We start from the raw sequence: 144,179 nt of genomic DNA, 5'->3' as shown, positions 1-144,179 counted from the left end.
TTGTGGATATGAAAGACTTTAGCAGGATGGATCAAGATTAAGGTCAATTCAAAGCAGAAAACATAAGACTCGCTCAAATTCATCCTAGGTCAAGCTCAATCTCCCAACTCAGGTCAACCTAGTTGATACACTCTTGTTGGGATCAAGTTCAAGTTGGTCAATCAATCTCAAGGTGAAACTATTAGGTCCAATGTATTAAAAAAAGGCCACAACCTATTTAAATATTAAAAATAATCTAAACTGTTATATAAGAAAACTGCTACTAAAAGTATTGTAAAATTGTTTATTTGCATTTGTATGTATATCTACATGTGTGTCCAAGAGGTGAGTCTTTCATAAGTTATTCGGATTCATTCGGCTCAGTTTAAACGAGTTTCGAGTCGAATTTGAGCTTGATATATAGGCTCATTTACTAATTGAATTAAGCTGGAGCCTAATGAAATTCGGTTCATGAGACTTGCAAGTCTAGTATTAAATAAATAATTTATATATATATAATAAATAATTTTATTATATATAATAATATTTTTATTAAGTTAAATTACAAAGACCATCAGATAAAGACCCCATTCCCTTAGCTTTTCCTTGAAATCCGCCATTTTAATTTCAATACTACCCTTGTAATAAGTATTCGAACACTGTTCATCTCCCCCAACCTCACATTCACGAACAACAGCGGCGACAAAAAAGAGGCATAAAGATCACCGTCGTCGGTACCAGTGACCTTTTTAAATACTTGCCCCGTCGAGAGTGGAGAAGATCCATCCAACCAGACCAGACTCCAGAGCAGTTCCACTTCTATTGTTCGACGCCCATGGAGAAGAGTCCTTCATTTGGGTTCCTAAGCCAAGATCTAGATCTTGACATAGCCCAGACTGTGGCTTCAACGAGGGCGAGTTCGTCGGCAAGGTCTTCGTTCCATTGTGGCTTCAAAAGTCAAACTGTCAGAGTACTCTGGTATTAGAACAGTGTTTACTCTCCTGTGGAAACTATAAACTATAAACACTGTCTGGGCTCACGTTGATCTCTTGCTTATTTCGCAAGTCTCTCAGCGTCTGGCAGTGGCAGCAGCTGCAACAAGAGCAGAGCGAAGCATATGATGTTGGGATGAAAATGTGGCGAGGTCGTTCGATTGACAAGCATTTGAAGACAAATGCTTCTGCTGTCTTCTACTTCATCATCTTTGTCACCAGCTACGTCGTTCAGAGCAAAATCAGCCTTTTCAAACTATTGCCTTGTTATTCCATCACCACCCCGTTGTTTCTCCACCACGAAATCCTCAACCTTCCAGCGGAACTTCTTGTCTTTCAATTCAAGGCCGAGCGGTTCCAATTTCGGTTCCGGCTGTCGGACTATCGTTATTCGAGGGCTTTCTTCAATCCCCTCGGCGCACACATTGGACTGGAACGAGTCCATTTCTTGCTCGGAGATCGGCGATGGCCGTAGCAGCACCATAAACGAGGAGGAGATGAAACCTTCCATTCCTGTTAGGGCCTATTTCTTCTCTACTAGGTTTCATCCCCATCTTCCCATCTCATTTTTTGTTCTTTAATTTGGTCTATTCATGTTCTTATTTCAGCGGTGAATTCTTCGTGACTTTGGTTGCGAGTTTATTTATTTTGAGGTTAACAACGGTTTAACTTTCACTTTTTTCAATTGCAGTATTAATCTGAGAAGTCTAGTTGATCGGAATAAAGCCAATTTCATCCCGCCTACTTCTCACATGACAGACCATCCAAAACCATCTCAGACCATCCTAACCCAGGACCTTGCCGACGAACTCGCCCTCGTCGACGCCAAGCCCGACAAACTCCGTGACGCCAAGCCCGCCTACTTCTCACATAGATCGGACCTCTGCATCGTGATGGCGGGAGCGCATCAAAACACCGGTGAGTCGAGGCCGAGTCTACTTCACCGAAACGTGGCACTCTTCCGGAATATAATACAACCGCTAGCACAACACTCGCAAGATTCGATATTGATGATAGTTTCCAATTCGGTGGATATTTTGACATATGTCGCCTGGAAGCTCTCTCGTTTTCCTTATAACCGGGTGACTGGATCGGGGACGAATCTTGACTCGTCGAGGTTCCGACGGGTCTGAAACTAACATTCACTACGCATCCGGTGGACGAATCTCTGATTTTACAAGGACATTCACTACGCATTTAGGCGTGAGGTGTGACGGACTCACGGAGTCCCGGTTGTCTAAAATCGAGCGCGGAAAGTTAGAAGCCGCGTTTGGCTTGGCACACCGGTTGTCTGAAACCGACCTTTCCATTCCCTCCAACCCCAATTACATTTTCTTCCGAGAACGATGGGGCTAATACTCCAGTTCCCAATCTTCCATCTCCACTCTCTCCCTCACCTTCTCCGCCTTCTCTTAACCAAAAGTAGAGATATCACCGCATAACAGGCAAGAACAAAGAGAACCGCCACTATAATCCCCGCAATGAATCCTTTGGAACGAGAAAAACAGAGTTCTTGGGAGGAAAAAATGATGGCAGATTCAAAGTAATCAATGAATCTCTGATGGAGGCATTCGAATTACGAAAAACAGAGTTCTTGGTAGATGAAAAATGTTTTTCGCCACAAGGGTAGTATGGGAATTAAAAGGGTAGATTTTAACGGAAGGAAGGGATCTTTATCTCACGGTCATAGTACAGGAATCTCTTTGTCGCAAAACAAAGTACAGGATTCTTTGTAATGTATCCTTTTTATTATTTATGTATAATAATAAATCATTTTTATAATTCTTAATTTTTTGTCTGAAAAAATAAAAAAATAATTTTATACATGTAATTTTTATTTTTCAAAAAAGATTTGACTTATAGTCAAGTTCGAGCTGAATTGAGCTCAACTTTACAAGTTATAAACCGAGTCGAATTCGAACTCAAATCTCTTGCTCGAATCTTGAACCTAATACTATTCTTACGAGCCGAATTTGAATAACTAAATATTTAGCTAGAATAGGCTCGAATCCACCATTATATGTAATATTAGATTAGGATGGGTCCACCCTTATATGTAATATTAGGTTGGGATGGGTCAAATTATTATGATTGAGCTGGGTTCGAACTAAGCCCATGCCAGATAGTGAAAAATGTCAAGTTAGGTTTGAGATGGGGTGAAGTCAAGTAAAAGTGTAATTCATAGGAGGTGGGGTAAAGTGGGTTTGGTATCCCATCTTCATTCCATTGGTTTCTAGTCGAGGCAAAACTGTCCCAAACGATTTACTAACATCCGTACGTATAAATCAAGATTTAAGGTATCCATACAATTTTCAGAGAAGTATAGATTTGTCCAATGCAGATTTTTGATTTCCACTATAAAGCTATAAATATTCAAAAGGTTAATAATCTATACTTTATACATCAACGTTAATTCATGAATTGGCATCAATTTCGAACTGTCACCTACTCCGAAGCATTTTGAATCTACAAATTTCGATCCTGGGCTGATGGTCATTCTAATTACAATTTTCCCAATATGACGAATATCACGATGGGATACACCATGACTAGGTACACATCCTGTAAGTTGTGCATATTGACATGATATGCCACAGCGTTGGGTCTTATTGTGTTGTAAAGTGGATATGATTTGGTACGTATAGATACGGAAGCATATCAATGTTTAGTTTGATGAAACTATTGACCATTTTTGGATTTTTTGAACTTTAATGAAAATTTAAAATTATAAACATAAAAACCAAAATAGAATTAAAATTAAAAAACTTAAAATAAATAATTTAAGATTTAATTTTTCAAAAAAAATAATAAGAATTGATGGGATACACCCTAAACCCTAAAGCCTCAAGACATGGTCCTAACATTTCGATCATCTAACATGTTTGCCAAAGCTAACATCCAAGCCTGTTGTATAGTAAAATATACTTTGGACAAATTTGCTAAGGCCTTTGCATAGGCTTCTCATTCACCAAATCAAGCATTATTTTGTCTAAAAATATTTGATGTAGCGCGATCCAGTCACTCCTATATGGCACTCACGTGTCTCCTGGAGGTACCTGAGATGAAGAAGAAGAATCCCCAGTGGGTTTTCCCGGTGGGGATACTCCAATGCTTAAGTTAGTACTCTGTAGGAGAAGCAAAAAGGAGACGAAGGTTAAGAGTGCAGATAGCGCGTTCTCACTATACTCGAGAGATTAGAAGTCTGAAGAAGAAGTTTCTCTTCTAACCCTTAGGGCTTTTATAGGGGCACTCACGTCAGGTCGGGCATAACCGCCACTGGGCTCCTGCCAGGGCTGCGCAGGTGGCCATTGTGGCGTACGTCTCACTCGGGTGAGTGACATGTCTCCAAAGTGAAAGGCACGCCTTTGCCTACTGAGAAACGTGGACGCAGACTGCCGAAAGGACTGGGACTGCGCCATCAGTAAGGGATATGACGCAGTCTGACCGGTACGGTCTGTCAGTCAGAAGCTTCCTAAGGGGCGCTCATGCAGCTCATTCGCGAGCTATTTTGTAGCGAGCTTGGAACACTCAGGGATTATCCTTAGTAGAATTGGTCCTTGGGATGACTTGTCTGCTTGGGAGCTCGGACGAGCTAGTAACTTTAGCTCTCGCCTCAGAGTATCTCTTCAAAGGTAGCTCGGGGAACCCGGAGCTCGCATTGTGGAGAGCTTCTCCTTTTGTAAGCTACAATGTAGCGAGCTGCTTTATGGGCCCGTCACTTGGTCGCACCAGGCTACAACGCTGAGCTATCGCTCGTACTGAGTCAGTGTCCATGTGTCACTGTTTCATAGGTTGGGTCAAATCGTTCTCCATCAATATTCACACCAGCTTATAGAAGATTTTATCCAAAATCCTAAAAATTCCTCTAGGTGCTAGAGGTGATCTGTACTTAGGGGCCCCTATCTTCTCTAATAAGTATTGTAAGAACACATTTAATTTTTTAAATGGGAAGATTGAGAGAAAACTTGCAGAACTCTCCGGTCTTGGGGAAAGTTGTTGGGCCTGCCCATCAGGCATTTATCACATATAAATGCCCTGGAGAAAATGGACAGGAAACAAAGAGATTTTATGTGGACAAATCATAAATACAAAAAACCTTTACACCATGTTAATTCGGGCAGAGTTTGTACCTCCAAACACTAAGGATGTTTGGGTCCAAGAAATCTTTGGTGGACTAAATAAAGTAAATTTGGCTAAACTTGGTTGGAGAATTCTTAATGAAAAGGATAATCTTTGGATTCAAGTAGTGATACATAAATATTTAAGAAATAAGAATTTTTGGGAGTTGGTTAATAGGAAAGGTCTTTCTTGGGCATGGAAAGGTATCATTTCCTCTAGACATTTAATTACAAGAGGAATAGAATTGTTTTTGGAAATGGTAACTCAAATAGGTTCTGGTTGGATAATTGGGTTGATGGAAAACCCTTGATCAATGCGGCAAATAAAGACACAATTTCTAACATAAACCTCAAAGTCATTGAGGTGATTGATACGGGGAGACTCACTTGGGGTGTAACAAGAATTAGTAGTCTTGTTATTGAGGACAAAAAAAAATCTGGAGACCCAACCGGAGAGGTAAATTTCCCATTAAAAATGCCTAAAATGAGGCTTCCCTAATGCATAGAAATGCTTTGAGGCCTTTGAATGGTACCAACAAAATATGGGCTATGAATACCACTCCAAAATATGAATATTTTCTATACTTGCTTCTCAACAAAAATCTCCCCTCTAAGAAAATACTGATTTTGAGAGGTCTGGATATTGATGGGTCTTGTTTTATGTGGGGAAGAAGAAGACACAAATCACATATTTATAAAAGGTCCAATAGCTAAGCAGGTATGATTAATTACGAGAGAATCTGTTTAGATTCCTATTTACTTTATTGGCACTATAAGTGAATGATGGAATCTCATTTTTAGTAATGAAGGTGATAAATAGAGTGGCCCCCAAGGTTCAAAGTATCGTAAACGCAAGGTGTATCGAAAAGGTCATTTTAAGAGACGTATCAAGATACATTTTGGAAATGCATAAATATGAACGAAAAATCAAGATATGTATAGATACACTAAAAAATCCAAAAACAAATCCTTAAAAAAATATGAACAACAATACAAATGAGTTTTATGTGATTATAACTAATTTATTTAAACATAAAACCATTCTTTAATGATTTATATAAAGTATTGGATATAATTAGTAACCATTGAAAAATAATAAAAGAACTAAAATGTATGTGTGTGTATATACTAATATTTATTAATTAATATTTTTTGAATTCATTTATTAGTAAATATTTATTATATATAGATTTAGATATTATTTATTATGTATACAACTTAATATATACCTTATAATTTGTATTTATCTTATTATTATACAAATATTAACAATAAAATTTTAGCATTTGTCAGGAAACATCCGCCTTGGAAAGAAAGATTACTTTAAGAATAAAAAAATATATTTTATTAAACAATTAAGGTTGGCATAATGATTAATTAATTATTGTTGTAGTCAAATGACTTAACTTTGAAACTTGTTACCTTCGGTTTATGATTTTTAACAAGTTATTTGATCTAAATAACATTTAATGACATATTAAATGTCGTAATTAAAGGTAATTCAAATGAGTATTTAATTAAATAATATTAGCATTTAGTGATGTCTCTGATATGTATGGCCGATATGGGTCGTTGCGAAATTTAAAACCTTGATGGCCCCTATAGAAAGGAAAAACCTGTGTATAGCTTGATAAGGTCAGAAGGTTTACACCTAGTCCCTATAGGAGAAAGGGAAAACCCTACTACCTGATAGAGCTTCATTTATGCAGTATTTTAAATACTGGTTATAGGCTGGTTTAGATCCATTTACTATTTTTTTTTTTCAAAACTCATCTTGTGGGATTTACAGATTTGGTTTTCTTCAGTTATCTTTGATTGGAGGTGAGTTTTCTGATCTCGGTTGCCTCCTTTCAGGCCATACGGTAAATGAATCAAACAAGTCTAATGAGATTTGTTCATTTTGGAGTGATTTAGATATAGATTTTTTTTTTCTTTTTGTCTATGTCAGATTTTTTATCCAACCTGTATTTTGAAACTTTTTTGACTGTTTTGTGGGTACCAACTAACCAAGGTGAATAGTATGTTCTCTGGGGTGTTTCCATATGAGAATACCTTAACTTATTTATCTTGCATTTTGCATTGCCTGGATTTATTTGAGGTTTATGGAGACTGATGGTGTGTATTCACCCTTTTGGGATGATGTTGGGGGCAAACTTGCTTTTTACATTGAGTAATCTGATATCTCCAATATCTTTGAATTTGATGTTCCAACTTCTAAGTCAAGGTTCCCAATTCGAAGAATCTAACTACATTTGGCTTGGGCCCGTTCAAAATTTAGTCTGAACTACATTTGGCTTGGAGAAATATTACAATATCTGCAAGATGTATCTAAATTTCAAGAATTTAGTAGAGGTGTAATTCAGGGTTCCCAATTTGAAGAATTTGAACCACATTTGGCTTGGGCCCATTAAAAATTTAATCACTTCTTTTTTTTTTTTTGAGTAAATTCTCAACCAGACCTGAACTAAATTTGTCTTGGGCCCAATCAGACCGGAAAATGCTAAGATTTGAAAGGTTGTGGCATGAAAAATCAGCATCTAAATGTTTTATCATTTATCAATTTGAGATGGTGAATGGTTGGAAAATATTACAATGTTTGAAAGAGGTAGCTTAATGCAGATTAACATGGTGTTTGGAAGCGTGTGGGTGCTTTTTGGGATCAATTTTCAAGAAAAAATGTTCATGTTTCCATGACTCGTTTTTCACAAAAAAAACGCTTATGCCATGTAGGCAGTGAGCAACACTATACTGTTTGGTAAGGTGATTTTCATCACCATTTTTCTTGTATGTGCTGACAGGTAAACACCACATAGGATACACATCAATCAACCGTTGGGGGAAACGGTTCACAAACGCTTATGTGAATCCAACATAACATCGTTTTTTTTTTTTTTTAAACAACCACAGTTCCAAACATCCCTTAAAGAACAGAATAATTTTGAAAGTTAAAGACCACAAGAGGTTCCAATATGTGTAGTTACACCAAAAGAAAGTCCATCACTCCATCCATCAATTTTTGAACGTCCACACATTGACTGGAAGAAATCAGTGCTTTGAGACCTGCAATCCACACCTCAGCCTCAACTTTGTCCTTGCAAATCTGAAAACCAACAATATATTAGATCCTTGATTTATGACAATTAGTTTAAGAAATCTCAAGAGCCTCAGCTTTGTCCTTGGAAAGTCGCATGGTGCTCCAGCAAGAATATTCACCAAAAGCCACCATTGGAATCCATCTCTTGATCGTGTTCTTAATCTTCCAAAAAATAATGCCTGATTTTGACAGATGGAAGCTGCTAATCACACAAAAAATAATGCCTGATTTTCACTCCAATGAGCTTGTTTTACTATACCTGGTTTCTCTAGAACCATTTAATCATAACTTTTATTTTTATTTAATTTCTCAAACCTTGCCGTTGCAGCTGCATCATCTCTTCTCTGGTGAAGGAGCCATTGGTTCTTTAGTCACATCTAAGGTATCATTTTTTTTTTTTATCTTTTCTATTTTTGAATAAGTTGCAAATAATTCACTTGTATATTTACCTCAAGGTTGTTGTTATTCTAACGTTCTTGATGACTCTGTTTTGTCTTTTATTACAATGGAAAAGTTCCTTACCTTCTTCCTGAACGTTCATGGAAGGGTTTATTTTGTTTGTGCAATTAAAATTGCGTGATTCAACCTTCCTAGTTACAAATTAAGAGCTGCTTTTAAAAATTCAATAGCTTTGTTGTAGTTGCAATGGACTCGCATCCTTTGGTTTGCCCCGGTCACTACTAAGGAAAGTCATCAATGGGGAAATATTACTACTAGCATAAAATTTAGTCAGAAGATTCTTCACATAAATGGAGCTTATGGTTTGACATTTCCTCTCTTATTGAATGGTGATGGAACCAAGTTCTAGAAGCCTTGAATTTTAGAATTATATTTGTTCCAAGTTTACCATCTCTTGGTTTGATTTACCTATTCAATCCCAGCTTCTATTTTAATTTATTTGCTTGCCTTAATCTCATGCTAGCTATTCAATCTATTTTTTTTTTTATTTTTTTATTTTGCTTTTCAGGTTGAATGCATTTGTAAGGAGTTACAACATACATGGATGAAGGGATTTGAGATCAATAATTTTCATTTTTATTGTGGTTTATTATATATAGCAAAGTGTCACTTGTGATACACTTTTACATGTTGAAGTGTGGATATTATATTTTCATGTATTTTTAGTTTTCATTTAATATATTAAATTTTTGTGAAAATTTATTTGTAAATTTGCTGCCATGTGAAAATGAATAAAACATATGATTTCTCATATAAATATGCCACAGGTTAGAGAAGTTAAAAGCTTGTAGTGGTATAAAAGTTGTCATTATAGATAACCAAAACCCAATTTAGTAACAAACAAAACCATCTAGAGATTCAAAACTTAATATAGTGACAGACAAAATTGTTACTATAGAGATACAAAGTCCAATATAGTGACAGATAAAATTATCATTATAGAGTTTCAAAACCTAATATAGTGACTGATAAAAGCGTCACTATAAATGCTTTAAATCTAATATAGTGACAGGTAAAATTGTCACTATAAATGCTTAAAATTGAATATAGTGACAAATAAAATGGTTAGTATAGATATTCACAATCTAATACAGTGACGGAGAGAACAGTCACTATAAATATCTATAATGATGGTCATATATTATCTGTCACTATAGGAATACTCCACAGTGACAAATACAACTGTCACTATAAGCATTAAATTAGTGACGAATTTTAAAATCCATCACTATAGGTAAATATCTATTGTGACGGTCATAGGATGTTTGTTACTATAGAAAAACTTTATAATATCTGCCACTATAGGCCAAACATTAGTGATGGATTTTGAAATCTGTCACTATAAGCTATAGTGATGGATGAAATTTCGTCATTTGTTCGTCCTATAGATCCTATAGTGACGGATTTGGTCTGTAACTATACACCTTTTTTCTTGTAGTGGCATGGAGGGTTCTGTACTCCAGTTGAAGCTGATTAGCAAATCCTTGAGCTAGGGTGATGGGCCTAACCCAATGTCAAAATACATGCTAGCAAAGCAAAGCCCAGTCCAAGTTAAACGCAATACAACTCAGGCCGCGTTGATTGGGTTTCTCTCTCTCTCTCTCGTGCACTTTTTTCCTTAGGGGTACAAATTAGAAGTGGAAGGATCAACAGGGTCGAATCAAATTGGATATGTCGGGCTTGCATTAGGTTGATCCTCCGGCTAATTGTGTGTGGCATCATCCTGAGTTATGGTCTGACCCAAACTTTTGGACTAGGCCCACTATAGATACAAAATCTAAACCCAAATATCCAACCATGCAGAAAGTTTTGAATCGGTCAAGTTGGACCAGCCCAAGTTGCTACCCTACGCTCTTACAAATGCTGCTTTACAGTTCTGATGGATTAAGCGGTAACCAACCCACATTTAAGTGGGGCAAGGTTCCACATTTCAAATAAAATATGAAAGCAAAAAAGGTGAACTAAAAATCCATTCCATCAGAATCTTGAACAGACTATTGTGTAAGAAATGTCAGAGGAGAAGATGATTTTGAAACCATAAGTTTAGAATCAAGTTTGTCATATATTTTCATTAGACTTCTAATTCTCACTTCTTGAACAGGTCTTCGGGTCTATTTTTAGTTTAATGTGAAAACCTGAAAATGTGAAAGTTTAACAAAATTTAATCAGATAATTGGCTCCATTGCATGTACGAAGGCTCGACTGATCATCATAGGCGTAGCTGTACGCGCTAGGGCAAGCAGCCTTGAACACTCGCGAGTAATTCGTTGGTTTGCACTTATCCGGACTGCTATAATCCCCAGTGCAACAATACTCCGGGCGGTTGAACGCCATGCACGCGCTCTCGCATGCTACCACCCGCTTCTTCCTCTTAACTTGCAGGTTCGTAGGGCAGATCTGGTTCAAATCTGACACACATCTTGCCGGCTTGCACTCGCCGGAGCCACCCGATGGTGTAATAGAGACGGCCATGTTGTAGCCATCAACGAGGCTAATATCGTAGTAGTCGTCCGGGCTGTTGAGGGTGAACTCGGCCAGCGTCACTGGTGGTGCACCGCCCATCCCTGAGCATGCTAACAAGCCCCCACAATCGCCTGTGATGCAGCTACCTTTGCCGGAAGGATCGAAGGAGCAACTGCGTCGACCCCAGAAACGGCCTGACCACGCAGCCGGTGCCGAGATGCTTACTGTTTCTCCTGGTTTTAGCGGGAACCCACCAGCTTCTAAGTCTGGTTTGCCGGCACTTGGTTGGATACCAGGCCATATCGTTTTCCGGCAGTTGTTATTCAGTGTAAACACAGTCGCCTTTGCACCTGCGAAATTAATGCTTACTTACAAGTTAGAACACTGTCAAAACAAATGTTACGGAGATCCGTTCTAATTTGGAAATGTTAAGGTCATTACTTCTAGTTCTAATTACCTGAAACAGAAAGAAGAAAGAACAGTTGAAGATACCAGAAGGCCATCGGTAGGTGATGCCTGATGCAGGTTAGAAAGAGTGTTGGTGTCTGTTAACAAGGAAGAAATAGACGTCCTTTTGGCGTGAAAGGACGGAGAAAGTAAAGAAAATAATAAGTAAACACAGTGCCGATTGTGTTGCTCTACTTTGCAAACTGTTCGGGTTTTTTCTGATAACAGAACTAACAGAAAATGATAAAATCGTAACCCGGACCCATTTTGCACTAAAATTTGATGTAATCAGGTTGATAAAAATATGTATGTTTATAAGTATGCTTTTATGTATCAATATACATGTATGTATATAGTAGGGCCGAATGGCCGATCTTAGGCAGGGTTCGAGCTAACTAAGGGATAAGTCTAGGTCCATCTCTAAAAAATAATAAAAAAAAGCATGAGCTTTCAATCCCAGGCCCAAATAGAGGAACAAAAATCCAAGCCCAGCTGTAAAATTACGGGCTGGGGCAGTTGGGCCTTCCAAGTTGTACCATTATTGGATTGGCCCAACCAGTGCCTGGACCGACCAAACCTGCATTTTTTGTATGGGCTGAACTTGGACCCAAAACCCCAAGCTTTACCCATGTTTTATTATTTGTTTTTTTCTGGTGCTGGAACTGAGCCTGACCTAACCCGAGCATAACTATGTGCATACATTCACATATACACACATGTTTGTATGTAAAATATGCAAGTATTTTATTTTAAAGTTTAAATTAGTAATACTAAATAGCTACATAAAAATTTTTGAGGAGATGTTTGATTCAGTCAGAATTGAATCGGAATGGTCTATTTCTATAATCTGTTTGGTCCAGACAGGAATGAAAATGGGAATGAGAATTGGAATCAGAAAGAATGAGATTTTATTTTCAAGGGAGGGGCAGGGAATGACCATTCCCTCAAATGGGGGAATGTCATTTCAGCAGAAATGAGAATGGGGTTCAGATTCCACTCAACCAAACAGTTGAAATTAAAATAACCCATTCCGATTCCAATTCCAGACCCCTATTCCCACGAACCAAACGGGGCCTAAGTTCTTTATACTAACAGTACCGTTTGAACCCATCTGACCAACATGAGTACGTCTATTGTCAAATTTCAATGTGTTCCTGGGGTTGACCTTTCCTAGCCCACCCGTCTTCCATCCCTAAATAAAGACAGGCTAAACAGCTTTCTTCATCACACTAATATTTGATTAGCAGCAGATGTAGTATGTTTTTGGTATTAGGGGTGTCCACGGTTCGGTTAACCAAACTATGGCACTTTTTTGTAAACTGAACCTGTGGTATCGGTTTTTCCAATTCTTCAAACCGAAATCGAACCAGTACCACCGGTTAACCGGTCCGTCAATTTCGGTTTTTGACCGTTTTGATTCTTCAGTTTTTTGGTATTTTATATTTATAATATATATTATACAAATATATGTATAATATTATATTATAAATAATAAATGATATATAATATATTATAAATATTTGAAAATTATTTAATATATAATATATTTATAAATAGATCAATATAAATATAATATAAGTATATATTTTTATATATAATAAATATATATTTATATATAATACATAGAAAATATGTTACATATATTAAAAATATATATAAAATATACATAAAAATATATATACTGGTCGGTTCGGTTAACCGTTGGTTTTTTGTAAGTTAACCGAAAATTGAACCGGTCCTTCGATTTTTCAAAAATCCCGAACCGATTGATTCGGTTAACTACATTATGCGGTTCGGTTTTTTGGTTTTTCATGGACACCCCTATTTGGTATAGCTTCAGTTTATTAAATAAAAGTTTGTACTTGATTTGTCTTCAAAACCGAAAAAAGTATTTGATAAACCATTAAACTAAAGCGCCATTGAGAGCCACATCAACAATTGAGTGAATAAACGCTCAACTGTTGAAGGAGGCATTAAAATGAAGCTTCCCCCACGGTTGGTGCACACATAAATCAAAACCCACTTTTATGAATATCAATACGTACAAACGAACATAATGAAAAAAATGATAATTTAAAAATAACATGATGATATTTTAATAAACAGTTATTACGAAACATCCACAAAACAAAACAAATGCTTAAATCAACATTGATTAATTTCCCTTTGGCATTTCAAAACCAAAACTGTGGCTCAGTTCAATGATCTTACTGTGATATTGTGTTGTTATTATGTTTTAGGTTGATCAATATAAATTTATATGAAAGAGATTTTTCTACTTGAAATGCCTTCAAAACATTTTGAAGTAATCAATATAAACTACTATTTCTACCTGAAAGTCAAATTTGATATTTTTCATATATTTCTACCACCCCCTTAATCAATTGCTAGAGAGAGATGTTAGTTGATAATACAGTCATTAGGAGAAATGTGTTTTTCTGGTTGTTGCCTAAGTGATCATGGCTTAGTTGTCCTTGGTTCCTTGTCCAGGATTATAATATATTATTTAATTTAGTTATGAACAATAAACACATTGAGCTGTTCAATTATGATGTACATAAAGGTACGAACTTTCATTAAAGTTCTTCTGGTCTTAGAAAAGTAATTAACATATTATTTTTGTGCTCATGTCTCTATTTCTTAAACTATATTATAATAAAGGCATAAGTACAAAAGTGTTTTGCCCTGCCAAGGTGAGTTGTTGCCTAGCTAATTACCTAGTTGACCTTGACCGGGATTAATATGTACTTATCAACTTTTAACACAAAAAATACATTAGCTATTAAATAATTGTATAGACCTTCTGGCCTTCTTGCTCCACTGTTGTTTAAGAGTCTTACTAAAAGCTTATTGGTTTGGTTGGGCTGGCTTTCAATGAATTCATTAATTTTGTGATTTTAGGAATCATTTTTAAGTTTAAATGTATGAAAATGATTCTAACTAATTTTCTTTTTGGGCTTAAAACCCACTATAAAAATTGATTGTTTGGAGTAAAAAAAAATATCCAACTTGAAGGAAAGAAATATTTTTGGTCTGAAAAAGGCATTTTTCAACCAGTGATTCTTTGAAGCAAAATTTAAATAAAAATTACTTTAATAGGTTTAAACCATAAGTCATTATTCATGGGGTGGTTTTGATTGGTGAAACTCTAAAATGCAAGATCTTCCCATATCATACCCACCCTCTCCCACATAATCACAATTGAGATTTTTTTTGATGAATTCTCATTGGTTAGTGTACAACTTAGCATAAATCATTTTAGTTTCAAGTATAAGAGATCTTGAGTCATTAGGATGTACATATACCTACCTACAAAGTTGGCCTTATTTTTTTGATCTTATATTAGTATATTTAAAAATGAGCCCACATCTCCTCAAAGCAAAATCTTTGGACACAGCATTGAGTGGTACATAAAGATATTCTCAATGTGTGACTAAATTCTCATGATTTCAGAGTGTATATAGAGTTTTTGCTTGCAGGGAATCCGGAATAAGTGCGGGCCTCATCTTTAATGATGGTAATATTGGATAAGTGCGAAGCTGACTTCATAAAACACCTTCTCTTTTCCAAATTTTTAATGGTGTCTACACCAGATTTTTCCATCAAAAGGTTGAAATTTGTTAACATCATCTACCAATCAAGCTAAGCTATTGGTTCAATCCAACTCAAAATCTTCCAAAGAACTGATCCATTGATATCCATCTGACAAAATAATAAACAAGGAGAATTGAGTCATTAAAATTTAAAATGAATCTAATTAATTAAAGGAACTAAGGGACCTAGGTGGGCTCCTTTGCTAATTTAATTAGTAATTAGGTCACTATACCAACATGATAAAAAGGGTTTAAAGGAATACCTTTTTGAGATTGTGAGTGAATACCTTTTTAGACTAGTGAAAAGTGTGAAATCAGATGACAATCTTTTCTTGCTTTTTATTATTATTATTTTTTGCTTCATGACTTATTATTTTATTCTTATTCGATGCTCATGATCTGGAATCCTGGATTATCTTTTCCTAGGTCTGAAAGTGACAAGGATAAATTAGTAACATTGTTGAAAAGCTTGGACTAGTGACAGAGAGCTACTAAATCACTTTTGGGTAGCACGTCCCCAAAAGTCTCCCTTACAAATAGCTACTAAATCACTCAGAAGATTACAAAGATCAGGATGCAAGCAACCAAACCTAGACTGAGCTTCATTAGCAATCCAATCAGCTGTTTCACTCGCCTCTCTGAACACGTGTCTGTAGCTTATTCGACCCTCCAACTGATCCTTCAACTTTAAGCAATCTTGGATGATATTCCTTAGGTATCAAGGAGGATGGGTCTGATTCTTGAGACAAGAGATAATCAGTTTTCAGTCCCCTTCAATAATCACCACCACCACCTCTCTAAAGTTTGTCGCTATATTATGAGCCTCCCACTCAGACCAAGCTTTAGAATTGTTGATTGTAGAAATACCAAGAGAGTAGCCTTTGAAATCCAGAATCTCATCCCTATGGTCCTTAGCCATCGCACTAATAGTACATACACCATTGGTATAGCGGGAAGCATCAAAGTTGATTTTAATCGGCCCAACTTCAGGAGGGGTCCACTTAATGTTCTTCCAATTTTTTTTTTCAATTATTGAAATTTGGTCATTTCTCAACTCTCTAAATTCTTTGAAAGTCAAAATCACTCTATCAATAATTGATGCTGCACGATCTGGGCACTCCTAACTGGTTGTGACCTAGTTTCTGACTAGAACGAACGGCACCTGAGAGGAAGGAGAAGGTGAAGGGTTCTCGGGGAGTTATCTCGGTGGGAACACTCCCGATGGCTAAGTTAGAACTGGAGAAAATCTCAAAGAGAGAGTAGAGAGTAAGAGTGTTGAAAGTGCTTAAGCTTCAAATCATTTTCCTTGTGAGAGTTAGAGCTCTTTTATGTTGGAGCCCGGTCATACCTGGCATAACCGCCACAACCCTAGCCGTTACTACCAGGGCAGGTGTGGCAGGCGCTGGTTGCTGCTACAGACTGCCATCGCCAGATACGGGCTCGACAAACGTGTCATGCTTTCCAGAGACGACAAACAAAACGCCACCTGGCAAGGGATCAGAGCCCTGCCACCGGGTCTAGCAGGTACGGATGTCAGACAGGCCTCCTTACAGCCTACCGAGCTACCGTGCGCCGGACTGCCTGGGGTAGGTTTGTCCCGGTACCGAGGTGCCGAAGTGCTTGCGCTGGGGGCGGTGCTGCCCCGAGGTGCTCCTCCCTCGGGACACTTAGCCAAAAATTGGGGTGCTCCCTCCTTGGGAAGGGAGAGCTCGGGACCTTCCACACTTGGTGGGAGTCAAAATTGGCCAGGTGTCAGTCCCCGGCGAGTTGCTTAACTCGCCGAGTGGCCAGCGTTGGACTCGACATGTCTCTCCCGTCGAGTCGCGGTCGTGCTGTCTGGCTGAGCTGTTCATTGGGCCAAGTCACACACACGTGTCCCCGGACTACGAGGTCGGGCTAAATCACCCTTCATCAATAATCATTTGGGGGGCGCCAAAGTACCAGCAAAGATTTTATTATTTTTATTCTTCCAAATCTGCCATAAAATAAGAGCACATCTCTCTTTCATATTTGTATTGTTTTTAATGTCCTATATACTTTTAGATTCTTATAATGTTCCATCAGTTTTGAATTTTTATGAGACTGTATTTCCCTCTCCTCTACTATATAGGTATATATGTATATATTGGTTTGAAAGTTAAAACTAACACTGTGAAAGTTTTCATTTCTTGGCAAACTTCAAAGCAAAACCCAATTTGCAATTCAAAGATGTAAATATGTCCTTTTCCTCCCTTTCATACAGTTTGGCCAGTACTCATTCACCATCTTCTCCATCAAAGGTTGAATGAACTCCTTTTATTTACACTTATGATCAAAGATTGTTGGTTAAGCTCCAGCCGTTTGCAATGCAAATGAAATTTACACTGGTATATGAATGCATGAGGACACAAATGGGTTACATGTAAACATTGGTTTAGTTTTGATTTTATTTTGTTTAGGCTTAGTTTGGTAAGAGCACAAATACAAATATGTACAGAGAAAATACATTCAAAATATAAGGTTTTGCACTCTATACATTTGTGTTTGTACTCCTACCAAAATGAGTCTTAAAAGCTGTGTTTGGTTGCAATGCAAATAAATTTGCACTGATGCGAAACTGTGGCAGTGCAAATGATTTCAGTGTAAATTCTGACATATTCTTGTTTCAAATTTTAGCTTATTTTGTCTGCTTGCACTACAAGTGGAGTAAACTAGGACATGAAGCAAAATAAAGTAAAACCCAAAACAAAATTAAACAAGAATTTAAGTTTTTTTTTTTCATTTGCACTCCTTCGCATTTGTATTAGTACAAATAAAATTGCACTGCAACCAAATACAGCCTTATTTGCAAGAAGTAAAAATGGAAGGTAAAATGATCAAATAAAAGAAAAACAGAGGAAGTTTATTTGGTTGGAGGAGTAAAATATAATAAGTAAAATGGTGTTATCTCTAGGGGTGAAACTTGTGTTGGCCCGAGTTAGCATTTTACACTTCAAATTTTTGACAAAAACCCAAACTGAGACTGCCAAATTGCATCCCTAGTTATCCCCACCTTGTATGACAGTAAATTAAGATAATCAGAATGTGGTGCAAATTTTACATTAGACTTAGTTAGGAAAGAGTACAAATACAAATTTGTAGAGTACAAAACCTTGTATTTTGTATGTATTTGCAGTGTACATATTTATATTTATATTCCTTTCAAATTGAACATTAATTTTTTGGGGAGCACAATTTGCATTGCCTGCAAATAAGATAAAGAAAATGTAAAACCTGCACCAAGTGAAAATGCATATAATAGGTAAAAACAAAGTTGATCAAACATGAACCAAGTGCAGAAGTTGCATTCAGTTCAGATTTGCAATTAACAACACAAAAGAATGTGTAAATTGCGAATTTGTATCATTCGGTAAAGTACTTGATAGTTTGATAGCCACTGAGTAAATAAGATTTTGGTTTGAGAGACTAATTAAGGAGCTGTTTGTCATCGATGCCGTTGACCCAGAAAATGGCACCACATCAGAAAAAATGTTGCCACAGAAAACAACGAGATGTTTGGTTCTGTTTTTCAGAAAAAAATGTTGTCTCAGACCATACCTTAGAAATGGGGAAGGCATTATCTGAGCATGCATTGGATAATGTAGACCAATGCCGAAAACGATTATACAACATCAATATCAAACAAAGCAAGTGTCATTTCCTCAGAAAACATCCTATGTGACAGTATTGATGCCAAACAAAAAAGGATTTATTTTGTCAAAAAATGGTACAACAGATCCTCATCCATACATCACCGTTTTCTCAAAAGACGGCTCTGAAACAATGGCATCGATGCCAAACACCAGCTAAGAAAGGTAGGGGTGTCAATGGACCGAATATTGGTTCAAATGTTCAACCCTATCATATCTATGTGAACTGTGAAGCGTGAACTGCTCAAACTCTTTCCTATTTGAGTCTTTGAGTTGAAAATTCTCCTATAAAAACTATATGAACTGTGAAGCGTGAACTGCTCAAACTCTTTCCTGTTTGAATCTTTGAGTTGAAAATTCTCCTATAAAAACTATATGAACTGTGAAGCGTGAACTGCTCAAACTCTTTCCTGTTTGAATCTTTGAGTTGAAAATTCTCCTATAAAAACTATATGAACTGTGAAGCGTGAACTGCTCAAACTCTTTCCTGTTTGAGTCTTTGAGTTGAAAATTCTTCTCTAAAAACTATATTGAGGCTTCTGGGCCCCCAATATTGGATATTTGAGCATGTTTGGAGCTCTCTAAATGGCTCCATTAGAACCCTAACCAAGTAACCATGCCTTCATTTTTTATCTAAGATACCTAAATAGTCGCCATCCAACTGGAATTTGGTGAATACATTTGATATTGATTTTTTTTTCCTGTTGTTTTTTGGGTTCGAAATAGTGAGGTTGATACATATTCCATTAGTGGCTGAAATCATTCACTCGTGATTCTCTTTTATTTTCCCACGTCATGGTCTTTGCCTTTTTCTATTTTTATCTAAGGGACTATTTGGGTTCGAATGGTTGTTACTTTATCTTTTAATGTATAAAATAATTAAATAATAAAATAATCAGGGATATGGAACTTCAACTTCAGCATTTGAATCCACAACCTATTTAAAACCTTATTCACTGAAATATAAAACAATAAGCTTTTCAGTTCAGCTTCTTCAGTTATTATCCAATGGATCCTATCAGAGTAGGAATTGTCATTAATACACCCCCCAAAAGGGGCGTATCAGTACTTTGCATCTAATACATCATATTTTTATTTATTTATTTTTTTAAATTCAGAATAGATCTTTTCAATATTATTTAACCATTAAAAAATATTTTCTTAAAAACTATTTTGAGAGGTCACTGATACAATACGACACGATACACCTGGTCTGCATGTCCACCTTATTATGATGATGTTTAGTGTTGTATTTGGGACTGTTAATGTACTCCAAAATCCCAAACCTGATATTTGGATCTTAAAATCTGCATCCATTTAATCAGATAGCTTGGCGAAGTTAAGAATCAAGTCTGATTAAAATTTATATTATAAATATATAACATAATTTTGTATATGTATGGATATTATATAATTATTAAATTTAAATTTATAAGTTAACTTTTAAATTTTTTATTTTGAAAATAACAAAAATGAATTTAAATTAAATCTGACTTCAATCCAATCCAATAAGTTTTAGATTTAAAGTTTCAATAATATTTTGATCCAAATTCGACTCAATTACAGCCATACTTATACTTTTGTAGGGAACCGGGCGAACCGGCAGAAAACCATCCATGATTGAAGTACAAGTTGAGATATATGCAAGAAACTACAGGCCCACAGACACGAGAACGAGGGTGGTAGGATTTGTTGAATTCCAAGACTGTACATCAAAAGAAGGAAATAAATAAATAATACGACCATAAAAAAATTTAAAGTACATATGTGCATATGTTTATAGAATCGAGGTTAATCAAAGTGAATAAAACTAATCACAACCCTATTATAATCAGGACTCAAAATAGAAACCCAGAACCTATATGTAATAAGTAATGTTGGGTCTGTCGGGTTGACCCGAACCACTAGTATTTATCCGACAGACATGTTATGTGCCCCACTTTTAAGTTATATAGTGGGCCTACATTATTTTTTTTTTAATCAAAGGTCCATCGAGATCAAGATATTCGTTTTTCCAAGAAAAAAATCATTAAAAAAAAAGATTAAGATTATGATACTCCAAAGACATGATACCTGAGAAAAGTTTATAATCAATCAACAATCCGGTGGTATTAATTAAAATTTAAGGGGGTTTTGATTGGTTAAAGTTTTTCAGTATCATGTAGTATAAATTTTACTTGTGGCTTCAATATCTATAAACAACCATTTATTTATAAAAGGCTGAAACCATATGTATAATTTATAAATTTTAATCGAATCAAGTAGAAAGTTTTAGTTAGGGTTACAATTTCATCGGACTCCGATTAAGGTTTGTATCCTTGAAAATTTAACAAACTCTCAGTTCAATCATAGCCTTAGATTTCATATGTGATTTACTTCTCGTGGGTTCGATTGGTTTCAATTTACAATTGATTCCGTAGAAGCTGGTCGGGTTCAACTAAGGTTGGGTTAGGGTTGAATAGAAGCTGCTAGGAAAGCTACACTAATCGTATCTATTATTTTAATTAATTGCGCTTAGTGTCGTTTACTTATAATTTAATATAGAAAATTTGATAAATTTACACCCTGCTTAGATAAAAAAAAAAAACTTCAAGATTTCTGTCTTTATAAAGCCCAAAAGAACAAAGACCCCCAATTTTAAGCATTGTACATTGAGCCTTAATAGTGTTAACACTCTTTAGACTTTTTTTACTCATTTTCCTCACAGCCCAAAGCTAAAAAGTAAAAGTTTATTCAAACGGAGCCTAAAGAGTTGAATTGAATGTGTTAAGATGTGGTTTTTTCTTCCTAGGTTAGTCTAAGTCGTAAATTATTATTGTTCCAGTTAGAGTTTTCTGGATATAGATTTGACTTTTTGAAACATCCCAAAGACAGCCTGAGGAGAAGAGTCATCTGATTAATTGAGTAAACATAACAATCCATCGGTACATAATACAATCTCTTGTTTATTAAATTAATAAAAAAAAGTCTATACATCCACCTAGAGTGAAGTATACGTAACTTTTTGTTTTATTATTTATGTAGACACATAATTGGTCCAATATATTTACCAACTCCCAATAAAACCCTACTTTCCTTCTTTAAAATTTATGATTTATGGGGGGACTCAGACCTTGTTTTGTACTAAAAGTGCCTCCTTACATTTATTTGCAGTGTAATTTCATCTTTACCGGTACAAATCTATATAAAAGTGCAAATTCTAATTTAATTTGCTTCAGATTTCACCTGTTTTATTTTATCTCATCTGCACTGAAAATAACATAAAGTCTCGTACAAAAACAAACTTGAATTCACTCTCAATTCATTTATACTCCCATTAATTTTGCACTAGTGCAGCTGAAAATGTATATTATATTGCAAACAAATGAAACTTTTAGGCTCAGTTTGGAATTGTGTACAATACAAATACATACAAAATGTAAAGTTTTGCATTTTATATATTTGTATTTGTATTCCTTCTAAACTGAGTCTTAGACTGTGTTTGATTGCAATACGAGTTTATTTGCATTGATGCAAAGTCATGGTAGTGTAAATTATGATTTATTTTTTTATTTTAAAATTTACCTTTTTTTGTTTGATTGCAGTAAAAATGAAGTAAAATAATACCTAAGACAGAATAAAATAAAACCAAAAATAAAATTAAGCCAAATTTTGTATTTTTTTTCATTTGCACTCTCATGTATTTATACTAGTGCAAATAAAATTGCACTGCAACCAAATACAGTCTTAGGTTCTGTTTGCGGTGGAAATTTGAATTGAATACAAATTCCACTTCTGCTTAAATTTTGCATCCATTTATTTATAAATTATAATTATGATTTTCACTTTTATCCAAGGATGAAAATATCGATACACACGTATTGATATGGTCGATACTTTTATGTTTATTTTTTATTTTATAATAATGAGAGGGTCTCAAAAGAGGTTTGAAACCTTTCAAATTTTTTAAAATATTTGTATATTGGTAAATAAAAATATATCCAGATACATTGATACCGATACAGGATGTATGATATCAATATTTTAATCCTTACTCCTATATAATACAAAAATTATACTTTTTATGTCATTTGCACAGTTGCATTCATTAGTAGAACAAAATTTGCATCTCAATGATTGATGCAAAATTACATGCAACACCAGATAAAGTGGGAGATCACATCATCTTAAGCAAATAATACATTATTTTACTCCTTACAAACAATAAGACAAAGTACCAATTAATGGTAACTCTGGTTGTGGATATCGCTAGTTGTAATGGGAATTCACATCGGTAGTTGTAAAGGGGCATCAATCTTTGTAATGGAGACTTGGGATCAAATCTGAATATTATCAGGGTGGTCGGGGGTTATAGGTATGAGGACACCAATGCATTTACTCCCATTCATTTACACCAATGCAAATAAAATTTGCACCGCAAACAAAGTGAACCCTAACAAATTTTATCTGTGCGGAAATTTGCCGTACAATGATTCGTTAACTGTGATTTCTCTTTACCAACCGACATCAGAAACCAGGAAGCAATCGGAGCAACTGCCATTAAATAAATCCAGCCAGGGAGCAATCGGAATAAACCCTAAACAGTACCGATCTAAGCATAGTATTATCTTAATCAGCCCGTCAAATGTCAAACACTTGGAGGGCTAATTAACGACTGATCCAAGGAAAACAACCTGCCAATAAGAGCAACTTAACGTGGAGACACCTAATCAGAGACTGGATTATCGACCCGGATGACTTCATTAATCCCCATCGGACGGTGTCAAAGCCGCTACGATACTAAATCAAGACTCATGATCCAATGCGTTGCAATATAAAATTGCAGCTTGAGAAACAGAGATGATGGTTTATTAATAAATCCGATGGCTGTCAGATGACTCAGGTGTTGAGATACTCACCTCACGTTGATTGGTGCGTATGTCCACTCCCCTAAAGTCTTACTTCTCTTAATTAATTCACCAATAATGGTATCCCCCCAAGGCCCCCCAGCTTGCTTAGCCTTGAATCGCGATTCCACGCGACCTGACTCGGTTGGTTGGAGACCTGGATTTTAGTGGTGGGCGTCGTCCACTTATTCCAATCCGGCGGTCTGACGTCAATGAGTGTAAACTGTAAAGGACCCTCCCTTCGTTTGAACGCTTTCCCGTTTTTTTTTGTCCGAGCGAAGCTTCTTGTAATCCGCGTACACTAATGGATTTCTATTCCTCGTTGATATTTTAATATTTGTTCTAATTCTTGACGATGGAGATCGTTACTTGTGTCAATAAATTTGGGATTCTTGGCGAAATCAGAATCTAATGAACTTTATTTTTTTTCAGAATCTTAAAATCCAGAGGAGGAGAGGATTCTGTTTTCTCGTTTTTGATTGGTGAGAGGGGGAGAATTCTTGTTCACTGTAGTCTAAATTCGTGAGAATCTGGTTTTTGTCTTCGGGGAAACTATAAATCTCAGGGTGGTTTAATACTTTGATATTTCCTCGAATGAGAAGAGTTCAGCTTCGTTCTTTGCATCTCTGTCTGAAAACTGAGCTTCGTGTGTGTTTGTTTAGTCGAAGGGAGTGAGGACTGGAGGAGATTGAAGTTTATTGCTTCAAGTTCCCGTAAATTGATTCAAGGAGCAGCAAAACAAGATGACCATGGATCGAAACCAGGGATCGGAGAACTCGGAAGCAGCAGCTAAAGGAGTAGCGGTGGTGGCGATTGACTGCTTGAAAGGGAGCTCGAAAGCCGACGAATGGAACGGGGACATGCTTCAGACCGGGGACATCGTAGAGGAGCTCAAGATCGGGAGCTTGATGTGGGTCAGATCTCCATTCAAGAACGGCAAGCAGGGCGTGCAGAAGCTCTTGCACGACTCGTTTAAGAAGAAGGAGACTTCGATTCATGTCAGAATCCGACGAGGCCGAGACGAGTTTGTTGAGTTGCAGGCTTGCATCGTTCCCAATGAGTTCGCCGGGAAGAAGCAGTACATGCTCCGGTCGATCGAGGATCCTAACTATGCCGTCGGGTTCGTCGACCGGACGGAAAGCGAGTGCTTCGAGCTGCAAGGTAAGACCTTTGACTTTCGAGCCATGAGATTACAGTGCCACACTCCCTCCATGTTACACGTGTGGAAATGTAAAATCACACAAATAGCCCTAAAATTTGCGTTGTTCAAGTTCAGCCACACAGAATGGACAATCCCATTGCAGTCGAAATGGATTAATGCCAAAGAAATTATCAGACACTTGGGCCCGTCTCGTATTTGTAGAATTGTTCAAATTTTCAAATAGAAAGTATACGACAGAACAGACTGGTAATTCCAGAAGGGATGGAAGTGTTTCAAACTTTCCCTTGCGTGATATACATAATTCCTTTTGTGCATCTGTAACCAACTTTCTTTTCTTGCCTTTGTGTTGGTCATCAGCGTCAAGCTTGAGGCTTTATCTGATGTCAAATTCTTCTTCTTTATTGGTCGAAGATATTTGCTTTAGATACTTTATGGTGCCATGAAAAAAGGGTTCTTTGCCTTTGCATAATCTGGTTGGATTGGCTTGAATCTGTAGAAGTCATGGCCTCATGGGTGATCTTGATGGCAACCCTTGGCTACTCTTGTGTGCCTGTTGGGGAGGGAGGTGTTGGTTTGTTAGTCATTGGGTGAAAGCTTGAAGCATCTTTAGAACGTAAAGAGCCGTAAGGAAAATGCCCCCAAAAGAGAATTTAATGATTATATATAGTTATCAATGCAATCCTCCTGCTATTGATTCGGCAATTAAACTGAAAAATTGTGGGTCTGCAGGTTCAAGAAGTACCCGGGTGGTCTCTGCCTTGAGCAGGGCTCAGCTTCAAGATGGATACGTATCATATCCATGGGAGAGGAGGATCCAGGAGTTACTCCCTGTTCCTAATTCAAGCTGCTTTCTGTCTATGCTACTTCTCCCTAAGGCCTCTGACAGGGTTGCTTCTCGGTACAATGACCTGGAGGACACACTCTCCAGGGCAAACTCCTGGCTTAATGCCTCTCAGGCTTCTGGAGTACCTATTGTGTTCATGAACATCCAGACAGAGTCTCTTCTTACCAAGGTATATAAATTCCTCATTCATGAAAAACAAGTGCAAGAAAATTGTTTTTGGGGACCAAGGATTTAATTTAACATCATGGAGCAGATTTCTGGAGAGACGGCTTCATCCACTGTCAATGCTGGTTCCTTGTCTGACCTATCAAACCTTGCCAATGTCAGTCTCTATGGTTTTGAGGATTACCATGGGGTTGACATTGGCGTAGTGAGAGCAGTCCGTCTCTGGTATGCTCCGATTGGTGGCGAGTTTGCATTAGAGATCAAATTAAAGGAAGGAGACACAAAGCTTGGATTTGCCATTAGCCGCACAGAAGAGGTTGCCTCAATAGCCCTCTCCACCAGTTTGTTCTGTATTAGACATTTCTCTACTTTTATTGATAGAAGCATTTACTGCAAAAGGGAATTTGTTTTTATCAAATTTCCGGTGGATTTGCTTATTTTTCTTTCTTGTGTGATTTGATGGACAGGGCTTCATTTACATTTCCTCTGTGATGGATGCCGGAGAAGACGTGGCTTCCACTCGATCAGGACTTAGAGATCTGTACAAAGAGGCGATGAGAGCTTCTAAACTCCTGGTGCTTTCAAGAGTTTCCAACCAGAAAGTGCTCCCCTGGATGGTGTCTTCGACGGGAGCCATCCGGTGCTATGACACCATCTCGCTCAGCCAGAAGCTGTCATTGCACCGTCACGCTCTGAAGCCGATTCTCATTCATGTTTTCATGTGGGACCGAGCATTGGCTTGCCAGAGTGGAGGCATTGGCAGGTTCAGGGCCAATCCAACGCCTGTGATGCCGGTGCCATATGAAATGGAGTTACCACGTCCGACCAACGAGAGCCAAATACTGCCTCTACCACCTGATGTCGAGCTCCCTGAAGGCCCAGAACTGAGGATTGAGAGAGACACGGCTGGGGAGTTATCCTTTAGGTTCCATGACTTCTCACTTTCGAGCAATTGGGTGTGATAGTCTTGTCCTAAACTTTTTGTTTGTATAAATATGTGACGTCATGAGTTCGCCCCAAGTCTTAACTAATGGGCCCCCATCACGAGCTTGATTGATGGAATAAAGGGTAAACTTTGGTTCACCATTTTGAACTTATGACGTTTTTTCATGGTATTTGTAGGGCTGCAACTTGGGCCGGGTTGGCCCGAGTCGGGTTGGGCTGGGCTGGGTTGACGATCGGATTAGGGTTAGGGTTGAAATTCTTGAACCTAATCTTAGTTTGAGTTGGGTTAGGGTTGATCCCTCAGGCAACCCAATCCAATCCGAACCCGACCCCTATAGTACTAGAATATATATATATATAGGGGGGCTATATAACTATGATGCATCTAAACAAATCAGTGTGTATGCATGATAGTTGTATAGCCCCCCTACATACTATCATGCCTTTCTTTAAGTTATTTATAGCTACTTGACCAATTGTCTTTTCCTTTTGTCTTGTAATTTTTTTGTATGACCTATCAAATAGATTCAAATTATTTGCTTGATCCTATGAATTATTATTAGTGATTTTATTTCCATAATTTTATTTTATGTTTCATTATTGTTGATTTCATGAATTTATATTTTTGAGAAAAATTCTATCATAGGTCATAACTCGTGATAAATAAATACTTATTTTTCTATTAGAGTTTAAGGGATGGGAAGGTTGTATTAGGCCCAACCCAACCTGAAGTTGACATCGAATTGAGTTAGGGTTGAAGAAATTAGTTAGGGTTAGGGTTAGGATTAAATAGGTTGGATTGGATTAGGATTAGGATTAGAGGTTTAAAACATAGGGTTGGATTAGGATTGGCCTCAACCCGACCTAACCCGGCCCGACTTACAGTCTTAGGTATTTGAGCGTATGAAGTTTGGGAATTGGATATCAGTCCCCAAATTCAGATTTGGTGGGTAGAAACTTTGTGCAAAGCTTAGAATATTGAGGTCATCGTGTGATCTACGAGGGTGTGTGTGAATGTTCTAGAATACCAGGCGTGGAATCCTATATGAAGATGAACCTTTTCAAAATTGGTCCACGTTTCTTTCAAGTTTCAAGTTTCTGGCATTTCATCACTTGTCTCTCTTATGGGAAAAACATATATTTAAATCATAAGAAAGTTCAGGGAATTTTAGGGAAGACAAGGAGACGAGTTAGGGGAATTCTAGACCGTATCTGACTCCTTGTACCTTTTAATTTATAATTTCTCCAAAACTTAATGGATTTATTTTTCTTTTCGGTTGAAAAAAACTTAAGTAGGTTGGATATTTAAAATCTGAAAACAATAAGGCATATCTTGTCTAGGCAAAATATTCATATATTCACGACCAAGAGGTATTGGATTTTCTTCCGAATAGGCCTGAAAGGAGAAGAAGGGTTGGAATGAGAACAGACGTTTACTATTGAATTCATCTGACCCGATAGTACCAATTTTGGGAACGTTCAGTGCCAAAGTCACTGAATGGATAAATCGTCAATCCCTAAAATAGAAAAAGCTTTTATTGTATCGCTTAAGTTATATAGGAATTTCTGGTATCACTACTTATCTGGACAAACGATTCTTGGGCAATAATTATCCGGGAAAATTGTGGTGTCAATGTTCAGTCACGTTTCAAATTACTCAGAGGTAAAAATGGAGGCAGGTGATTTTAGGCCATGTTTAATTTGAAAGAAAAATAGGGAAAGAAAAGGAAAAATAGGAAAATTTATACAAGGTTTGTAAAAACTTTCTTACCTTTATTTTACATTTTTTACATTTTTCTTCAAACCAAACATAGCATTAATGTTTTGGACGGGTGGCTAAGTTATCCACCCCCAAACATAGCATTAATGTTTCTGAAAAATTATGTTTTCATGGGATCCATTATAACGGCACTCAAATGTGGAAAAAATTGGCCAATTACTCGATAAATAAACAAGACCTGTACCATACCTTACTCGTACCATGGGTTGTAATATCAATCCTAAGAGTTGTTCTTCCCGCCTTAAAATCTATTTTTAAAGAAAAAAAAAATCTAGGATGGGTACCCGCCGGTAGGTCAGATAGAAATTGCCATCATAGAAATCTGTATGCATCGGTACTTGTTGGTAGGGCTGTCAATTGGACTGGATTTGGTCCAATCCGGTCCTGTCCAACATTGATCCATTTACAAATAGACTGGACCAAATTTGATCCAAACTTCATATAAACCGGATCTAGTCCAGTCCAATTGAAATGCAAATAGACTGGATTGGACCCTATCTGGTCCAAATTAAATGTTTTCCTCAAAAAATATTTTCCTATTCAGAGTCCATAATTGGGTTGGGTTACCTGACCTGAAAAAAAAATATTTTTCCAACTGACCTGACCTGGTCGGGTTACTTGAGATGGAAACCGAAACCGACCCAGTGTTAAGCAAAATCGACCTGGTCGGTTTGAGTCGGGTTGGGTCGGTTTGGGTCGTTTCGGTTTTGCTCTTGTACAAAAAGGACATAGAAGCCTAGAATGAAATATCTATTTTGAAAATTGAAAACTGAAAATTGAAGTTTTTAAGATATTTTCTGAAAATATATTTAAAAAGTTAGAATTAGAATAGAAGACAAAAGTTATCAAGAAAATAGAAAGTCAAACTGTTTTATAAAAAGAAGGCTGAAATTTGTATATTTCAAGAAACTTTCTAAGTTCTAATCTAAATAAAAAATGACACCTAATTCTAATTATAATTGCCTATTTGGTGTAAAAGACTATAGAAACTAGGATAGAGACAACTTAGTTAAATAGGACCCAGAAGACTAGGTTAGGTTGTAATTAGGAATTAGGATAGAGGCAACTTAGTTAAGTAGGAACTAAACCGGTTCAGTTCGGATCGGTTTTAGTTTTTACACAAGAAAACCGAAACCAATCCGAACCATCGATTTATGAATTTGTACAATCCGAAACCGACCAGTGCTTATGAAAACATGGTCAACTCGGATTGGGTCAGTTCGAATTAGTCGATTTAGTCGGATTGGGCCTTCTTATAAACAGCCCTAGTTCTCGATACATAATAAAAGTGTTTGTGGAAATATCGGTAGTCAAAATAAATGGAGATGGGATTGATTTAAGCAAAAACTTTGCCCACAATCTGAAAGTGTGGACATCCAATTGTACGTTGGAAAACATTTCCCTATCAATTTAAAAATATGTACAGAAGATATTCTTAGGATGCCGTGTTGCAGAAAACCATAAACATTGGCTAACACCCCTTGATTTTCTGATTCAAAACAGATCCTATTGCATGGATTTATATTAGATTTGAATTAAACACGGATTGCACTGGGATATTCAGTGGCATTAATAGAATAGTTTTCAAAAAGTGGTCAAAATATTGATATTGCATATCATGAACAAAATCAATTAAAAATAAATAGTAATAAAATTTGGCTCAAAATATGTTAGATAGTTGGCTTCGTATATGTCATTTAACAAGCATCTTTTAGGTTTCATTCGCTTTTCGGGCCTTTCAAAAAGCACTTTCTAGGAAGCTACCTAATTACTTATATGGGTAAATAGCTCCTAGTAAATACTTACACGGATAATTACATTTATTTATATTGCTTTTATTTCTGAGATAAATAAGACAAAGACCATTTTAATCACAAGGATCTATTATTAAAATAAACAATTTTGTCCTATCAAAGTGTTGGCAACTGCCCTCCATAAAGCCATATTACTTTATAACCCCAACCATGATGGCAAACGGTTATAAACCAATCTATACTACCTATAAAAGAGCGAATGCCCCTTCTTTCTAGAATTTTCACCAGATGTTTTATACCCTTTTGTCTAGGCATACAGTGGGCATAAAAGATGGCATATATGTACTTTACTCTCACTTCAGAAACTATCCACTTATAACCGTTTAAAAACTGTTTATAACTGTTCAAAAACTGTCCATGAATTATAAATAATTTTATCTTAGAGATATTGCCACGTGCAAATGCATGCATACGTTTACTAGTGTTTTAAAAATCGATATGGAATCAGAAACTTCTTTAATCACAGTTTTTGGGCTAGCAGTTCAAATATTCAATTTGAATAAATTGACCCATGATAATTAGAAGAATTAAAAATAAAAATAATTAAAAACACCTAAAAATCGTTGTTTGGGTTGATTGTTCGACTGTCTGTGTCAATGAATCACTGACCAAGCCAACAACTTTTGAACAAAAGCCGATTGGGGGTAAAAACATAACCAATCTCCTGGGCAATTTCTGGACTGAACAATCTAACCTTTCCGGTCAACCACAATTCAAAAAACCATCTAGATGTAGGGATACTTGGCAGGCTCAGATCATGCCATGTGGTGTCGGCCAGATCAAATCCTGGCCGCACATCACCAGCTGATTTCAACCACTCCTAAGACAAGGTTAACTATAAAAGGGGGCACTCACTTCAAGGTAAGGACTCATTGAAGCATTCATTGCTCATTACTATCCTGGCCATTAAGGACTAAGCTCTAAGCCCTCGTCTCTTGCCTGGTCCGACCTCTCTTTAAGCATTTGGCTAACTTGACCGTCAGAGTCTCCACCCCTGTGATAACACCTGGGGCCTCTGACGTGTGTTCTTCTGTTACTTATAGATCGGAATGGTCGGCCTTAAACGCTAAGGAAATTACCTTGTTACCCTTGGCCCATATCTAGCAGCAACACATCTATAAACTGCAAACAAGTTGAATGTAGACCATTCAAATTCAAATTTAGACAAAACGGATTACTATTTCGATCCTATTTTGTATATTGATTATTGAAATTGGAGCCTTGAGGGGATTTCATGTCAGTATTGCTTCAAGTGCAATATACTCTTCTTTTTTTATATTATATTTTGTTAATAAATAGTAATGTTTTAAAAACCAACCCGGAGGCCAAACCGTTTTTACCTCCGGGTCACGGGTTCGACTGATCGGGTCGAACAGTTCAGACCATGCCACATCAACGCATATATGTATTGAGTATATATATATATATACATTCATACACATATATGTGTATAAATATGTTTTAGATATGTAATGTGTATTATTTTGTATTTAATTTATGTTTTTTAATTCAGTTTGTATTTATAAAAATATTAAAAAGCTGCAACTTGAGGTCAAAAAAGGGTTTTCTTTCTTGAAAAGTTACCTAAAATAAAAAAAAATCACTCCAATCGGACATCAAAATGCAAAGTTATGGCCTCCGAAAGTTTTGCATGCTTTAAATATGCAACTTGCGACTCAATCACCAAGTCGAACGGGTCAACAATCGAACCATCCGGTTCAAATGATTTTTTACCGTCTAGCAGGTCTTGACTAAATTGGACCCAAAATCCTAGCTGGGTGACGGTTTGAATGGTTCTATCGACCAGGTCAACAGAGGGATGACAACATTGATAAATAGGGTTTGGCTATGATATCGAAAATATATGATATATAAAAATTTATTGACCAATGGTATCCAATCAGGTATTGTTTATTAAAATTCATGGGTGGGTTTTGATCGGTCAAAACTCTTCTAATAACTATCCTACATCATAGATTTCCCTAATAAATAAAATAAATTTAAATAGCTCCCACAAGACGTTAAGTTATTAATCTGAAAATATGATATTTATATCTGCTTTTTATGAATGTATGTTATTTTTATCTAAACATATGCACTGTTTATAGGAAAAAAAGGTTGCCCTAATTGGATCAATTGGGATGGATCTGTTGAGATTTGATCAAATTATAAATGGATCTTATATATATTATAAAATTTTTTGAGATTAATCCAATGTAACACCATTAGGTTTAGATATCAAACTCAGGTTCCCGGATGATAACCCATAAAAGGGGTTCTTGTAGATAAGGGCAATTTTTGATCCTTAATATCAATCAAAAAATATATTTTTTTAATATAATCTTTAGAATATGCCAACTTTTACAGACAGGGATACTGTTCATCTCTAAGAAGAAGAATAAGAAAAAGAAGAGAGAGAGAAGGTAGATTTGACATCGTTGTTCACCGTTGGGGAGAGGTGAACAGTATTTCTTCTTTTGATATTTTTTCAAAAAAGTTATTATATTCTAGAGATTATTTTAAAAATTTTATTTTTATTGATATTAGAAACCAAAAGTTGCCTTTATTGGCAAGAAAAGCAAACATTTTTTATTCCCGCATTTCTCTAAAGTTTTGTATAAAAGCGATCATTTCCCTCCAATTCATTGCACAAATTCGTTAGTCTTAGTTCCATCAATCTCCTTGTTATTTGATCTTTGTCGGAAAAAAGGAGTGTTGGGGGAATTTAGAAATGGCTAGAACGACTGATGGGAAGGCGCCTCGTAAGCAGCTGGCAACGACGGCTGCTCGGAAGTTGGCACTGGCGACTGGTGGAGTAAAGGTGCCACACAAGTTCAGGCCCGAATTTGTGGCACTTCGTGAGATAAGGAAGTATCAGAAAAACACGGAGCCCTTGATTTGGAAGCTGCCCTTTTAGCGTCTTGTCCGTGAAATCGCTCAGGATTTCAATACAGATCTTCGCTTCCAGAGCAGCGCTGTCGCCACTCTCCAAGAAGCCGTCGAGGCCTATTTGGTGGATCTCTTTGAAGACACAAATCTCTAAGCCATTATGCTAAGAGGGTTGCCGTTATGTCAAAGGATATCCAACTTGTCAGTAGGATTCATGGGAAAAGGTAGTAGAGCTGTAAAATGGGTTGTGGTGGGCTGCCTCCCTTCCTTGGAATATCTTGGGGGGTGGCCTAGCACGGCCCATGGCCCGAGCCCGCACGGGGCTGTGCCATGGGTCGGGTTGGTTCGTGGGTCAAGCCTTGGGCCAGGCTGGGCTGTAGATTGAGAAAATGAAAAAATACTTAAAATTTTAATTTTATATGAATTTTGATGTATACAATTAGGAATGACAACGTGGCAGGGATCATATTTCCTGTTCCTGCCCCCGATTATGAAATTAACCCCCATCCCCATCCTTGATCTCCGTCAGGGATAAAAACTGTCCTCCATCCCCAGTCCTCAACGAGGATGGGTTCCCTGCGGGGACCTGAATCCTCAAATTTTTTTTAGGTAGTAGTATTTTTTTTGAAAAATAAATTTACTTAAAGTAAATAAAAAAATTAAATTATAAATAATATTTTAAATATGTTTTGATATAAATAATATGTTTTGATATATAATCCGGGTTGGGGACCTCAATCTCCATCCCTGACTCCGACCCCAATTGGGGAATCCTATTAATCCCTGTCCCTGTCCCCGCCCTGTCAAAATAATCCCCATTCCCGACCCCATCGGGTCGGCCGAGTCCCCGTCGGGGATGAAGAAAATTGCCATCCCTATATACAATTGCTCTTATACAATAATTAAATAAAATAGTATAATAAAATTGAAAAAAGGTTTATTTTATTAATATATTATATACTATATATTATTATATAATTATAATATATATATATATATATATATATATATATATATATATATATATATATATATGGGCGATGCCAATTTACACCTGTAGAAAAGGCTTGAAAAAGATTAGAAGAACGAGGGTGGTTCTTTCTGCATGTGTTATTTTGCTGTTCTTTTTTCTTTGGCTGTTCAATGGTCGTGTAAATACCTGGTTTTTGTGAATTTGAATACGGGAGTGTTTTTTTTGTTTACCATTGCTGCTGTTCAACTTGATTGAATGGGCATATGGCGGTAGCATATATCAATCAATTCTATGACCCTTTATCCAATTTCTACAATTTTATTGAATAAATGGGGTTGAATGTGATAGACACCTTTTTGTTTAGCTTGTGGCCATTAAGGATCATTTTTTTCTTGGTGTTGGGGTTTTCATTACATCCAGCCATTGCATGTCATCAATCTTATCTATTTTTTCTTTTATTTCTACCATTCTGATGATGAATGAATGGGTCCCTTTGGCAAGCTTCTGAACAGCCATGATCTCTCAAAGTTTCCATAAGAATTCTTGGATCTCTTGTTTCAGAGTGAGGAATTGTCGAATTGATCTAGCTGTTTCCAAGGTGTTCTGTCATTCTCAATTTCTTCAAAACTGCCAGTGTGCCTGAAGATGCAGTGAAAGATTTAGAACCATTCTGTGTGTTGTACTAACCCATACTGAATTCTGGGCGTAATGCAAATGTGAGATCATGGGTCTTAAAACAACAGACGACGAAAATCATGAAATGATGCCAGGGAGATGCTGCTAGATGTAAGCTGATGATATCTCATGATTTGGTGAGGTTTTGGAAGTATTTCTGCACTGAGGATCCAATGTGATGGTGAGATGGGTAGAGTGGAAAGGTTTGGTAGTAGAGTGAATGATTTTAGCCTGCTTTACTTAGGGTCATACTACGCAGCATAGTTGGCTAATTAGGCCCAATTTTGATCCGTATTAAGGCCCAATTAAGAATTGGCCAACTGATGTTGCTCAGTTGGTAGGATCTCTCACTCGTGGGTCAAATCCTGCCTCCACCATGGTTGGGGGGGGGCAAGGGAGAGGGATGGGCTACCCTCCCATTGTGTAGCTGCGTGAAGCCAAAAAAAAAAAAGAAGGCCCAATTAACTGTCCTTTACTCTTGAGCTTCAAATTCTGCAAAAAGGAACTAAATACAACGACCTTTTTCTTCTACAGTTAGGATGTTTTAGAGTTGATCTCAGTGTGGTTTAGAGAAGATCTCACACCAAATCAGTAAAATATGATTCAAGAATTTTTGAAATCAAACCATTTTATTATGGTTTGGGCCATTTTATTGGACTTACACAATTAGAAAGTCCAAATAACATGTTTTTGTTTCTAAAATGCAAGAAACCCAATAGAAACTGTAAATAAAAATTTAGAAGAATCCTCAACTGAATTTAAGAGTGTAATCAATCTGAGCTTACTTGTGAATATTCGGGCTCGGCTTGCTAAATACTCGAATTTGGCTCCTAGTAACCAAGTTCGAGTGGAGTTTGACTCAAGTCGAATAATATTTATTATATAATTTATTTATAATTTTTTAATAATTTTAATGTTCTCAATACCAGTTTATTTATAATTTTTAATACTAATTATTTATAATCATCTGGGGTCAGGATTGTGCCAAAAACATAATTTTTTATTGAGTTGGAATCGAGTTTCATGCTCTGTCCAGAGCGAACCAATTTGATATTTGGCTCGACTTGACTCAATTACTGAACCAATCCATTTTCATGTGCAGACCGAACCAAGTTACAAATTTCAGTTTGGCGGTCTGAATCATATAATGAACATCCCCTATTTACACTAATTGCAAATGGCTCCATAAGAGATCCTCAATCTTCATATGGTTGTATAGTGCCGATGATTTGGTGGGTCAGCTCTAGGACCTCTCTAAAGTCCAATCCCATTAATTAATTGGACTTGATTTGGGAAAACATGGGCCGGATCCATTGAGCGTCGTCATTGGACTAGGCCATCAGCCTAGCCTGTTGTTAACCTCAGCATGCCGAAGCCCAATTGCCCATTTCGATGTGTTGTTTCGGGGATTGCGATCCGTGTTAATCCCTTTTAGCAAATTTCGTCCGTTGATGATATTGGTAATCGAACGGTATCTGTAGCGCTCTATGTGTCTTTTCGGCCACAATTTTTCAAAAATTTTTACCTCCCGCGTTTCTGTTTCTGCATAAAACCACCACAGACCAGAGCACCGTGAGCTACGAGGGGAGTCGATAGTTGTTTGTGTCTTTGTACGTTGGTTCGTCGAACAGAGACTCGAAGAGCTCAGAGATGGCGCGTACGAAGCAGACTGCAAGGAAGTCGACGGGAGGGAAGGCTCCCCGAAAGCAGCTAGCAACTAAGGCGGCTCGGAAGTCGGCTCCGGCGACCGGAGGAGTGAAGAAGCCTCACAGGTTCAGGCCTGGAACCGTGGCTCTTCGTGAGATCAGAAAATATCAGAAGAGTACGGAGCTCTTGATCCGAAAGTTACCCTTTCAGCGTCTCGTCCGTGAGATCGCACAGGACTTCAAAACAGATCTGCGTTTCCAGAGCAGCGCTGTTGCTGCTCTTCAAGAAGCCGCTGAGGCATACTTGGTGGGTCTCTTCGAAGACACCAACCTCTGTGCCATTCACGCCAAGAGGGTCACCATTATGCCTAAAGATATCCAGCTTGCCCGCAGGATTCGTGGCGAGAGGGCGTGAGGGAGGCTAAGACGATTCTATGCTGCCTCGTCTCTGTTACTCTTGTTATTTTTGTTTTGCACTTGTAATGTGCGAACAATGGTCATGTAAATCGTTGGCTTTTAGGAATTTGAATAGAAACTTTTGATTAGTAATGTTGTTTATTAACTGTGAAATGGTGCTACAACTTGCAAGCAAACCATTCATTATTTGCTTTTTTTGATTGATTGGGAGGACTGAAAGGGGTAATCAATAAACGTCGTTAGTGGGGTCTGTATTTTCAGGTTTACGTTTTTCGCAGATCGTAATAAACTCTATAATCGATAAATGGTTTTCTTTGCCCTTCAAGTTTGCGTTTTTGATTGCAATTGAATTCCGTTCCGATGGGTGTTCGAGTGGAATCGATTCTAATGACAGAGCACACTGAGGTCTGAGGGAAAAGTCTTTTGTGAGGTGAGTTTATTAACCACGAAGGGAACATGTTAACGCACATCCAAGTTGAAAGTTACAGGGGATCAGATGAATTTGGTTGAAAGTTAAAGGGTGTAACTGGGATAGAATTGTGATTGTCAGAATTGATATAATAATAATAATAATAATAATAAAGTAAGGTTTTCAGGTTACAGTTCCACCATAAATTAGTTTTTCTAAATTTAGAAATTGTTTGATAATGCTGAATTTGCCTCTTATTTCTCAAAAACTTACTTTTAATAGGCATTCCGGTCATATCTTAAAGTAAAAGTAGATCTAAATGTCATTTTCAGATCTTAAACTGACTATATATATGTAGTAAGGTTTTCAGGTTTCTAAGTTTAGGAATTATTTGATAATGCTGAATTTGCCTTTTATCTCTGAAAAACTTACTTTTCAGAGATAATAGGCGTTTGGGTCATATCTTATAAGTAAAAGTAGAACTGAATGCCATTTTCAGATCTTAAATTTAAGACCCATGTCAAGCATTGAACGGGGTCAGATACGTTTCAGACTTACTTTCCCTTCATATTTCAGATCTATTGCCATCGAACGAGAGGGGAGACGACGATGGATAATTTGAAGAAACCCTATGATGATGTCAGCAGAAAAAAAAACTCTCAAATCTCATTTTTCCCTCTCTCTGAGAACTCGGAAGAAACTCTTCCGGTAGCTTTGATCTCCGCCTTTGCTCAAATTTCTCTGATGCAAGAAATCCATCCGCCTCTGTTCAAGTTACTTTGGTAAAGAGAAAAAATCGCCGATCTCTGCCTCTGTTGGCATGTTCTTCGAGGCGATCTCTGGCGGAAATTCGACTTTGATGGCCTCGCCGTGGACTCCAGATCGTCCGATTCGGCTTCGAGTTCTCCGTCGATGTCTGATATGCAAGAGGCCACACTGTGAAATCCCGCCTCCGCCGCTGCAACATTTAGCAGCGGCTGTTAACACCCTCCCTCCCTCTCTCTCTCTCTCCCTTTCCATCTCTTCTCCACTCCGGACCACTGTCTTCTCTTCTCTGCCTCATTCGGTTTCGAATTCGATTCGAGATCGCCATCGATCTCTAATGCAAGGGGCCTCGCTGTGAAATCCAGCCACCGCCGCTACAACGCTCAGCAGTGGCGGTTAACGCCCTCCCTCCCTCTCTCTCTCTCCCTTTCCATCTCTTCTCCACTCCGGACCACTATCTTCTCCGCCCCATTCGGCTTCGAGTTCGATTGGAGTCCGCCGTCGATCTCTGATGCAAGAGGCCTCCTGTCAAATCCTGCCACCGCCGTTGCAATTCTAAGCTGTGGAGGTTAACACCCTCCCTTCCTCTCTCCCCCTTTTCCATCTCTTCTCCACTCCTGGCTATCATCTCCGCCCCATTCGCTACTGTGTAAGACAGAATATGTAACTTAATTATTAATTATTTTAATTTTAATTAATTATAAATATTTTAATAATTTTTAAGATATTAATTTTCAATTTATTAAAATTTTAAATTGTTTCATAGATTTGATTACTATTTTTACTATTATTTTAATTCTTAATAATTTATTTTTAATTTATAAATTTTTATATACTTTCCAATTTTATTCTTATTTTAATAAATTATTTATTATTTTTTATCATTTTTATTCGTATTAATTATTTTTATTAATTATTAAATATTTTAATAGTTTTAAGATATTAATTTGCTAATTGTTAAATATTTTCTCATTGCCTCATGGACTTTATTACTATTTTCAGTATTATTTTAACTTTTAATTTATAATTTTATATGTATTTTTCAAATTTATTCTTATTTTAATAAATTATTTTTATTTTTATAATTTATTCATATTTTTAAGATTAATTTTAAATTTAATAATTTATTTTTATGAAATAGTGCAAATTGAATGCAAAATTATCAAAGTTTGTTTTAGGGGCAAAATAGTAAAATCAGGGAATTTCAGATCCTGAAGGTTCGATCCAACACAAACAACCTTATATATTTAGAGCCTGTAAAAGGTAGAAAAACATCTATGCCTCCTTTCAGATTTCAGACAATTTTAATATCTTTTTAATTTTTTAGACTTTAAATTTCAAATTTATCAAACGCTACCTTAAATACATGACATTTTTTGAGAAGTTGCTATTAAAACCCACAACCCACTACTACCATTTAGACAAGTGGCCTTTTCATTTTGGGAAATGTCTAAAACTCACCATGAGTTTTCAACATTTCTCTTAAACTCACCACAACTTTTCAAAACGTCTAAAACTCACCATGTCAATAAGTTTTTATTTTTCAAAACTCACCTTCTATTAGTGCACCATTAATGTTTCTTAATAGAAGTGTCCACATCAGCATAAATAACAATTTTTATGACCAAATCACCCTTGGATGGCAAGTTAGAGGACAATGGTCTTTTTCATTTTTCAATTTTCATTTTTTTTTACATTTTTAATGTTCTGTTATAATTTCTATTTTTTTAAAATTTTCTATTTTCTAGCATTTATAATATTTCCTGTATTTTTTGTTATTTATTAGCAATTTTTGTGTTTTTCTATAATTTGAAAATAATTTTTTATTTTGTGTGCAATTTTTATAATTTTTTTATATTTTTGTAATTTCTGTGTTTTTATATTTGAAAATATTTTTTGAACTATTTTTTTTTCATATCTAAATATTAAAATATGTATATATTTTATATTTTTCTATGAAGGTTAAAATGGTAATATATTAACAATTGTTAGTGTCTTTAACAGGAGCTGGCAAAAAGTTGACCCAACCTGCGAACCCAACCCAACCCAACCCAAAAAAGCAGGGTTAGGTTGACCTGCTACACGACTTGACCCAACCCAACCTGTAAAAAACTGGGTTGGGTTGGGTTGGGTCAGGGGTCAACCCGCTACACGATTGTCAAGTCTAACTGGGACTATTTTTGCATTTTTAGAAGTTTCCACTCTTTAATTTTTTCTATTTAGTCTTTACTCTTTATTGTTACTCTTTAAATTGTTAAATGTTCAAGTTTTTTATTTATATTTGAAATTTTAAGGTTAATTCTTTTAATTTTGGCATTTTTTATGTAGTTCTTCTTTATTTTTTTAAATTTCAATTATTTTTTGGAATGACCCAAATTGACCCATGGGTTAACCCTAGCCCGAACATTTAGGGTTGGGGTCTAGCATTTGATAACCCAACCCAAAATTCAACCCGACTCGAAATCAACCCGAAGTATCTTGACCCATCCCGAACTTGACCCACCCAACCCAATTTGTCCATCTTTAACGTCAAGTTAGTGACATGGTGAGTTTTAGACATTTTGAAAAGTTGTGGTGAGTTTACGAGAAATACTGAAAACTCATGGTGAGTTTTTGACAATTTCCCTTTCATTTTCTAGAAAGCTACACATGTGGCAATTTTGAGAAATTTCTACTAAAACCCACAGTCCATTACCAGGTTATAGCTCCCAACCATTCAGACACATGACCTTATTTTTCTAGAAAGCTAGACACGCGACATTTTATGAGAAGTTGCTGCTAAAACCCATAATACACTATCATCATTTTCAATCCATTTTTAAAAATATAGAAAATGCAAAAGTGGTTATTCACATTCACTTTTGTCTATATTCTATTAATCTCAGTTAATCATTAACCCTTTACGTATCATAACAAAACAAAACTCTTAATATTTTAATAACTATTGAAAAACTATTTTTTAAAATAAATATTTCTTAAAATTTTAATAATTATTTAAATTATTAATAAATATAAAATTTCAATAGTGGGGGATGAAAGGGACATGAATGGATCAAAGTCAACTACATGTAAAAAGCATGTACATTGCGTGTACAAGAAGGAGATGATACTTGGACTTCATGGATATGGAGGTGGGTGCAGCTAACGCTAACAATTAGGAGTATTTGTGGGTATTTTAATATCGAGCAATAAATGCACACCAAGACTTTAAAGCTGTGGTTTGGTACCGTGTTTTTCTTTTTTATTTTTTCAATTTGAAACTTCACTACATCAGTGCCGGGCTAGCATCAGGTCAATAATTCAAAGCTCAATCTTCTGCCGGGCTGTAAAGCTGCTCAGATTTGTCTCCTCGTAGACTCCGGATTTATTCACGATAAAATGCTACCCCCATCCAAGGTTTTTGAACCGCCGTTGATTTGGATGGTCGAATTGTTTGACTTGAAAATTGTTCAGACAAGTGGTTCTGTTTTACTTCAAACTTAGTTTTGATAAAAAACTATTAAAAAAATTAATAAATTGTTGATCTGGGTGGTCGAACCATCAATACATTCAATGGTTTTAACTATTTTTTATTTTTTATTTTTTATTTTTTTTATTATTTTAATTTATTTGTCAGAATGGGCCATCTATTTAAACCAAACGGTTAGACCTATTGACCCAGAAATCAACGGCCAGAACGGTTCCATTTCCAGATTGTTTTTTAAAACATTGCCCCTATGCAATGGGAACATCTCCTTTGCATAACACCATGTAAGGGCCTAAAATGTTCTCCATGTATTCAGACTCCCTTTTGCATTTAAAAAACTTAGTGTTTATAGGGATATTTTAACCGTAAAAAGGAAATAAATCTTTAAGGTTGTGTTTGGAATCGATGTAATAGGGGCATTTTAACATCAATGAGGTTTTACATCGAATCACAAAAAAGTGACGATTGAGCTTTGGAAAGTGTTGCTTCTCGGATTGGTCGAGGGCAACAAAGTAATTTCTCCCTTGGGCTCTGAAGATGGGCCAAAGGCTTCGAGGATTCGGGGACGAAGTGCTAAGGCCGAAGACTGGAAGCCGAGGGCTAGTAGCTGAAGTGCTGCAAGATAGAGGATGTTAGAGGCCTCGGGTGAGAACCCGAAGCAGAGTCTTCGACGGTCAAGTTAGTACGAGGGTATGAGGAGGGGAATTAGGTTCAGACGAGGACTCCGAGGAGGTTGCTCGTAAATGCTAAATTCCCCAAGTGAATATACTTAAGTATAGTAGTGGGATTAGATTCAGGATTCGGCCCCTCACCCGGAGGAAGGTACTCCCTATTTATACTTGAGCCACTTGGAGGTTGGTGGAGATGAACGCCTAAAATGGGAGTCGTACGAGGACAGTCAATGAGTTATGCGGGTACGTGTGGGCACTCCGCGATAGGCTCCGAGTCTGGCGCTCATGGGCTGGGTCACCCCACATCAGAAAGCATGATGAAAAAAGCATGGAGTTAAATCGATGTAGTATTTATGTTGATAATTGATGTAAAATTTTACTTTAGATAAAGTTTTACATTGATTTATGTCATAAAGCTCCACTCCATCCCAACCCGAGTGGAGTTTTACATTCATCTTGATTTACACTTCATCCAAATACCAACAAAACAGAACCGATGTAAGCATTTACATCAATTCCAAACGCAGGCTAAAATAAGGAATGCCAAATGCAGCCTAAAAGTCGTTTGATTTAAAGCAATCATTTGACATAAAACGAATACAATGGCCAAACCAAGTCTTTTTTATTTAACATAAAATAATGGGCTCTCTATCCATATTTGCCTACGTTGGTATAAAGGGTGCAAGTAAATAAAAAAAAGGGCAAGGATATATGTATTTTATAGCACTGTAGGGATGAGTGGCTGTAATTTGGCTACAGGTATGGGAAAACAAAGTAGTGGGTGCGCCATGCGCAGGTTGAATCCTGCTCCCTGTTCCAAACTGACTTCTGTTAAGCCATTATCTCCATTGACCCAATCAAAGCACTGAACCATTGAGGCAACTGTAAGGTGCATGATGGTATATGCGTGTGATGCTCCTGGGCAGCCTCGTCGTCCTCCCCCAAATGGTAGGAATTTACTACTTTGATTCTTGATTTCCTCTTGTCTTTGTAAGTTCTCTCTGGACTTCATCAGGAACCTCTCAGGCCGGAAGCTGTCTGGGTCCTCCCATGAGTCTGGGTCCCTCATGATTGCATATAGATTGATCAGAACCCTGCTTTTCTTCTTCACATCATAGCCTCCGATTTTGCAGTCCTCTGTGCATTCTCTTCCGATGATGGGCAATACAGGGAATAGTCTTAGTGTTTCCTTTATGACCGCTTGCAAGTAAGGAAGATTGTGGATGTCTGATTCTTCGACTAATCTTGTTTCTCCAACTGTAAACTCTATCTCCGCTCTGACCTTCCTGAGTATGTCAGGGTGGTTTATGAGCATGGCCAGTGTCCACTGCATGGCTTTGGCTGAAGTATCAGTTCCCCCAGCAAAAATATCCTGGCACAAAAGCAAAATTGTAACTTAATCATATCTTCTTAAAGGCGGGAAAGGGCATTAGTTAAGCCTTCAGATGATTGCTAGAGAATCAAAAAGAAAGAGAAGATGAAAGCAGAAAATAAGGGTAAGAATTAAATGATGATCTTACAAGGAGGAAGGCTTTGATATTGGTTCTCGTCAACTTATACTCAGCTTTCTCATCTTTAGATGTCTTCAAGAGAATATCAACTAAGTCTTTTCCTTCATTAGTACCCTCTGCACCATCATTCTCATGTTCCCTCAAAACCTTCTCCAACAGTTCATCAAACTGGACAATCAAATTTCTTAACTTCTTCCCATACCCGAATGGGTCTAATTTTCCCAAGGGACCCAGGATCTCCCCCAGGCCAAGTTTCCCTCCTAACTTTGCAATCTCATCACCCAATTTTCTAACCTCTTCAGACTCGTAAGTGCTCCCTGAGCACCTTGTGGTCATTGCCATTCTGCATATGATGTTGTTTGTCAGTCTTGTGAGCTCAGCGCCCACATCAACTGGCTTTCCACTTTCAGAGCTCTCCAGAAGTCTCCGCAGGAAGTGTCGGATCTCCTCTTGCTTTACACCCACGAACCCAGCAAGTTGCCTGTCTGCAAGGAGCTCTGTCATGCAGAGTTTCTTCATAAACCGCCAATAAGTGCCGTATGGTGCAGTGAAGAAATTAGAACCATTGTATATGTTGAATTGGGTGGAAGCGAATTCTGGGCGAAATGCAAAAATGAGGTCATGGGTCCTGAAGACTTCCATGGCCAAGGCAGCCGAGGACAAAACGATGCAGGGAGAAAAACCCAAACGCAAACTAATGAGAGGTCCATATTGTCTGGATAAGCTTTGGAAGGATTTGTGCAGTAAGGGTCCGATGAGATGGAGATGTCCTACTATTGGTAGGGAGGGAGGACTAGGGGGAAAGGTGCTTGGGTTTGTTGGCTTCTTTGCATAGGATCGAAAGAGAAGAGTTGAAACGAGCAAAATGCAGAAGAGGAAGCAATAGTATTGGATATCAGTAATGGGAGCCATGTGTTATACATGAATGGGATGGAGACGGTCTGCCTCAAATTTGCAATAGTTTGATGATTTCTTATTCCTGAATTATGGACTATGGAGTATGGAGGGAGGACCTTCTTTAAAAGAATAGAAAAGGGAAGAAGACATGAAGTGCTATGGGTGGGGGGATCTGGACACGGTTATAGGGGCTGTCAGCAGGTCGATTCTACCGACAGATTCGAACCGACCAACCCTGGTTTTATGATTTTGTCCCGATTTGGACCGCTTTTGGTTTGTTTCCTAATCTTTTTTTTTTTATATTTCATGTGTATAATAGAAAATTTAACAGAGAGTATTTAAGATAATTTTGATTAAAAACACTTGATTTATTAATATATAAGCAATTTTTATTTTACTGTCATTTTTATTAAGCTTATATTATCAAAAACCAAAATATAGATTGTTATTTATCCCAAACCAGACCTGATCTGTTGACAGTCCTACACAGTTAGGTTTTTCACTTAGAAAAAAAAGAGTCCAATAAATCTTACCCACTTATATAAAAAGAGATCCATCGTTCAATACCTTGATTTATATTTCCAATTCTACCCCTCCCTTATTTCATATTTCTAATCCTATTCCTGCTGATTTCCTTCCCTGATTTCATATATATTTTCAATCCTATTCCCACATAAAATGCCTAAATTATATATGTATATATATATAATATCTGTATTTGTACCATTTATAAAAATGGTACTTTTCATTTTTACCCATTTCCCCTCTATTTCGATTGTCTCCATTAACATAATAAGTTGTATTGGATTGAGAAATTCTTTTAGGTTCATTATATTGATTTGTTTTAGGGAGCTTTTTCTCGACGATCATCAGGCCAGTCCAATAATCTAACACCCTACTAACATAATACCGTAGGAGTTTGGTATTTGGTAGGGTCTTAGGGGTTTGGAATGTGTTTTGTTGGCAGGAGATCTAGACTCTTCTACAAAAATTAGACGGATATTCAATTCGAATCCAAATATAAACAAATCAAGATCAACCAATATCCAAACACTAGCCGTTAGATATGCAAATAAACGTCCCACCATTTCATTCTATTTAGTGCCATATTATTAATTGTTAAATAATCTCTTATCACTTCAAACCTGATTTAGTCTCGCAAATCAACTAAAAATCTTAATTATTTATTTTGAGATGGATTTCACATTGCTCCTAGAGAAAATGTACCGGATTAACAGCCACATGTGGCTTTCATTAATATGGTTCCTCTCTTCATTTATTGAGTTGACCTTTAAACAAAATATTGCATCATGAACTCACAATGCACAAAGCATTCACCGGCCACAATTAATGTTCACCCCTTAAAATAAAATATATACTAAAAAAGTGTCGTGTGTTCAAGTTATTTAATTTGGTGTGGTGTATTTAAAATGATAGGTTTTTAGGATCCATCACATCCATCTTTGGGATTTGAAAATTAAATATTTTTTGTCAAAATATATTAAATTAAATATGGTGTATTATGAAATATGAGATTTTAGTGTATTCCAAATAGAACCAAACTCAACTAGATCAACAAGACACCATATCTCAAAAGAACACATTTGTGGTGAATGGTGATCTTGAAACCAAACATAATTAATGAATATCTAGCTATTAGGACACCACTTAATCATCATACGGAGATGTTTTATTCTGTGTGTTTTGTTTTGTGGGCGTTTTGTGACAAACGTTTTTTAAAATGTCGCTATATTATCGTCAAATCATCATTTAGCTCATCATGGTGATACATATGTATAAATGCTCACAAAAGTTAGCCTTGATTTATGTGTGTACTTACCGTTGGGGGAAGCTTATTTTAATGTTTCTCCCAATGGTTAGGCATTTTTTCACAATTGTGCTGATATAGTGCGTAATGACACCTAATGGTGCCTATTTGTCATAAACGGTTGACATTATTACTTTTCTCAGTTTTGAAGACAAATCAAGTGCAAATGTTTAGTTAATAAACAAAAGCTCTACCAAACACTAGGGGTGCTCACGGTTCGGTTCAGTTAACCATCGGTTTGGTTCATTAGTTCTTTTGTTTTTTTTTTTAATTTTTACATTATATATTATAAAATATATAATAAAAATTATAAATATATATAAAATATTATATTTAAAATATTTAATAATATATCATATATTATAAATATATATTTATGTATAATGCATATTTATTAATTTGTAATATATAAAAATATATATATATATATTATATACATAAATATATATAAAATATATAGAAATATATGTATACCGGTCAGTTCGGTTAACCACCAGTTTTCTATATTGGTTAATCGAAACTGAACTGACACCTTTAGTTTTTCTAAAACACCGAATTGAAACCAAATCGATCAATTCAATTAACTGATTGTTCGATTTGGTTTTGATCGGTTTGGTTTTTTAGTTTTTTTTTTCTCACCCCTACCAAACACATACTTTATCTCCCTTATATCTAATTAAATGTTGCCTGTGTTCAGCACGGGCTTGCCACTAGTTTATTTATTTATTTTTAATTAGTAAAAATTACCTTCTTTATATTTGCCATGTTTAGGCAAAGTACCTGCTTAGTTTAATGGTTTTTTGTTCTACTTGACTGCAAGTAAGTGGTCCATATTTTCCCCTGCAACTTCTAGCTTTTTTTCGTGTCAATAATTAAGATCACATATTAATTTGTAGTTTCTATCCCAGAAAAAAATAATAAAAAAGGACTCCACGTCTAAAAATGGGCTCCATTAAAGAAGCCATATGGGTCAATGGTCTAAAAAAGGACTCCATTAGAGGTTTACCCAAATTTGAATTGTGACCAATTAGAGGTTGATCCAAATTGGAATTGTGACTAAGTTGGTGTTCAGTAGCGTGTATATATCGTAGATGGGATCGTTTTGGTCTTATCCATAGTAAGATATGGCGTTTTGCTATGTGTGGATGGACCCTGTCTACAAAATAGCATGAATAGGGACGAATTACACCCCAATTTATTGTCCATAGTATTTTCCCGTGGATGAGACCATCTGTGAGAAGGTTTCAATGTAACGCACCTACGTTACATTGGTCTAATTGCTCTCATTTTATTTAATCTTTTAATAATTTTTAAATTTTTAAATTTTAACATTTTATTAATAAAATAGTAATTTTTAATATTAATTCTAGCACAAGTCCGACGGTTCTCCTTCTCAACTCTTTTTCATTAATTAAATATTAAGTTTTAATATTTTATGAATAAAATAATATTTAAAATATTATTATTTTTTTTATTTTTTACTAATTAAAATAATATTTTTTAATTATTTAAAAAATGCAATTATTGTCTACATATTGATGCCTTTTTTCAATTTATTTACCATCTAAAATGCAAAAATTAGACATTTATGATCGATTGTGTAGATCTCCAATGAAATGTATATGAGATATATGGAATCAAGAAGTGTGGTGTGGACTTCCACACCTCACCTACAAAACGCTACCGTGGGTGTGGAATAGTCCGGTCTGTACAATCTATCCATAGTTTAGAACATCTGTGGATTATGGTGTGGTGTGGATGAATTCATACCCACCAATTTCTCATCCACACTACAGAACACCCCATAAGTGGCAGATCCAACCATTGCACCTATGAATGAGAAGATTAATACTTTAATAGTTTACAATAAAGTCATGAAAAAATTTTGTTCTTAAGATCAAGTATAGATGTTTTGGATCGAATGAACAAGTAAATTTTGAGATGTTATGGGCCATTTGGTTGAAATTTCCTCCTATGTGATGGAAGCTATATATAGCAAAGGAATAGATTAAACTTCTGCAATCCTCCATTAGCTGGAAGGTGGTGAAGCATTTTTCAACAGAAATTTGAGAAGCCAAAGACAATCACTCTCGATCTGAATTCTAATCAAACCAAATTTCAATGCAAAGTTCAGAGAATTGTTAAAATAAAACAAAAGACTCAGCTTCTTTTGCAAAGACCACCTACAATCTAATTGCTCGACCACTTCAAAAGGGTTTGAAGAACCATTGAATATTAAACTTGGGACAGTGGGGCGGTGGGGGAATTCAGTGAGCAACCCCATTAAGAACGGGATGATGCGAGTTAGCAGTCACTCGAGTAGAATTATCAAGATGAAATAGAAGCTCCATAAACTACATTTGCAGATGCTGTAACATCCCATGAAGTGAAATTTGTTCTCTCAAATACCTTATAATAGCACCATTTCCAAGCATGCCATGATGTGCCAAGGAGACGTGCATCAAATATTTTTAGATTCAAAGAATAAGATCAATTGTTGCAATCAGTATGATTTAGTCATCAATGTAATTTAATTTACTTTGATTTAAATACAGTAAAATCCACTTGAAAACCAATTAAAGAAATTTGGGAAATAGAAAAACGGGTAGCATTTAAGAGAGTCAAAATGCACAAAACCCAACTTGAACAGTTTCTATTTCTAAGGCTATTAAATAGGAAATGAACAGGCCACTAAACCATGCTTAATTTGGTTCCTTGAATTAAAGGTTGAAAATACGAGGGAAAATGGAGACAACTCCTAATATATTGCAAGTCTCTAAAACAACTTCAAAACTTCAAATGTTTTAGGAATAAGCCTCCTATTTGCAACAAAACTCAGTGCAGTCCGTGAATTAGGCAAGAATTTCAATTAAAATCCCTAAAGTAATTGCTTATACAAAAACTAATTCAAACTAATAATTCTAAACTGCTCACCATATGCAACAGACATATCTTGAGAATAGAATAAATAAAGGCAAAGAGAAAAGCTTAGCTGTTTTCGCTGAAATGCCTCAAGCAATCTGCTCTCAGAAGTAGCGGTAACCCAGTTCACCATAATTGACTTGTGCACAACATCAGGTCCAAACTAAATCTTGATTGTTTGCAGTCTTGGATGCAATAGGATGGTACCTGGTTTGTCCCTTAGTTTGATTCACTACTTCAATCTCTGGCCCTTTTATTAGACCTCTTCTCTGATAGAGTTTGGTGTAGGCAGCCGTAGGAGCTCAAAGTTGCAATAAAACAAAACAGTTACCATAGATAGTCCTTTCCAAGATGAATACATTTAGGTTTGAACAATCACACTAGGTTGGAGATGTTTGAGTTCCAGTTCATTAGAAGCCAATGCGTAGTGAAGCCAATGACAATGTGTTATGGTTTTATGCATATTGTTTCCTTATGCACAGTGGCGTTCGACTGAAGCTAGTACGCAAAAAAAGATGGGCGATGATACTTGGGCGCTCAAAACAGGTCCAGAGGCTTGAACGACTTTATGCATCGAATAGCTCTCAACTTTGAGTGGTATTAATCCTCAAAAAGAATGTAAATAATTAATTAAGATGGGTAAGAAAAGAGAGCATGAATCATTCAAGAATCCCAGAAAATAAATGGAATCAAACCAAAAAATAAATAAATAAATAAATAAATAAATAAGGGTTTCTAATACTTGATTTGGATTTGGGACTGATATTCAGCTTTCAATTCTCTAGGATGAGCAAATCTTATTCTTAGATGCGTAGATGATCAAAAAACCCAAATATACACAGGGTTTCTTGACCAGAAACTCTGATCTACGAATATGAGCCATGGTTGTATCCTTGGCCGAAGTAAACCACCAATATATGCTTTCATTTGTAGTGATTAAACGACTGTAGCTGGATGTCGCCGGTTTGTTCGAAGATGAGAAGAAGGAAAAACTCGAATAGGTGCTTCAGTGAAGACAGGAGAAGAAGCACACCCTGAACTCGAATGATGGAGGCGATTTGCTGTTGAGACACGGTCTCAGTGGAGAAGTATGGAAGCTTTCGAACTGGGTCATGTCCTCTCGGAGATGAGAGAGACGGGAGGAAACCCCCGAATAGGTTCTTTTGAAGGAATCTCCTTGCTCAAGTTGATGAAGAAGAAGAACTGATATCTACAGATGGGAGAGGCTGTCGAACAGAGTTTCAGTGGAGACCAGATGAAACCTTCGAACAAAAAAGTTTCTCTCTCCTCGCCCTCTATGAAGCTTAAATGATGAGGTCCGATTCAATACTGCAGACTACAGTTTAAATAATATGCCAGTCGTTGCTGGGCTCTGATACACGAAAAAGGCAACTAAGTGAGGGAAGAGCATAGAGCCTCCCAGTTAGCCCAATTCGGATTAAGCAGTTCCAGGTTGCACTTTGCTTCCATGGGCTAGTGTCTCGGATATGCAGGTTTGGTAAGTCAAGATCTCAGCCGTCCATCTCTGCATTTACTCGACCACTTTGATAAGGATCAATCATCATGGGAATAAGTTGGAATGGAAGTGAGGAACCAAAACAAACCAAACCGGTTTCATTATGGAATACTTAAGAAGCCGATGGTTAATGGCTTGTTTATCTTTCACCGCAGGCAGGACTCATCCCATCTTCCATTACTCTGGAGTCTGGAATATTGTTATATATTTCTAACGGGTTGCAATTAGGTTGGGGGTTGACTGATTGAGCCACCACTAACTTATAGATGGGTCTAGCATAGAGCACCAGCACTCCACCCCTATGGGGTCTGAAAAATTTTTACTTGAATTTTTGGCGCCATTGCCCTAAATAACACACTATAAATGGACACAACCAGAATTGTATTAAATGCTTGATTTTTTTTTTCAACTTGACACCCAAACTGAATATGTGTTTGCTGTTTATAAGCTTTTAAGCATGCTTTTCAAAATTGGACCGGACTGGACGGTCGGACCAGAAAAACCGGGAGCTGGTCATTTTCCCCAAAAACTGAATTTCCCCCTAAAACCATTGATTTTGGTCAGCGAATCACTGAATCGGACGATTAATCGTTTGAACCGTTCAAACCGTTCGAACGGTTTTAATCTTTTTTTTTTTTGATTTTCTTGTCAGAACAGAACGAGCGTTCGTCCATATGCACATACTTGCAACACTCTACCCTTGCTATTAGCACTCCATATGCAACACTCTACCCGTTCGAACGGTTTTAACCGGCTTTCAATTGCAATAGAAAGCTACATTTACTTGTAACACTCTACCCTTGCTATTAGCACTCCATATGCACATGTATGTTAAATTCATAAGGAAATGTTTCCACTTTCCAATGTGTGGATGAATTCACATACTTCCACTGTGTGTGCAGAGTTTTATTTGCAGAGAATCCCTTGCACTTTTTGCAGATTTCATCGAATAAATCAATTGACATTTTACAAACCTCTCTCTCTCTAATCTGGTCGTCCAGGAATTACTTGGAAAGCAGAAATTCCCATTTGTTTTTTCCAGTTGCATTTCAGTGTTGAAGAGAAGAGGCGCTATTTTAGCATTATTGGATGTTTTACGGTTCTCGAAACCTGAATAGACAATGGAGCCAATACCTCACCTCACTGCCAACACATGAATAATTACCGCCAACATCTCTTCTGCTGTATTTTTAGTGTTTAATCTATATTTACAACAAGAAATCCAAAGCTCACACGATTTTTGATGCGGCAGACGTGCGCTTCCAGTCTAGCCATAACATTGAGGTTTCTGTGTTTGCTCATAAACAGTATTTTGTGTCACCGGAAAACAGAATTCAGATATCTCTTTGTCTGGGGCAGTCACCGGATGTCTAATACTTACCACTTGTTGATACAATTTGATGAATTAATCCTTTCACCCTTGAACAAGGTTCCAAGTATCAATATGTATCATACGATACGTATCAGTTTTCTATGCCAAACACCGAGGTTTAGGTATTGCTAATAGATTTGAATTTTTTTTTTTTTTTTTTTTTTTTTTTTTTTGCTTTGGTAACAGATTGAAAAGTTAACTTTCCTCTTAATATATGTATTTTTGAGCTATCAAAGTGAAAAAAAATATAGATTATTGATGGTTGAAACGATGGATACAGACTTTTTGTGTTTCCAGAATATCGTACTTTAAACCTTGTACTTGATCCTCACAAAAGACTCGAGATCAGATGGTCAGAAATCTCCTTCAACCTTAACCTTTTTTGTTTTCCTTTATTCTGCTCAATCTTTAAAAGCAATAACATCAATTCATTATGGATTGAACATTAATGAAACAGGATCAAACTGAACTGACTCCTTTTCGGTTTGCTTTCTAGTCCAGTTTACCTATGTACAATGAACAATGTGTTAACAAGCTGTCTCTGGACTAGTAGTATTTCCCGTGTTGTAGTCATCACCAGCATCTCTGATTGCAATAGTAGGTAACAGTACCGAGCATTGTAATTTGTAAGAGCCTTCCATGTGAAACTGAATATTAGCAGTTGAGTGCCACTTGAATTTATGAGATATTAAACTCATGTCGGAGATCCTAATAGTCATTGTCGTCCATTCGATTGTAATCTCCATTACAACAGGACTGGCGCTTTTGGGATATCACCAGTAAAGAAGATTGCTGAAATCAAAATGTGATCAGAGTGAAACTTATTTTAGAATGAATCAGCTTAATGATTTAGGTCTACTTTAGTACAATCCTTGAGGTATAAATATAAAGCCAATGAACTTGGAAAATGTTGCATGAAGATTCACCACTTTTGATGTAAAAGAAGTGAAAAACAAGGCTTCCAATGGGGAGTATGTAGGCCCCCATTATGCATGTGTTCGGAACCATGGGTGTTTTTTTCACTAAACGTTTGTACTTGATTTGTTTGCAAAACCGAGAAAAGTAATAATGTCAACCGATTATGACAATTAGGCGCCATTAGGCACCACATCAACATAACAGTGAATAAATGCCTAACCGTTGGGGGAAGCATTAAAATGAAGCTTTCCCAAACGGTAGACATGCACATAAATCAAGGCCAGCTTTTGTGAGTCTTTATGCGTACGGATCAGCATAATGAACTAAATGCTGAAGTGGCACCTATGTGGCAGCGTTTATTGAAAAAACGCCCACGGTTCCCAACACACGCATATATATCAAAGCAAATGAAGCCAAAACAATCAAAAAGCTTTATACAAGGAGGTTACCGTGTATTTTAAGAACCTAGAAAATAGTAGAAACAATATAAAAGTATGAATAAATTAATAATGTGAGACCATATGAGACAAAACCAGAGGGAAATGAGGGAAATGAAGCAAGTCCATGGGCCTAGGGTTGTCAATTGGACTGGATTTGGTCCAATCCGATCCACTCCAATGTGAGTCCATTATAAATGGACCAGGTCCAATCCAATCCAATCCAATAAATGTTTTGGACCAATTTGGACTGGTCCATCAATGTCTGGACCGTTCAATCTGTTCAAATTCATTTTTGATTTAGATTGGTTTCAACCCAAACCTGGTCCATTGACACATATATTCTTATCTTATATCAATGGACCAGATATTGGCTTAATCCAACCCAATCCAATATAAATTTGTTACGGACAAACCAGGTCCAATCCAATCTAATATTTTGGACCGGATTGGTCCAATCCAATGTCTTGTTGGTTCGTCCAATCCGTCCAAATTGATTTTGGACTGGACAGGGTCCAATCCAAAACTGGTCCATTGACACCCTTACGTGGGCCACAGCTATCCATAGACCTATTCTTTATCCTTGTAAAAATGCTTACCTTAGTTCCAGCTATGATGGTACCATTCAGGGGGTGAGCAGCACAAACAGTAACACCTTCTGACAAGGGAACAAATCTGTTTTGCATGCTCCGTCTTTTACCCTCAGAAACACTACCTATATCCTCACTAAGAGAAGCAGAGAAAATCAGCAAACATTATCCAGAACTATGAGAATTAGCCATGTGCAAAAGATGACATTAACCAACATAACAAGGGCATTGATCCATATATATATATATATATTAAAAATCTGGCTTTTCTTACTTGAAGTCCACATGGCAAGTGGACGATGGGTCAGGATAGAAGTCTAAAAGATGAATACCATTATTTGAGGACGCCCCAACTGCATAGATCTGCATCAGAAAATACATCCAATAGGCTAATCTCTTTTAAAAGAGAAATAAACTTCTCAATACCAGAAACTTTCCCTACTAGAACAACATCCAATTGTGTGCTCTTTTTTGTTCAAATGTCATCTGTATTATAGGTGTAAAAAGTTGAAATGATGCAGGTGAAGCAGGAGCTCATGATTATGACCCAGGTTGACCAAGAATTATTTGAGTTCACTAGTTCATGGTATTGCCAATGAGAAGTTCTCAAATAGCTACTCAACGGAGGACAAACATAAGGCATGCAAAGTTTGACTTGCCCTATGCTATTACCCCACCAGATAAATCATTACAATTCTAATTTCTCCACATAATACCTTTTTGGTGTATGATTTGGAAGATCAGGAGCAGTCAATTTGAGTGTTTACTATCTAAATTAAGTTGAAAAATGGGGTTGAATTTGGTTTAATTCCATTTATTTTCATTTGGAGAACCAGTGGGAATTAGTTTACTGTTCATTTGTTGTTGCTACATTAGTATTGTGTGCTTCCCTTGTTGGTGCAAGTAACAAAAGATCATAAGCAGACGAAACACACGAGAATGATTAGTCATTTCCTTGAAACAATATTTAATGTCCTCAACTTAAATGCTCAAAGAGTGAAATTGAATTAATAATTTACAAGCAGATGAAACACATTGACAATAGCTACTACTTTTCCTGAAACTATCTAGCAAGACTAGCATCCTTTCCATCTATCTTGTCCATTTTTCTTTCTTTTAAGGGTAGGTGGCATGAGCAGGATTCAAAATTTTGATATGATACACCCATATCAAGGGCTCACCGAAACACCATTTTTCAAGGCTTTTCAAGAAATTTGTGTTTTTAAATGTTACTGCTAAAACAGCCCCTGTTAAAATATCAAAGGAAACAAATAAAAAAGCATAATGTTTGATAGTGTTGAAACGCCCGATATGCATGTTCGTGCATATTGGGTGTATTGATACTTTGAACCTTGGACATGAGGTGTTGAATTCAATGTTTGAAGAGGAAAGAAAGATCATAAAAGGCTCTTTCTTTCAGGGTAGGTATACACTACTCCCTTAAATATCAAATTATTTTATATTATGCAAAAAAAAAAAAAAAAGAAATCACATACAGATATAGACATAACTAGCTGGAAGAACCATGATATCAACAAGATAAATCGCATATTGAAAACTCCTACCGAACATGTTGGTAGCCATGATGGTTTTCTCAAGTATGAGCAATTGATTGATGTCTCTGATCCATCCCTAGCCCCCACAAAGTCATAAAAGTAACCAGTTAGTTTTAGAGAACGGACAATATATTGCAGTTAAACTGTCAATTCATGTGAAAAGTTGCTCGATTTCACTTACAACCAAGCAGGGGGTGGGCAATGCACATGTGTCACTTGAAAACTATTTGTATCCAAAACACCTGACCTATGTAAGTGATGAAGAGAACAAAAGAAGCAAATTAAATTCCAGTGATATGTTTTAATGGAAGCACATTATCCCATATTTGGATTCCATTTCATTTATGGTACCATCTAGGATTAGAAAAACAACTTCAACTAAGATGTTATTAAAACATGGTGGCCATATGTTAACATCATGCCTAATACATATCCAGACAGTAAAAGAACTGATTCTAATCAGTCTAAATGAATGGTTGCAATGAGCAAGGATTTGATGTTTTACATTTGCAATCCAACTCGAATATAGTTGATGAGAAGTCAGTGAACTTAACAGAATTTGCATTTGCAGTTTTCTGTTAGAAATTAAAATGAACTTAAAGTCAATATTGCATATTTGCAGACAAGCTTTGAAAGAAAATAGTTATCAAACATAAGTTCACAATGTTCAACAATTTGATAATAAAGTATTCACATTCTTTCAGTCAAACCATGGATTTGGGGAAGGTTAAGTTGATCTAGGATGGATAAAGACACAGAACCACAGGTATTTGACATTGGAAACAGAGACAACAAATGACATTCTGAAGAGTTTTGAAATTCTGGTGAATCTGGTCATGAGAAAACAATCATAGTAAACAACAGCTTTCCATCCTCAATACTCTATGCAGTGCTTCTAATGAGCAGCATTACCACTTGGAAGTCAATTTATTACCAAGATGCAATCAATTGGTAAAATCTTCCAGTACTTGTGAGAGTTAGAGGTTAAATAAACTATTTAAAACCATACCCATTTTTCTCACATTATACTTTACTTCTTCAAGGCCATTATGATACCTTTTCCCTTTCATTACTTTAGGTCTTTAATAAAATCAACTTACAGACCGTGCATTTTGGTATTTGGTATCCACAATTCCCTTTCTTTTCCTCAATGAGTTTGCATATGCTAGTGAACTGGGAAAGCATTAATTGTTACAGAGAAGATATAAAAAAGCCATGCATATGTTATACAGAACAGAATCAGTAGCATACAACACTTGACATGAATTAACATGATACAAAATAGTAAAGAGAATAAGAAAACATTATACAAAATTGAAACTATTTTCAAAACCTACCAACCGTCATCAAGATGGAATGCCAATTGATATGGACAGGATGGGTCAATGTCAATTGAGTGTATTTCCTTGGAGAAAATATTTGATTGTTCCTGAAAGACATAAAAGTATAGGCTATTTCAAGGATCAACTCTAATTTTAATGAGTTTAAATAAGAGTTTCCAACTCACATGACATAAAAGCGTCCCATCGTTTTCAGCAATGCAAACAATGCAATAATTTTATATGGGAAAAATAGCATGTAAAACCTTTGCACAAATACATGAAATTTCTTTGCTGAAAACAATATATTGCTAAAATTGCATTGCTCCTTTTAGTCCATGCAACAATATCTTATATTGAAGGGATGGACCAAACTGTTTGAAATACAAACACTGTTGAATCTTCCCTGAGTGGGCTCAGCCTGGAAGCCCAGGTTTGGTTTTCATGGGAACAGTAGAGGAAGTTACCTCTCTCTTTCTTTCTTTCTCTCTTTCTTTCTTTTCTTTTCTTTTCTTTTCTTTTCTTTTCTTTTTTTCTTTTTTCTTTTTTCTTTTTTGGGGTGGGGGGATGCCAGGTCTTGCTTGCTTACACTGCTTGACCATACAGAAGAAAAAAGGGTTTTGTCTTCTCTCCTTAAATTTTCAGAAAGGAAGAACTTATGAGACACATTATATAGGCCAAAGAGGGTTGGTTCTATAAGGGGTATCCAGCTTAGATCATACCTTTTCACTTACAATGACTAGAATGGTATGCCAGAAATACACTATAGATACTTAAATATAGTACAAAAGTGAAGTATTTTAAAACAGAATAACACATAAAAAAAAAAAAAAACAGAACAACCAGAATGGGTGCTGAACAGGAACTTGGGATGTACAATAAACCATAACAAATAAAAAAACAAATAACCGAAATTATGAAAACCAGTACCTTCAAAGACTTAATCTTCTCTAACATCATCGATATCTTTAAAGATGTTAATGGAGGGTGACGTGCCTGAGAAAGGAAAAATCAAACAACAAATATGATGAATAGATTGTACGCTCAGGGGCTATTTGGTAATGGCTGAACTGAATGACTTATTGTTTTGATTTAGTAGATAAAATAATTAAACAATAAAATAATCAAGTATATAGTAATCAATCCAACTTCAGATTCAGCTATTAAGGATATCACAACTTCCTAAATAATTTGTTCACTGAAAAACAAAACATTAATCCATTCAGTTCAGTCACTTCAGTTGTTATCTAACGGCCACTTATACTAGATTCAAATAACCAGTGGTGTATGAATATCACAAAGAAAAATCTGACAGCATGACCATTGGACATGTTCTGAAGTCATGTAGCAATGCTCCTAAAAATATAAAATTTATTTATTTTTGGTAAGTGGAAAAGGTAAACATATATTAACAAGAGGAACTGTTTATATTGTATATGGATAGGAAAAGCTATTACCTATACTTTCCTAAATTGCCAAGTCACTTTTTAAAATGCCAATTTGTCATATATTGACCCCATGGGACATGTTTTTTTTTTCATCTCTACTCTTTTAGCATAAAAAACAAGTCATTCAAATAGAGGTCTGAGAATCTTCCATACTGTGTGTGTGGTGGTGGATGTGCATCTATGTATCTTTTGGTTTCTAGCAATGGTAGGGTCAATTCGGATCAACTGAGTTCTGCATATTTGCATGATGTAGGATAGATAGGAGAAAAACCATAAAATTCTTTACAAATATAGACTAGTAAGAGGTTCCATAAATGAGATTGTGCAAAAAATCACTGTTCGGGTGGTCTACATTAGGGATCCACATATAAGGACATTAAGTTTTGGTTAGTGGGTTAAGAAAACCATTGGGTATGGGGCTTCTTTTGATCTAATATTATTTAGTCCTCTATTCTATGCAAGATGACTTGACTATAGAGAGAGGACCCCTTGAGGTTACAGAGAAGGGAACCTGTAATAACAAACTTCTTTGTCATATTTACATGTCTCCAACCCTGATTATTTATATATACCCACTTCAACTTGAGAAAAAAGGGTTTGACTCTCAGGAAGGTGTCTCGCCAAAACTCTCTTCTTCCAGTTATTAGTCTTCTCCTACCTATAACTCAGCCATTCCCCAAAAATGTTACCATACTAAAACAGAATATCTGAAACACCCAGCACACACCCACACAATCGACTAAGATTTGTGGACCATGTGCATGGAAGACAACCAGTTACACCAGTGAGGAGCAATTAGATGTAAGTTGAAAGTTCTAGAAGAGCTAGAGGAAGGACCAAAAAGGATATGGGTTGGTATATAGGGAAAAATTTTGAGGACTCACAATTTGACTGATGATATGGACCCTACTAGGATGAATGCCTAAGTAGGATTTGCATAGCTAATCTCGTGTAGTAAGGATCAGGCTATTTTTGGTTCAGTTGAGTTTACACATGTCATGTCCATCTCCAAGAGAGAAGATGCAATGTGATTTTACAACATCTAGAGTTTCTCCTTTTATTTTCCTTTAAATAAGAGTGAATTCATGCCTATGTTTTTCTATTTATGTAAAACATATCAAATGTTGGAAATTAGAACAATTCAGTCTCAATCCACAACTTCAGATTTGGCTTAATTATCCATAAAACATATCTGCCCTATATACAATTAATTCCATCTTTGGATTGCCAAAACAAAATGGTACATGAAAGGCAAATAAAATAGAAATTCAAATTTTATAGAAAATTGTATGTTTAACCCTTTTTACCTCTTTGTTACTTTGAAAAGCAACAGGTGTTCTTCCTCCACGAAGATCCCAAGCATAGATGATCCCATGTTTACCAGCACCAAAGACAACCTATAAGAAAGCAAAGAAACGAGGTTCTTTGAAAAGCTCAGGGAGTTTACAAAAATGGTTACATCATTGTGATCATTATGTATCCTCCAAATTTAAGGAATGATCTCCTAATATTCTGCTCTGCACATTCCCAAATACCAAATAAACAAGTATATCATAGATTGAGGACTAGGAGTAGAAGATATTCAATCATAAGAACACTAATGAAAAAATGAGAATCATGCTCACAGAGTTAGACAAGCAACAAAATAATGAAATTAGTTCAGAAGAACTGAAGGATATATAGTTGGGATAAGGCATGGATGATGATGATGATGAACTGAAGGATGTATTTAATTATTTATTAGGTTATCTTTTGTCTTAAAATTGAATGAAAGACTTAAATTAAGTTAATGGACCTAAAATCTAGAATTTCCTTTTATTGCATAATCATTCAACCATTTAAGGTGTAGTTAATTAGTTATTACAGAAAGATGTAGTCAATTAAATTAGTTGAGACATGACATGCTCATCCAAGCCCAACCCAACTTTTATCCATCCCCCTTCATAAGAGGAGTTCATTCTTCAAATATATCCTTCAGTTCTTCAAGTAATTATTTGACGGAGTTCATTCTTCAAATATCAAGTTTCACGAAATGCATTAGAAAACCCCTGATTCCACTCTAAGAGAATTAGATACTTAATTGGAACTATACTAGTATGGTTGAGGCAAGGCTGTATACATTTTTTTTTTTTTTTGAAAGCCAAGGCTGTTTAATATTAAGAGAGTTTTGATTCATTAATTTATTTTGGTAACCATCTACGGATGGTCACAACCTTATATGTGGGATCACCATTCCATCATCACATCATCATTTCCTTATTTTTCCATGTCAAAAGTGAATATGAGTTTAATATAATGCAGATGATTAAGGGAATCATCTAATATCACCAATATCATCTCATTAGTAGGGTTGTTCATGAGTTGGGTCAAACCAACCCAACTCGATCCGAGTTGGCCGGTTTTCTTAAATTTCCGGTTGGTCTCAGTTTAAAGATATAGATGAACTGACTGATTGGTTTGGGTTGCAGTTTATGAGTTTATAAACCGAGTAAAACTGACCCGAATCGTTATATATAGTGGGATATGTTATAGCTGTTAAAATCAAGTCAGCTCTCTCTTTCTCTCTCATATGTCCCACTTTCCTCATTTCCCATAAAAGTAAAAATTCTAAACCACTTTTTCTAACATATCTCAAGACAGTGACATGACCTACCATTTTGTTTTATACAAGTAGGTCTGAAATCCTAGCCCCTACCCCCTAGGCCTATACCATTTCTAGGCAAATGCATATAACCCCTATCCATTATTTAATTCTGTCACTTTTTTCATTACTTTGTATTTTGATACTTGAATAAAATATTCAAATGAATTTATTTTACTTGTCTAAACAATTGTCATAAAACTTACGATCCATAATGATTTGTCTTCTTTCTTTTAAATTTTCTACATCATTTCACACGGAACCCAAAGCAAGCTGCAAGAGACTGCAAAAAAATACAAAAAAAAAAGATCCAACATATCTTTTTTTTTAACCCCAAACATTCGCAGTGGAGGGGTGGCCACCGTATATTTTATTAATTTTCAAGAAAAAACTAGGAGGAGGGGACATAAATACCTTACCCCTCTGAAAAGCTATACAAATCCCCTTCAACTCGTAGTAAACAAAGGTGTCAAAGAGGAGAAAATAAAAATGGCTACACGCAAATGTACAGAATACCAGAACCATCATCAAAAAGCAGACACCGGATGCTAGGAGGCAGATTATCAAAATGGTCAAAGAAAGTGTGGGCCGCCGTGTTACAGGCAAGGTTACCAAGACTGTCAGCTACTCGATTTCCTTCATGATAGGTATGAGAGCAATGGATCTCCAGCCCTTTAGTCAGCTGTTGAAAACAAGTCTGCCAGTACCACAATTTCCAAGGGGGAGAACACTTACCAGAGACAACCTGAATCATAAAATTGGAGTCCGAACTCTGACCAGACCTCCACCTTTTGGAATCCAAGAGATCTCGGTTCAGTTTAAACCAACCAAACTGAAAATCCGACAGAATTATTATAGGTCAGTTTGTGCTACTTTTCAGTCGGCTTCAGTTGGCATAATAGCCAACCCGAGATGTTTGGTTCGGTTTCCAAAATACTGTGTAACCGAACTGAACTGACCCGTGAACAGCCCTACTCATTAGTTTCCAGGTCAAAAGTGAATATATGTTTACTTCAAGACATTGTCCTAACTCCTTTGGGTGTTGATCAGAGGGTTTGGATTCCATCTGTTAAACACAATTTCACTTGTTCTTCCTTTTTTAGGGTCCTTAACCAAGACAAAAACCTGTCTTTCCCTGCTAAGAAATGTGGTCCAGGCATCCAGCACAATTCCCCCTGCTAAGAAAATCTTGAACACCTGTGATAGACTCCAAAGGAAGTGTAAAAATTGGTCTCTTTCTCCCCATGTTTATGTTCTGTGCTGGAAGAATGGGGAGAGTACCAACCATCTCTTTTTGCTGTGCCCCTATGCTTCTTGGGTTTGGCAACATTTTATCTCTTTGGTGGGAGAAGTGTGGACCACACCCTCTGATGTGGTGGACCTTTTTAAACCACATATAATGAGATCTCTACTCGAAGGAAGAATTTTATGGCAGTGTGTAAGAGGGGTTGCGTTGTAGGATTTGTGGTGTGAACGGAATGACAGAATTTTTGAAGAAAAACACAAAGAAGTGAAGAAGTTGATTGAATTTACAACTGTAAGGGTTGCACATTGGGCTCAGATCAGCAAAGAATTCAATGGGTTAAGTCTGACGACCTGCTAAGAGGTTGGAACATTATTGTGGGTTTTAATAACAGGGTACAACAAAGGGTAGTGGAATAGAGTTGACCTGGAGAAGGAAGCTATAAACTAAACTTTGACGTGTGCTGTCTTGGAAATCCTGTGAATTCTGGAGTGGGAGGAGTGGTTAGGGACTCTGGTGGCAATGTAATTCTTAGTTACTCAGGACCAGCTGGTTTTGGAATCTCCCCAAGGAAAGAATTGATAGCTTTAATTCAAGGCCTTAAACTGATCGTTCAGCAGGGGTTAATGAACATAGTCGTTGAGGGGGACTGCCAGCTGTCATTTTATGGATGAATTCTCAAGAACAAATACCTTCGCAATTTAGGCTGTTGGTGAGATTAGCTCTATCCCATGGTTCAAAGTATTGGTGTACCTCTGTGTATTGGCAGAGGTGTATCAATACTTTAACCTTTTTTTTTTCAAATTTCAGTTATATATATATATATATATTATGTAATAAAAAAACAGTTTATGAAAACACCTGTAAATAGGTGTATCAACTCCCAAAGATATGATATGATGTGCCCATATTGGGTGTATCGTGTTGATACTTTGAACCTTGCCCATTACTTGGGTGCCAGTTTGAACATCTCACTCACCTGGGTACCCAGGAGTGTAAATATGTTAGCTGATTCTTTGGCAAGGTGGGGGTAGGAAAGGATTTTCTGGATTGGGGTTGCCCAGGCCTGGGATGTAACTTACAAGAAGGGTTTTTTTTTCTGTTTTTCTGTTCTGTTCTTTGGGTTCTTCTTGTTGTACTCTTTTTTTGGCCTGTGTAGAGGGTCTGTTGTAAGTTTGTCCACCTGCTATGGTTATGCTGAGGGTGGCTTTTTCTCCTTTAATAATAATAATGCAGATGATTCAGTGTGCAGCACATTAAGTCCTACACAAGTATATCATATGCCGAATGCAAAACATTAAAGCCAGTTATTTTTCTAATTGCATCTTAATCACCATCATCATCCAAGCCTTATCCCAACTACATGGGGTCAGCTACATGAATCCTGTTTCACCATTCCGTTCTGTTTAAAGCCACCCAATTGCATCTTAATATATTAAAATAATTAATGTTTCAATACCAGAAGAAAGAAGATGGCAAGGTTTGGCATGTTCACAAAAGAGAGTTCTTTCATGTTTGGACCTTACAAGCTTATTCTGGAATTTCTATGTCAACCAGAAAATTATTCCAACAACGCAAAGGACTAAACTGAAAAAAAAAAATCTGAAGTGATATATCAAAGAGATGATGTAGGATGTATCTTATTTGCATGAAAATGCATATGGCAGACTTATCAATTCAATGTAACGTAGAGTTCTTGATTTCAATATAAACCTGATTTTCCACATTTAACTTGATGCTATTTAGAGTATCATGGTTGTTAGCCATAAGCTCAAGACATGGGAGATTACTTATCCGTCGGTCCCATATATTGACAACACCATATACATCAGAGGCAAGCAACCTATACAAAAGATAGTGAACGTAAGACCAGTTAGCACAATCAACTAATATGAAAAGCACATCAACATTCCAGGGAAAAGAAACAAACAGATGACCAAAGAAAATTCAGTCAGCATTCAGACAAATTACACAAGTATAACTTTGGGAGGGTGGGCCTTGTCGCAATGGTTGGGTTGCTCCATTAGATCTGGGTAACCAGGGTTCAAATATTGGAAAAAGCCTTTCTGTGTATATGCAGGGGTAAGGCTGCATACATCTTTCCCTCCCCAGATCCTGCATTGGCGGGAGCCTCATGCACTGGGTTGCCCTTTTTACACAAGTATAACTTTTGGCAGTGAAAGCAATCAGCATTAGCACAATTAACAACATAATATTGACTTCTTATCTTCAGAGATTTCCTTGTGACTAGACCTGTTCATGGGCCCGGCTTTGGGCTTGATTTTACAGTGTCAGGCTTGGGCTTCGGGCTGGGCTCATTAGAATTTTGACAAAAAGCCAAGCCCAAGCCCAGCTCATGAACAGGTCTACATGTGATTACTCCAAAAATTGCTAGCTATTCTATGAAATTCCATTAAATACCCTAGTAAAACTAAGTGGCTGTTCTCCTTGCTAGGACCATGCCTTGCCAAGAAAGAAATGAATTTGAAAAAAAGTCGGGAAAATATGATGATCATGCCATCACATAAAGGACAATAAACCTACTTGATCCAATGAGATAACAAGTAATTCTTGCGCAAGTAATCATATTTGAACCAAAACATACCAACCTTGACTTGTCAGTTGAAATAAAAGCAATATCAGATAAACCTTTGCGAACTTCACATCCATGCACAGTGATGGTAGGCCTCCTTCTTAACACCTATTGATAGAAGGAATCAAAACAAGCATTGGGAATTAGTCTTACATAACAAATATTTATGATCATGCTTCAAGACATATTGCATGGTGATTTTGTATTGACTTAGCCAACTGCACTAGATGTGTGAACTAACAAGATCAAGATGACATGTTCCTCACATCCTACTTTAAGTGGCTATATTATTAGGATCATGAAATTTCATTTTTTTCAGTCAATATTGGTTGATGGACCACAAAGCTTTGTTACTAATATGCTAAGGAGCCAAAGACTATCCAAAGTACAGGTGGAAAGAAGTTGTTAGTTCTCCAAGAAAAGATCAAGGTAATCGTCTGCACAAATCATTGACAAGCAAAATCAACAACAAAAGAATTGAATTTTCTTTGCACAATTTAAAAATTATTAGAAGCAGAAGTTTGATATATAACCTATAATAAAAAATATATATTAGGACTTGTTGCTATACATTTTGTACCACTTCTAAATTTATGGAAATTATAATTTATGAACAGCCAGGAATTAACAAAAAACCACCTAGTTAATATTTGTTTTTGGTAATAAAATAAAATTTTCATTATAAGAAAGGGTGAAAGACTTAAACCTCCCTTGATGTTTCTTGTAAATCACGAAACCTCCCCTCTCTTTTCAAAATGGACTAAGACCTCCCTTGATGTTTCTTGTAAACCCATTTACACATTGAGTGAAATATTTGAGAAACTCAATTACCCAAATTTACCCCTTAGTTCGTCGTGTTTAATGACTTGCTGAAAGTAAGACCATATATAACAGATAGAAATGGTAGAAGGAAGCTGCACAAAATAAAAATCAGAAAGAAGAAAAATAAAAGTCAATGTAGAATGGATGCGCCCCTTTTAATCACCATAAACCAGATCTCATTGAAAAGAAAACTCGAGCTTCATCACTTGGATACAGATTCAAGGAAAAAAAAGGTTAGCTTCCTTGATGCCTCCGTCTTAAACACCAAAATAGAAAAAAAAAATGCAGAGGAAGCTATTAGTTTCCATTATTATTTGCTTCTTTTCAGTTGTGAATGCATGGTGAGAGAAGACAAAGATGAAAAAAGAAAAAATTCATAATTGAGGCAAGAAAGAGGCAGAGTAGGAGGTAGGTAGAGAGAATGAAAGAAAACTGGCCCCTTGCCATCTTGCATGCATATTGGTCTTCTCCATCTCTCTTGCCCAGTTTGCATTTATTCTGCAACAAACTCAACTTCACTGAAAACTTTGCAGGGCTCTTGATTTCATTTTCCATCACAGGTTTTTGGAAAGACAAAGCAAATAAGGGACATGTTTTGGCAGCACCTTCACAAATATATTTTAACTATGTCTCAACTCTCAACCACCTTCATTCATATGCTTGCAGCCAAGACTTAACACCAATGCAATACGGTACAACCCGCCCTCATTTAGTGCAGAGATTGCTCCATCTCACATTTCCATCGCTTGCTATCTGATGGTTTTTCTTTCCTTAGAATCCATCAAGTTTCACTTATTTTTTCACCTTTTGGCTGTACTCAAAAACCCATCTTCCACCTCATTTGTGGATAGAACCATCCCATCTCTTTCTTTCCTCAGGTTATACATTGGTGGTTTTCTTACAAATCTAAATATGGCAGAAGGGTAGAAAGATCTTTTCATTGATTTCTGTCAAATATAACGTGACAGGGGAGGTTTAAGTCTTGTCAGAAACCAGAGGACAGGAATAAATATTTATGAGAAACCTCAGGGGAGGTTCAATTCTTTTACCCTAAAAGAAAAGAGAATACAAGAAAGGTGACCAGAACTTACCTGAAAGAATAAAGAAAAACAGCCCTTTGCCCAAAAACACCCCAAACAGAAAATCAACCCAAGAAAACCAACAGCAAACTACAATCTTAATCTAACAACAAAAGCACCAAAATCCCTAGCAATTGACAAACTACAATCTTCAGAGGCATGCAAATGACCCCCTTTACTTCTCTTACAAACTTTCTTAATTTTCTTTACCTTTTTGTTAGATGCAACTCCAAATAACCTCATAGTTAATATGTAATGGGTTGGACCAAAATGTTATTATAAGTAGACATCAAACTAATAAACATGTTGGCTTTCCTACTGGTGGATTAATTTCTAGCGAAAATAGGTTCTTCTAAAGCTAAACCACTGACTTGTTATGTTTTCAGCAAACTGTAAACTGATTGATGTTTGTACTATTCAGTTATATTGCTGTGGACCATAAAAGAGATGATACTCAAAGTTATTCCTCATTTTTTTAATTTTAGTCCTCAAGCAGAAAATAGAGATAAAATTGCAACGAGACCAAGACTATGAGTTTGAACAATAATTGAGCAAGTTATGGATGATTCATGAAATAGAAAATGGATTTGTCATGGGATTTTCTATTTTTTGAGTTTTTTAAGTATGAAGCTGTTGTTTTTATTATTTATTTTGGTAGACGTTAGTTTTAGAAGTTGTTTTATTTTCAAAATTCAGGTCAAACTTGAGGTTCAAAAAGTCTACTTCTAGAAGGCTTTTTGAGAGTTCTACCTAGTTCCAAACATAGATAGTAAATTGCTTCATCTAATCTGTTAAGGTACAACAATACCATGATACAAACACCCAAAATAATGAGAGACTTACCTCAATTGGTTCAGAAGAGATGTAACCTATATCATATAGAAGAATTTCATTGCTTTGCATAGATGAGCAAGCAACCTGGAGAAGTAAACAACAACTAAATTGCAAGTTAAGTTCTTATTCAAAACAAGAGAACATTTAACATCAAGATCAGTCAAAAGTTGGGTAACCAAAATAGCACATAATTTCCAGGACCTTCCAATTAATTGTGCTTAATTGGGAATAGATAACTAATTTGAATAACCAAACCATCCACGTAGCTGAGTGCATAGCACTGTTAGGCCAAGAGACATAGTGTTGAATCCTTAAAATTTGCTGGATTGGGAGCAGGTTATTAAACTACTCCCAGTCACAGTTTATAAAGTCTTTCTTTCCAAGCTAGTCTTCTAGGCCCAAACCTATAGGTGGGCTGAATTAGTTTAGTTAAGACAAGGATTAAAATATTGATACTGTACACCCTGTATTGGGTGTATTATATTGGTATCGGTGTACTTAGATATGCTTGGACACCAATACACACATTTTGATAATTTTAAAAGGTCTTGGACCTCTTCTCCACCCCCCCCCCCATTATTATAAAATAAAAAAAAAAAGAAAGAGTATTGGCCATATTGATATGCACTGATACCCATGACTCCAAGTTCAACTAAATAGTGGAATGATGCATTTTTCTTGTTTCAGGGAATCATTAGGTAACTTTTATCAAATGGGAATATAAATCCATTGTATTAATCCCCAAGACAGGGTTCTGTAAATTGCATACAGTAGGGGTTCGCTAGAGCAAGTAGATAGAAGGGATACTTGGCAGGCATATATTGTAATTCATTATTCCCAAATATTTTTGAAAGCTGAACCACTGTAGTTGAAGTAGCAGAGAAGAGGAGAAGAAGAAGAGATGCTGAAAATGTCGAACTATCCTAGCCAGTCGACCAGTTCTTTATTTATAGATGAATATAGTACAAGGTACAAGAAATTACTGGGATGCCCCTGATTAGTGATGGGACACCCAGATGACTTAAATCATTAAACAGGATTAGGCCCATTAACATAAGCCCAGTTACAAGATAAGTTAAACATAAGAATGGGCTAATAAGAACTCTTATCAGCCAAACATCACTCTAACATTCTAACACTCCCCCTCAAGCTAAGCATAGATATCAATCATGTTTAGCTTGCCAAGTATGTCCCTGAACTTCGTTGATGCCAGCCCTTTAGTTAATACATCTGCAATCTGCATCTCTGATGGAGTATAAGGCACACAGAGTTCTCCTGAAATAATTCTCTCTCTGACAAAGTGTCGATCAATTTCAATATGTTTTGTCCTGTCATGCTGCACAGGATTGTTGGCAATGTTGATAGCAGCTTTATTATCACAATACAGCTTGAGAGGACCCTCTGTCTTGATACCAAGCTCATTAAGGAGAGTCCTGAGCCATAAGAGTTCAGCAACCCCGTGTGCCATAGCCCGGTATTCTGCTTCTGCACTTGATCTAGCCACAACATTCTGCTTCTTACTACGCCATGTGACTAGGTTTCCTCCCAAGAATGTACAGTAACCTGAGGTTGATTTTCTGTCTCCAACAGACCCAGCCCAATCAGCATCAGTGTAGGCTTCAATTTCAAGTCTGCTGTTTTTTCTGAATAAAATTCCTTTCCCTGGGCAAGTCTTCAAGTATCTGAGGATTCTTTCCACTGCTCTCATATGAGGGGTCTTTGGTGAGTGCATGAATTGACTGACAACATGCACTGCATAGGCAATGTCTGGCCGAGTAAGGGATAAGTATATCAGTTTTCCTACCAACTTTTGGTACCTTTCCTTATCACAGTATTCTTCACCCATTGATTCTTGTAATCCATGGCTTGGTTCTATTGGAGTGTCTGCTGGCCTACACCCCATCATGCCTGTTTCCTCTAGGAGATCTAGCACATACTTTCTTTGACATATGTAGATTCCTTCTCTTGATCTAGCAACTTCAATTCCAAGAAAGTATCTCAGATTTCCCAGGTCTTTGATCTCAAACTCTGAAGCTAAGAACTCCTTCAACCTCTTCATCTCTCTCACATCATTTCCAGTAATCACCATATCATCCACATACACAATGAGTGCTGTAAGTTTGTCATCCTGTCTCCTTGTAAACAATGTATGATCTGCACTGCTCTGAGTGTACCCTACTTTCTTCATGGCCAAACAAAGTCTCTCAAACCATGCTCGGGGAGATTGCTTCAAACCATATAATGCTTTCCTTAGTTTACATACCTTCTTTCCAACATCATATCCAGGTGGGGGTTCCATGAATACCTCTTCATGAAGATCACCATTTAGGAAGGCATTCTTCACATCCAGCTGATGAAGTTCCCAAGAGAATTTTGCTGCTAGTGACAGTAGAACCCTGATTGTGTTGAGCTTTGCTACTGGGGCAAAGGTTTCCTTGTAGTCAATTCCTTCCTTTTGTGTAAACCCCTTTGCCACGAGTCTGGCCTTGTACCTCTCAACTGACCCATCTTCCCTGTGCTTTACTGTGAATACCCACTTGCACCCAACAGTGCCTTTCCCTTCTGGCAGGTCCACCAATTCCCATGTCCTTGCTTTCATTAGGGCTTTCATCTCCTCATTCATGGCTTCTTTCCACCTTGGATCAGATGCCGCCTCTAAATACCTGGAAGGGACACATACAGAGAAAAGAGCAGACACAAAGGAATGATAGGCAGGGGATAAGTGTGAGTAAAAAACATAATCGGCTATGGGATGCCGAGTGGTACAAGAACGAACAGGTTTACGGAGAGCAATAGGAAGATCCAAATCTGAATTGAGTGAATCAGAATTACCTTGGATTGCAGAGACAGATTGATCTGAGTTCAACTGGTTGCAATCATGAGGTTGAGGGGCCTTCTTCCTTCTACTGTATGTAAGTATCTCTTTCTCTTGTTTACTGGAACCTTCAGAAGTATCAGCCGAATCTGGAGAAGCAACTGGCACAGTGGAAGTCTCACTAGGTTGACCCGGAATGTTATAGCTAGTAGTAGTGGAAGGTGCTGAAATGGGAACAAAAAGGAAGGGAGAATGAGAATCCTCTTCCAACCCACTACTCTCCCCCTGAAGAGGATTCTGAGAAGACTCGAAATAGGGTTGAAACTCAAAAAAGACTACATCCCTGGTGACATATTTTTTCTTGGAGACAGGATCATAACACTTATACCCCTTCTGCGTAGGAGAGTACCCCAAAAATATTCCCTTTGTAGCCTTAGGATCCAGCTTGGTCTTCTTTGGATCTTTCACATGTATGAAGCATGTACAACCAAAAACCCGCGGGGGAAGAGGAAATTCTGGAAGAGTGGGACACAAAACAGAGAAAGGGGTCTTCATACCCAGTACCTTAGATGGCATCCGATTTATCAGGTATGATGCAGTGAGAACAGCTTGAGACCAATATTGCTTGGGCACATTGTGCTGGAAAAGAAGGGCTCGAGCTGTCTCCAATAGATGTCTGTTCTTGCGCTCAGCGACGCCATTTTGCTGAGGGGTGTAAGCACACGATGATTGATGTAACATGCCTGCATCTTCCATGAATGAGTTCAGGGATCTTTCAAAGTATTCAGCTGCATTGTCTGAACGGAATTGCTTGATCTTTTTATCAAATTGTGTTTCAACCATCTTGCAAAACATCATAGTTATCCGGGGAACTTCTTCACGTCCTTTCAATAGATAAATCCAAGTGCACCGAGAATAATGGTCAATAAAACTGATGAAGTAACGGAAGCCATCAATGGAAACAATGGGTGAAGGACCCCAAACATCAGAATGAACCAAGTCAAAAGGGGCTTGAATTTCATTACTAGAAATTGGATACATTGATCTACATTGTTTTGACATTTGACACACATCACAAATTAAACTTTGACTCGAAATGCCCTTACATAATTCGGGAAACAACATTGCTAAGGAAGAAAAGGACAAATGACCTAGCCTAGCATGCCACAAGTGCAGCCTAGCTATTGACTCCACACTCTCCGGACTAGTAGTAGAAGCTTGCATGGCTGAGCTGACATCTTCATCAAAGTAGTAGAGGCCCCCATACTCATGACCACTCCCAATCGTTCTCCTCGTCAATCTGTCCTGGAAGACACAATGAGAAGGAAAGAAAGTTATACTGCAGTTCAAGTTTTTTGTAAGCTTTGAAACAGACAACAGATTTGAGGTAAGACTAGGAACATGTAGGACTGATTTAAGAGAGAGATCCTTGCTTAGGTCAACCACCCCCTTTCCAGAGATGGTGGAGAGGGACCCATCAGCTACTCTCATCTTATCCTGGCCAGACAACAAATGATATGTGGAGAATAAGGAGGACATATGTGTCATATGGTCAGTGGCTCCGGAATCAATCACCCAAGAGGTAGAATTAATAGAACTAGATGCACTAAATGCAGAGGCTGTACCTGATTTGGCAAGAGAGGTGGAAGCTAAAGAATTGTTCTTCAGACGGGCTAATGCCCGACTGAGAATCTCTACCTCACTAGCTGTGAAGCCCAAAGTACTTGGTCCAGAGGAGTCGGCAGCCTGCCTTGCGGTGGAAGATGACACTGTCTGAATACTCTGTGAGTTGTCACTACTGTTGTTGGTGGAAAGATTCCCACTTGCTGTGTGGCCCTTCTGTTGCCTTTTGTCCTTTCTCAGAGCAGCTGGCTTCAGATGAGGGTACGGGACCCAACATTTCTCCTTTGTGTGTTTCTCACCACCACAATGTGTACACTTGAGGGACTTCTTGTCTGAAAATCTATTCCCCTTAGTGGAGACTAAGGCTGAATGCTCTCCAGGTTGTTCTGTTGACTGTGTCTGGGAGTCAACTTGCATCTCCTTTCTCCTTACTTCTTCATTCCTCACCAGGTAGTAGACATGGTGAAGCTCAGGTAATTCATCTCTCCCTAGAATCTGTGACCTTATACCTTCATATACAGGGTCAAGACCCGCCAGAAACTTGAAGGCTCTGCCCTCCTCAATCTGCTTATCATGCCTCCCCTTATCATTAGCATTTTCCCAATCCAAAATCAAATGGTGGTCAAGCTCTTCCCAGAGGCCTTCCAGTGTTGCAAAGTAGGTTGCCACGGACATGTCTCCTTGCCTTAGGGCTGCAATGTCTTGATTCAGCCTGTAGATTCTAGCATTGTTCTTTTTCTGGCCATATGTCTTAGATACTTTCTCCCAAATTTTAGCAGCTGTGGGGAAGTGATGAACAGTTCTGGCCACCCTAGGAGTCATAGAGGCCAGCAACCAAGACATGACTGTGGCATTTTCCTTACGCCACACGGTGTATTCAGGACTGCCAATTTCTGGTTGTTTCTTGTCTCCATCCAAATAGCCAGTGAGGTCACGAGAGGTAATAAACAGTCTTGCTGAGACAGACCACTCTCTAAAGTTATATTCATCCAATAGCACACTTGTAATCTGCAAGCTATGCAGATTAGGGTTCTCCTGGTTTGAAGACCTTATAAGAGGTCTGTTATCTTTAGAAGAAACTTCACTGGATAGTGATGACATCCTGACTTCGGTCAAGGAGTTGTTTACAGTACAGTTGGTGGTTCTGGTTAGGGCTGGCCGAAGTAGTCACAGAGTTCACAGTGCTGATAGCACACAGGATAGGCTTCACTTGGACTAAACCAGTTCGGGTACAGCAGCAAGAAAAAAATTCTGTAACTGAACCAGTTCACAGAGCTGGAGTAGGGCTGGTAACTGACCTGGAAATGATCAGTAACTGAAGTCGCCACAGTCTTGTAAAGGTTTTTTCTGAACCAGTTCTGATGCAGGTTCTGTTACAGCAGCTAAAAGTGTTCTGGGCTAGTAACCGACCTGTGCTATGTAGACTCCACTTTGCACTTCGAGTACTGCTACTGTAAAGGGAGTTTCCCTCCTTACAGACAACACTAGGACTGCTGAAATCAGTCCTCAACTAGGTCTGTCCTATACAGACCTCTTCTTAGCAGCCGAATAGCTGCTAACTACTAGAAACTAGTAGGACTCCAGCTTCAGGGTCTTACCTCCCTTGCGCCCTACAACCAAGGGAAACCCTAGGTCGAACCTTGTGTTGTTCTCCTGCAACCCTAGGGTTTCACAGCAGCAACCCAGATAAAAAAAAAGGTGAACTACAGCAAGAAAGATGAGATGGCGTCAGCAGTAACCAGGAAAGTGCTCAATGCTCTGATACCATGAAAGCTGAACCACTGTAGTTGAAGTAGCAGAGAAGAGGAGAAGAAGAAGAGATGCTGAAAATGTCGAACTATCCTAGCCAGTCGACCAGTTCTTTATTTATAGATGAATATAGTACAAGGTACAAGAAATTACTGGGATGCCCCTGATTAGTGATGGGACACCCAGATAACTTAAATCATTAAACAGGATTAGGCCCATTAACATAAGCCCAGTTACAAGATAAGTTAAACATAAGAATGGGCTAATAAGAACTCTTATCAGCCGAACATCACTCTAACATTCTAACAATTTTAATAAAGCATTTTGATTGTTACTTATAAAATGAGTAATAATCAAGGTGGTGTTGGCACGTCCACCTTCTTATAAATACATGATCTGAAAATGCTAGGAGATCTTTAAACTACATAAATAAAATGCTGATAAAAAATCAAAATAAAATGAAATTCAAACCTCATCTTGGTTACTGAGGTTCCACCTAACAGCATCAAGTTGATGGGTGGTAAGGTGCACCAAATGCTTCGTTTCATCTTCTTTTACACCTGAACAATCAAATCAAATCAAGTCAATCCATTAAATAGCAAGATATAGAAGGAAAAAGATATAAGAAAAAAAGGGCAGGCCAAAGTTAAGAATCAATTGCTGAAATTCACAGCATAGCAGAAACTTTGCAAACCACAAGGTCTAAAACTTAGAAGAAAGTTAAGAATCATTTCTCACTGCTCAAACCCAAACCTATCCCTAGGAAGATGAGCAAGTACAAACCACCAACAAGGCCCTTCTCAGAATTCTAGAAAGTATGATCAAGACAAAATCAGGATTTGCAAGAGAACAGCAAAGAACTCTTTTTGCCTTATCAAGCATGAGCCAGAAAGCCTATAGATGCACAGCCCCATTCTCATAGAACTATGGAAGGGAAGCTGCAGTGCCAATCAAGATCAATATACTTTTGAGTAACAATGAAGGAAAGCATTGCCAAAATTGCCTTGTTGCAGAAAAATGAATTAACCTATTTTATAACTTAATGAAGTTTTATTGCAACTATATGATTCAGCTACAAGAATCCTGTTTCATTATTCTACTCTATCAAGGACCATATCTTTTGTCAAAAACTGAGCCTCATATCACTTATCATAATCTCAACCCATGTCCCTTTTATCCTTCCCCTAACTCTTCCATAGCCATCAACTTGCATCAGTTTGTGTATTTATGAGAAGGTGCACGTGCCAACACCACTTTGATTATTACTCATTTTATAAGTAACAATCAAAATGCTTTATTAAAATATTTGGGAATAATGAATTACAATATATGTCTGCCAAGCACCCCTTCTTTCTGCTAGCTCTAGCTAACCCCTACTGTACAGAATTTACAGAACCCCATCTTGGCGGACTAAACCCCAATACAATAGACTTCTAGTTGCTCCCTGTTTAGCCAAACCATTAACCAAGAAGTTGGCTGATCTCAAAATAATCTGTTCATCCAATTTCATCTAAAGATACCTCACAATTATATTTGAATCTCTTTTCACACTATATCTATGTAGTTTAGAGACAACCAATCTCAGACCATGGCAGGCCGCAATTAAGCCAAAATTAAATCACAATGACTGATAGGTCCCTAAAATAGGGTTAGTATGTTACCATTAGCATCTCTAAACACTCCCCCAATTCTTGAGACTCCTGGGTTCCTTGAACTGCAACCATCAAAGCTGCAGTTCAAGGGAGCCATGGGATGTTGTATGTTTCTTATCAAGAAAGAGCATGCTATAACCTGCCAATTCCTCACAATGTCATCATGGGATGTTTGTAATATTTCTTATCATGAAAGAGCATGCTACAACCTTCCAATTCCTTGCAATGTCATCAAATGGAAACATTTAACACTTTCATTGGTTTCACCCAATGGGATTGTTGCCCTTATGCATCTCCACATTTCCCCCTTTTTTCAGCAGAGAGAAGAAAGATATCCTCAACAAACTACCAATATCCCCAACTGATTCCACTTGTAGCCACACAAAGCAAAGAAAAATTCCTAAATGTTGGATGCATATAGATAGGAGATTATTAAATGAGACTTAGTTTCACTTGTTCCACAAACAGTGTATTTAGTGCCAATTGGGCCTTCTTTGAATGTTCTCAGTTCTCACAAACATTGCTATACCTCCCAACAGAAAGCTCTACTATTAGGTGGTACCTGTTCTTTCCAAATGGCATCTACAAGAGAACCCGAGAGAGAGACAGGATTACTGGTTAGGTACTTGAAAAAGGAAGAATAAGTAAAGATACTAGACTTACTAGTAGGATAAACAATCCAAATTCTTTCATCTGTGTTGCAAACTATGATACCCAATACCTGTACAAGGGTGCTGTATCATGCCAGATCAATTTTTAGTGTAAATTTCATATCAGACAATGTATCCAGCCTTGTCCAGGTAACAAAGCTTCAGAATCCCTTAACCCTCTCCTAAGACCCAAATCCCAAACCAATCCCAGCTCAAAAAGAGAAACACACTGGGATACTATTTTTTCTTTGTTCAAATATAACAGATACTAGGTTAGAATGTTAGAAATACATCCCTAAGAGTCATATCCCCCCCCCCAAAGATCCTCCCAGAATTCAGTTCTATTACCAAAAAGAACATCATACTTTACATTGCTGGCCTTCCTTTCAACCTAATTGGTATTATGCTCATACAACACTTCAAATGCACATCTCCAGATTTGGGAGGATCAGAACCCTGGTTGCATGTATGGAACTGTTAGGAACCTGCCTAACTCAGGGCTCTTTGAGGGGCCAACCTCCTGAATTCTTGGAAGAAGAGAGAGGAAAAGAGAGAGAGAGAGAGAGAGAGAGAGAGAGAGGGAGAGAGAGTTTAATGCTGAAATAATCAATGTCCTATTCCCTTTCCTGCTCTACTACTTATAGTTTTACAATCTTGATTGTTACAGTTGTTACAAGTGGATGGCAGTTGTTACAAGTGGATGGTTAGCTGTGCTGACGTGGCCTCCTCTTGTAAAACTGCTTAACTGCCTTCTGTTGGTCTGTTCCAGCAGTCTTGACAATCCCCCCTTCCTTTAGAGCAACCTTGCCCTCAAGGTCTAATGTAGGAAAATTAGATTGCAGATCTAAGTAGGATTCCCAGGTTGCATCCTCTTCCGGAAGGTTAGACCAAACAACTAATGCCTTTGGTATGACTCTGCCTCCCCGGCGCACCCATCTGAAATCAATGATGCGGGCTGGCTCAGTCTGCACTTGTCCTTCTTCTGAAAATATGGGAAGGGTCGCACTTGTAATGACTCCCGACTTCGGCCCCTTCTTCAGTAAGGAGATATGGAATACAGAGTGCAGTTTGGATGTTGCCGGAAGGTCCAGTTTATAGGCCACTGATCCTATTCTCTCCAGGATTTTAAATGGGCCAAAATAGCGCGGGCTGAGTTTGTTCCACTGTCGGCTTGCAACCGAAATCTGCCTGAAGGGTTGTAATTTGAGAAACACCCAATCACCTACTTCATATTGGATATTCTTGTGGTGTTTATCATAGGTGTGCTTCATCCATTGCTGTGCCTGTAAGAGATGATGTCTCAGTTCCCTTAGCACCTCATCCCGTTGCGTTAGCTGTTCTTCAACGGCCGCTACTGTGGTGGTTCCTTTTTCATAAGGAAGTAAAGGGGGAGGGTCCCAACCATATAAAGCTCTGAAGGGTGTCATCCCCGCGGCGCTATGGAAAGTGGTGTTGTACCACCATTCAGTCCAGTGGATCCACTTCACCCATTGTCTTGGTCGATCTCCCGCGAAGCATCTCAGATATGTTTCGAGACTCTTGTTAGCTGCCTCTGTCTGTCCATCAGATTGAGGGTGGTAGCTAGTTGACTTGAATAGTTTAACCCCGTGTAGGCGGAAAAGCTCAGCCTAGAAACGGCTCATAAAGATAGGGTCCCTGTTTGATACAATTGAGCTGGGGAGCCCATGTAGGTGCACAATTTCCTGGAGGAATAATTCAGCAACTGTGGCTGCTGTAAATGGGTGTGATAGAGGTAGGAAATGACTGTATTTTGTCAGTCTATCTACTACTAACTGTTTTTCCGGCAGAAACGAGCAATCCCGTGATGAAATCCATTGATATATCATCCCAGACTTGGGTTGGTATTGGGAGTGGTTGCAAGAGGCCTTCTGGTGTTGTAGTGGCCAACTTGTTTTGTTGGCATACTGCACACTCGGCTATGAAGTTCTGGATAGATGTACGCATGCCTTTCCAATGAAATTGTGTGGCGATGCGCTTTTGTGTTCGTAGGATGCCGGACTGGCCACCTGTGGGTGAGGCATGGAATAATTCCAGGAGCTTTCTGAGATGAGCAGAGGCTGCCGGGATTTCCAGGCGTCCTTTGAAGAAGAGTAGATCATTCATAATTGTGTACCTGGGGTGCAGTGAGGGATTTGCCAATACTTGGGCCTTCAACTGCTGTAACTCCTTATGGGATTGGGCTTCTTTCGCAGTAGATCTAGGAGTGGAGAAGTTGGGGAAGATACTAGTAATTGAAATGACTGTGGGTGCCATGAGAGGGCGTCCGCCACTCGGTTAGCAGTCCCTGCTTTGTATTCAATTCTGTAGTCATACCCCAGTAGCTTGGATATCCAGTGTTGCTGTTCCGGGGATAGAACTGATTGATCCAATAAGAACTTCAGACTTTGATTGTCAGTCCGAATTGTGAACCGTCTACCGATCAAGTAGGATCGCCAACGTTGGACTGTGTTGGAACCCAAACACTCCCTCCAAACCCAACTATGGGAGTGGAGTAGATATTCTCTCCAGAGTTAGTTACACTTAGAACTTTCCAGAGTTAGTTACCCTGCCACCAGAAGATATTCTCTCCATGATTGCACACATGTAGGCCAGCTATATAAGGCACTGATCATATAATAAACAGTGTGAATGAATATCTCTTTACCTCTCTCTCTCTGAGTCATTCTTCTTCCTACCTTCCCCTCTCTTCTCTCCCTTCATCTTCTGTTTCAGGAGGTTAAGCCACCCTCGAAGGGGCTTCCGAGGTGAGCGTTAACTCATCAGACTGCTAAGACTATTGCTATTAATTCTCGCTCATAAACTGATTTGGCCCACTTTTGTGATGTTAAGGCCTTGTTGAAAAAGGCTAGTGGTCGCCCCTCTTGCATGAGAACAGCCCCAACGCCTTGACCCGAGGCATCACACTCAATGATGAAATCTTTTGTGAAATCGGGCAGTGCTAATGTTGGAGGGCTCGCAACTGCCTGTTTCAATTGCTCAAAAGCTTGTTGGGCCTGGTTTGACCAATTAAAAGAGTCTTGTTTCAACAATTGGGTCAATGGGGTAGCTATTAGGTCGTAGTTTTTGATGAAGTGGCAGTAGTACCTGGACAGTCCCAAGAAGGCCCTCAATTCTTTCACACATTTGGGTTGCAGCCAGCCCAGTATACTGGAGATTTTATCTGGGTCAGCCGCTACAGTCCCCTTTTCTACAACATGTCCCAAGTAGTGAACTTGGTTTTGTCCAAAGGAGCACTTGGACTCTTTAGCAAATAGCTGGTGGGCCTCAAGTGTTGCAAGGGTGACCTGTAGATGGTTCAGATGTTCCTCCCAATTGGGGCTATAGACCAATATGTCGTCAAAGAAAACAAGGATGAATTTACGTAAATATGGCCGGAATATGTCATTCATCAAGGCTTGAAATGTGGCTGGAGCACTGGTCAGCCCAAATGGCATGACCCAGAACTCATAGTGGCCATCATGTGTCCTGAAAGTCATTTTGTGAACATCCTCCCTATGTACCCTTATTTGATGATACCCAGCTCGTAAATCCAGTTTCGAGAATATGGTGGCTTGACTGAGTTCATCAAGCAGCTCATCAATGACTGGTATCGGGAATCGGTCTTTAATGGTGATGCTGTTAAGGGCTCTATAATCAATACAAAACCGCCACGTCCCATCCTTTTTCTTGACTAATAGTACCGGTGACGAGAATGGGCTGTGGCTGGGCTGTATTATCCCTTGCTTAAGCATATCTTGAACTTGCTTCTCGATTTCAGATTTTTGAAAGTAAGGGTATCGGTAGGGTCTTACATTGGTCGGGGCTGATCCCAACATGAGGGTGATGCGGTGGTTATGCTCCCGGCGTGGTGGCAGTCCTTGGGGTTCTTTGAACACGTTGCCATAGTGCTGAAGGAGTTATTGTAGGTGGCTTTGGAAGTCTCTAGGCCCATCTGGGCTGCTGTTAGCTAAGGATGGCCTGGTCCAATTTGAGTCCATGTGCATGAATATGGGTTGATCTGGATCTCCTCTTTGCTTTGTCAGTGTTGCAAGACTGATGGGCCTCGGGCCCTTGCATGTTTGCCCTTGTAGATGGACTGTAGAGTTTCCTGATGTGAAGTCCATGGTGAGACGGGCCCAGTCGCAGACCATGGGTCCTAGCTGTCTTAACCAATGAATGCCTAGCACCACGCCCGCTCCACTGAGATGGAGAGGATATAGGTCCACTGCAAATTGATGACCTTGAATCTTTAGTGGTAGGCCCATGCAAATGCTATTGCAAGATAGGCTGTTACCGTTGGCCACATGAACCGTAAAGGCCGTTGTGGGTTGAACCGGAAGTCCCATTTTATCCACCAAGACTTGAGTTATGAAGTTAAGGGAGCTACCACTGTCTATGAGGATTGACACTTGGCGTCCTAGGACCAGCCCTGCAACTCTCATTGTCTGAGGGGACGCAAGTCCTATAAGGGCTTGTAAGGATATTTTAGGCGTGCCATTGGATAGTATTTCCCACCCTGGGTTAGACTCTCCGCAACCGGTGATGTCGTCTTCCTCTTTGGCATCTGTTTGGAGGAGAAACGCTTGTTGTTTCTTGCAGCGATGTCCCGGCCCAAATTTCTCTTCGCAGTTGTAACAGAGACCTTTGTCTCTGCAGGCTTGCATCTCTGCCCAGGTCAGCCGTTTGAAAGGAACCAGTGGGCCTGGGCCCAGTACTCCTTCCTCCTTGTCTGGTGCTGTTGTCCTTTCTTGCTCCCTTCTTGCTCCGGGACCCCATGGTCTCTGCACCTTTCTTGCTCAACTGAACTTGTCCTCATACAATCTAGCTAGTGTTGTCGCACTGATGACCGAAGTGGGCTGCATCGCTTTCACTTCCAGTCGCAGCTCCTCTTTTAGGCCGCCGATGAAGCTTCCCACCAATGCCTTCTCCGTTCACCCTTGGACTCTCACGGCTAGCCTTTCGAACTCCATCTGGTATTCTTTTACTGATCCCACCTACCGCAGCTTTGCCAAATTTTCATCAAGATCTTCGAACCCAGATGATCCAAAACAGACAGTCATGGCGTACGTGAAGTCTGCCCAGGTTTGATGAGGGTGCCCCCTTCTGTACCATTGAAACCAGAGGATAGCTTCCCCTTCAAGATGCGCAGAAGCCAGAGCTACCCTATCTTGCCCTAGTGTTTCATGGTAATCGAAATACCTTTCGGCTCTGAGAATCTAGGGAGTTGGGTCGCCGCCTGAGAAGATGGGGAAGTCGATTTTGGCTATTCTTGTTGCCGCCCTTGTTCTGTAGCTGTTTTCATTACTGCGCTCTTCTTGGCTTCCTCTGTCAATGTTCGTTACCCCCTGCTCCAGTCAAAGGAGGAGAGAAGTGAAGCCTTCCTTCATTTCTTTGAGATCTGAAGACACTCGATGAATCTCTACCTCCATCTGATCCATTCGGGTGTCTACTAACGTGTTTCTTGTGTTGGTCATGCTGGCTCTGATACCAAATTGTTAGGAACCTGCCTAACTCAGGGCTCTTCGAGGGGCCAGCCTCCTGAATTCTTGGAAGAAGAGAGAGGAAAAGAGAGAGAGAGAGAGAGGGAAAAAGAGTTTAATGCTGAAACAATCAATGTCCTATTCCCTTTCCTGCTCTACTACTTATAGTTTTACAATCTTGATTGTTACAGTTGTCACAAGGAAGTTGTTACAAGTGGATGGTTAGTTGTGCTGACGTGGCCTCCTCTTGTAAAACTGCTTAACTGCCTTATGTTGGTCTGTTCCAACAGTCTTGCCAGGAACAACAACTCTTTATTAGTGAGCTAGATTGGAGCTTAAAAATGAAATTACATTTACAAAGAAAAGAAATGAATCAGTGTAACTTGTATGCCTACTGTTATTGAAATTTGGGAGGGAAAAAGAAGCATTGTCTTTTCAGATCTATTTGCTTCAGAGGGCGATTCTACCAAAGTGAAGTTAAAAAGTGAGAAGAAGAATCATCAGATGAGACATGATAAACCAGTAAGACACATTCTCCATTATTAGTGCATGTAATATGCCTATCTAGAAGCATATGCCACAATGGAGGAGATTATAACTAGATAAAAATCTTGCTCAATTTCCAAATAAATGTTCCATATATTGGCAGGAGTAGCCCCCAAATAAATCTAGAATCTGTTTTTTCATGCAACTCCTCGCAAATAAAATCTTGGTAAAAGTGAAGTAGAATATGCCTTTAAAATCATCCTATGCTTTAATCAAAGCAAACCATAATTTAAAGCAAGCCAATGCATATCTACTTGAAAATTTTTTCACTTGTATAAAGTTATAGGGGAAAAGGACCAATAAGGATGTCATGCTATATAGTTTAAAACTATATGCCAATAAGCTCAACACATGAACTTACATGTTGATAGACCATTACTCAAGCAATAAAGAGTTTCAAAATCATGAACTGTTAAGCACCCCGACTTTGTTACTGATGCCAAGTATATTCCCTGAAATTTTCAATATAAATTGACTGTTAAGACAAACAAGATACAGAAAGCATAAATAAAAGTTTAAAAGAAAAGGTAAAAGAAGATACCCAATTCACTTACTAAAGCATGATAAAATGAAAGGCTTCAAACTCAAAAATAAAAGCATTTTAGCCTTGAACCATTATGTAGAATATAGATTTATGTGGATTATTCTATTCATCAAAGACAACCAACTTCAACTACAGAAGAACATGAAAAACTTCTAAAAGATTAATAATACTCTATTATGATAATTTTCTCTGTAAAATCTGATAAACTTGATGGTTAATAGAAAAAATAACAAGAAAATGAAAAGGGGGGACAGATGGTAGTAGAAAATGCAGTAGTCCCTTCAAACACAAGATGAAAACTATAAGGTTCACAATGCTTGTTTTGAAAAGGTAAGGTAAATTTGTTAGACTAAACTTTGAGAGTACAAACAGAAATCTGCTAACAACAAGGCAGGCCTGGGGACCCCCCATTACAAACACCAAATTGACTGATTTCTCAATAACTGAGTAACATTTACATGTTTGAATTCTGGGGTAACTGAAATCCAGGATATCAGTTTACTAACAGCTATCTGTACTAATTCCTCAGGCCTTCTCACTTTATGATTAAATATTCTGTTGCTTCTCTTGGACCAAATAGCCCAGAGCACTGCAGCCGGGATAGAAGTACAGACCAGCTTCCCTCTTTTCTTCAAATTACTGATCTTCCAGCTACAGAGCATATCCTTAACAGTTTTTGGCATGACCCAACATATCCCCACAGCCTTCAAGAAATGGTACCACACCTGGGCAGCAACCGGGCAGTGAATACAGAGATAGTCCATAGACTCTGAATGTGTTTCACAAAGAGAACAAGAATTATTAGGGATCTGCAAGCCTCTTCTTTCTAGGTTAGTTCTGGACAGGCATTTATTTAAAGCTGTAAAATAAGAGTAAACAGAGGAAGAAGAAGAATTTGTTGTATTATTCATCAATCTCGTTTGTATATATACAAGTTACAAATTCTATGTTAGGAAAGAATATATTAGGAAAGAAGACTAATCAAATTCCTACAAATCTGTCCTACAATCAAGGTAAATCATATCTCCTAGTATTTACTTCCTATTTTAGTTATACAGTCTATAACATCATATCTCCCTAGTATTTACTTCCTATTTTAATTATACAGTCTGTAACATCTTCCTATTTTAATTATACAGTCTGTAACACTCCCCCTCAAGCTGGAGCATAGATATTAATCATGCCCAGCTTGTTACAAAGATAATCAACCCTAACCCCATTAAGAGCCTTTGTGAAGATATCTCCCAGTTGTTCTCCCGTTTTCACATAACCTGTGGAAATCAAACCTTGCTGAATCTTTTCACGAATGAAATGGTAATCAATCTCGATATGCTTAGTTCGTTCATGAAAAACAGGATTAGATGCAATGTGAAGAGCAGCTTGGTTATCACACCACAACTTGGCTGGTACTGAAGTTTTAAGACCTACTTCAGTCAGAAGCTGATATATCCACATTATTTCACACACAGACTTGGCCATAGCTCTATATTCCGATTCTGCACTCGAACGTGAGACAACATTTTGCTTCTTGCTTTTCCATGAAACTAGATTCCCTCCAACAAATACACAATAGCCTGAAGTAGACCTTCGATCTTCCTTGGATCCTGCCCAGTCAGCATCTGAAAAACATTCAATTCTAGTATGACCATGATTTCCATACAAAATTCCTCGCCCAGGTGCTCCTTTTAAGTAGCACAAAATTTGTTCTACAGCTGTCCAGTGATTAACTGTTGGAGAGGACATGTACTGACTCACCACACTAACTGAATACGCAATATCTAGACGAGTTACAGTAAGATAATTCAACTTTCCAACCAATCTTCTATATCTCTCAGGATCTTCAAATAATTCACCATCTTTTGTGAGCTGCAAGTTAGGAATCATTGGAGTGCTACATGGCTTAGCTCCCAACTTTCCCGTCTCAAACAACAAGTCAAGTACATATTTCCTTTGAGATAAGAATATTCCCTTCTTGCTTCTTGTTACCTCAACACCCAAGAAGTATTTCAACATTCCCAAATCTTTGGTATGAAACTGAGTGTGGAGAAAGGATTTAAGGGATGAAATCCCTGTAGTATCACTACCTGTAATGACAATATCATCCACATACACAACTAACAAAATGATGCCAGTAGCAGAGTGCTTGAAGAAAACAGAATGATCAGACTTACTTTTCTTCATACCAAAATTCTCGACTGCCTGACTAAACTTTCCAAACCAGGCGCGAGGACTCTGCTTCAACCCGTACAGAGACTTATGAAGATAGCAAACTTTTCCATACTCCCCTTGAGCAATAAAGTCAGGCGGTTGCTCCATATAAACTTCTTCTTGAAGATCCCCATGAAGAAAAGCATTCTTGATGTCTAACTGATGAAGGGGCCAATTATAAGTAGCTGCCATAGAAATAAACAACCTGACAGAAGTAAGTTTAGCAACAGGAGAAAAAGTATCAGAATAATCCACTCCATAAGTCTGAGCATATCCTTTAGCAACAAGACGGGCTTTCAATCGGGCAATGGACCCATCAGGATTGACTTTAACTGTAAACACTCATTTACACCCAATAGCCTTCTTATTTGCAGGTAAATTTACCAAGGTCCAAGTACCATTGTCCTCTAAAGCATTCATCTCCTCAATCATAGCATTACGCCATCCAAGGTGAGAAAGGGCTTCTTTAACAGTCTTAGGAACAGAGATAGAATCAAGAGATGCAATAAAAGAACAAGAAGAGGACGACAAATGATTATAAGACACAAATGAAGATACTGGATAAGTACACTTACGCTTACCTTTACGAAGAGCAATAGGAAGATCATCATTACAGACTGGTTCTGATGACGAAGGAACAGGATCAGTTGAGACTGGATCTGCCGACGAAGGAGCTGGTGCAGAACATGGATCCGGAGGGGTTGGTCACCGAGAATAAACCTGTACTGTAGGTGGCTTAGGCTTGGTAGGAGCAGATTCAATAGGATGTGAACCAGATGATGTGACAGTATAGATTAACAAATCATCATCCTCCCCCTGACTTGAATGAGTAGTAGATGGAAAGAAAGGTGTATCTTCTAGGAAATTAACATCACCTGACACAAGATATCTGTGAAGAGTAGGACAATAACATCTATACCCTTTTTGAACACGAGAATACCCAAGAAAAACACACTTCAAAGATTTTGGATCTAGTTTGGTAACCTGAGGACGAACATCCCGAACAAAGCATGTACACCCAAATACCCTAGGCTCAATAGGAAACAGTGTTTTATTTGGAAACAGAACATGATAAGGAGTCTTATCTTGAAGGACAGATGAAGACATACAGTTAATCAAAAAACATGTTGTGGAAACTGCATCAGCCCAGAAAGGTTTAGGAACCTTCATTTGAAATAACAAAGCTCTTGCAGTTTCAAGAAGGTGTCTATTTTTCCGTTCAGCAACCCCATTTTGAGATGGTGTATCTACACAAGAAGTTTGATGAAGAATGCCATGCTGAAGCATGCAAGTTTGAAAGGATTCTGACAAGTACTCCTTAGCATTATCACTTCTCAATATTTGTACAGAAACATTAAATTGAGTTTTAACTTCAACACAGAAAGCAGAAAAATGAGAAAACACCTCAGAACGATTTTTCATTAAATATAACCATGTCATACGAGAGTAATCATCAACAAAAGTAACAAAATACTTAAACCCAATTTTGGATTCAACTGGACATGGACCCCAAACATCTGAAAGGACTAATTCAAAAGGAGCATTAGCTCGTTTATTGACTCTAGGACTCAAACTAAGACGATGGTGTTTAGCAAACTGACAAGATTCATAATTTAATGACGACAATTTCTGAAATTGAGGACAAATTTGCTTTAACACATGGAGAGAAGGGTGGCCCAACTGACAATGTGCTTCAAAAGGGGTTACAACTCCAGAACAGGCTATGGATCTTGGAACTTGTGTATCGAGGATGTAGAGACCTCCAGACTCATGTTCCTTACCAATAATCTTCTTCGTCGTAAGATCCTGAAATAAACAATAATCAAGAAAAAATGAGACACAGCAATTAAGGGTACGATGTTGTTGGACTAATTGTGCCAGACCCAATAACACAAGATGTTGACCCATCTGCTAAAGTAACAGGAGAGGTAGATTTATGTGACTGAAAGGTAGAAAACAGACTTGAATTATCTGTCATATGATCTGTAGCTCCAGAATCAATGACCCATTTTGAAGAGGAGGAAACAAGACATGTATTGGGTTTACCTGACTCGACGATGGCAGTAACAGGAGTAGATTGAGGTTTCAATGATTCTTGGTACTGAGCAAATTTGGCATATTCATCTGTAAATATCATAACAGACTTCTCAGAAGTATCCGTGGTGGATGCAATATGGGCTGACTGAGTTTTCTTATTCTGCAACTTCCTGCAATCTCGCTTCATATGTCCTGGCTTATGACAGTAATGACACACTATCTCTCCTAACTCCTGTCCACGAGTATTAGTATTCCTGTCATAGTTACTTGACCTACCACTACCACTCATGTATTGTTGTCTCCCTGATTCAGATGTATTATTGCGGCTGACAAGGGCACTACTAGGCTGAACAGGTGGAGAACATTCTGTACGAAGGACCCTACTGAAAGCATCTTGTAGAGAAGAGATCTCTGAACTGGAAAGAATCTGAGATTTAGCAGTCTCAAATTCAGAAGGTAGGCCAGCTAAAAAACTCATAACAGCCATCTTTTCTCGCTGAGCTTGTTGAACAGTCACATCAGTACTAAACGGAAGCAACATATTAAGTTCTTCATATGTTTTCTTGAAATCCATGAAATAGCTTGTAAGAGATCTATCGCCTTTGTCTGCCCTGTAAAAGGCTTTGCACACATCATAAATGCGGGAAATATTCCCCTTTACGGAGTACAAGAACTCTAGATAGTTCATTAATTCCTTAACAAATCCACAGTGAGTGACTAAACCAACCACCTCACTTTCAATGGAGTTGCGTATCTGCAAGAACAAACGGGCATCCTCCCTCAACCAAGACTTTCTCGAGTCATCATTAGGAAGGTCATCAGTCAAATGGTTATCCATAGCAATACTCAGCAAATATAGTTGAACAGATTTACTCCAATCTAGATAATTAGAGCCATTAAGCTTATGCTCAGTTATTTTTGACATCACTGGAATAACATCCGACATAACTACTGATTTCTTGTCTGCCATAATCTCAAAATTCAAATAAACAGAATATTTTGAACACCGAAAATCAACAGAGCACACCTGTTGAAAACACTGGAATGGATATGCACGTAACAAAGCACAAATATGTGCTATACAAGACGAGGCGAGCCAAAAGACAACGACCAAAAAAAATTTTCCGGCGATAGATGTGCCTCCACGTGCCGGCGCACGTGACTGTAGCAGAATCTTCAGGCAGTGCGTGAGACACACGCGCAGGGCTGCTGACTGCCGGACTTTGCAGAGACTAGATGCTCTGACTGCTCCAAGGAGGTGACCCGAAACACCCATAAATTTTCCTCTACCTATTGTTTACTTAAAACAAAAGGGCAGGCAGAGACTAGATGCTCTGATACCATGTAAAATAAGAGTAAACTGAGGAAGAAGAAGAATTTGTTGTATTATTCATCAATCTCGTATGTATATATACAAGTTACAAATTCTATGTTAGGAAAGAATATATTAGGAAAGAAGACTAATCAAATTCCTACAAATCTGTCCTACAATCCAGGTAAATCATATCTCCCTAGTATTTACTTCCTATTTTAGTTATACAGTCTGTAGCATCATATCTCCCTAGTATTTACTTCCTATTTTAATTATACAGTCTGTAACATCTTCCTATTTTAATTATACAGTCTGTAACAAAAGCCATGGTCTAGACAAGGAAATTTGCTTTTGAGGGACTAATTGAATTCCGAACCTGCTTAGAAGGAATCCCTCACTGATACTCTACTGCTGAGACTACTAGCCGTTGATTTTACTAAGAAACTACCCTCGTTGGACCAAGTCCAAATCCACTGGTCATCCTGGTTAAAGTCAATGCTCTGAACCTGTAAAGTTTCCAGCAAGCTCATAGTTTCTTGTACTTCCCAATCAAAAAGGCCTCTTCTGAACTGGGGAACCCAAGTCACCTCATTACTTGAGACTGTGTATAAATCAGCCACCGAAGCATTCTGATTGGAAACACACTGATAGAGAAGGGGAAACTCTTCAGCCAAAGGGTGATCCAAGCACCAATGATCCTTCCAGAATCTAACCATGTCCCCCCTGCCTACTTTAAGACTGATACCCCCTTCAAACAAGGGGAAGAACCTCATTATGCTTTTCCATAAAGAGCAGCCCTAGTTAGGAAGAGGATCTCTTGTTCTCCAGTTTCCCCAATCAACCCCAAGCTTGGTAGCGATAAGGTTCAAAAAATAACTTGACAAACTTTATATGGAACACTTATCTTCTTTTTCTTTTATATTTTTTGAAGAAAATATTTTTTAACTTCTGAAAAAAAAAAACTCTAGTAGTATTTATTCTTCAAAACAGCCAAAGCAAAGTATCAAACCCATACATTTATTGCAAACCACAGAATCCCAATACACCATATTATCAGGCAGAATATTTATTTTGTAAAACCAGATCCTACACCCTCTGCAGGCAAGAACAATATATAACACATATATTAACAAAAAAAGTTTGAACACTGTTAATCAACCAGGAACATCACAAAATGTCTTCACTTGATAAATGATGACACTGCATATGAAAATCCATCATTCACCTTTGTGTCAAATTCCACCCCAGAAATGCCCTCCCTGAAAAGAAATTTATGAGAGAAAAGTTATCCGACATCATATGAAAATAAAATAGATGTCAGCATAAACATAATAACACATATGTATAAAGAACAAAATATAGACCACAGATCAAGAGATGGAAGAACAAACAAGTAGAATATGTTATAGGGAAAGAAACAGGATTACATATATGAAATGATATCACATGCCCATTAGACCATATATAATATAAATATATAATCAATACATGTTTATAAAAAAATCAATACATTTGTAGATAACTAACATAGGGCTAACTCAAACCTTTGAGCATTTTAGTTTCCAATGTGGAACTGAAATATCCCTTTTTTTTGTAATAAATCAAAAAGAAAATTTTATTAAGAGGAAGAAAGAGATTACAAGAAAAAAGGTGATAAGATATCACCCACAATAAAAATAGAAGAAAAAAGACTCGAAGCCCAAAAACCAGCACCCTCGCATTCCCCTTATAAGTTATAACACATTTTTACTTCCCATACCTTAAACCAAAAAATCTCACTAACAAACCACCACAAATGATCCACAGATCTCCCTCTATACCCCACACCCCAGAAATGACTTGAACAATAACCAGCTACAAGTCAAACATCTGCCTTAAAATCATCCACACCCAGACCATTTTTTTCCAACTCCAAAAAGGCTTTTGTTGTGAATTCTTCCCCTCCAAGAAAAAATACCCATGAAGCAAAGGTTCAATAGCAAGCCCAAAATCTCAGTTCGATTGATCCTCATGAGAGTTCTGACATCAATTTGTTTGAGTTAGAGAACAGTTCCTTGTCAGTGTCAAAGCATAAAAAGAATTAACCATTTTTCATATCACAACAACTAAATATCAAGCCCTTTTGCCCTTTTTCACTATCAAAAGAAATGGGGGTTTGAGAATTAATTTTCTAAGGTTGGAAAAACCCCTATCCTGTTGCAAGAAGCTCAAAGGGAACATTGGGGATCATTTTAGAAACTAAAGACCATTGCTATGGGTTGCTGAGGGACCACTGGAGGTCGAAGCATCATTCAAAGATATTGCTGTCTCATCATATTTATATAAAGGCCACTACTAGTGTTGTAAGACTTGGACTAGACCGGATTGAAATCTTTTAAAACATGGAGGCATGACTTGAGGTGTTCCACTACCTGGAGGCATGAGGCATAGTTCAGAGTGCAAGAGGTGTAAGACTCCCAAGCACAAGGAGGCATAAACCTCCTCAAGAGGAGGGAGATGAAGAGTTCTTGTTTCTCTTGTGTGCAAGACGTGCATGAGGCGTACACCTCATAAGCATAAATGCTTCCAACATACACCTCAGGGTGTTCCGGGGGCACCTCGCCTGGAGTCATACCTCCGGGAGTATGCCTCCCATGCCTTTTAAAACATTGATCGGACAGTTGAATTGGTGACACAGTGGCCCAATGCCCTTTCTGGGTCTTGGTTAAATAATGGTTTTCATGTTTTGAAAGGGCTAATTTCCCAGTTAACTGGTAAAACTGTGACCCAGTGAGCATTCCAGTTTTATGTCCAGTTCAAATCTTAAAACATTGGCCATCACTCAATGTTAGTCCCAGGTATCTGGGGTATTCAGAGGGGTGGACTGGATAATAATACAGTCCATAAGCTCTTTTGGAATAACCACTCTGTCCTAAACAAAGCAATAAAGATGCATAATACCTTTCAAGAAAAGATGTAATGGACAAAAAGCATAATATTTCCCTCTGTCTCTTTGATGGAAATGATTCGCCATTAGAATTTCAGTAGTGCCTCAATGACTGATTCTCAATCTGCTCTAACCAAAAAGACAATTTTCCCTGGGAAGCTAAAGTGCTAAACAAAAGGAAAAGGTATTTATAGAAAAGAAAACCACTAAGTTGCATTTGGATGGGAGAGGAATTGATGTTGGAGGTGGAATTGAGGAGACCAATTCCTCTTGTCTCCAGATTTCCCTGTTTCGATCCATTTCAGAACTTAAAGAAATTAAGCTGATATAGGCTTTAGTTTTTGAATTTCACATTTCAGCAGAATACTGGGGGTTAGTCATTTCAAATATGCAGAAAAAAGATTCTACAATCCAAGAACATATAGTCCCATCTCCATAACCTTTACTTTTGTTGCAATTTATACCCCCCCTTCCCACACACCCACACACACACAAACACAGCCCCCAAAAAAAGTATGGACACATTAATACTTTCTAATCATACTTTTCCTAATCATCTATATTTATTGCATGATCCTAGGTTCATTTTCTACCAAAAAAAAATATCCTAGGTTCATTTGCATACCAACCTCAAGATCAGCACAACAAAGTTGGCTCCTTTTGCCCTAAAGGAGTTTGAACAATAATAAGGCAATTTCAGATTAAAGGGCGTCAATCAGCATGCTTAGATCATAATACTCTAATTGTTAGGTTTTATGTCTTCTACTTGCTGACTTCCAAAAATTTTCATTTGCCAACATCATATTGTAGGTAGCTATTATTAATTTGTGTCAATTTTCATCATATTGTACGTTTATGATTCCAGTTGATTGGTCAGGTGTTTTTCGGATATTATCTTTTCCATATCATTGTCGAACCCTGGACAACCACACCTTCTGACATAATTATCCACATCATGGACAAGAATGTTAAAACTGTGCTTCAAGTGATGATTGTAGGCGGTTAGGGGAATAAGTAATGTTACGTAAAGAATGTAGAGCACTGGATAATGCAAAACAGAGCACTAACCTTCTAATAGGCACTTGGTTACTTGTACTGGTGACATTACCAACTCGATTCATCTGCAAAACAAATTCTGATATTTCAATTCATTCCGTAAAATACATAAACAATCAGGTTTCAGGAATCAAACGCTGAAAGCTGGATGATGAAATTCCATACGTGCGTTGGGCATTTTGCTCCGTCAATATGGTATAAATGACCAAAAGCTCCAATCTACCAATAAGAATATAGCACAGAATTCAGTACTGTGGTAAAATCAACTCCGATTAAATCAGTTGACAGACACACCGATCAGAGGTTCTTCATTCAAATTCGAGCACAAATAGATAAAAAAGGTGTACCTCGGAGTAGGAATCAAGCAACAAACTAGAAATTTCGTGGCGATATTTGGAAGATAACATGCCATCTAGTTCCACAATGCTCCTCTTCCACCTGGGCCTTCAATGAACAGCAATGCTCGGTTCAATACTTCTTACAAATGAAGAATTATATCGACTATGTATGCACCAAAATTTATAAAAGCAAAGCCATCAAGAAAAGCTAAGAGAGAGCGATGTTAAGAATGTTACCTTCTAATGGGTTTAGGATTTTCAGGCGAAGGTGAGAGAGGAACTACGTATTTGTCCATTAGGAAGTAACAGTGATGAATCCGAGCTCCGACGGTTGAATGCTTAGACGGGTGGAGAGAGCTTCAGAGGGGATTTTATTAATTTGAGGCAGTTTCTATGGTTGGGTTTCCCGCCTTCCGCTTCCGCAAGCTCGCTTCCTTCATCCCTGGTATTTGCCGCGAAAGCTCTTTTATAGTTTTAAATTTTAATTAAAGTTTTGGGTAAATTGCCGTTCCAACACCTTCCAACTTGAGCAGTGTCCGCAGATTTCCTTATAGAGCGCATCTCACGCCGACCCCACAGGCACATCTCACCGTGCATGAAAAGCATCTCCCACATAAGTACGGGAGATGTTCTCGATACATGGCGGAATGTGTCTGTGAGATTAGAGTGAGGTGCGATTTGTAAGAAGCAGATCCAGCCTCATAAGACAGATATCCACCATGGACATGTGTGTACTGGAGACATATGTTGGATCGTGTTGGAACAGTTAATAAAGATAGGATAAATTACAGGAAGCCACCCTGTAGTTAAGGGGTAGTGATTCTTTAGCCCCTGAACTTTGTTTTGAAACAAATAAAGAACCCTCATGAACTTTTGGATTCTTGCCCTATTAGCATTCCGTCAGTTAAATTTTTGATATATTCTTTTAAATATTTTAAATGTCTCAAATTAATCTTATGTTATTTTATGAGAGCATTTGCCCTGATTTTTCTAAACTTTTAATTCTAACATGTTATTCTTAATTCATTTAACAAAAACCATTCTAAACCCCTTCAAAATGAGTGGTTCAGCAGCAGCCTCTCGAGAATAATTTGTACTTTAGAATAGCTATTTTCATCATTATGATAATTGTTGTTATTAACCACATAGAATCTCAAATATACAATTTAGTAATTTTACTTTCACCACCAACAATGCTTGCCGGTTAGGGGGCAAAGTGCTGAAATATAGAAATTCGAAGGGATTTTTATTAGGGATGTCACGGTTTTTGCAAATCTCCGAACTGCAACGAAACCGATGAACCAACCTTTTTTTTTTTTTTTGACTGGTTTAGTTCTCGATTTTTTATATTTATAATATATATTTTATAAGTAAATGTCCAAATATATATAATATCTTATATTATAAATAATAAATAATATATAGTATATTATGAATATGCATTTTTATAATATTATATATTATAAAATAAATTATTATAAATAATTAAATATAATGTATGATATATATTAAATATATAAATACATATACCAGTTGGTTCGATTAACCACCATTTTTTAGGCTAATAAAAAATCAAACTAGTCTTTTAATTTTTCAAAAATACCAAACTAAAATTAAACTGATCAGTTCAGTTAACCAAAATTTTCGATTCAAAAGGTGAAGTATTACCACCCTTTAAGTACAAGATAAGTTAAGATCTTCTGCCAATAAAACATGCTCCAACCCTCTATTAACTTGATCTAACACGGCACATCTCACTATGAGATTGGACCCCACCATGTATGAAATGTGTGATGTAAGATTATATTGATAGAGAGCTGGAATGTGTTTTTATTGGCAGGTGATCTGGATTCGTATCCCAACCAAACCCTGGTAACAGCGAGATTTCATCCTTACAAAAAAAGATACAAACATGTCATACACACCTTTAAAACATTTCTCTTATTACCTTTAATGGGCCATGTCACAACCTTTATTTTGTAGTGAGGCCTTGCAGTGCATTGATAGGCCTATTAAAGTTAGTGAAAGCCCGTCGCATTGATGGGCCAATGTTGAGAGTCCAGAACTCTAGATCTGCTGTGTGCACATGCTATGCATAGGATATTAGGACATTGTAGCCACACATCGTGCATGGGATGCGGGCAGCGTTCTGTGTACAGCAGATCCGTGCTCCAACGTTCATGGTAGGAGCCTTCACACGAATTTCATAAAAAATTTCAGGTTCTGTTTGTTTACAGATTTGCACATCTGACATAAAACTTACGCTCATTGGCAGTATAAATTTTGCACCCAAAAATGAAGCAAAAACTGCAGTTTTATCTAATAGTAATGTTCGCCCCAGTCTAAAGATGCAAGTAAGAAAATGGGAAGAAACAAAGAAGCAAAGTAACTAACTAATTAGGACAAACTATAAAAGCGGAATACAATAACTCAATAACCCAGACTGAGGAATGCTGTTATTATTAGCAGCATTAGCATCATTTTACATTAATAAAAGACGTCTTCAGCCTCTCTTTCTCTCTCTCTCTCTATAACTTTATTTGTCAAGGATTTGAGGCACTGCATCCCGGTCTACATACCCACCTGACCTGTATTTGAGAATAATTTTCAATAGCATCAATACACATTTACAAGTGTTCATAATTTAAATGTGATATTAAAACAAAACAGAACAGTGAAATAGGATTCATGTAGCCGATCTATAGAATTTGGATAAGGCTTAGATGATGATGATGATGATATTTACAAAAAAAAAAAAGGTTGGTCAGTACTGCATCTAGAGCCTAGAGGCACATTTTCCTTTGGGAGAAGTACACTGTAGCCAATGCAGAATTCTGAAATTACAGCCTCCCCCCATAGTCTACTAGTAGCCTCCCCTATAAACCGCATCCTGTCTGTGGATTTTGCATCAATCCAAGGTCAGGATTCATCCTCCCTGTATGGTGGGGTTAAGAAAGCTGAGCTGGGCTGATTAGTCATTCTCCCCTTTCCTTCTCAGAGGAGGCATCTATCAACATCCAATTATACAGTTATGATGCCTCTTCATGAGCTGGGCTCAGGGTTAGTTTTTGCCAAATTTTGAATGGGCTCCAACCCGTCCTAAAGTCCGAGCTTGAAACAGTGTAAAGCCCGGCCTATAAACAGGTTCAAAGTGATGATATAAATAGAGGAGATGCTTACATGGTTCAAAGTTGAAAGCACATTTTGCTGGGAGTTGCATGGCCACATTGCGATCAACGCCTGCTATTGGAGGGCCACTCACGAGCATACACAGGCAAGGCTGCCCAAGCATCCTGACAGCATTGCAGCAACCCTCAGTTGGTGGCAGGGGGCTGAAAGAGGTTACAGCAGGTCTGCATGGTATCAGCTGGACAAGGGCGGCGAAGAATGTGCTGCTGCATCCCTGGCCCATTCCATGCTCCACCATGCTGGCCATGGCCACCATGAACACCAGAAATGTCACCACCTTAGTACTCCCAACCTTCATGGCTGAATCCTACCTCTTCTGTCTCTATTTTGAGAATCCTCTCCAAGAAATGATCATTCGTCCACAAGGTTTTATATACCCAGGAAATGGCTCATTATTATCATGAATCGTGCACTGTTTTCCTAACCTAAACCATACTGCTTCATGCCGTTTTTGTGTGCTACCCTTGCTTTAGAGCTGAGTGCATTGAGCATAGCAAGTTAAACCGTTTCTTAACTCATATTTCATGACAGATATCATATCTTTTCCATATTATAGTCCAACCCTGAATAATATATATATATATATATATATATATAAAAGAGAAAGGTGCGTGGTTTGAAGTATCGGTATTGGATAAACCAATGATTCAATGACGTATTAAACTGGTTCACGAATTCTGACCAAAGAACAGAACAGAAATTTTCAGATGAATATTTCTTTTCTGCACTGTATTCTCAAACAGATTCTTTGATTCCAATTCTGAGGCAAAGGAGCAACTTCCCCTAGTCAAGCTAATTGGGTAACTTTCTACTGTATAGATCAGATGAAAAATCAGCTCACTTAGTTTGAACTGGGAATAGTGATCAATGGGATGGGGATGCTCCCACAGTGTGAGTCCAGTTGCCAGTGCTGAATTCTCATCCACTTTAGAACTTTGGGAAAATGAGTTTAAAGCTGTTTTTTTTTCCTGACAAAGCATCTCCAGTTGATATTCATAGCTAGATTTAGTATGTATTTGGTTCCATTAACGTTTTTTCATTCAACATTTGTAATTTATTTGCTTGCAATACTGAAAAAGGTAATAATTACAATTGTTTATGACAACTAGGCGCTACTATGCTCCACATCAGCGTAACAGTGAAAAAACGCCTAACCATTTGTGGAAGCTGTAAAAAACAACTTCCCCAAATGGTAGGCATGCACAAAAATAGAAGTCCACTTTTGCCATTCTCGATGCATTCAAAAGAACAAGAGAGGATAATTGCTGGAAGTGGCACCTAAGTGGCAGCATTTATTGAATAAATGCCCACAGAACCAAACACCCTGTTAATCTGCAGTGCCTAATGCAATGCATCATGGACTTCCATCAAGGAGAAACGGATTGGATATTAACTGATTAGTAAAACCTTCCAACCGTGCATGTGGTTATTTAAATATTTCAGTTCTCACTATTTCAAGGAGAGGAATCCCAGCATACATTTTCCTAATAGAAACAACCAATCCTTTAAAAATGAATGAGCAAGCGAAGTAGCAAACCAGAAATGTCGATCAAGGATACATATCGTATTATATCATGTATATTGTATTGGTATCAATGGCCCTCGATACTCGAAATAGTGAGATATTGGGGGCTTTTGAATGTTTCAGATGTTAGGAGTCATCCTCAGTAGCCTATCCGTCAATTATCAGGCTGAAAAAAAAAAAAAAATTAAGAATCCACTGTTTGAAATGCACGAGATGCAATGTTTTCATATCGTGCCTGTCAATATTTTAAACCTTGGTCTAGTCCAGTTGAATCCAGTTCAACCAGCATGTCTGGTCTGGTTTCTAAAACATTTACAGGAAAAAAAAAAGTTATTTTTGTCAAAAGAGAACCAAGAAAAGAAAAGAAACAGCCAACATTGTGAATAAAATCATGATCATTCAGGGGTCTTCCCACCAGTTCAGTATATGTTCAATACATTTTTTGAATTTCCTAGATGAACATTCCAATAAGAAAAATCACATGTAATATATACCAAGGCCTGTTCTGGTCAGAGAACAATGAGACTTCACTATTGCATTCCATTCCCTTGTGAATTCTGTTAGATCCTCAAAAAAAGCGAAAGGCCTTATCAGAAGCCAACAACTTGCTTCATCCCATTGCAGTTTATCATTTTTCTTCTTTCTTTCCTTTTAGATTGATTACTGCAAGCTCTAGTTCGACAAACTCTCCTGCACAGATGGGTGGATACTTGATAGCTAGTGGGGAATCTTTGAAGTGACCCAAAGGCTGTAGCATGGCATCGGATGCAATGTGTGAAAACAACTGGTTAACCAAAAAGGGAAACATTCAACATTTAGTCTATGAAGCTCCAAATAAAATGACCATCTTTAACTTTTAAAAGGGTTAAATTTTTGAAGCAGGTAGTTGGCTTCACTCACTGTTGAAGAAACTCTCCACAGGCTGTGATTTTGTTGCTGTACTAGTTCAATTGCACTGATTGTTCTACTAGTCACAACAACCTCATGCATTCCTGCCAAGCACTCCCCTCCAGTCAGCCATTCTAGCTGCAGAAAAGGCAGAAGAAAAACTCCTAAACATAATATCATGTACCATAGCTGGGGAAATTTCTTTTTCACCTTTTGCCAAGAAAATTGGTTGATGAAAAGCAGACTTCAAAGAAATACAAGCAAGTGCAACTAAGAAAATATGCATATTTGGAAAAAAAATAAGGAAGAACATTGGGAAGAGAGAAACTGAGACAAAATTCCAATTTTTACAAGAAAAAACTCTTCCATTTTATATTAATCATGATCCACACAAAATACATGAATGGATTATACTTAAATTATAATGTTCATATAAAAAGAATTATTGTTATTATGACCCAATACCAGAAACAACATTTCAAAAGTACTGTTTCCTTCACTACCAACAATATGGTGCATGTGCTATAACATCTGGACCATACCAATGAGCTAGGAGATGACTCCTGCAGTAACGGCTTTGGAAAATCAGAAACTTGTAATCAAAAGAATTTATCATCATTCAAATCTTTCTGGATCTAACAAAAAAGAAGCAGATGATATGGTATTAGAATCAACAAGGTTTGCACTATGCACTTTGCAGGGTTGTTGATTCAATCAATTCAATGATGTGAACGATAAAGAACCATCTTCTGCTTTATTATATAGTATAGATGAGAGTATCTGACATGAAAGCATTTCAAAAAAAAAAAAAAACGAGTCCTTGTTAAATGGCACCACCAGCAAAACTGCAGCAGAAGTTCTGTGCTCAAGTGTAAACTTCCGACATGACTTTACATGCCACTTTTAAATTACACTTCATGCACCCTCCCTGCTGGAATTATTATCTGAGAACCCATCAAATTACGCCTATTAGGGCTGTCAATGATACCCAATTATCTGAATCTGAAGTTGAAATTCAATCTGATTAAACTAGATTTGGGTCTAAAAAATCAGATCCGTTTAATTGGATTGAATTTGGATCCACCCCAATCCAATTCAATGAAGACCAAAGTCCAACAATATTAGTAGGTATTTACATATTTATATAAAATTAAAATACATTTAACAGCAAAGTTAGTTTACATATCATATTTTCATTTAAAGCTCACAAGTTTCATGGAAGTTATTTTTAATTCATTTATTAATTATATAGCATCTATGTTGTTTCTAATGAATTTATTAATAAAATATAATATAAAATTTTGGTAATTTTTTAGTTTAATTTATTAATCATACAGAAAATCTGAATCTGATCTGAGTTTAATCAGAATCTGATGGGTAAGATTTTATTAGAATTTGAAAATTAATAGGATCAAATTCAAATCAAGGCATACCCAATTCCAAATTAGCCCATTTATAGCCCTATAGCCTATGTCTTGCCCTAAAACTGAAAATATGGATTCTTGATCAGTGATCAAGCACCGATTATCAATGACTGTTCTGTTCGTACCTGCTTCCCTGACTGTATAAGGAGACATCCAACTGGAACTTTCACTTCTACTTTTTGCCCATTTCTCAACCAAATATTTAGACCAGGGAATCTGCTCCTGCCATGTATTGTTAAGAAGTTAAGGTCATAGTGATATCCTGCAAAAACAGTCCCCTCCTGTCCATAACGTTGCAGATCACTACCAGTAGGTGCAAGTAAATGGGGTCCCTGATGTTCCAAAACGAAAATATTGTCAGAAAATGTGAACCCAATTCTTCTAAAATTGAGGGATAATTCATGTAGGGAAATGATTATGAAATAGTACTAGTAGTAGCAATTTCAATAAAACCAAATAATTAAGAATGCAAGTAATAAATTTTGAATAGCAGCTTTATGCCAACTTAACTGTATACTGCAAAATTCCCTTTTCCAGTTCACATACACCTAGAGAAATCCTACCTTAATATAATAGTAACATTTATTGGATAATAGAAATTTGAAATTCATAAGATAGTTATATGACTTGTATCAAATATAATTTTCTAAACCACATAAAGGATATCCCTTGTGTTTTGGAGTTCCTAAGCACCCATTCTTATCAATGTTCCCATGTCAGTATATGATCAATCACAAGAAATAAATAAATAAATACTTTACAACTTGCAAACAGATGAAAGTTTATCACCATATTAGGCATTAATTTTTTTTTCTCAATAGGCATTAACTTGTTTTGCACCCTGAAAATAAAGCAACTAATCAAGGTTGGAGATAAATTTGTAGAGCTATGAGCTCCATTTATGAATGTGAACTAAAATGGTTATTCTTGTCAGAAAAGACAAGAGTTTAGCTCTACCCATGCTGTTAGAAGAATTTCTCTCAATTACTAAATGAGAATGGCATAATTGATCGGTGATGTGAATACCCGTATGAAGGACTTTAATCTGAGATTCAGTGGAACCAACATCCTTAATTAGACCAGTATACGTCAAAAGAATGGTCGTCACACTTAAGGAAGATGCCATACAAGTGGGACAGTGGTTGAGCCTACAACTGAATCTAGAAGTGCCGTCAAACTGAATTCTGTATGCATCATCTATGAAGATATTTCATTCTCAAAATTTCTTTTGTTTCTCTTCCCACACTGCCCATAGGAATGCGTGGATGATGGTTTTCCAATGGATTTTACCTCTGCCACCATTCCCTCCAGGTACTCAGCATACCACAGATGTTACCTAGGGCAACCCATCATTGAAGCCCTTCCAAGTTTAGAAAAAAAGATGCCAGAGTCTCCTAATCAAATCACTATGCAAGAGGAGATGAGTGGCAGATTCTCCATTGAATAAACACAATACACAAACATGAGGGAGAATCGAAGATCTAGCACCACTTTGGGAATCCAAATCCTCTTTTTTCGAAGGAGATCACAAATGATGTTGATCTAACCCTCCCAAATAAAGGAGATTCCAAGGAGAGCTGTTGGAATCCAAAACTTATTTATTGGTATGATACTTGACGCATAGTTACAAATGATAACATCCAAAAAGGATTTAGCTAAAAACATACCCAATGCAGAGAGAGACCGGAGACCAAACATGATAATTGAGAGCAAAGGAGAAGAATAAATTAGAGAGGAAATATAGAAGTGAAACTAGATCACCCTTGGGGGGGGGGGGCAGAGATCAAGGTTCCAAGAGAGATATAGTCTCCTAGTGAAATGATTGAGGAGATCATCACATCCTTGGAGTGGGGGAGGCTAAAGATGTTAGGGAAAGTAGGGTTAAAATGCCAATCATCTCACCACAGGCCCAAGGCTGTCCTTCTCTAGAAGGAAACTCCAAAGCCATTTGCCTATTAGAGCAGTGTTCTTGTGAGAAATGCAAATCAAAAGTGGAGGTGTTGCATTGAGGTTGCAGACTCATAAAAAAGCTTGAATACTTCCATGAGATCACTTATCGCAATATCCAAGCATTCCTAATAAAATGCCATTGAGAACCAGTAGGACCAGGTAAAGCTAATTTCTTGTTCTTGATCATCTTTCATTCATGAAGATCCTCGTGATGAGAAAGACAACATAGATACTTGGTAAGAGTAGACATTCAGACATGGATAATTGTTAATCTTAATTACCTGCTTCATAAGTGAAGTGAATGCATCCTTTGGCAGCCCAAACCCAATTGCTGCCATTTCAGCAACAGCCTGAAAAGGAATTTTGAAGTAAATAACAAATTTAAAGTGTATAAGCATAAAGGGAAGGAGAAAAGAAGCAAAAGCACAGTGCTTGACCTCAATTGCAGAAATCATTTTGTAACCCCAAGAATCCATAGTATCTTTCCATTCAGGAAAACCTTCAGGTATAACAGGTTCAGAATTAAGTTCCTACACATTAGGATGCCAAGTCAAAATATATAGTTATTAGGGTGTATTGGTAAATATGACAAAAAAAAACACCAAAACAAAATGGGAGAAAAAGTTATGATACCTGAAACCGGGTGTTAGATGGCCGTGGACCAACTCTCCACATGTATCGCCATTTGGGGTCTGGTCCTACAGGAGTGGATGGTTGATGCTCCTTTGGCATTGCTTTTATTTTTTGTTGCATTTCCACATCTACCAGACTCCGTGGAATCTCTACCCTTTCAGGAGTTACACCAACCTGTTATTCCAGATCAAACAAAACTTCTTCAAATAACCCAGAGATGCAGTTAGTAATGAAGCTGTTAAGATTCTTAATTCTGCTTAGTACTTGAGGAAGTTCATATCTTCCATTGCTCATTCCATAACAATGTTGAAAGCTAACATGGGAAAGAATAAGGAGGAAAAAAGATGATGCAATTAAAGATAAGTACCCTGATTCATTTATTCATTTAATGGGAGAAATTTGTGTATTATCAGAAGTAAAATAATTATGTGGGAAGACATAGCAATAAACAAACAAAAAAAAAAAAAACTGCCTTTTGGAATGACTAATAGCATTCCTTATTTGAGGTGGTAAAATAACATCGTTTTAGAGATTATTAGATGTAGTTGGATTTGTTTCTGTCTTTTTTTCTTTTGGCTTCATGGGGCTACACAACGGGGTAGCCTGTCCCCCATACCCATAACCCCAAACACTGGTGGCAACAGGATTTGTTTCTGTCATTTTAACTTTGAAATTTGTTTATGGTCAGCACCAGACACAATGTTATTGATTAATAAAAGAATTTTATACAAAAATGACTGTGTGCTAAGCACTCATTTTAATAGGCTAGCATCCGCTACTCATCCCACTTGTATCATTTATATATTATGCATATTACAATCCAACCCTCGGGGGAACAAACCCCCCCAATACAGCTTATTCCTATTTATCCCTTGCCTTACTAAGGCAACATCCATACAATTAGCTAATCTGAACCTAACTATATGTTCTTCTAACCCCCTTAACAATAGATTTTTCTTCCCTCATAAAATGCCTATGTTTCCAGGAAAATGTAGTTATTTTTGAGCCAACTTACTACCACCTTCAAACCCCCTTCCACCACTACCTTTCTGAAATTAGGGATTTAAGCATTTAGCCAATCCCAATGACTGTAGCCGTTAATAATTCAGCCCTTGTACAGTCCCCATACCCTATGGACTTAGAATAGCATTTTATCTTTGAAATTATCTATTCATCAATAGTCTAACAAAAAAGAAATAGATAGTTAAGGAGCTTTATCAACTTAAATTGATGCACTGAGTGGTTAGAATGCATAAATGGGAGAAGGAAGGTTGATCTGCAATGGCTAGAAGACAGTACAATTAAGCTACAGCTAAGTACGGCAGTTTGTAATCATCTAGTTTATTTCAGGCGTCCTACTGACCAGGAAATAGGAGAAGGAACTGATAGAGCTGAAGCTTAATTGCATGATATGAAATATTCAGAGCCAGAAAACCAATTTGGTTATTGTTATATGGCTTGCACGGTTCTGAGAGCAGGCAAGCAACAATAAAAGCCTACATTACTAAGTTGACCCCTGATGTCTAAAAGAGAAAGCCCTTCAAGTCCACCCAAAGGTGTGATGACATTGATGATGAAATTAACACCAAATTACAGGGTAGTTAGTCGAAGCCACGGTTCTGGATGAAAACATATACATTTTCAATTGGTGCCAAGGTGGTGCTCTGGCGATGCCGTGATGGTAAAAGTGAATTATAAGAAACTGAGAAGAAAAGCTCAAAGGAAGATTCCAGTGACAGACTGTTCATTTTGGTTGATGTACTGAAAATTGCAGTCTCACTCAATAAGATCTACTTAATTAAGTATAGTAAACTTACTTCTCCAATTTAGTTGTTTATCTAATTGAATCCTTGTCATTTGCCTATAAATAAAGTTCCATGAAGTTCAGGGCCAAATCGATCATTACAAACAGAATTGAGAAGCGTAAATCGCTATAATTTCAACAGCTTAACAAATATCAGTGCTAAGGCATACAATAAACAGCGGAGCGAGAAAACTTCCAATAAGAAATTAAATAGAAAGTATAACAATCAACGGATATAGCAAAAGGAAAACTATAGAATAAGAACAAGAAAAGATTTTTTTTATAGAGACCTGATAATGCAGACGAGGACGTCCCTGAAGACGCTTGAATTCGTCGGGTTTCTCGAAGTAAGTCTCCATCATGTCGATGAAGCGATCGTTGTCTTCCGAAGAGCATCTGGGATCGTTCACCAACAAAGCCCCTGTTTCGCTTAGGATCCGACTGACCTCCAAGCAGAGGCTCTTCAGTTGTGGGTCGAGCTCACTCTCTAGACATGGCGGGTGATCGCCGGTAAATTTAGCGGAAATTTCCAAGTATGGGGAAAGATCTATGACGGGGAGCTCCATCGCTTGCACAGTATCAGAATTCAAAACCTTCCACTTTGATTCACACGGAAGCGATCTCAACTGCAATGGAGGGATAGTTTTTAGATACAAAGATGGATAGTGGCGTAAAGCAAAAAAACATGTATATAGAAAAGAAATTCGTCGAACTATGTGCTCTTTATTCCGTTACGTCTCCTCTCTTTTATACTAAAACCATTTGGATTCTTTGATTCGAACTCCAATCTGCTGTATCCATGATCCTACGTGTAGAATCCAATCAATCCCCAGCTAAAAGATTCCAATCCAACGGCCTAATCCTTGAAAGAACCAATTAAGCTGTCCTGAGAGACAACTAAAATGATTAAGTGTTAATTAAGGAGATAATCACAACGCTTAATTGATTATTCCCGTTTTAAGACCGGTGGGAAGTGGGAACTCTTCAGCCTGTGGGTACGCATTAAGCCCTTTTATTTATTTAAAGTGCAAACGGACAACCAATAGCCGGTATCATCCAATAAAGTGAGTGGAGGAAGATAATTTCACTTGCCAATTTCTCGTATGCGGATCTCCTACCAACTAAAGAAAACGTTCCGGCCTCACGCGCGATCCCGTGTCTCAGTGTCGCATCTAATACATGGAGGGTTCCCATACATAAAATGGTTAAATTTTTTAAATAACCCTTATATTTTAGTTAATTGACTATCTTTATTCTTATTTTTTGAAAATTGATTAAGTATATTCTTACTGTTTTTGATAATTGATTATAATTTTCCCTTTAAATTATATATATTTTTTACTTATCACAGTTAATTTTTGTCTGTCTATGATATCATTTGACTCAAACTACTAACCCACAATCTAGAAAGAAAAATAGTTTGATTTCTAGCATTTCCATCATTGATATTAGAGATGTACCCAATATAATGAATGCATAATATTAGAGATGTACCCAACATTTTATTTTATTTATAAATATACATTAGATATGTGCCCAAAATTTTTTCTATCTTTTTTTTTTGTGATTCTTTGTATTTTCTATTATTAAAAATTTTATTATTTGATTATGACATCATTTCATTTCTAGAAATATTTTGAATTTGTCATTTAATTTTCAACATTAATAAAAATACATCTTACATTTCATAGTTATTTAATTTAATTTTTTATTATTTACTTATGATATTATTTATTAATCCATTTGACCCCAAATGGTCGAATTGCTTGTCTGCCATCAAGAGGGAAAAAAATGGTTTTGTTTTCAAATTACTTTTCAAAATATTTATTTTTATACTATTAAAATTAATATTATGGATTTAATTACAAGAATTTAATGATGGAAAAAATATATCTTAAATATAGGATTTAATGAGAGAGAATAGGAAAATATTTTTATTTCCAATTGGTTTTAAATTTTACATTCCATTTCCATCATTAATAAACACATTTTTTATTTATCATACTTATTATTGTTTAATATGTATGTTAAAAACGTTCTCAATTTTTTTAATTTATTCATTTTTTTAATTTTATTATTTAACCATGGCAACATGAATTAACCCATTTGACCCTAAATGATTTAATTTTTTACCACCACCTAGATGAAAACATTGTTTTTACTAGGTAGATTTTAAATGTATAAGCTTTTGTGTTATTGGAATTATTATTTTATTAAGTATGGATTTAATTAATAGAACTTAATGATGAGAAAAAAATGACTTAAATATATGATTCAATGAACATGAATGCAACTTAATAACTTAAGTGTTGGATTTGATGAGAGAGAATTGAATGCATTGAATATCTTAAAATTACCTATTTTCAAATCATTTAATATCAAGAACCGATTACCATATTTGCCCTCATTTTTTATCAATAAATTTAAATATAGAGGATAAATATTGTCCTTAAAAAATTTCAGAAATATTCTCGAGGCCATTCTTACTCTTTAAAGTAGTATAGACAAATCTTCCATATCCATCCAATATATGGCCCTATTTTTAGCCATAAGTTTTTGGGACATGGTTTTCAAAACAGGACCAGAAAAAACTGGTAATCGGTTAGGCCCCCGGGTCTGGCTATATTAAAAATAGGAAATCTCTAAAAAATGTTGAAAAAGTAAAAAAAAACGCTGACCTAGGTGATTGGACTGCTAAATCGTTCAACTCGAACAGTGGTTCGTAGGTTCTCTTTTTTATTTTTACTGTTGTAAATAAAATAAAATAAAAACAAAAAATAAAATTACTTTAATATCTCCATCCCAAATCAATTAATTGAATGTAGGGTTAGAACCCCATTTTCGTTTTAACCCTTCGTTCTTCCCTCCTCTCAGCCCTTACACCCAACCAACCACCTGTGGCGGCCAGCACCTTCGACGTTCGACGGCATCATACATCGGCCAACGACGATTAACGGCGACCGGTGATGGTCAGTTTGCAGCAGTGGCCATTCCTCACACCCAACCGACCACCTGCGGCAGCCAACACCTCCGGCGTTCGATGGCGACACACATTGAACGACCGCGATTAACGGCGACCGGTGACGGCGAGTTTGCAGCGGTAGCCAACGTTTTTTGCAATTTGCAGCACTTCCAGGCTTTATGGCAGGCGAGTTTGTAGCAGCGGATGACTTGCAACGACGAGCAGTTCTAAAGATTTGGAGATTGATTGCGAGTGTTTTTTACACCTAGGAGCAATTTTAAAGAAATTGAAGAAATTGAAGAAAAAATAGGGTTTTGAAGTTTTTGCTTGGTTGAAGCTTAGGGAGCAGCATTTGGCATGGTGATTAGGTACAAATTAATATAATTTTTTTTATCAATTAGGTAAAGTTAATGTATATTGAAGCTTTTTAGAGATCAATCTTGAAATAGAAAAGCAATCGTGAATGCTAATCGCCGTGTGAGCTGCTAAAGGTTTTTTGATCTCTTGAAAATATTAAAGCAAAAATAACATTAGGTTTGGAAGAAGAAGAAGATGACGAGCAAAAATAACATTAGGTTTGGAAGAAGAAGAAGAAGAAGATGATGATGAAAAGAAGAGTGTGAATAATGGAATCATTGGAGAGACTAGAGATTGTTTGCCGAAATACTTGCCACCGTTCCACTGTTATAAGACACCAGTGTGTGGTAAGTGGCCAATGGGATGCTTGGGTTAGGGCAAAGGAGAGACTTGAAATGGGGAAGGAGTTCGAATTCAAATGACCTTGAAAGAAACTTCATTTTGGGTTTTTTGTCTTTTTGTGAGTGGTTCAACGGGTTTGTTCAACTAACGGCTGAACAACTATTAACATTGTAGGTGTTTGGCATCGGTGCTGGAACACAAAATAGTGTTGTGCATGCCTAAATTGTAAGCACCGTTTCCTGATATTTTTGTTTGGAAATGGCACATAGGTTGTTTTATGGAAAAAAATCACCGATTTTGTTTGGTATTAGTGTTGTAGAACTGTTTTCAGCATTGGTCTATATTATTTGACATCCAAGATGTTGTCACTTCATTGCACCGCTGGCAGCAACGGGTTGTTTTCTAAGAAAACATTAAGGTGATGTTTGGCATCGATGTTGCTTTTTGAGAAAATGGTGGCACGTAGGCACCACATTAGAGAAAGCAATGCTTCAGAAAACACCCTATTCTTTGGTACCATTTTTCTAGAAAAAAAAGCGTTGCTCCAAGCCACGCCTTGGGAAGGAAAGTGTGGTCTTGATAAATGACAAACTCAATGTTTTCTGAGAAAACGGTGCATTGATGCCAGCAGTGCAATGGTTTGTCATCAATGTGGCATCATTTTGGACGTTGGATAATATAGACCAATGCTAGAAATGGTTCTACAACACTAGAACCAAACGAAACCATTGTTGTTTTCTCAGAAAACAACCTATGTGGGAGCATTGTTTTATAAGAAAACGGTGCAGTTTTCTCAGCATCGATGCCAAACACCTACTAAATTTGGTGTTTCTTCAAGCCACACTTTCCTGATTTCCAAAGCATGGTCTGGAGCAATGTTTTTTTATAGAAAATGGTATCAAACAAGAAATCATTTTCTAAAGCACCGCTTTTTATGATGTGGCACCTACGAGGTGTCATTTTCTCAAAAAACAACATCAATGCCAAACACCTTCATCACCAACTATTGTCTTTTGAGACATGCAAGGGCAGGTGCTAGCAAGTCGGGTAGGTGCTTGCTAGGAATTAATGCCGATACACGGATATTGATATTTAGGTGGAGGTATTTTGTACTCAAAAAGAATCTTGAGAGAATGATTGATTGGTCAATGACAGAATTTTGTGGCCCTATAGTACAAGAAATAAATTCTGACATGCAAAATTCATGGACAAGATGCTATGATTTATAAAAGAGGGGCTACTAATAAGAGACCGGATTTGCTCCTCACACCTGATGCCTATGAGGTGCCTCACACGCACATCCTATCATGCATTGGGAACATCTACCGTACTTATTGGTTATTCTTCACAGGAGATGTTCCCATTACGTGGTGGATGTGCCTGTAAAGTGCCTATTTGTGAGAAACAGATCCCGTCACTACTAATAGAATATGGGGACTGTCATTCAAAGTCCTGCATTGGGTTGCAGAGTACTTTAACCCCAAATCATTTATGTCCTACAGTCAGTCACTTTCAACTACGGATGATAAGACATACAATCATTTGGTCGTAAACCTGTTAACGTTACCGTCTATTGCCATTATCATGATCATGTTTAGGAGAATGATCAATCAGCCCAGATCCTTTAGTACAGTGGGAATGCATCTTAATCGTGATGTCAAATTCACGGACAGAACGTGGTTTATAGGGGGAGAGGGATAGTGCTACGGGGCTGGAATTCAGAATTCTGCATCGCATGTATCCCTACTCTCCGATGATTTATCCTTTATAAAATATTCCACAACGTATCGCTGCCGACAAATTATTTTCTTTTCTGTTCCATTCATCCCTATTCCCTCGCTACTGTGTTCTTGGCGCCATGATAGACCTTCAAGGCTACGGCATACTTTTCCTTGTCTGCCTCTTTTCCATCATCGCAGTTCGAGCCATCATCTCCACGGTGCGAACCCCAAGTCGCCTCCCGCCAAGCCCTATTCCGCTGCCGATCGTCAGACACCTGCATATCCTCCGTCCATTTCCTCACCTAGCTATCTATAAGCTCTCCAACCGCTACGGCCCCTTGCTTCACCTTCTGATCGGTTCTGACCCCAGCATCATCGCCTCTTCCCCTGAAACCGCGAGCGAAATCCTCAAGACCCATGATCTCGCTTTCTCCTCCCGATCCTAGTCTTCTGCCATAGAGCATCTGTCATATGGCAACGCCGACTTCAGCTTCACCCCATACGGGCCTTATTGGAAATTCATGAAAAAGATATGCATGTCAGAGCTCTTAGGTGGTCAGACTCTGGACCAGTTATTGCCTGTCAGAATAGAAGAAATAAAATGGCTGTTGAGGTCGATTTTAAACAAGTCGGAAGCTGGTGAGGCCGTCGGTGTTAGAGCAGAACTGATAAGGATGACCAACAACGTCATTTCAAGAATGACAATGAGCAAGCAGTGCTTGGAAACAGAAGACTAGGCGGAGGAGGTCAAAGCAGTGGTTGAGGAAGCGTTGGAGATCGCCGGTACGTTTAACTTATCGGATTATATAGGGTTTTGTAGGAACTTTGATTTACAGGGTTTGAGAAAGAGGTTTAAAGACATACACGAGCGGTTGGATAGGATGATGGAGATGATACTAAGGGAGCATGAGCAGGTGAGGGGGGAGAAGGGGATGGGAGATGAAGCGAAGGATCTGCTCCATATATTACTCGATGTCGCAGAAGCGGAGAATTCGGAAATGAAATTAAGCAGAGAGAACATTAAGGCTTTCATTCTGGTAAAATAGTGATCGCATCTCTTCTTTCCCCTGTTTAATTGGAAGTTCATAGCCCAATTATTCTTTTTTCGTAGGCAGTGTCACAGAGATTTGGATCTAAAGAATATGGGCTTAATCACAACTTCTGCGGTCATGGTTGCAGCATTTAATTTTCTTACGATCCTCAATAAAAACGAGTTAAAATCTGCCTTGACACGCAGCACTTTCTTGCGAGCGCCATTAATCAAAAGATAAAGCAGAGCATTCGAGACTCGAGAGAATTCGGATTCAGACTCCGGATCTCCTACCAACAAAATACGTTCCGAGTCTACAACTTTGCCCGCGTCTACCCCCACACATAGGGAACAGCTCATCTGTAATGCACGAGGAGATGTTTCCAATGCATCGGGTATGTGTTGTGGGTAGAAGTGGGCAGAGTAGATCCAGAGTCCTTCCAACACCCTTAAAAGTTCGAACTAGTTAAGATCTCCAACCCACAACGATTCTATCTACAACGACCCACATGAGATCGCAACTACATATGGGGAAGACTTCATGCATGGGAGAGTCTCAATCAATGCATGGAGGTAATGTTTTGTGGGTAGAGTTCTGATGAGTAGGAGATCCACAGTCCCTTGAACATGATCTTATACCACACATTTCATTCAATGCAGGTCCCAATTTTAGAGTTTAAATATGCGCCCCACCTGCTCTCGCCCCACAAATGCCTCACACGCCGAACGTCCGCCATCTGTCCCTTCGCACGCAGGTAGCTTGTCCCGCATGCGGAGCTAACAGGACGGCCGTCCCGTTAGCCCCAAAACTATCCCAAAATCGAATTCAAATCTCAGAACCCTCATTTCCACATTTCACATTCCCGCGTGCTTGAACAGCCGGTCCCCTGACCCCTCGTTCTTCTCCCTTCACCCGAGTTCTCTTCTCCTTTTTCGGCACCGGCGACCTACAACGATAACCGGCGATCACCCCCCTTATTTGATTATTTGTTTTTGGGCCGTGCACCCCGATAAGAGAGCTCTCTGTCCAGTGTCCAACACATCTTCTGCTCTCGCTCCCTTGTATTATGCGCAACACTTGGCGTTGGATTTTATCACTCTGAATTCTTTATTCTGAATCCTCCGCCGGAACCGGGAGTCCTGTACGTCACATCAGTCTTTTACATCTACAAACCCAGTAGTTTATCGTAATTTTTTCGGAGAAGTATTACGAGACTGTAGACTGTAAAAAATTTTAGTTGGCTTAAACGATGGATGATTCAATGGAGCGACGACCCATGAAAACCCTCAAAAAACTCAAGGAAATGCGGTCTCCCTCTGTCAGATCAAATGTAAAGAGAAGAAGAAGAAGAAGAAACAGTTTTTTTTTAATGCAATCAAACTATTAGTATTTATTATTCGATTTAAAGAACCACTGCAAACAAATCAGTCGTTTATACAGACATCCATTATAACAAATTCCATTTCTACACTATAAATAAAGAAACCCAAAACAAAGTCAAGCAGACTTGAGACTATTTTCTTCCCTCATCCTCGTAAATTTTCTGAAAGAAATGGAAAAACAGAAACATTTTCCTTTTCTTTCTTTTAATGGGTTCCACGGTTAATCATCTCCCTGTATTGATTCAACGACTCCTGCCTCTGCAACCTCATCTCTTCATTGAATTTCCTTATAAACGCTTCCACCCGCCGGTTCAGTTCGTCTTGACTCAGCGACGGTTCTTTCTGAAGCTTCCCCGAACCACCCGGGGACGGACTCAGCGACGTCCCCAGATTAGTACGGTCCCTGAACGTCTCTGCTTTCTTCACTTTCGCGGGGGTTGGCTCTTGCGTTCCCTGGCTCGGGTTGCTGTGGCGACCGTGTGTTTCCCACGTCTCCGACTTCTTCAGATGCCTCGTCAGTGGCATCGGCCGGCCGGCCGTTATCATCTTCCACGTGTTCTCCAGCGTATCGTTTCGTTTCGTCTTCGCCACCCGTAACGCCCTTCCACCTAATCAGTAGTCACAGTAAACAATGCCATCGGAATGTTAATATTTTCCCAAATACATTTCTATGAACTTTTTCTCTATAAATTGCGATCTCTGTTCACGCATTTGTCTTGATCGAACAGTGCCAGAACTATGTAATTAGAAATTGGAATCTTTATATTTCTCCATAGATTTTAGCGGCAAATAAACGCAGTTTTTTTTTTTTTCTCATCACATATAATGTCCATAAATTATGAAAAACGAAAAGAAATTAAATAAAAAAAACAAAGTAGCAAAAACTGAAAAAGAAAAGAAACCAGAAGCATTCCCGCCGGGCGGCCAGCCGGATTCATGGCAATACGACGGGAAAATCTCCTTCCACCGCCGAGGAAATTGATGCAAATTAGAAACAAAGAAAATTGGCTTCTGATAACGTGCACCAAGAAGGCCGGTACATGTTACCTTCTCGCTAAAAATCTTATCTTTATAATATATTGACAATGAGTTCAGAGAGAGAAAGAATGAGAGTGTAGTAATACCTTCAGGGCTAGCTCCGACGATTTTTCGACCAAACCTTACAAAACCCGGTTGGGAAGGAATATTCCGTTGGAACCTCCGTCGAATCCCTCCTCTGCGGAGTCCAAGTCGATCTAGAGATAACAAAATCATCCTTGTCATACTCCTCCGAAGCTCTCGTCAGAGGAACCTCCGGATGATCGCCGATTGTCGTTGTAGGTCGTCGGTGCCGAAAAAGGAGAAGATAACTCGGGTGAAGGGAGAAGAACGAGGGGTCTGGGGACGAGCTAACGGCCGTTCCGTTAGCCCCGCATGCGGGACAAACTAACTGCGTGCGAAGGGACAGATGGCGGACGTTGGGCGTATGGGGCATTAGTGGGGTGGGGCGAGAGCCTGTGGGGCGCAGATTTGAACTCCCAATCTTACGATAAGATGTGTCAGGTTAGTTTAAGGAGCACTCCATCAGGAGAAAATCCAAATCTCATCAAATTGGGAGGGTGTTGGGACGTCTTTTGTTGGTAGGAGATCCCAATTCAACAAAAATGTCCTCACATTATGCTGAGATCCGCTTGTAGTTGTGCATTATTATTAGACGTGGTCATGGGTCGGGCCGGGTCGGGCTTTGTATATGCATCGACATAATATATTCAAGCTCGAGCACGAGTTCAGTCTGACCATCAGGCCTAAGTCTTGGGCCCGAGCCTAGCCCTCATATAAAGCCCGAAGTCCGGATCCTAACTCGAGCTTGACCAGAAACTTGAAAATAGAATTTTTTCTTTTTTTATTCAATAACAAAGTATTTTATTTATATTAAAAACCTTCAAAACTCAAAAATAATAAACATCTCACTATTACTTCGAAGAAAAAGGAGAAGAATAACAAAGAAAAAATATCGTATATATTTTTTATTAAATAAAATATATTTTTATTATTTAATATTTAGTATTAAGCATGGTTTTCAAAATTGGATCAGACCGGAAAAACCGGGAACCGACCGGTTCCAGTTATCCCTAAAATCGGATTTTCCATAAAAACCGTTGATTTTTGTTAGTAAACAGTTGACCCGGGCGGTTAATCGTTCAAACGGTTTTGACCGGTTTTCACTTTTTTTTAATTTTTTATTTTTTTGTCAGAATGGGTCGACCGTTCGGGTTGAACGATTGGACTGTTCGGGCCATTCAACCCAGTAACCAGACCCCTGATTGGTTCGATCTCCAGGTCAGTTTTAAAAACCATGGTATCAAGTCGGGCTCCGGCTCGAGCCCGGCCCGACCCAAAAAAAAGTCGGGCTCGGTGCTTTAGGCTCAAGCCCGCGGGCCTAAAATTATGACCAAGCCCAACTAAATAGTGGGCCAAGCTGGGCCAACCCGGCCCATGAACAAGTCTAATTGGGATTATCTCTCCATGAATGAAAACATATAAGTATGGATATATTCCCAATGCATGACGATAGAAGATCGTAAAGATGGTTTTGTGAGGACCGAATCCAAATTCTATTCAAGTTAGGGTTGGTAATGGGTCGAGTCTAAGTAGAACCAGTACTGAGTTGATTATTAATTGGGACAAAATCACAGACCCATAACCATCCTGATTTATAACCGGGTCTATCTATGGGTGCAAATGGATCAGATCATATGATCTAATCCAATCCTATTTAGTTGAATTCAAATCACCCCAGTTCGGATATTCGAATCGAATTTGTATCACCCCTATCCAACTCGAGAAGATCTGATCCGATATATATATATATTGTATTTATTTATAAATATATTATTTATATTGTATTTTTGTAAATCTATAATGTTATTTAGTTTTTTATAAAAAACATATATATGATGAAAATAGTTAAAAGATACTTGTATTTTTTTGTTTTTCTTTATTTTAATTGGTATATTTGTTTTTTAATAATTTATTAATTTTTAAAGAAAACAAATTGGTTCAAATCGAATCTACAATTAGCATGTTGAATCGGATTCGGATATGCCCTGATTCGAATCTAATTCGACCCATTTGCATCCCTAGGTCTATCAGGTCCAAACTTAATAGACTTGATTATACTAAAAACTATATTTGTTTATCTAAGTAAAAACTTAAAATTTAAATTTTGATAATATAAACTTAATAAAAATGTTATAGAAAAATACTAAACTGTTTATATGTTGATAAATAAAATAATTTTAGCTAATATTTTATTTATTATCAATAAAATTTACTATTTCAAACCTAAAATATGATAAAAATTATAAAAAAATTGAAATATTATATATATATATATATCTATTTTTTTTAATAAAATAATCGATTTCAAATTTGAATCAATTCCACACAAACAAGATCTGGAATAATCCAATTATTAATCAAGACAAAATCATAAAACCAGAACCACTATAATTGGTTTGGTTGATTTGGATCCATCAAGTAGACCCAAGCCATTAGCAGCCCTAATTTATGTGCATCGGTGAATTTTGGGGGTTGTAAGAAAGTATAGCGACGATGATTACAGCATATGTTTTCAGAACTTTGGCTTTTCTTCCCTGTCGTAGATATGAGACATGATAGTAATACAACTATAATATCTAATCTATGATTAGTAGGTTAAGAGTCTTTTGTTTTTCTTGCTAATAATCTTTTTATCTAATAATGGCAATTTTTAGTGTGCCACGTTAACATGGCTCTCCTTTGTTTTTTTTTTTGAATTTGTATTTTAAAATTGAACAAAATTACTCAAAGAGTCAAATCAACTTTAAGTTTTTAAGACTTCTATCTCTCCTCATTAACTCACCATTAACTCTCTCTTCTCTATCTCATTAGCTCCTTTGATTATCTCTCCTTATTAATCATTATGTTAAACCTCTCTCTTCCAATAACTCATTAGACAGTTATCTCTCTTCTCAATTACTCCATTGCTTAATATTCATTTCTTTTTTTCATTTTTTATTTTATTTTGTTCTCTCTCTTCTCCTTATTAGTATAATACCGAAAAGCAGTTTGCTTAGGGGTGATCATTTCAGTCTTACCCAGGATCGAATCCACATTAGGCCCACAAATTTCAAGGCCAACATGGGCCCAACCCAACCTATAAACAAATAACAGTTAAAAATTACTTAATAATTGTAAAAAAATTACAATTTTAGTTAAATCACTTAAAAATAATGAGAACTAGAGAATTCTAAGACATAGGTCCCACCTCTCCCATAACCTATTTTAGCATATTTCTATAGGCCTCTTCTATTATTAGCCTATTCTATTCCAAAGAGAGAGAGCTTTACCCTCATCCAAATTCAATTTATTTGTTGCATATTCAAATTTTATTTAATTGGTTAAATGAGAAAAATTATAACTTGAAATCTAATAATTAAATTTAATAAAAAATTACTAAAAATAAAAATATTATATTTTAGGAAGTTTTTATCTAGCAACTATTAAAAATTAAGAAATTAATAAAAAGTAACAATTCATAAATTAAATATTAAAATGTATTTAAATTCTATTAAAAAAAATTAATATTAATTGGATAATTGGAATTAATAATAAAATATAAAATGTCAAAAGACTCCTTGTGCTTAGGGATGATCATTTATAACTCAGCCTAACCCGGCTAGACTTATAATTTTTTAGGCTCAGGCAACTATTTTCTTCTAAGCTAGGTCTAGCTCAGATCTACACCAAGCCCATACGTTAACATGGGAAATAAGGCTATAAATGAATTCGATTGAAATTGGGCCTAGCTGCATTTACATCCCATTCAACTATGAAATCTCTATATCTCCATCCTCACCCGATTATTATGTCAGATTTTGGATTGGATTTAATCTGCAACTATCTTATTATGTTTAAAATGACAAAAAAAAAATAAATAAAAGTGTTAAAAAATAATTGTTTTTAAGGTATATAGGTATAATCTACAATCATCAGATTCAAACAAATGTATGGGTTGTACCTGATTTGGTGAACCTCAGCCTAAGATTAATTTAATTATGACTATAAAATTTAATCTATAGATTAATTTAATTATAACCACAACCTATTAAATTAACCTATAAAATGACTATAGGGTTGAAACAAATTGTAACACTTGATCATTAATAAGGCTGATGGAACAAATTGTAAGTAATTAGCATTAATTTGCAACTTCTAACACTTGTAATCTATAGGTCAACTCCTTCTATAGGTCAATTTTTATGACCCAAATGACTGTAAAATTTAGTCTATAGGGTTGAAACAAATTGTAACACTTGAACATTAATAAAATAAAATAAATAAAATAGAACATGAACATATCATATGAAAAAAATAATTATTTTATTAAGTAATTAATGTTAATTTATTATTTTTATTATAAATTAATAATATAATTAATCCAAATTACTAAATTACTAGATTAATAGTTATCGCTTCTCAATTTCTCTTGTTTCACTTTCCCTTAACAAATCCCGTGCATGACACAAATGGCTGCTAATAATAAAATAAGGCATGATATATTCTAAATAGGCAGTATAAAAGAGGAATCTCAATGACTTGCTTCTTCTTTTGAAATTCTGACAGGATATATTTGTTGCGGGCACTTATACATCTGCAATTTCAATGGAATGGGCATTGGCAGAGCTCATCAACCACCCATCAGTGTTTGAAAAAGCAAGAGAAGAGGTTGATGTTGTTATTGGAAAGAGTAGATCGGTGGAAGAACCAGACATTCCTAATCTCCCATATCTGCAAGCAATTGTGAAGGAAACATTGAGGCGACATCCTGTAGAACCTTTAATTCCAAGAGAATCCACTAAAGATTGTGTTAGTTGGTGGTTATAAGATTCCTGCAGAAACTACAGCTTATGTGAACATATGGGCAATTGGGAGGGATCCTAAGCACTGGGATAACCCACTTGAATTTCAACCTGAGAGGTTCATAGCTCAAGAGGGCAGCAGTACCGGAGCCCAATTAGATGTTAGAGGCCAGCATTTCCATTTCCTGCCATTTGGAAGTGGGAGAAGGAGTTGCCCTGGAGCTTCTCTAGCACTGCAACTTATGGAAACAACCCTTGCAAGCTTGATCCAGTGTTTCGAGTGGAAGGTCGGTGACGGAAAGGATATATTGACATGACAGAAGGAGGAGGGATGATTCTACCAAGAGCCCATTTCCATATTAGATGCCTTGGGGTTGGGGAGGAGTGAAGTTATAAATAAATATTAAAAGCATTGTGGCTGAAATATTTCATATATATATTTACTTAATTTGTATTTTGTATTTTTATTTTTCTTATCTTATTGTTGAAGTTCAAGTCTTCAAGATATGAGTTCTACGTTCCTCTAGACACAAAATAGTCCCTTGGCTTTTGATAGATGTTACTATGTTAGAGCCATACATAATTCATTAGTTACTTGTTGAAACTCAAGTATTATCATCTTTGAATAATCTTTGCTTTTGAGGTTTGCGCTGTAGCCTCTAGAAAACAAAAACGAGACAAAATGTGTATCAAGCACTTGATATGTGTTGCTTTTATAGGAATAACAATAAAAAGTAAAAAAGCACATTTAAATCTTTAGGGTTTATGTGTTTAGATTTAAGTTTTACTATTTGGTATTTAAGATTTAGGCCAGGACTTAAATGTAAAAATCAAGAGGTGGTCAGACGCTTTAATCCGACCATGGTAGGAGTGAAGTAAAGCCCAGCTTTGCCAATTCGGTTCATGGTTGTCTTAACGAGAACAAGCTCAAAATACAGAAGTAGGGCTCTTAATCTAATCCTAATGCCTTCAATCAATTATATGAAAAGAATACATGGTAAATCTTGTGGTATAGATAAATCTCTAAATGAGATTTCCAGGCCATAATCTTTTCCCAGAATTGATGACTTGAGTACCTTAAAGTTGGGCAAGTTAAGGGAAGCGTGCAAAGGGACGAGGTTTGAAGTGTTATATAAGCTGCTATAACTGCAGCTCATTGATGGATTGAAAGAGATGGGTTGATATATGTTGGAGGGAGATTCAAATTTTTAAGAATCTCTCTCTTCCCTCTTGTTTTTTATTTTATTTTTATTTTTGTCTTTTCCTCTTTTCACGCTTAAGTGCATGGGAAGACTCCTTATTCTATATTGCTTAGAAAATGAGTGTAGTTGAGTGTATTTGTAGCTTTGCTTTATTTATGGGTAAGGGACCCATAAGACGAGAGCACTATAGATATTCCATGCATGTAAAGGGGGGTTGGGGGTGTTTTTCACACGAGCGCGCCGAGCTGGGCCAGGTTGGATTAGGGGCATGGGCACGCGATACATTAGATCTGTTTCTTCAATTTTTGAATTTTACTTCTTCCTCTTTGTGCCTTTTCGAACACTATTCTGAAGAGGCTCCTGTCTGAAAGGACACATTTGTGTCCATTCGGGTCTGAGAGCATTCAATAAAAAGATTGTTGGCTGACCCAGTCTAAACACAACATTCTCTTTCGACGGTCTTGTTCTCTGTCTTCTTTGTAATCTGAGCATCATCCTTTCTGTGGTTTGCGGAGGTCTGGTAAGCGAGTGCACGCCTACTAGAAGCCTGTGGGCTGTTTTATCTTGGTGATCAATTTGCGATCACCCGGCTCCACCGTAGGGGGCAAATGCAGTTTTAAGGAGAGTAACCGAGTGGCACGACTCAGCCATCCTTCTTCCTGCAATTCCTAGTTTCGAGATTCTGCAACATCACATCTCTGCAAGTCTGGGTTGGAAAGTGAATACTGATAAGTTGCATTATGCCTTATTTGTTAATTTTACAACAATATAACAATTACAGTTTGTTAATTTTCCAGAAGGGCTTTTACCAATCAAATACCTGTGAATTGTCATGAATACCTTTTGATTGATAATCTCTTTTTTATGATATTGGTTGATTGACTGTAAATTTTTTATAGCCTGTGTTTGAATGCAATGTAAAAGTGTATCAATGTAAAAGCACATGCAGTGGTGGAGTCAGGAAGTTTCTTTTAGAGGGCAAAGTTAAAGAAGAAAATGAGATAGAGAGCAAAAAAGGTAGTGTTTTGAGAAAAATGATTGCATTTTAGATCAAGTTTGAGACGGGGAGGAACCACTTTATTTACGTTTTTGACACCATATAAATAATGATTTTAACAAAAAATCAAGGGGGCCAAGGACTCGTCCACCAATATACTTGGCTCCACCTTTGACTACATTGATGGAGTTCAACACGGATGGATGTTGTATTTAAATCAATTATGGATATAAGTGGAGTTTTACATCGATTCTCAATGTATCTAAACACTGATAATTATAAACCGGATCGGAGTTTTACAGGTTTAAATTCTAATTCTTCAGCATTGTGTGGCTGCAATGCAATTCATTCCTTTTATATGCTTTCAATTAATTTACTCAAAATGGATGTTAAGGCAAGAATGTCATTTTCCATTTTACTCGATAAATATGCAAAATTATAAGAAGACATCTTTGTAAATGATCCAAATTTCATCCAACTACCAAAATAGTTGTACATTTATTCTAATAAAATAATGGTGTTTTATGGACTAGCAGAATCCAAACCTCAATACATATAGAAGATAGAGATCCTCACTGGTTTTGATCCCAAACTCCTTTGATTTTGCTCATCTGTTAGCTAGTAGGCATGTTGAGGATGGAGTCCGGTATGGTTCAAGTCTCCTCCGAGATGGCTTATAGACTTTTTTTCCAGTAGTGGGTCAGATGGAGCTACTCACCGTTGTATGGACTTTTCTTTGTTTGATAATTGATAATGCAATTGCTTAACGTTCCTTCAAAAAACTTATCGTGGTCAAAAGCATTATGTCAGGATGGTTGAAATTGTTGGAGAGGTTGTGAAAACTAACATGTTACATTAAGCACTTTATGACTGCACGAGAATTCATAAAGCATTTTCGTTAAATCATTAGGGCCTAGGCAGTCAAATACGCAATTGTTTTGTTGAATAATCAAAAGCATATTTCGTGTCAAATACGCAATTGTTTTGTTGGACCTCATTTGTATTTAACGGCAAAATCCAAAACTCTCACAAAACCTCGATCCAAGTATCCTTGAAACAATACCAAACTAATTGTCCTACATCAATTAACACCTCTAGTTACTAGTTACTAGTGGATAGGTTCCCAAATAAAGAAATGACAAGGTGTGGTGGTGTATCTCTTTCAACGGAATTAAGGTGATGGAAATGTAGATTGGAGGAGTGGCAATTCGATAGAGAAGATCCAATGTTAAATCTACCTAAGACACGGATAACCCCAATTAACCCCTTCTTAACTTTCAATTGCATCACTTGAATACCCCCTCAACTTTAAAAAATAAACACTTTGGTCCATTTGTACATAATGCCAAAAATACATTGAGATCATTCTCAGCTAATTGAACTTTTTCCCCATGATGACATTCTCACATGGACAACAAATGATATATTCAAATTTTCCGATGATGGTATTCTCTAGTGATGATTTTACTCCGTATAATGATCTCAAAAATGCATGAGAAGTGACATTATACAATGTTTAGCTGACAGAATACTAACAGATGGATCCAAAGAGATAATAATAAAGAACAAAGAAAAAACATATAAATGTCAAATAATCAGGAAAAATGAAAAAAATGAAAATAATAATAATAAAAGTAAAAATATAAAAATATTAAACATATCATAAAACAAAAAAAAAGTAATTTCATAAAATAAATATATAAATATGAACTTTATCCTTAGAAGATCTCGTTTGACATGTGGCGAAATCCCAGTGGGGTTCCCTTGACAATCAACATAAATACAAGGATTCCCTTACGTAATAGAAATGAAACCCTTTTTGAAATCCTTTTCCTTAAAGTCTAAGGACCTCCCTTATAAAAGGAAGGGTAAAGTACAACTAGGGGGACATTCTCTCCACTCACCTTTACCATCTGACTCTGTCGAGATTCCCCAGGAGCAGAAATCCACTTATTATTTTCCTTACAGTTTTCGACCCTAATCTACTTTCCATTTGTTGAAAAGTAGACATGTTCATGGGTCGGGTAACCTGACAAGCTGGCTGCTATTAAGTCAGGCTTGGTCATAATTTTAGGCCTGTGGGCTCGGGCTCGGGCCTAAAGCACCAGGTTCAACATTTTTTCGGGCTAGGCTCGGGCTTTCGCAAAAAAGCCAGGTCTGAGCCTGAGCCCAATTTGATACAATATATTAAATAATAAAAATATATTTTATTTAATAAAATATATATATACAATATTTTTTCTTCTCTTTTTTTTTAAGTAATAGTAAGATGTTTATTATTTTTGAATTTTGAAGGTTTTTAATATAAATAAAACACTTTTTTATTGAATAAAAAGAAAAAAAATATGTTTTCAAATTTCTGGCTGGGCTCGGGCTCGGGCTCGGGCTTTATATGAGGGCTGGGCTCAGTGTATTCTGTTGATACATATACAAAGCCTGACCTGGCCCACCCCATGAACAGGTCTACTGAAAAGAAAAGAAAAAACAACAATCTAAAACAAATAACTATAGAATCTGTCGTCTATTCTAAGAGAAATCTCTTTATGTTGCATTTCGCCTATCAGAAAATTAATGAGAAAGGAAAAGTCTTTTTCATAGAAGAAAAATCATTTTTTATGGACCACACAAATATAGATGAGGCATTGAACTCGAATTCAATTCAGGTCTTGGGGTCACACTCATCTTGGTGACTTCAATTTTTATCGACCTGAAGCGAGCTTAAGAATCAACACTGACGGCTCACTAGAAAAGAGCCACCTGTCGGGTTCAATGGGAGGTAGCGCTTTAGAAGGTGACCAAATACATCTGCATCGGAATTCAAAGAATTGGTACGAGAGAAAAGGCTGGCTGTCCAACAGACGATCGATCAGAGTATAGATAGGATGATTCAGTGAAGATTGGTTTATTAACATCCCCTGTTATTTTGGGGGATGGGTCGCACAGATTTTTCTGTTTCTACCGTGGAATTTAAATCTGCTCCTCACAACGTCCCACAGCACATCTCCCATGTATTAAGAACATTTCCCAATGATGATATCATTCATTTCTGGGATTATCATTCGGAGATATTTTCAATATATGGCCAGAATGTACTGTAGGACGTTGTGGGGGCTGATTTGGTTTCAAATGTTTGGGATTCAATCGTTTTTAAATGTTCTTTCATGAAAGCCTTTGATGGTTTAATTCAATCCTCACAGGTTACATCATGTGGAAGAATTATGGCTGACTAACTAACTTGGATTTTATTTTTTTATTTGGTGATGACAATTAGTTGGTCATGTATTCTTAGTTTTAGGACGTTTTGATTTGTATATATGTTCTGTAACTATGATCTGTTCTCCTGGTTGATGTAAAATCTTCTGTAACTATTTCCACCACAATTTTTTTTTTTCTGTTACAAATTCAGAACATCATACGAAATACCTACTGAAACAAAAATAAAATAGAATTTGTACCGAGTCCAGTTGCACTCAGTAAATTTTATATGGTGCATGAAGTAACAATACTGTAATCAGTGATAAAAGTCACATATCCCCTTTTTTAAAGCTGATACGTCACAGTTGAATCTTTACCTTTATTAAAGTCTATAACACATCCCTTTTCTAAAGCTGATATAAATATTGAAAATATTCCCTAATTGGAATCGCTAGGGCTGTATACGGGTTGGTTCGATTCGGTTATACATAGTTTTTTCAATCGAACCGACTATGTTGGGTTGACTACTAAATCAACTAAAATCAACTCAGAGAAATAAAAAACCGACTTGCAATAAATACCGATCAGTCGGTTTGTTCAGTTTCAACCGAAACTTCGTCTCGAAGCCATCAAGCACTTCGTCAAGTTTGATGTCGCTTGCAAGGCTCAGATTACACCTAAGAGCTAGGCCTAAGGCTTGCCATACTATACCTGAGAGCTAGGCCTAAGGCTCAGACCTGCAAGGCCCAGATTAGACCTAAGAGCTAGGCCTAAGGCTTGCCGTACTATACTTGAGAGCTGGGCTTAAGGCTCAGATTAGACTTCTTACTACTGTCCTATTAGCATTAAAAATCCAGACTTGTGGTTCTATATCTGAAAGCTAGGCCTAAGACTCAGGTTTGACTTCACACATCCACCCTCTTGCACGTTATCTCATAAAAAGACTTTTGTCGTTTTTGCTTTTTTTGCGAAGATTAAACTAGAACATGCAAGCATCATTCATGTGGCCAGTTTGGGTCGGTTTACTTCGGTTTACAAAGTTATAATCCGCAACCGAACCGATCGATTGGTTTATGCATATTTTTAAAACGAAACCAACCAAATTAAGTTAAAAACCGGCCACATCGGGTCGAATTGGGTCGGTCTGAGCGGTTTTTAACATTCTGTGAACAATCATACAAATCGCTAACTTAAGCATTGAAGTGCCCACACTGAGAAACACCCTGGACACTTTGGCATACTTGTCTTGCAGCTCGACTAAGCAACCTCACTAGCACAACGTCCGAACTATCCTCCAGGAAGAAGCACAAATCGTGCACCATCACGTTTAACATCCCTTTTCCTTGTGATGTATGAAGGTGGGTGGGGTCGCACAGATTTGCACAGAAACAGAAATCCAAAAACCGTCATGCTCAATTTGGAAAGAGTACATATATACGTAGAGTGAAAAAACTTGAAAATATATTTTATATTTCGAAACCCTTATTTGCATTATACATATTTTATTTGTACTCTTTTTCCAAACTGAGCGTTAAGTTCAAATTGTTTTTGTCTTTTCATTTTTCTATTCCTATTGTATTGTGAAATTTTTGGATTTCTTTTTAACAAATAAACCAATTGAGGGTGAAGAAAAAATAAACAGAGGCAAAAAAGTCGCTGAAATACCATCTATAAAAGGGGGGAGGGCAGGAGTGCAATTTGCAACCTATGACCTATCCCACCAACATCGTTGCCTTAATTGTATCTCATTTTCATCCCTTCCGACAATGGCTGATGACATTCAAGGCTTTGCCATGCTATTCCTTCTAGGGCTCATCTCCATAGTAGTGGTTACACTTACATCCATCTTGTACAAGCGAAGAAGAAAACTTCGCCTTCCACCAGGTCCATTAGCTTTACCTATCATCGGGCATATGCATCTCATCGGCTCAATCCCTCACCAAAGTTTCCATAAGATCTCCAACCGCTACGGCCCCTTGATTCACCTTCTTCTCGGCTCTGTCCCTTGTGTAGTGGTCTCCTCCGCTGAGGCAGCAAAAGAAGTGCTCAAGTCCCACGATCATGACTTTTCTGATAAACCAATTACTCTTGCTACAAACTATATAACATATGGTGCCGACGTTGTCTTTTCTCCGTATGGACCCTACTTTAAATTCATGAAAAAGCTGTGCATGTCGGAGCTCCTAAACGGCCAGGTTCTCAACCAATTCATTCCGTTGAGAAAGGAAGAGCTACAACGCTTCCTACAATCTATATTCAAGAGGGCCTGCACTGCTGAGCCCGTTGATGTTCGCCAAGAAGTCTTGAGCCTAACGTTGAACACAATTACAAGAATGGTGATGAATACGAGGTGCTCTGCAGAAGAAGATCAGGCTCAGGAGGCTATAATGGCGGTGCAAGACGCTCTTGAGCTTATCGGTAGGTTTAACTTGTCTGATTACATTGGGTTTTGCAGGAATCTGGATCTACAAGGTGTTAAAAAAAGGATGAAAGACGTACGTCACCGGTTCGACAATATCATAGACAAGATCATCACGGACCATGAAGAGGCCAGGAGGGAGAAGATGGGTGATGGAGGTGATCGCGTAGAGACTCTTCTTGATTTATTACTTGATATATATGAAGATGAAGAAGCTGAGATAAGATTGACCAAAACCAACGTCAAAGCCTTCATTCTGGTAAGACAGTTTGATCTCGATCTGTTAATCTTTCTCCCCCAAACTCTTAGAAGAACATCTTTTAAAAGAAAAATTTATGATAACCAGAAGAGCTTTGACCAATCAAAGAACCCCATGAATTTTAAAGAATATGATCTGTCACCTCTTTTATGATAACATTTGATTAACTATAAGTTTTTCTGGTATCATGTCTTTTCGGTATTAAAATCGAATCTATGACAAATATATATATATATATATATATATATATATATATATATATATATATATATATATAATTCCATATAAAAATATGAGCGGTGTCTCAATTGAACTGTCTCTTCTACAACTGCAACTGAAAGGAAACAATTATCAGGGGCTAAAATACTGGAGCATAATTAATGAGAAGAAATTTACAAATGAACATGAAAGAAATGGATGATACCTAATATAAGAATTTGATGGGGACACATTTTATCTTCTTTTTTTCGTTTTCTCACTCAAAACCCCTTTCATTCATCTAAACCCTAACTGCCCTTCATTTCAACCATCTTCTTTGTCTTGAACATGTTTTTCATCCAAATTTTACCATCCACTCACTCACTCTCTCTCTCTAGATACATAGACGCATGTGTTTTGACTTTTGCTATCTAGGTTACACCGGCCAATCATTCGGTTCAGATGGTCAGACCGTTTGACCCAGTAACCGGACCCCTGACAGATTCGGTCTTCGGGTCAATTTTAAAAACCCTGGACAGGGGTCATACAAGTCTGAGATTTAATGTTTTTTTCAAGCTTTAATTTTGTAAGTAGTGGGGACCCATATGATATGCATGGGCCTTGCAGGTTTCAAAAAAATAGAAGAGTAAATTTACAAACATATAAATAGGAATGACCGGGGCAGGATAGGACAACGTTCCTTGTGGGGACGGGAATGGGATTGAGATTTCTATCCGCATAGAGTTCAGGGCAGGACGGGGTGGGGCATTTGAATTTGTTTTCAGGGATAAGGCATACAAAATACTCCGGATCTCCTGTTCACGAGAACTCTGCCCATGTCTACCTACAATACACTACCCCCATGAATTGGAAAATCTCCCCCTGTATAATACCATTTAGGAGGATGAGATGTTCTCCTTGTGTGACTGCGATGTTATGTGGGTAGACTTGGTCAGAGTTTATGTGGACAGGAGTTCTGGAATCCATACAAAACCCCTCCCCCATTTGTACATAATGATGTCTTGAGAAAAAATAATTAATATTTTAACATTTTTAACGGAAAGTCACGTCTCTCCACCATTAATTCATTAAGGCTATGCTTGATTTGAAGGAAAGGTAGGGAAAGGAAGGAAAAGACAGGGGAACCTATACAAAGTTTGTAAAGGTTTCCATACCTTTCCCTGCATTTTCTTTCAAACCAAACATAACCTAAATGTCTTCTTCAACTTCTAACCATTTTATGTTTCATTGTCTTATTCAGGTTCTATGGTTTCTTTTAATCTCTGCTTGCATTTGAAATCCTCCTCTCCCAATCTCAATATTTCTCTCTCAAATACTTTCACAAAATGGCATCTATCAACCGCTCATCCATGCATGGCTAAGGTTTCCAACTTCCAACATTCAAAAGAATCTCTGAACTCATTCTTGCACAGTTGGGGTTTCCAGTTTCCAACATTCAAACTAACTGTATCCATCCAAGTTCTCTTCTTGTCTTGCTCTCCCTTACTCCTAATTTATAGGGACATAACAAATTATCAATGATGAAGTGAAAATGTCCCTCCTTTTTTGTGCGTCTAGATTGAATTTTAACGCTAATACATTATGTGACTACTTAGATTCTTTTCATATTTTTGCAGGACTTATTTTTAGGAGGGAGTGATACATCTGGACTGACAATTGAATGGGCAATGTCAGAGCTCATAAACAACCCGCCCGTATTAGAGAAAGCCAGAGAAGAGATCGACTTAGTAGTTGGAAAGAGTAGATTGGTGGAAGTATCAGACCTTCCTAATCTTCCTTACCTCCAAGCAATTGTAAAGGAAACATTGAGGCTTCACCCCGGTATCCCTTTAATTCTAAGATCATCGACTAGATACTGCAAAATCTGGGGCTATGACATTCCTGCAAAAACCACGACTTTTGTCAACGTCTGGGCGATTGGGAGAGACCCAAAGTACTGGGACAACCCACTCCAATTCCGACCAGAACGATTTATGATTGAAGATGGAAGTAATAAATTAAATCAGATCGATGTTAGGGGACAACATTTTCAAATGCTGACTTTTGGGAGCGGAAGGAGGATATGTCCAGGAATCTCTTTTGCTTTACAAACGGTACAAACAACTCTCGCAAGCGTGATTCAGTGTTTCGAGTGGAAATTTGGAAATGGAAAGAATGTAAAAGTAGACATGGAAGAGAGTGTGTCAATTTCTCTCCCAAAAGCCCATCGTTTGATTTGTGTCGCGACACCCCGCCTGAATCCATTGCCATTAACCTGATTTGAAAAGATGTCTACCTTAGTACCGTGGGGAAAAGTCTTGCTGTATGAAATTAATAATAATAATCTCTTCCCTCATAAATAAGTGGGAGGTAGTGACATTGTATTTACTCACTACTTAATACCTACATATATATAAGTTAATGTACGGCTTTCAATATTTCCAAAAGACCTTTTGTTTTTCTTTTTCTTTTTATTGAATTTATCACAGCACCAAGCTGATTCCATAGCAACGTTGGGTTTTAATAAATTAAGGCCCCGTTGGGTTTTAATATATATATATATATGTGTGTGATATGTTATATTCAGAGAAGAATGAATTAAAAGTGTCATTTTGGTGGGATTTCCTTCAAAACCCTACTGAAATGTTGCCCTTAACTCCTAAACGGCTAAACCTAGTGAAAAGTCAGAAGACTGGTCTTTTCACTCTTTCTCTTCTTAGTTCTCATTCGAAATCGAAACTTGAAAAAGCCCATGCATATCACATAGGTTCCAGGACCGGTTCTACCTGGTTCTGATCTGAACAAACTTTCGAACGCTGAACAAGTGAATAGAGACCAAAGAGACCCTTTACAGAAACCGAGTCGGCTACCATTTTCTTGGCAGCAACACTAGTAGCACCTTTTTTTTCTTGGCCTACATTCTTTTTGAATTTAGCAGCAATAGTAGCACTGGGGCTCATACATGTGCACGCATATAGGCTTGCACACAAAAATTGACATCACTTATTGGGTTAGAGGTCATTGTTGTAAGTAAGTCTAGCGCTGTCAATGGGTCGGGCCAGATCCAATGGGCCTGGACCGATTGGACTGGTTCTAGTTCCAAAAGTTGTTTCAGTGGATCGGTTCTGGGTCTTAAAAAAATTCCCAATTACTATTGGGCTGGAATCGGGTCCACCTTGTCTCAAACCAATTTTGACCCCACTCAACTCTCTCTCTCTCTATATATATACTATTAAATTTTAATATATATATATATATATATATATGTGTGTGTGATATGTTATATTCCCAGAAGAATGGGTTAAAAGTGTCATTTTGGTGGGGTTTCCTTCAAAATCCTACCGAAATGCTGCCCCTAAACCCTAAACGGCTAAACCTTTTCGTTTCAGAAGAGTGAAGAGTTTGAAGACTGGTCTTTTCACTTTTCTCTTTTTAGTTCTCATTCGAAATCGAAACTTGAAAAAGCCAAAGAACCAGTTTTCTGGTAAGTGGTGACTCAGTCACTTTGATCTACGGTGATGTCCGTCTAGAGAGTGGAGGCTGGAGGCACATCAGCCATCGCACAACACTATCGTCATTCGTACGTCTGGCGACTGGATGTCCATTCGTCTACCAAGGTGTCATCAGTAAATATTATTCTGAAATGTGAAATCTTCGTTCATTTAAATATTTTGATATTTTTATTGCATTTTAGGTTTTTACAATGTTTTAATAGCATTTTTAGCAGGGGTATTATTAGCATGCATAATCGGGTCCATCGGGTTTGACCCGATTGTCCCAAGAACTTATCAGTTTAGTTCTAGGTCCAAAATTACAGACCCTATAGGGTCTGGGTCATTTCCGGATCCATGGGCTCTTTTGTAGGTTTCAGGACTGGTTCTACCTGGTTCCAACCCAAAACTGACCTGTTGACAGCCCTATGTAAATCCCTTACACCTCTCATTTATTTTCAATTTGGGATTATCTTCATACGTTATTCACACATGAATCCAACGGTTGATAAGAAAAAAAAATGAAACCTTTATGACTTTCACCATATCCCTGCTATGTATTAGAAACATCTCCCGATGATAGTATCAAAAGTGATAATGTCATCATTGGGAGATGTTCCCAATACACAATGGAGATGTATTGTGGGGCACAGATCAGTGGCATTAAAAGATAGAATGGGTCACTCATATGGACTGAACCCACACCCAGCAAACCAGCAGAGGTAAGAAGAAAAATCATAGAGATGGTAATGTAGGGTGGCTTCTGGCTTGCTTTTATAACCTTCTACGGGTTGAGAGAATTTTATTTCACTTCGGAAGATTAGACTATAATGTCAAAAAGACATGGTACGCAAAAAACTTACAACCAATTGACTGATATAATAAAACTAGGAACCAATTAGGTTGATTTTCACCATAAATTTATGGAAGGTTGTAATTGATCAAAGCCTTTCCTATATCATGTTTTTCCGGCATCATACATTTTCCCTACTTTAGAATCTCTGTCTCTATTAATTTGTTTGTTACAAAAGCCACGTGGTAAAACTTATTTTGGTAAAAGCACTAATGGCGGCAAAGAAGACTATTCGATCAGTTGGGTCAAGGTTAGGATCCTTAGGTTATGCATACGAGTGTCCCAATTCTAACATGAACAATGATTGATGTGTTGTCTTGATTGTCATAAAAGGAGTTCGCAGGGTTTGTTAATTACCCATTTGCCCATAATGTTTTAATATTATTGCAGAACATGAAAGATTAATTAGATATAAAACGGTGTTAGGGCATTTTAATAAAGTCAAAAGTAATCATAATACCTGGGATCATGGTTAGCTGATGAGAAAAGTAAGAGTGCCACATACAATGAGTTGATTGACAGAATAGAGAAGAGATTGAACACGTGGCAAGTTAAAATTTTGTCCCTGGTAGAACAACTCTAATTAAAGTCATAGCAGTATCTCAACCTACATTATGTTGATTAATCTGCTCCCGAAAAAAGTTGTAAATAAACTCAATCATTTCTAGTGGAAAGGAAGCAAAGAGCAAAGCTATGGATACATTAATATTTCTTGGGAGAAAATGTGTAGAATGAAGAATGAAGGTGGCATGGGTCTGAGACTTTTCGCATGCAAAAACAAGGCTTCAGACTGATGGTGGTGGAAATATGTAATGCCATCGGAGAAAGACTTTGAAAAGTAGCTATGTTAGAATAAGAAAATAGATGCATTACATGACCCTCCGATACAATGGAGTGGAAACAACATGCCTACCCTTAGGCTATGCTTGGTTTGAAGGAAAAGGTAGAGAAAGGAACAGAAACATTGGAAAGTGTATACAAGCTTTATAAAGGTTTTTCTATATTTTCCTTTCTTTTCCTACTTTTTCCTTCAAACCAAACACAGTCTTAATGAGTAGGGATGCTCACGGTTTGGTTAACCAAATCGTGGGGCTTTTTTTTTAACCAAACACAGTCTTTCCCTACTACTCTATCTTAGGCTTCTTAGCATAAGAGATACTGATGTAACTCATATCATGGTCATGGTCAGTAAAGCCGGGCTTTACAACTCTTTTGTTTCTTATATCCATAGCGGTTTGGGTAGTTCCTAGATAACCTTTTGATTTTCAGACAAATTAAATGATGCACTTTTTTGTTTTCAGCAATTCACGAATTCAATGTCAAGGAATAACTAAAATCTTCATATAGATTTTCAGCAAGAAACATACATAAAGAAAATCAAAATTTACGGGAATGATCATTCGCCAACAGCCAAATCAAATCAATCTTCAATTCAGTCTCATGTTTTCCTTTCCCAACCATATAATTATGAGAGGGACACCCTAGAGTCGTCATTGACGGCTAGTAAGAGTGTAAGACCCACTTGTTGAATTCAACCAACAGTTCGTTGTGAGACTGCGTTGGAACTTGGAAGGTGACTCCGGTGACATCATCAGCGGAATTTTTCTTTCGGTAATGCACTGAAATTAATTCAAGTAGTACTGTGGTGAGACGAGAGAAAAGCAGCTTATCGAGAGAGAGAGAGAGAGACTGTCCAATCGGCCACCATAACTATACATGGGGTGAATTTCGGCCAAGGCGGTATTGATTCATTCATTTAACATTCATCCCTTTTCCATGTGATGCATGCGCAGCCGGAGATAGCACAGATTTGCACAGAAAAACAAAAACAAAAACCGTCACATCCAATTTCTTCTTCCATTTTCTGAGTACTGTGGTGAGACGAGAGAAAAGCACGTTATCGAGAGAGAGAGAGAGAGAGAGAGAGAGGCTGTCCAATCGGCCACCATAACTATACATGGGGTGAATTTCGGCGAAGGCGGTATTGATTCATTCATTCTACATTCATCCCTTTTCCATGTGATGCATTCACAGCCGGAGATCGCACAGATTTGCACAGAAAAACAAAAACCGTCACATCCAATTTCTTCTTCCATTCTCTGGTCTTACGATGGAACTTTTGGGACCCATTTTGACAAATAACACACCGTGGAAGAATATGGCCGATTAACTTTATACTGATTTTGGCTTGCTTCGATATTCTGTATAACTCTAATTAAAATACTGGACAACTTGACACGATCTAAAGTCTAAAACCCACTTGCAGTTCTCTGACATTTCCACGAATGCAAACATTTGCACTAGAATTAAACTGAGCCAAAAAAAAGTCGCTGAAGTAGCAATATAAAAGGAGGAGAGGAGGAGTGATATTTGCAACGTTAACCCATATCCCACCAACAATGTTGCATTAATTGTATCTCGATCATTTCCATATCCCTTCCGACCATGGCTGACACTCAAGGCTTTGCCATGGATTTCCTTCTAGGGCTCATCTCCATAGTAGTGGTTACATCCATCTTGTACAAGATGAGAAACAAAAACAAACTTCACCTTCCACCAGGCCCATTAGCTTTACCTATCATCGGAAACCTGCATCTCATTGGTTCAATCCCTCACCAAAGCTTCCAAAAGATCTCCAACCGCTATGGTCCTTTGATTCACGTTCTTCTTGGCTCTGTCTCTTGTGTAGTGGTCTCCTCCGCTGAAATAGCAAAACAAATGCTCAAGTCCCAGGAGCTTGACTTTTCTTCTCGACCAGTGCCTCTTGCTACAAACTATATAACATACGACACAGCCGATTTCATCTTCACTCCGTATGGACCCTACTGGAGATTCATGAAAAAGCTGTGCATGTCGGAGCTCCTAAATGGTCAGATTCTCAACCAATTTATTCCACTTAGAAAGGAAGAGCTGCACCGCTTCTTACAATCTATATTCGATAAGTCCATCCTCGGTAAGGCCATTGATGTTCGCCAAGAAGTCATGAGGCTATCAAATAACACAGTTACAAGAATGACGATGAACACGAGGTGCTCCGGAACAGAAGACCAGGCTGAGGAAACTATAATGGTGGCACAAGATGCATTAGAGCTCGCCGGTAGGTTTAACTTGTCAGATTACATTGGACTCTGCAAAGTTTTGGATTTACAAGGTTTTGGAAAGAAGATGAAAGACACACGTCGGAGGTTCGACAATATCATAGACAAGATCATAATGGAGCATGAGGAGGCTCGGAGCCAGAAGAAGAAGATGGGTAGTACTAGTGATGGAGGTAATCATCATGGCGTAAAGACTCTACTTGATTTATTACTTGATATATCTGAAGACGAGGAAGCTGAGATGAGGTTAACCAAAGCCAACATCAAGGCTTTCATTCTGGTAAGTCAATTAGATCTGTAAGATGAGTGGTCTTTCAATTTAACAGCTGCAGCTGGTTTATGAATAATACCAAAGCAATTATACAAATGAACGTACGTTATGGGTAATTTCTTTTGATATATTTTGGCAGGACTTATTTTTAGCAGGGACTGATACATCTGGAATGACAATTGAATGGGCAATGTCAGAGCTCATAAACAACCCATCCGTGTTAGAGAAAGCAAGAGAAGAGATCGACTTGGTGGTCGGAAAGAGTAGATTGGTGGAAGAATCAGACATCCCTAATCTTCCTTACCTCCAAGCAATTGTAAAGGAAACGTTGAGGCTGCACCCTCCTGCCCCTTTAATTCTAAGACAGTCGACTAGAGACTGCAAACTCTGGGGCTATGACATTCCTGGAAATACCAGAACATTTATCAATGTCTGGGCAATTGGAAGAGATCCCAAGTACTGGGACAACCCACTCCAATTTCAACCAGAACGATTTATGATGATTGAAGATGGTGGCAGCAATAAATCAAGCCAGATAGATGTTAGGGGACAACATTATCAATTCCTTCCTTTTGGAAGCGGAAGGAGGATGTGCCCTGGACTCACTCTTGGCTTACAAACGGTACAAACAGGTCTGGCATGCATGATTCAGTGTTTCGAGTGGAAGTTTGGGGAAGGAAAGCAAGCAAAAGTAGACATGGAAGAGGGTGCTTCAATTACTCTCCCAAGAGCCCATCATTTGATCTGTGACGCTGTACCCCGCCTGAATCCATTGCCAATAACCTGAGTTAATTAATAAGATATGTCTACGCCAAGGAGAAATATTGATTCATGTATGAAATAATAATAATAATCTCTCCGGCCCGGCCCATTCTAGCTACCTGTCTATGATGCATGCATCTAGTATGTCTAGATTGTCTTTGTTTTCTCTATTTAGAGCCTGAGAGGGAGTACCACTTTCCTTACTTTGTTATTCCTTGTCTCTAAGTTAATATACCATTTAATTATTCAGTATTTTGCAAAGGCTTTGTTCCAGAAGCACTTGAAAAGTGGAAAACTGTACGTGTGGCCTTCATTTCAATCAAGTTCATTAATGTAGAAACAAATTTTATTATTAATCTTTATTTGAACTGCAATTGTCTTTGCCACATCCTGTGTGTTTTGAGAATGAGATATTTCAAAAACTCTCAGATCTTGTTCTAGTAATTAAACCAGCATGAATGAAACAAGTGAAGGGAAGCAAGCTAGTTTGATGCTCAGGAAAAAAAAAAAGACTGTCCAGAATTACAAACCCATGAAGAATGTGCCCGTATTCATGATAAAAAAGGAAGCCAAGGACTCAATTGGGAATCAAAACAAATTATTGCATGCATAAGATGTTCCTTTGGCGATGCTGTGGCTTTGTGCTGAATTGGCTAAGAGATCAACTCGTATTGAGCCTATTTGTAAATCATCTCACAATGGGGAACGCCCCATCTCATCGACAAAAAATAAATTTGGGATGCCAAGAGAAAAGGTTTAAACACCCACTCCCATTTCTAGTACGTACCGTGAAATAGACTTATTCATAGGTCGGGCTGGACTTTCACATGTTGTTATCAACATAATTTATTCAGGCCCAAGCCCGATCCTCATAAAAGCCCAAGCCCGAGCTTGAGCCCGAAGCCCAAATTGTTGTCTACGACCACTGTTGGGGAATGGGGAGGCGTTTGAATATAAACTATTCAATATGCGATTGCAATATGAATTCCAATATATATCTGACTTGAATTTGAATATAAACTAATCAAATTTGTATCTACTTATATCCAATCTGATGCTGCGCGATCCGGGCACTCTTAGCTGGCCGAAACTTGATTCCTAACTGGCGATGGAGGGTACCTGAGGTGAAGGATGAGATGAAGGATCCCCGGGGATTTCATCCGGTGGGAACACTCCGATGCTTAAGTTAGAGTTCTGTAAGAAAATGGAAAGTATGGAAGAAGCTAAGAATGTAGAAAGCGCAGAGATTGAGATTACCTTGGCCCCTTGGGGGCTGTGGTCCTTTTATAACAGGCCTCCAATTCAGGCGTAACAGCCACTGCCAGATCGGGTGCAACCGTCATTGTCCTCCTGTGACAGCCGCTGTTTTCGGGGCTGAGGTGGCAAGCATGGGTCGTCTCTGCAGGATGTGTACCTGTCGGGTATGAGACATATTTCAGAGGTGGTAGGTAGGGCGCCGCCTGCCAAGAGGTAGGGGTGCAGCCTCCAGGTTCGGCAGGTGTTGTCAGAGAGATATTTTCAGGACCTTCGGACAATCTTGAGCCGAGTTGCATTCTGCCGAACTTCCTGATGTCGAGGTACTGGTGATGGGCCGAGTTGCTATCTACCTGAGGCGCATCCCCAACAGGGGAGCCAAAGGCGCCGGGTCATGGTGTCCCTACTTCGGGACACCCAAGTCGGATCGGGGTGTTCCCTTGGGAAAGGCTTAGAGCTCATCGGGAAGAGCTCGGGACCCAGGAGGAGTTCGGGCCCCAGGAGGAGCTCGGGATCACCCACACTTGGTGGGATAGTCCCCAACGAGTCGCTTAACCCGTCGAGCGTCCAATGTTGGACTCGGCGAGTCCCTCCTGTCGAGTCACGGTTGTGGTTAGGCTGAGCTGTTCGTCAAGCCAGGTCACGCGCACATGTCCCTGTGCTACGTGGTCGGGCCGAATCACCCTCCATCAATTGACCCCCACTCCCTGTGCTGGGGGTGCTGACCCAGCGCGGGGAGTTCACGGTGCGCCGGGTGGACTTGACTCGGCGCTTATGGCACCCTGTCGGGCAACCCATTGGCCAAACTGGTCTGTCGCTCGACTCACTCGGAAGGAAAAACCCGGGCTGCGTACAACTCACGCACGGAAGTCACGCGATCTAGACTTCGCAGACGCCAAAAAACGCGCTAAACTGATTTCACCTCAAGAGCCACGCAGCCGGTTTTCTTGAGAACCGTCAGATTGCTTCGATCTTGATCGTTGGTGCCCGGGCCTAGCGGCTATAAATAGTGGGGAACCCTAGTCATTTTCTTCCGCCACTAAGTATCCTTCGTCTAGCATGAGTTCGCGTCTGGAGTCTTCAGCTCGGGTCTTCTAACTCGTCCAGTTCTAGTTCGGTTGCGTTTTTCCTCGGTGAGTCCCCGAGCCTCCCTTTCTCCTTTTTCAGTTCATTTCATTCAATGTATAGGGATAGTCTCTTAGACGAGCCCGAGGTGGGTACCTCGAGTCAGGGTGACCCCGGTGTTGCCCAACCGTCCACGAGGCACGGGTGACCTCGGGTAGGCTAGCGTCCACTTCCCACCGAGGTCGGGTGCCAGATCAGTTCGGTTCGTCCACTATGACGTTGGAGAGACTTCAGCACCTCATCCAGCACTTCAACCTACCTCAGGAAATACTCATATAGTCTTCCTGCCGGCAACTTCCCTTGGGAGCACAGTCTGGATGAGATTGTGATCTTTAGGGAGCAGCTCGTCGACGGGCTTCGTCTCCCTCTTCTCCCCCTTATCCCCGAGGTGTTGAGACGCTTTAATGTCACGCTGGACCAGCTCCACCCAAACTCTATTCGAAAAGTGGTCGGGACTATCTCCCTTTGTTCCGAATACAACCTTCCCTTAGATATAGATATCCTTTGTTCTATTTTGTCAATAAAGAAGAGCGCCTCGGGCGTTCTCCCCGAGCACAGGCGGACCTACTATATGTCCCCTCGCCCGGGCTTCAAATTGTTACATAAACTCCCAAGCAAGGTCCCGGCCTGGAAGCGGGACTACTTTGTAGTCCGGAGCAGCACGGGGTGGCCCTTCCTTACTAACTGGAGGGTGGTTACCCAAGACCCCGGCATTGCTCTCGACAGGAAGACGAGGGAAACACTCCACTCATGGGCTCAGGTCGAGTTCTATCACAAAGATTACATTGCCGAAGAGAAGCTCATTCAGGCCGGTTTGAGCCCGGGTAGGTCTATTTTTACCTTAGCGTCCCGCTTAATCAGCTAAGTGTTTTCAAGCTTAGTGACACCGAGCTCTATTGCAGGTCCCATGGAGGAAGAGAGGATTACCAGTCAGAGGCTCCTTCGCCAGATGAAGAAGAGGAAGAAGCGATCCGCCAAGAAGGCGCGCATTGAGCCCCCAATTACCCCCACCCATGAGCCCGACCTCCCACGGGTTCCTTCTTCGGGGCCCGGGCTCCAACAGGTTCCTTCTTCGGGGCCTGGGCTCCCACAAGTTCCCATCTCGAAGCCCGAGCTCCCTAATGCCCCTCCAGTGATAGATTTGGAGGGGGACTTACCATCTCAGGAGCCTAAGGTGGCGGCAGAGCCGGTCGCTGAGCCAACTGGGGCTGCTGCCGAAGCTCCTAATCCCGCCGAAGCTGCTGCTAAGGCTTCCGAAGAATCGGCTCATCATTTTGCTGAGACGGCGGTGTCCAGCTCGGGGAGCCAGGAGGAGGAGGAGAGCATCCTGATCCCCTAGTGTAGCCTCCAAAAAAGTAAAGAGGTTGTCTACCCCGTAGAGGTTACAGACTGGGCCGATCTCACCTCTGGCCAGCTTGGGGCCCGCGCTGCAACTATGCTATGGTGGTGAGTTCACACTCTAAGAATCATCATTTTCCCATTCTTTCGTCCTTTTCTCTTTGGTACTGACCGACCTCCTTTTGCCAGGTGAACACCGTCATGCACCCGTTGACCCTTCAGTCTGACAAATATCTGAAGCAAGCTTTGGCTGCTAAGGAGTCATCTCGCGCAACTCATACTGACCTGAGGGCAGCTCGGTGTAAGATCCATCAGCTGGAAGGTGACGCTGCAGCTCAGAAGAGCTTCATTGAAGTTCTGTTGTCAGAGAAGGAGGAGCTAGCCTGCGAGAGGGACAGGCTGAAGGCTGAGGTGAACAGGCTCAGAAAAGGCCAGGAGGCCTTAAAGCTCGAGATGGAGAGCCTCAAGGCGGGTCAGGAGGCTTCGTAGCTCGAGGTGCAGAAACTTAAGGAAGCCAAGGGGGCCCTGGAGCACGAGGTAGAGTACCTCAAAGCTGACATTAAGGAAAAGACCGAGATCTTCGATCAAGTTCTCAGGGAGACAAAGGTCCAAGCCATCATCGACTACGTCAAGTCATCTAGGTTTGACGACGTGATGTTGTAGGTCTACCGTAGGGGGTTTAAGCTCAGCAAGTGGTTGATAAGGCATGCATACCCCGACCTCGACACAAGTGTCATCACCACCTGGAGGATCACAGACGACATGGCCCGCCAGGCCTTGGATAACCCAGACTCCGAAGAGGAGGGCGGCGATGAGGAGGCTGGTGCTACCGACTTGGCCCTTGGGCCACTGGGTCTTATGTGGTGCTAAGTTCTTTTATTAGCTCGACACCTTAGCCCTTGGGCTCTGCGAGCGACTCACGGTCCACTCTCCTCATCCTTGATTTTGCCCATGCCGAAGAGGCGACTGGGTCTTATGTGGTGCCGAGGTCTTTTATCAGCTCGGCTCCTTAGCCCTTGGGCTCTGGGAGCGACTCGCATTCCACTCTCCTTATCCTTGATTTTGCCCATGCCGAAGAGGCGACTGGGTCTTATGTTGTGCCGAGGTCTTTTATCAGCTCGGCACCTTAGCCCTTAGGCTCTGGGAGCGATTCGCGGTCCACTCTCCATAATTTTGTTTAGCCGACATGTGGCTTGACTAGCTCGCTTAAGCGGGTGGTCATTCTGTTGTAAGATGTGGCTACTTCTACATCGTCACTTGAGATTGGCTTCCTGGGTGAGTGCTAGCGAGACCACAACGTACACATTCTACCCCCCTTGCGAGGGCATAATGTTGTTGTCGGTGTGATTCACCAGTTCAGGGCCACGACTACACTATATCAACCTCGTTAGTGGCCCCGGTCATCCACTCCTATAAGAAGCCACTGGGAGCTCGACCTACGGGGGTAGCACTACTGACTTTAGGTCACCAGCTCGCACAGGAGCCTTGGAAGGCTCGACCTGCAAGGGCATCCATGCAGTCCGTTGGCCGTCAACTCCTGTAGAAGCCACGAAGAACTCATCTTGTAGAGGCGACCTCGCGAAACACGGCTGATGAGGCCTCGCCCTAAATGACTGCTGTTGAGGATGAGTTGAGGATGTTCTACTATTGTCTACATCGGGCTTCTCCCATGCTCAAATCTGGAAATTCATACTTCATCTCATAGAACTGCTTCACTTCAATCCTAACGAGAACCACTAATGGCTCTACCGTGGGAAGAGGGGTGTTCACATACAGTAGCGGTGTATTTATCTAGGGCACTGGGGATGCTGAGTTTGGCCTAAACTTGTCTGCTTATCACAGGGGAATTCTCCAGGTTCATCATAGGTGTTTTTGTCCCCCAATAATCGGTATTCGTTCTAGGTGTCGATGATGCTCAAAAGTGCCTTTGAGTTCATAAAAAATGGAAATTAGAAAGTGAGAACTTTAGTTTCTAAAATGTGAGATCTTAGCTTTTTGGAAGAAGAGGACTTGGCCTTTTAGAATGTGAGGACTTAGTTTCTTGTAGCGTTTCCCACAGACGGCGCCAATTGATGTTGCGCGATCTAACTACTCCCAGTTGGAGGGTGATCTAGCTTCCAATCGAGCAACGAACTAGATCAATCTACAAGGCAATGGATCAAAGAACTCGGGGTGGCTAACACGGCGAGGTCGCTCCGATGCTTAAGTTAGTATCTGCGAGTTGAATGCTTCAAGAATTTGAAACCTTGAGATCTAGAGAGGTTGTACCTTTTCTTTTTTTTCTCCCCCCCCCCCCCGGGTCTTTGGGGTTGGTGCCTTTATATAGGCATTGTTCAGTGTGGGCCTCACACACCGCATCCAAGATTTCCGGGAGGTCATGCCTAAGCGGTCCGAGATCTTTGGAGGTAACCGCCATGCACGTTGACCATCCTCCGGAACATTCAGTACGTGGGTCAACTTCCAAGAATCGTGGGAGTATCGGGATATGCATGCCGAATTTGTCGGCGAGCACATCTCGCAGGTCTTCACCTGGACCTCAGTCAGGCCGGCACGCCCTCGAGGGAGGTCGCTCCTTGCATCGAGGTCACTTCGACCAATGACGAGGTGTTGCAGGTCGGCCCTGGACGAGGTGCTTCTAGCTGACCTGAGTTGTGGTCAAGGTCACGAGGTCGACATAAAGGCAAGTCGCCAGGTCGGAGTAAAGACGAGCTACGATCTAGGACTCCAAATCATCACTTAGGTGGTGTTTAGGTGTCATCTATCTGTTCTGAGATGCCATGTGTCACAATGTCATTGGAGGGCTAAATCCGCCCTCATCATTTATATTGCCTGATTTTGGTGCCATAGATTGGATATTCAACAAACCATCCAGCAACACCAAGAATGTGAGATTTTGGTGTATACAGATATTACAATGGGAGATTCATCTTAGTAGCATATAGATATGTGGGGAAAGTTTGGATTAAGTGGCATGGGCCAGCCTAAAACTCATATAAGGGGTATTTGACACAGAGTCATTAGATTTTTTCACTCCTTTGGGAGTTGACAACACTTCAATTAGATCCGCTTAACAATTTCCTAACAAACCTCCTTTGGGAATTGATCTTTGCTTCTATGGTTATCAACGGGTCGGGTCTAGGTAAAACCAGTCCCGAACAAATTATTAATCGAGACAAAATCACAAATCCAAATCTGTCCCGGTTAATAGTTGGTCTATTAAGACCAGACCCGATAGACCCAATTGTAGAAAACTAAATTTGTTTATTTTAAATAATGACTTAAAATTTAAATTTTGATAATATAACCTTAAACTAAATGATACCAACCAAGTTACACCCCTTGTTCCATAGAAAGGGGTTGTATTGAGATAATTCAATGTATCAGAATCCATGTATTTGCTTTCCTTTAAGCCTTTTCTCATCATCATCTAATATATTCCATTAGGACCGTATTTAGTCCACTCCTCTCAAGACCCCAGATATTTGGGATCAACATTGGGTGATGGCCTTTTTATTGAGGGGCTGGTTGCAGAAATCCTGTTCCAACATATTCATGGTTGGTAATAGGTTGGCCTAGATGCTCATTTTAGAACCAATAACAAATCACACCACTACAGATTGTAGGGCTGGCAATCTTGATCCCAACCCATTTGACCCATCCAATCCATCCATCATGAAACCCACCCAATCTATGAAAGCACTTTTATAGAAATACTTTTGTAGAAGTACTTTCAAAAAAGTACTTTTGCGAAAGAACTTTTATAAAGTTATGCATTATTTTGCATTTTCTGTAATTTTTCTATTATTTTCTGTATTTTTGCAATTTTTTGGTATTTTTCTACATTTTCTAAAATTTTCTGGTATTTTCTGCATTTTCTACAATTTTTTGTGCTTTTTCCCTAATTTTTGCATTTTTTGGTGTTTTTCATGCATTCCCTACAATTTTCTGTTTTTTTTTTTGCATATTTTCTGATTTTTTCTGTAAAAGTTATGAATTTTCTAAAACTTTTAGTATTTTTCATAATTTTTGGTAATTCTTTTATTTTTCTATAATTTTTTGGTATCTTTTTACATTTTTTGTAATTTTTTCTTCAATTTTCTGCATTTATCTACAATTCTTGAATTTTCAGGTATACAGATTGACTTGACTCATTTTTGTCACGTGACAGTCTTGAGAGAGATTAATCTCTCAAAATTTATTTTTGCGTATACGGGTCATCCCAACCCATTTTTGTATCTATAAGTGAGAGTAAGTGGGTTAGTATGGGTGAGAGTGGTTAAAGGTCAATATGGATGGGTCAAGTGGGTCAGGGTGGGTTAGGACCCTTTAACTATGACCGGTGATGGGTCATGGTGGGTTGATGGATCCATATGGGTGGGTTGATATTCAACCCTTACCCAACCCAACCCACCCACTTGCCACCCCTAACAGATTGTAATGAGTAGAGAAGTTCATTAACCATTCATCTTGTAGATTTGGGGTGGAGAGGGAATTGGCTGATGTGGACCAGAAAAGTTCTGGTCCATAGTGCCAGGTGTGGACCAGAAAAGTTCTGAGAGATGGATGGATAACCCAACGCCCTACCCGTTGGTTCCATAGTGCCAGGTGGGATCACATAGACGATTAGACACATCCACAATTTTTATGGTCTTTATCAGGCTCTTAAATCTAATCAACTTGGACAGATGATCTTTATCAGGGTCTGTTCCAATCAGCAAACAGTCCTGTTCCATTGTTATTTCAAAGCCATCTTAAAGCTTGGTTTTCAAACAATAAGAAAATAATAAAAGAAAAGATGAAGAGACCAAGTAGTTTCTTTTCCTCTTATTTATAAAGGCCATCAAGAATGTGGAAACTATTTTTGCTGATCCATTAATTATAATAGATACAACCAAAATCAACAATAATATTAACATTAGCAACAAACAATAAAATTAAATTTGCATCATAAATATAACTAACAGTTATAACCTAAAGGGAAAATAAACTTCAACTAGATGCTAATCCTTACTTCCATCATCTAGATAAAATGGTATAACAAAAAACAACAATCCCTACTGGAACCAGCCAATTTTTCTCATAATAGAGAAAAATTGCATTGAAAACAAAAAGAAGAAAAAAGAGAACAAGAAAAGGTGAGGTATGCAGCCCAAGCAGATGGATAATGTTAAAATGAGAACATGAAAAATGAAACTTCTGCTTTATCACTAAAGATTAAGGGGGAAAATAATGTTGTCAATGGGTTAGGTCTGGTTTGGGTCAGGGTAGACCTGGTCCAGATCAGATATATAAATGTGGCCCACCCTATGATTATGATCATATATCACATTGACATTAACTTAGCTACAAGATCCTTGGTTGCATCTGGCCACTTCTTGATTGTAACATGTCTTACAAGGGACTGCACATAGAGTTATCTTTTATTCCAACAATCCTGGTAAGTTTTTAAGAACATATTTGATGCAAACATGGAAAAGGGATGGAGACCATGAATTAAGAAAGAAAGTTTCTTCTAGGTTGTTGGAGTCTCAGAAATAGGGTTAATTTTCTTAGTGGATCAAAATAGTCTAAAGAATTCTAAAGAATCTTATTGCAAAAGTTCTAGAATTTTGAAAAGACGAATGTGTAATGACATTAGTTTTATTTCAGCCCTTCTTTTCAAGGGCCAAATTTGTTAATTTTGCATGTTTATGGTGTCTAATAAATTGTTGATTCATCTTCCAACCAAGTTCTTGTAAATCCACATTTTTGAGAGAGTTATTGCTATTGTATTGGTAGAAATTCTGTAATGGGATTGACATCTTTCCATTTTTTTTCTCTCTCCTAGAGCTTGGTTCGTTTAGTT

General features: G+C 38.1%; 9 protein-coding genes and 1 pseudogene across 13 annotated transcripts; 5 read left to right on the top strand and 5 right to left on the bottom strand.

The window, feature by feature from the left end:
* Positions 1 to 10,793: 10,793 nt before the first annotated feature.
* LOC104597756 (thaumatin-like protein) lies at positions 10,794 to 11,608 on the bottom strand. Its single transcript, XM_010259482.1, has 2 exons — positions 11,563 to 11,608; positions 10,794 to 11,455 (listed from the first exon to the last, which is right to left on the bottom strand). The coding sequence occupies exons 1-2, from the start codon at positions 11,606 to 11,608 to the stop codon at positions 10,794 to 10,796; spliced, it is 708 nt and encodes a 235-aa protein (XP_010257784.1).
* Positions 11,609 to 23,838: 12,230 nt separating this feature from the next.
* On the top strand, positions 23,839 to 26,953 carry LOC104597491 (uncharacterized). Of its 2 annotated transcripts, XM_088891090.1 has the most exons (6): positions 23,839 to 23,924; positions 24,132 to 24,181; positions 24,362 to 24,860; positions 25,591 to 25,874; positions 25,959 to 26,186; positions 26,338 to 26,953. In XM_088891090.1, exons 3-6 carry the CDS (start codon positions 24,443 to 24,445, stop codon positions 26,830 to 26,832), a joined length of 1,425 nt encoding a protein of 474 aa, XP_088747216.1. In that variant the 5' UTR covers positions 23,839 to 23,924; positions 24,132 to 24,181; positions 24,362 to 24,442; the 3' UTR covers positions 26,833 to 26,953. The 2 variants fall into 2 exon arrangements, with proteins under 2 accessions (XP_088747216.1, XP_010257370.1); XM_010259068.3 differs by lacking the exon at positions 23,839 to 23,924 and having other exon boundaries at positions 23,942 to 24,860.
* A 9,554-nt stretch (positions 26,954 to 36,507) lies between these two features.
* On the top strand, positions 36,508 to 37,154 carry LOC104597492 (histone H3.2). The gene has a single exon (XM_010259069.3). The coding sequence runs from the start codon at positions 36,597 to 36,599 to the stop codon at positions 37,005 to 37,007; it is 411 nt and encodes a 136-aa protein (XP_010257371.1). The 5' UTR covers positions 36,508 to 36,596; the 3' UTR covers positions 37,008 to 37,154.
* A 5,546-nt stretch (positions 37,155 to 42,700) lies between these two features.
* Positions 42,701 to 44,878, bottom strand: LOC104597493 (cytochrome P450 93A2-like). The gene is made up of 2 exons (XM_010259070.3): positions 43,841 to 44,878; positions 42,701 to 43,692 (listed from the first exon to the last, which is right to left on the bottom strand). The coding sequence occupies exons 1-2, from the start codon at positions 44,741 to 44,743 to the stop codon at positions 43,039 to 43,041; spliced, it is 1,557 nt and encodes a 518-aa protein (XP_010257372.1). The 5' UTR covers positions 44,744 to 44,878; the 3' UTR covers positions 42,701 to 43,038.
* A 7,850-nt stretch (positions 44,879 to 52,728) lies between these two features.
* LOC104597494 (Transducin/WD40 repeat-like superfamily protein) lies at positions 52,729 to 93,225 on the bottom strand. Of its 2 annotated transcripts, XM_010259071.3 has the most exons (18): positions 93,020 to 93,225; positions 92,792 to 92,888; positions 92,610 to 92,663; positions 92,457 to 92,509; positions 89,688 to 89,721; positions 82,723 to 82,813; positions 74,505 to 74,593; positions 67,856 to 67,930; positions 65,128 to 65,219; positions 64,232 to 64,361; positions 59,942 to 60,031; positions 58,117 to 58,182; positions 57,205 to 57,296; positions 56,049 to 56,114; positions 55,877 to 55,943; positions 54,586 to 54,674; positions 54,321 to 54,447; positions 52,729 to 53,158 (listed from the first exon to the last, which is right to left on the bottom strand). In XM_010259071.3, exons 1-18 carry the CDS (start codon positions 93,076 to 93,078, stop codon positions 53,075 to 53,077), a joined length of 1,455 nt encoding a protein of 484 aa, XP_010257373.1. In that variant the 5' UTR covers positions 93,079 to 93,225; the 3' UTR covers positions 52,729 to 53,074. The 2 variants fall into 2 exon arrangements, with proteins under 2 accessions (XP_010257373.1, XP_088748502.1); XM_088892376.1 differs by lacking the exon at positions 67,856 to 67,930 and having other exon boundaries at positions 52,929 to 53,158.
* Positions 93,226 to 95,055: 1,830 nt separating this feature from the next.
* LOC104597758 (protein LIM3) lies at positions 95,056 to 96,486 on the bottom strand. The gene has a single exon (XM_088891003.1). The coding sequence runs from the start codon at positions 96,267 to 96,269 to the stop codon at positions 95,844 to 95,846; it is 426 nt and encodes a 141-aa protein (XP_088747129.1). The 5' UTR covers positions 96,270 to 96,486; the 3' UTR covers positions 95,056 to 95,843.
* Positions 96,487 to 97,873: 1,387 nt separating this feature from the next.
* Positions 97,874 to 104,911, bottom strand: LOC104597495 (2-oxoglutarate (2OG) and Fe(II)-dependent oxygenase superfamily protein). 3 transcript variants are annotated; one of them, XM_010259074.3, is made up of 7 exons: positions 104,486 to 104,911; positions 102,392 to 102,565; positions 102,196 to 102,288; positions 102,040 to 102,108; positions 99,934 to 100,140; positions 98,397 to 98,522; positions 97,874 to 98,280 (listed from the first exon to the last, which is right to left on the bottom strand). In XM_010259074.3, exons 1-7 carry the CDS (start codon positions 104,759 to 104,761, stop codon positions 98,125 to 98,127), a joined length of 1,101 nt encoding a protein of 366 aa, XP_010257376.1. In that variant the 5' UTR covers positions 104,762 to 104,911; the 3' UTR covers positions 97,874 to 98,124. The 3 variants fall into 3 exon arrangements, with proteins under 3 accessions (XP_010257376.1, XP_088748028.1, XP_088748029.1); XM_088891902.1 differs by having other exon boundaries at positions 97,874 to 98,244; positions 104,486 to 104,909; XM_088891903.1 differs by lacking the exons at positions 97,874 to 98,280; positions 98,397 to 98,522 and adding an exon at positions 98,867 to 99,019 and having other exon boundaries at positions 104,486 to 104,907.
* Positions 104,912 to 109,026: 4,115 nt separating this feature from the next.
* LOC104597759 (cytochrome P450 93A3-like) lies at positions 109,027 to 118,260 on the top strand (annotated as a pseudogene).
* Positions 118,261 to 124,955: 6,695 nt separating this feature from the next.
* On the top strand, positions 124,956 to 128,565 carry LOC104597497 (cytochrome P450 93A2-like). Its single transcript, XM_010259075.2, has 2 exons — positions 124,956 to 125,944; positions 127,780 to 128,565. The coding sequence occupies exons 1-2, from the start codon at positions 125,033 to 125,035 to the stop codon at positions 128,419 to 128,421; spliced, it is 1,554 nt and encodes a 517-aa protein (XP_010257377.1). The 5' UTR covers positions 124,956 to 125,032; the 3' UTR covers positions 128,422 to 128,565.
* Positions 128,566 to 132,846: 4,281 nt separating this feature from the next.
* LOC104597498 (cytochrome P450 93A2-like) lies at positions 132,847 to 134,970 on the top strand. The gene is made up of 2 exons (XM_010259076.3): positions 132,847 to 133,864; positions 133,995 to 134,970. Exons 1-2 carry the CDS (start codon positions 132,932 to 132,934, stop codon positions 134,640 to 134,642), a joined length of 1,581 nt encoding a protein of 526 aa, XP_010257378.1. The 5' UTR covers positions 132,847 to 132,931; the 3' UTR covers positions 134,643 to 134,970.
* Positions 134,971 to 144,179: the final 9,209 nt, after the last annotated feature.

The sequence above is a fragment of the Nelumbo nucifera genome, chromosome 7 (assembly GCF_055504915.1).
Source record: "Nelumbo nucifera cultivar China Antique chromosome 7, China Antique-T2T, whole genome shotgun sequence".
NCBI classification, from domain to species: domain Eukaryota; kingdom Viridiplantae; phylum Streptophyta; class Magnoliopsida; order Proteales; family Nelumbonaceae; genus Nelumbo; species Nelumbo nucifera.
The sequence above is the reverse complement of the archived record's forward strand: the minus strand, read 5'-3'. Positions and strand labels throughout refer to the sequence as shown.

Excerpts from the sequence above, each read along its gene's own strand:
- LOC104597756 (XM_010259482.1), bottom strand. The coding sequence starts at position 11,608 with ATGGCCTTCTGGTATCTTCAACTGTTCTTTCTTCTTTCTGTTTCAG. Across the intron at positions 11,456-11,562 it reads CTTTCTTCTTTCTGTTTCAG|GTGCAAAGGCGACTGTGTTT; the intron begins GTAATTAGAACT and ends TTAATTTCGCAG.
- LOC104597491 (XM_088891090.1), top strand. The coding sequence starts at position 24,443 with ATGACCATGGATCGAAACCAGGGATCGGAGAACTCGGAAGCAGCAGCT. Across the intron at positions 24,861-25,590 it reads CGAGTGCTTCGAGCTGCAAG|GTTCAAGAAGTACCCGGGTG; the intron begins GTAAGACCTTTG and ends GTGGGTCTGCAG. Across the intron at positions 26,187-26,337 it reads CCATTAGCCGCACAGAAGAG|GGCTTCATTTACATTTCCTC; the intron begins GTTGCCTCAATA and ends TTTGATGGACAG.
- LOC104597492 (XM_010259069.3), top strand. The coding sequence starts at position 36,597 with ATGGCGCGTACGAAGCAGACTGCAAGGAAGTCGACGGGAGGGAAGGCT.
- LOC104597493 (XM_010259070.3), bottom strand. The coding sequence starts at position 44,743 with ATGGCTCCCATTACTGATATCCAATACTATTGCTTCCTCTTCTGCATT. Across the intron at positions 43,693-43,840 it reads ATATCAAAGCCTTCCTCCTT|GATATTTTTGCTGGGGGAAC; the intron begins GTAAGATCATCA and ends CTTTTGTGCCAG.
- LOC104597494 (XM_010259071.3), bottom strand. The coding sequence starts at position 93,078 with ATGGACAAATACGTAGTTCCTCTCTCACCTTCGCCTGAAAATCCTAAA. Across the intron at positions 58,183-59,941 it reads CTTTTCAAAGTAACAAAGAG|GCACGTCACCCTCCATTAAC; the intron begins GTAAAAAGGGTT and ends TTCCTTTCTCAG. Across the intron at positions 55,944-56,048 it reads TGCCCACCCCCTGCTTGGTT|GGATGGATCAGAGACATCAA; the intron begins GTAAGTGAAATC and ends TGTGGGGGCTAG.
- LOC104597758 (XM_088891003.1), bottom strand. The coding sequence starts at position 96,269 with ATGAAGGTTGGGAGTACTAAGGTGGTGACATTTCTGGTGTTCATGGTG.
- LOC104597495 (XM_010259074.3), bottom strand. The coding sequence starts at position 104,761 with ATGGAGCTCCCCGTCATAGATCTTTCCCCATACTTGGAAATTTCCGCT. Across the intron at positions 102,109-102,195 it reads AAATGATTTCTGCAATTGAG|GCTGTTGCTGAAATGGCAGC; the intron begins GTCAAGCACTGT and ends ATTCCTTTTCAG. Across the intron at positions 100,141-102,039 it reads TCACTTCACTTATGAAGCAG|GGACCCCATTTACTTGCACC; the intron begins GTAATTAAGATT and ends TTGGAACATCAG.
- LOC104597497 (XM_010259075.2), top strand. The coding sequence starts at position 125,033 with ATGGCTGATGACATTCAAGGCTTTGCCATGCTATTCCTTCTAGGGCTC. Across the intron at positions 125,945-127,779 it reads ACGTCAAAGCCTTCATTCTG|GACTTATTTTTAGGAGGGAG; the intron begins GTAAGACAGTTT and ends ATATTTTTGCAG.
- LOC104597498 (XM_010259076.3), top strand. The coding sequence starts at position 132,932 with ATGGCTGACACTCAAGGCTTTGCCATGGATTTCCTTCTAGGGCTCATC. Across the intron at positions 133,865-133,994 it reads ACATCAAGGCTTTCATTCTG|GACTTATTTTTAGCAGGGAC; the intron begins GTAAGTCAATTA and ends ATATTTTGGCAG.